The sequence below is a fragment of the Bufo gargarizans genome, chromosome 4 (assembly GCF_014858855.1).
Source record: "Bufo gargarizans isolate SCDJY-AF-19 chromosome 4, ASM1485885v1, whole genome shotgun sequence".
Classification (NCBI taxonomy): Eukaryota; Metazoa; Chordata; class Amphibia; order Anura; family Bufonidae; genus Bufo; species Bufo gargarizans.
The window spans coordinates 196,232,911-196,354,806 of record NC_058083.1 but is presented as its reverse complement, the minus strand read 5'-3'; the positions used below and the strand labels follow the sequence as shown (position 1 = coordinate 196,354,806).

Below are 121,896 nucleotides of genomic sequence, written 5' to 3'. Positions count from 1 at the left end.
CGCCTGTTTTCATTCGGCGCAGGCGCTCCGAGATGAGGAGGCTCGCCTCCTCAGCACTCCCTCAGTGCGCATGCGCCGATGACATCACTGAAAGAGAAGACGTCATCGTCATGGATGAAAAGACGAGAAGAAAACTGGTCTGGGAGGCTACCAAGAGGCCTACAGCAACATTAAAGGAGCTGCAGGAATATCTGGCAAGTACTGGCTGTGTGGTACATGTGACAACAATCTCCCGTATTCGTCATATGTCTGGGCTATGGGATAGTGGCAAGACGAAAGCCTTTTCTTACGAAGAAAAACATCCAAGCCAGGCTACATTTGGCAAAAACACATCTAAAGTCTCCCAAAAGCATGTGGGAAAAGGTGTTATGGTCTGATGTAACGAAGGTTGAACTTTTTGGCCATAATTCCAAAAGATATGTTTGGCGGAAAAAAAAACATTACATCACCAAAAGAACGCCATACCCACAGTGAAGCATGGTGGTGGCAGTATCATGCTTTGGGGCTGTTGTTCTTCAGCTGGAACTGGGGCCTTAGTTAAGCTAGAGGGAATTATGAACAGTTCCAAATACCAGTCAATATTGGCACAAAACCTTCAGGCTTCTGCTAGAAAGCTGAACATGAAGAGGAACTTCATCTTTCAGCATGACAACGACCCAAAGCATACATCCAAATCAACAAAGGAATGGCTTCACCAGAAGAAGATTAAAGTTTTGGAATGGACCAGCCAGAGCCCAGACCTGAATCCGATTGAAAATCTGTGGGGTGATCTGAAGAGGGCTGTGCACAGGAGATGCCCATCGCAATCTGACAGATTTGGAGTGTTTTTGCAAAGAAGAGTGGGCAAATCTTGCCAAGTCAAAATGTGCCATGCTGATAGGATCATACCCAAAAAGACTGAGTGCTGTAATAAAATCAAAAGGTGCTTCAACAAAATATTAGTTTAAGAGTGTGCACACTTATGCAACCATATTATATTTTTATATTTTTTCTTCCCTCTAGCTAAAAGATTTCAGTTTGTTTTTGACTTGAGTGGTACAGTTTATGGGTCACATTAAAAAGATGGAAAAAGTTCTGAAATGACTTAACTTTGTCTAATTTTTTTTTACATCACAGAAACCTGACATTTTAACAGGGGTGTGTAGACTTTTTATATCCATTGTAGAGCACACTGGAAAATTGGACATGGAGGTACCAAGAATTAAAGGCAACCCAAGATAGGTCATCAATATCTGGTCCGTGGGCTTCCAACTCCTGGCACACCTGACTATCAGCCATGGCCTCTTCCTAGGCCAATGATGTCACATTCATCGGTCACATGGCCCATTTGCAGCTCAGTCCTATTCAAGTGAATGGGCCTGGGCTGCAATGACAAGCACAGCTGCTATACAATGTACTGTACTGTGTTTGGTATGTTTTAAGGGGGCCACAGCAGCCTCTTGAAACAGCTAGTCGGTGGTGTTGCTGGAAATTGAACTGCACTTATCAGATGTCGACGAGGTATCCTGAGCATAGGCCATCAGTACTCAACTTCCGGAAAGCCTGTTTAGGCCTCTTGCACACAAACGTTTTTTCCCCCCGTTTACGTTCAGTTTTTGCAGATTCAGCTTGCAGTCCGTATGCTGAAACATTTATTTCAATGGTTCCGCCAAAAAAACGGAATGTACTCCGTATGCATTCCGTTTCTGTATTTCCATTCCGCTAAAAGATAGAACTTGTCCTATTATTGCCGGCAAATGACGATCTGTGGCTCTATTCAAGTAAATGGGTCTGCAAAAAATATGGAATGAATACGGAACACTTCCATAGGTCATCCGTTTTTTGCGGATCCATGCCAACTTTGCCCATTGTATACTGTTAAAACACATTACTGTAAATTACATAAATGATTACACATTTTATGTTTGTTTGCAAACCGCAAAAAACGGATTGCATACGGAAACCATATAGAGATTAACTGATCCGTTAAAAACGGACCGCAAAATACTGAAAAAGCCATACAGTTGTGTTTAAGAGGCCTTAAAGGGGTTGTCCGAGTTATTTTTTGTTCTTTCTATGTTCCTAACTAGGTAAATGTAGCAGCTTTCCAATTAACTCACTTTATCTCCAGTGGCTGGTTTTTCAGATTTGACTGAGGGTCACATGACCTGTGAGCTTCTCTCCCTGCTCTGATAAAGTTTGTTTACAAGCCTGTAAACGAGATGTCACTGTGCTGGCCACGCCCCCTTCACTGCCGGGCTGTCTGCTCTCTCCTAGGATTCTTAACCCCTTCAGCTGCACAGACTGGGTAGCTTCAGCAGTGACAATTCTGGGCACAGGAGCTGACAGACTAGAGAGAGCATTGCACAAGAAGGTAGGGGGAAGATCCTCTGTGTATTAGCAGGGTCATTATACAGGTGGGACTTGTAGTCCTACACATACAACATGCTGCAGAGTCTCCCAGCAGGCGGACATGTCATTCAGGGCAGCTCTTGTATCCACTCCCTTAGCAGTGTCATTATACAGCTGGGACTTGTAGTTCTATACATACAACATGCTGCTGATTCTCCCAGCAGGCAGACATGTTATTCAGGGCAGCACTTGTAGCCACTCCCATAGCAGTGCAGGGGGGCAGAGATTGTTTTTATTGCATGTAAACAAGGGCCAGAAAAGAACCAGGGAGATGAGGAAATATATATATATATATATAGGATTTTTTTTTTTTTTTGCATAAAACTTGCTTAGTTTAGTTATATATAGCTGCCCATCAGATTCTCAGTGCTATATATATTTTTTCCATAACTCGGACAACCCCTTTAAGGTGACTTCACACGCAGATCATTTTGCTGAATTTATTTTTAAACGTCTCTTTCAATTGAATGATGCTTGCAGAAATCCATGCGCTTGTCCCAACAAAGCCCTATTCAGATCAATGGAACCTTCCGAGATGCAGAAATTTCTACACTTGTGAATATATTGGTATGCTAAATGACCATAGAAGCTCTATTTTACTAATTACCCCAGTGAGACCATGCTCATGTTTATTCAAGATGAGTTTTTAAAAGCTATGTCTTTATTCAGACTTTCAGATAATGCATTCTAGTTCCATAACCCCTACTGATGAGATGAATGGACATTTTCGTGGTAATAGGGGCCGTGTATATATAATAAATAAAGTAGAATAACTTAAAATATGTCTATTTAAACTACACATTGAATTTGACTGTATTATATCTTAACCCAATGGACTAAATTAGCAATTAAAGCACAAAAGCAATATAAAAGGGGCACGACATGATATGGTGCAATCTGAGGGTAAAATATGCTCACTTTCCCTGGTAATGGGATGCCACTGTAAGACCTTAGTACATCAATTACCAGAGGTACAAGTTTCATATTTTATCGAAAAACGGTTTGAGGCTTTTAGATGCAAGTTTTAATACTGAAAGCGTTATGAACCATTTTGTTCTAAATGTATATACCTGTACATACCCCAGCTTAAATATTAAATCTATACATATAGCTCCAATCAATGGCTGGCCATAAATACACCATTCTAGCCACTTCAGGACCATGAGGCTTTGAGGTCAGGTATCTCACCAATGTGTAGATGCATGGAAGCGATAAATGCTTTAGAAACATTTCACGCTCTGAGCACGAGACGTCAGTTTTCCAGCCACAGTCTCCATAGTCTTTCAGATCATGTAGCATGAATGGTACAAGAAGTGCAATGAAACCCTTATTTTAGGACAAGAGAATGACAGAGGTATATATTGTGCAGCCTGTGGCTTCATCGTGGTTTTGGATGTACTTGAGCTTACAGTGGCCTAACCATTCAGTCGGGAGAAATGATCATATTACATCATGTAACAGTTTGAGAAAAGAAAATATACAAGTTAGCAGTCTGTGAACGATCACTAATAGTGGTGGAGGACGCAGAAGTCAAAGAATAGCTGAATAAAACAAACTCTGCTCCATGTGGGTCACGTGCAGTGCGCTGCATGGGGTGTCCACGCCTCGGTGTCTGCAAACATGGGTATAGTCCTGTACTGCATTCAAGTCCACAGCACCCAAATATTTTTTTTCTTCCCCAGAAGAGAAAAAATGTAAAGAGAATGGAGGTGGGTAAAAAAAACGTATCAACGGACTCCTTATTCTTCAAACATAGAAGAGCCTGACCCTTGATGTACTGACAAGAAGTTCAGCATCGTAGAACTTAGTTTCTATGATGACATTACCACTGTAAATTGAGAAAAAAAGAAAACTGTTAAATTGCAGCACAGCTCACATATATCAATATACAGTATATCACATTCATAAATGTATCTAGAACATGAGCTGCTACCACAGGGTTTCTCCTAGGACAGCTCATCAAGATCACCCAGATCAGAGAAACTGTTGGGAGAAGGAACTACACAGCTCCATCCACGTTATACAGAACAGAGCCCATCACTGCGGCACTGCTTCTCTACGTATTGGGACGTATTTGCTTATGAGTGACAGTTTGCCCTATCCTGATCTTATCATTGTATGATCTGGAATGTATCAAAGAAGTGACGTACGCCGGCACTATAATAGAATATGTCTAATCTTGTTCTATTTTTTTTTTTTCGGGAACAGAATTGCGGACCCAGAAGTGCGGAGCCGCATTTCCGGATCCGGGCAGGACATCGTGCGGCCCCATAGAAATGAATAGGTCCGCAATTCCGTTCCGCAAAATGCAGAACAGAATTGAGGACGTGTGAATGGACCCTAATATAGGCGTATTTCTGGATAGGAAATCACCACCTTAGCATTTTCTAGAAACTTAGGCCCAGATTTATCAAGACCGGCGTGTGCTACTCCAGTCTTGATAGGGCCTCCTCTGGCAGTTTGTGCACCAGAATGATACAGCATCATTATATAAATAATAATGAATGTGGCCCCGCACACAGTCGGCCCCCTTGCCAACAACATAAAAAATTTCTTGGCCCCTTGGTGTTGCTGGTGAATAAGGGTACTTTCACACTTGCGGCAGGGCGGATGCGTCAGGCTGGTCTCCCTGTCGGATCCGTCCTTCCGCTGTTTCGCCGTATCGCCGCTCCGTCCCCATTGACTATAATGGGGACGGGGGCGGAGCTCCGGCGCAGCACGGCGAAAGCCATCGGACTAAAAACTCCTGCATGTCCGACTTTTTAGTCCGGCGGCTTTCGCTGGGCACCGCCGGAGCTCCGCCCCCATTATAGTCAATGGGGACGGAGCGGCGATACGGCGAAACAGCGGAAGGACAGATCCGACAGGGAGACCAGCCTGCCGGATCCGTCCTGCCACAAGTGTGAAAGTACCCTAACTACTCCCCTAACTTTCTGTAAGGAAGCCGAGTGTCCTGCCTATGTCAGTGTCTATGCTCCTGAAATGCACACATTACCATATGACCTGGCAATGGGCCGTACAACACGAATGTGCGAATGTGGGCAGCTGAATCAGTGATTGGACTGCGCATGCACCGTTTGCCCACCCGGTGATGACATGCAAAGGAGTGAGATTTCAATAATTGTAGGACATTTTCCACCATATCAGTATATTTTACTGCGTTCTTACGTTAAAACGTTAGCTGGCATCATTTGAGACTCTGGTGCTGCTTCTATCATAGACTGCCAGGTGTTTACGGAATTGGGCATTACAAATCCAAACTCAAAGGACCACTCTGGAAAAAAAAAAAAAAAAGAATACACAATTCTACCATATTGATCTTTCATTGCTTTCAAGTCCTGTGTGGGAAATGAGTGGAATAACATGTTTTTGAGTATCATGCATCATAAAAAGGCGGCATATACATAGGAGAGTAATGGACAGGATTTAACTTCTTAACCACTTCACATCCGGGCCATTTCCCCCTTCCTGACAGAGCCTAATTTTGCAAATCTGACATGTGTCACTTTTTGTGGTAATAACTTTGGAACGCTTTTACTTACTTATCCAAGCCATTCTGAGACTGTTTCCTCGTGACACATTGTACTTCATAAATTTGAGTCGATATATTTCACCTTTATTTATGAAATAATCCCAAATTTATCAGAAATAATAAAAAAAAAAATATATATATATATATTTTTTATACAGTACAGACCAAAAGTTTGGAGACCAGGTCAATGCCACACAGAGACCAGGTCAATGCCAGGTCAAAGCTCATCAAGAGAATGCCAAGAGTGTGCAAAGCAGTAATCAAAGCAAAAGGTGGCTACTTTGAAGAACCTAGAATATGACATATTTTCAGTTGTTTCACACTTTTTTGTTATGTATATAATTCCACATGTGTTAATTCATAGTTTTGATGCCTTCAGTGTGAATCTACAATTTTCATAGTCATGAAAATAAAGAAAACTCTATGAATGAGAAGGTGTGTCCAAACTTTTGGTCTGTACTGTATATATAAAGAAAAATGAAAAAAATTAGCAATTTTTAAAATTTCAATTTAAGAAAGTGATACCCTTATAAAATATTTATTACTTAACATTCTCCATATGTCTACTTTATGTTGGAATCATTTTAGGACGTTAGAAGGCTTAGAATTGTAGAAGCAATTCTTAAAACTTAAGAATTTCCAAAACCCACTTTTTAAGGACCAGTTCAAGTCTGAAGTCACTTTGTGGGGCTTACATAGTGGAAACCCCCCATAAATGACCCCATTGTAGAAACTACACCCCTCAAGTTACTCAAAACTGATTTTAAAAACTTTGTTAACCCCTTAGGTGTTTCACAAGAATTAAAGGAAAATGTAGATGACATTTCTAAATTTAACTATTTTGGCAGATCTTCCATTTTAATCAATTTTTTCCTTTAACACATCAAGGGTTAACAGCCATACAAAACTCAATATTTATTACCCTGATTCAGCGGTTTACAGAAACACCCCACATGTGGTCGTAAACTGATGTAAGCTAAGGAGTAAAAGTATGGTTTTTGGAAGGCAGATTTACCTGAACTGGTTTTTAGATGCCATGTCCCATTTGAAGCCTTAAAGTAGAAACTCCCAAAAAGTGACCCCATTTTGGAAACTAGGGGGATAAGGTGCCAGTTTTATTGGTACTATTTTGGGGTACATACAATTTTTAATTGCTCTATATTTTTTGCGAGGCAAGGTAACCATAAAAAAAAAAAATGCTGTTTTGGCACCGTTTTTATTTTTTATAACATTCATCTGACAGGGTAGATCATGTGCTATTTTTATAGTCCAAATAGTTCTAGACGCAATGATATCAAATATGTCTACTTTCTTTATTTTTTTGTTTTAGTTTTACATAATAAAGCATTTTTGAAAACAAAATTATGTTTTTGTGTCTCCATTTTCTGAACGCCATTTTTTTTTATTTTTCTGCGGTGCAGGGTCTCTTATTTTTACAGGAACAGGTGACATTTTTTAGGTACATATTTGGGTACGAATTTTTGATCATTCATTATTTCACTTTATGGGTCAAGGTGACCAAAAATTGGCTGCTTTAGCAGTTTTTATTTATTTATTTTTACAGCGTTCACCTGAGGGGTTAGGTCATGTGACGTTTTTATAGAGCAGATCATTACGGATGTGGCAATACATAATATGTATACTTTTTCTTATTTATTCAAGTTTTACACAATAATAGCATTTTTGAAAACAAAAAAATTTAGTGTCTCCATAGTCTGAGAGCCATCGCTTTTTTATTTTTTGACCGATTGTCTTAATTAGGGTCTCATTTTTTGTAGGATAAGGTGACTGTTCGATTGCTACTATTTTAGGGGGCATACGCCTTTTTGATCGCTTGGTGTTGCACTTTATGTGATGTTAGGTGACAAAAAATGTTGTTTTTTTTGGTACTTTTTTTTTTTTAATGGTGTTCAGGTCGTTTTTTACGGATGCGGCTATACCTAATATTTTTTTTTTCACTTTAAAACAATAATAGCAGTTTTGAAGAAAAAAAAAATAACATTTTAGTGTCTCCATTGTCAGAGTCATAGCTTTTTTATGTTTTGACCGATTGTCTTAGGTAAGGTCACATTTTTTGCGGGATGAGGTGACTTTGGTACTATTTTGGGGGGCATACGCCTTTTTGATCGCTTGGTGTTGAAATTTTTGTAATGTAAGGTGACAAAAATGATGATTACTTACCGGTAATCGGATTTTCCAGACACCACGACAGCACCACAGAGAGAGGGGATCCGCCCCCAGGGACAGGGAACCTGCAGAAATAAAAGGGAGAAGCCCCTCTCCTACCTCAGTGGTTTACAGAGCATTAGAGACTCCAACCCAAGTTAGTTTAACCAACACGCATACTATCTACATCTATAATACTATATTTTTTTTTTTTTGCTACACCCAGTGCACAAGAAGAACCAGGAAAACCCCAAGGGAGGGAATAAGGAAGGGTGCTGTCGCGGGGTCTGGAAAATCTGATTACCGGTAAGTAATCATCATTTTTCCCTTCCCCCACGACAGCAACACAGAGATTACAGAGAACACCCTTCCTTATGGGTGGGACACCGCTTGAAGAACCCTGGTATCAAACAGGAGATCGGAGGAGGAAATTAGTTGAAGACGATAGTGTCTATAGAAAGTGGAAGGAGAGGACCACGTGGCATCTTTGCAAATATGCTCAATTGGGACAGTATATCTTTCTGCCCAGGAAGTAGAGACAGATCTAGTAGAATGTGTCTTGAGTGTGATAGGAGGAGAATTACCAGATAACGTGTAGGCAAGAGATATAACAGACCTTATCCACCTAGCCAAAGAACTCCTAGAGGCTGCCTTTCCTCTGTTCTTTCCTGAAAAGAGGACAAAGAGGGAAGTGGAATTCCTCCACTCCCTTGTTACTTCAAGATTGGGGTGGGCGGTATAGGCAATATAAATTTGTGCCACGATATGGATTTTGTGCATATCGCCGGACTGCGATATGACCACGGAGCGGCAGTTCCGATCGGAGTCCCAGCAGTGTAATACTGGGGCTCCGATCAGTTACCATGGCAGCCAGGACGCTACTGAAGTCCTGGCTGCCATGGTATGTCAGTGAGCAGCATTATACTCGCGTGCGCCGTGGCCGCCGGGAACTCCTTCTTCTGTCTGTGCGGTGCATTGCTAATGCTTATAGCTCACGTGCGCCGTGGCCGCCGGGCGCTCCTTCTCATAGGTCTATGCGGCGCATTGTTAATGCTATAAGCATTGGTGGCAGCAGCACAGACGGAAGAAGGAGCGCCCGGCGGCCACGGCGCACGTGAGTATAATGCTGCTCACTAACATACCATGGCAGCCAGGACTTCAGTAGCGTCCTGGCTGCCATGGTAACTGATCGGAACTGCTGCTGCCTCCAATGATGTGGGGGGAGGGGGCCCCTGCCACCAATGATCAATACTGGCGAGGGAGGGGGGCGCACTGCCCACTGCCACCAATGACGGGGGGGAGGGGGACCCTGTGGCCACTGCCACCAATGATTAATACTGGGGAGGGAAGGGGGGTGGGTTTAAGTTACCAGAGGGGGCTGATAAGAGGGAAAGCCTGGGGGGCACATGAGAGCCTGGGGGGTGGATCAGAGGCTGGGGGGCAGAGGTCGTAATAACGCCTGTACAAGTGTCACTGACGCCTGTTCAGGCCATTTTACTCCCTAGAAAAAGTCTAAGGCGTACCAATACGCCTTAGACCTTTCCCTTACATTCAGCACTGTGAACTGCACAGGCAGCGCAGCGATGCTGCCTGTGCGTGCAGTAACTAATAGCAAAGCTCCTTACAGCTCGGAGCTTTGCTACTGGTTAGTTTGAGCGGGTGCCGGAGCAATACAGACCTCTGCAGCAGGGGAAGCTGGCGGGAGATAAAAGGAGGAGGGGCCGGCTCCCGAGGATGGCTGTACCAACGAAAGCCGTGCTGCTCGAGGAACACAGCATACATGTCCGAGACATCAAAAAGACTATGACTATGTCTGGACATCAAGATTGAGGCACAGAACAAGGTGACAGCAGCAGCCTGTGATGTATGTGGTGCAGTGTGTGATCATCACACCCTGCACTCCATACAACTCACACTGATGTATGTGGTGCAGTGTGTGTGATGTATGTGGTGAATGCAGGCAGGGTATTATAGCCAACTGATAACGTACAGGGAAGATCCAGTATATTGGACTGTACTTTATCCCTTAGCTATAATTGCCTGCTGTTATTTAGATTAGTAATGGTTCCCCCACATAAATACCCACCTCTTAGACCACGTTCACACCACGACTATATATTTCTGTTGTTCTGCTCCGTTAGATGAGCAGAACAATGAATATAATGGTAGTGCTGGATCGGGCATGTAAGGCTGGGGTTTTGTCATAAGTTCAACATACACAAAAAACGTATATGTTAACAGACGCCTCAGACAGATGCCATACTTTCACATCTGTCACCATAGAGTTCCATTGTAAAAATAAAAAAGTATTATATTTTTTTTTTTTTTGCAGGACTCTGCAGGAGGGGAAAGTGTAGTGTACTATGTTTTTCAATCTTGTAAAGTCCAGCAAAAAAAAAAAAATGTATAGGCTAGCATATACTTTTTCTTCTTTTTTTTACAGTGGAATTCTATAGTGACAGATGCCACAGTATGGTGGAGTCTGTTAACATATATACGTTTTTTGTGTGTATATTAAATGTATGACAAAAACTTGAGGTGAACCCAGCCTAACTTACATGGTAGAAGCTGAACAGACCCCCTAGACTATGATGGATCTGTTCAGTTTCCATTTGGGATCTGTCTTTTTACCAGACAAAAAAGTGCTGCATATAAGGCTTTTTTCTCTGGTCTTTTTCACAGAATCTGCACCAAAGGCTCCAAACACAGCCTCCAACACAGATGTGAACAAGTGTAGGCCTATATATTATGCATTTGAATTATTGCAAATTTCACACTCCTCTTCGGGTAAAAATACTCCTCAAAAATGGTAAGAGGAGTATTTTTACTCTTCCGGAAAAAATGTAGTGCGACCTCTGCTAGGGGGCACATGAGGCTGGGGGGCTGATCAGAGGCTAGGGAGCACATGAGAGGCTGGCTGCCATGGTCAGCTCCCTGCTGTTGTGTGCACAAAGCACAGGGCAGCAGGGAGAGTGTAAAGTCCTATTCACCCTAATAGAGCTCTATCAGGGTGAATAGGACAAGTGTTCTAGCCCTTAAGGGGGCTAATAAAAAAAAAAAGTTTAAACCCCCCCCCCCCCCCCAAATATAGAAAACAATATATTGCATATCGCACATGCTTAAAGGGGTATTCCCATCTTGCTACTTCATCCTCACTTGCTGCCAGCTAGCTGTTCACTTCCTGTTTTTTCTGCAGCGAAGGCAGCTAGAGTGAAGGCCGGCCACGCCTCCTTATGACATCACACTGAGAGCTGAGTCCTGTGCGCTAGTTCATGTGAAGAGTATGACTCATCAGTCTGGCAGCCTGCAGTGTCTGTGAGGGGAATGGTCACTCAGAGAGCCATGTGAAGTGAGCTCAGTGCACAGTAACACGTGGCTGTTCTGCAGTTTTACACATAAAATCTCAGTCTGATCTTTTACAAACCCATTCTGTGCATCAAAAACTGTAATTCCATATTATACATTAGCCCAAAAGCTTGACCAACCCCCACCCACCAGCACTGATGCAGATTTGTTTCCATTACAGCTGTACTCTAGTTGTGTATAAACCTTACACTATGTATCTTTATACAGCTCAGCTACATGTGGCTACTCCAGTCCCCTAACATCACTTTGGCTGAATGGCTTCCTATACAGCCCTGCTACATCTTTATTCTACTCCTCCACTAGCACTGTGTCTGAAAAGCCTCATATACAGCTCTGCTACATCTGTCTGTTTATCTCTTCAATCAGCACTGTGTCAGAACAGCAGCGTATTCAGCTCTGCTACATCAGTTTATCTCTTCAACCAGCACTGTATCAGAACAGCCACATATCCAGCTCTACTACATCTGTTTCTCTTTCACCAGCATTAAAGCTGACATACCACATATACAGCTCTGCTACATCTGTTTTTCTATTCAACCAGCACTGTGTCAGAACAGCTGCATATTCAGCTCTACTACATCTGTTTCTCTCTTCAACCAGCACTGTGTCAGAACACCCGCATATTCAGCTCTGCTACATCTGTTCCTCTTTCACCAGCATTGATGCTGACCTGCCACATATACAGCTCTGCTACATCTGTTTTTCTATTCAACCAACACTGTGTCAGAACAGCCGCATATTCAGCCTGCTACATCTGTTTCTCTTTCACCAGCCCCCAAGTGCCTTCATCTGCCCCCAAGTGCCCCAAAAGTGACTCCATCTGCCCCCATGTAGCCTCCATCTGCCCCATGTAGCCTCCATCTGCCCCCATGTAGCCTCCATCTGCCCCCATGTAGCCTCCATCTGCCCCCATGTAGCCTCCATCTGCCCCCATGTAGCCTCCATCTGCCCCCATGTAGCCTCCATCTGCCCCCATGTAGCCTCCATATGCCCCCATGTAGCCTCCATCTCTTTCACACTTGCGTTCTTTTGTTCCGGCATAGAGTTCCGTCGTCGGGGCTCTATGCCGGAAGAATCCTGATCAGGATTATCCCCGTTCAGGATGCATCAGGATGTCTTCAGTTCAGGACCGGAACGTTTTTTGGCCGGAGAAAATACCGCAGCATGCTGCGCTTTTTGCTCCGGCCAAAAATCCTGAACACTTGCGCTAAAGTCCTGGCAGCCATGGCAAAGTGTAGTGGGGAGCGGGGGAGCAGTATACTTACCATCCGTGCGGCTCCTGGGGCGCTCCAGTGTGACGTCAGGGCGCCCCACGCGCATGGATGACGTGATCGCATGGACGCGCTCTGACGTCATTCTGGAGCGCCCCGGGAGCCGCACGGACGGTAAGTATACTGCTCCCCCGCTCCCCACTACTATTATGGCAACCAGGACTTTAATAGCGTCCTGGCCGCCATAGTAACACTGAACGCATTTTGAAGACTGATCCGTCTTCAAATGCTTTCAGTACACTTGCGTTTTTCTGGATCCGGCGTGTAATTCCGGCAAATGGAGTACACGACGGATCCGGACAACGCAAGTGTGAAAGAGGTTAGCTGATGGCGACTCAGGAAATCTGCCTGAACATTGTTTTTCCCTGTTATGTGGAGAGCATAGATCTGCCCAAACTTCCCCTTCACAAACTGAAACAGAAGGGAACTTGCCCTAATGAGGGATCTTGATCTCGTGCCCCCCCTGCTGATTTATATATGCCACTGTTGCAAGGTTGTCTGATAATATTGTTATGTGGTCTAAATGGATTAGGGGGATCGCTTGTAGGGCAAGTCTGACTGCCAACAATTCTTTCCTGTTTGAGGAGAAGGTCTGCTGAACTAAAGACCATGTCCTCTGAAAGACCTGGTCTAGACAGTGAGCACCCCACCCAAGGGGACTGGCATCTGTTGTCAATACCACGGGAGTGGAGACATTCCAAGGAACTCCCTGATCTAGATTTGACTTCTCCTGCCACCATTCCAGATTTTTCAGAGTTTTGGATGAGATTTTTATTTTTGTCTCCAAGGAGTTTCCTCGGACTTTGAAGGCGAACAGGATCTCTGTTTGTAGGGCTCGAGTGTGGAATTGAGCGAACGCTACTGCTGGGATACAAGATGTCATTGACCCCAGCAGCGACATGGCCTTCCGAATGGACAGGTGATTTGAAGATCTTAACGTCTGAATCTTCCTCTGTATCCTTGAAATTTTCTCCTCTGTAAGAAACACCCTCTGGGATCTGGAATCCAGGAGGAGACCTAGGAATAACTGATGCGTTCTTGGTTGCAGCTGGGACTTCTCCAGATTTATAATCCAACCTAACTGTTTCAGGATGTCCAATACTTTCTGAACTGCAATTACACAGTTCCGATGAGAGTCTGCAATGATGAGGAAATAGTCTAGGTATGGCAAAAACAGTATGTCTTCTATCCTTATAAAGGATGCCACTTCTGAGATAATGGAAAGACCAAATGGAAGAAACTGATACTGGAAATGATTAATCTGGCCTCTGATCTTTATAGCCACTCTGAGGAACTGCTGGTAAACTCCCCCAACGCCTTCCCAAGCAGAAAGGAAGTATTTTATTCTTCCTCCCACCCTGCTTCTGGTGTCATGGTTGCTGTTGAGTTGTTTCAGAAAAGGAAACCCCTGCCTCCAAATCCTCTGGCTCTAGCATTCTGGTTTCTCTCATTACCCCGGTTCCTTCTTCTAAATCCAGAGGCTCGAAAGGAACGCCTGGGCCTTGAAAAGGAATTTACAGGGAATCCTGAGGATACATCTGGAAATTTTCTCTTCCGGTCTGCAGCCTTCTCCAGTAAGCAATCACAATCTGGCCCAAAAAGGAATTCACCCTGACAGGGAATGCCACATAAACGTTGTTTTGATGCTAGGTCACCTCCTCTCCAATTCTTTAGCCACAGGGCTCTGCGTGCTGAATTAGAAAAAGAGGAGGCCTGTGCCGACAGTCTGATAGAATGTACAAAGGCATCTGCCAAAAATTCTGCTGTCTTCTGTAAGGTAGGAATGGAGGACAGAATCTGATCTCGGGGACATTTTTCACAAATCTGTGTCTCTAACCTATCTAGCCAAACCACCATGGATCTAGCTGCCACTGTTGAAGCTATACCAGGTCTAAAGGCGGAGGAGGAGGCTTCCCAGGTACTCTTAAGACAGGAGTCAATCTTTTTATCTAATGGATCCCTTAAGGACCCCAAGTCCTCAAATGGAGAGAGGACCTCTTAGATATTTTAGAGATGGCCACATCAATCTTCGGCGCCTTGCCCCAATGGCCACATCAATCTTCGGCGCCTTGCCCCAAGAAGTAGCATCCTCCTCAAAGGGATAATTCCCTTTTCATGAATCCTCCATGACGGCATACCATGAGAGAGGACCCGCCTCCAACCAGGTAGGGACAGGAAGTGTAAATTAGACCCTCCTTCAGCTCTTCCTCAGTGTCTTTCTGGACCGACAGCCTAGAGAGTCTTATCCTCACATAAAGAATTATTATATATCTACAAATTTTTATATATATTTTTTTGCATTCACACCCACACACTCCTTCACCTATTTATTGGCCTATATGTGTGCCTGTATACACATATATTTATCCATATATGTACTTTAGGGTGGGAAATCTGTGCCGTCATGGAGGACTCTTTAAAAGGGAATTACCGGTATGTGATTTGGGTTTTCCCTTTCATCCTCCATGATGGCATACCATGAGATATAACAGATTAATACTCTTATTGGGGGGGGGGGGGGCTATGGCCTGAAGCACCTTCCTGCCGAAAGCGAGCTCCTGACTAGCCACAGATCTTGTGGAATGTGCTGTAAAGGACTTTGGTGGAGGAATATCTGACACTTTATATGACTCTGAAATCGCCATTTTTATCCATCTGGATAAGGATTTTTTTTTTGTGGCTTTCTGCCCTTTATGTGTTCCACTGAATTGGACGAATAGATAGTCTGTTTTCCTGAACGTTTTTGTAACTTCTAGATAGAGTAACACAGCCCTACGTACATCTAATTTGTGGAAATTCACTTCTTCTGTTTTTGGGTTTGAGCAAAATGATGGGACAATAATCTCCTCCTGTCTGTGGAAGTTTGATACCACTTTAGTAAGAAAAGAATTGTCCAATCTGAATACGATTCTGTCAGGAAACACGATGCAGAAAGGTTCCACTATTTTTAGAGCTTGGATTTCACTCACTCTACGCACTGAGGTGATTGATACCAGGAATAAAGTCTTTAGTGACAAATATCTCAACAAGGTTTCTGACAAAGGTTCAAACGGGGCGTTTATCAAACCTAATAATACCAAATTGAGATCCCAAGGAGAAACTGTAGGCCTTAGGAACGGTCTTAACCTATCTGCCCCTCTTAGAAAACAGATAACCCATGGATGTTCTGCAATTTTTTCTCCAAACACTGCACTTAAGGCCGAATGCACACGGCCGTGTTTGCGGCAGAGAGCGGGCCGTGAAAACCCTGCCGGGATTCCTGCTGACTGCTGGTGCGCACGGCGTCATTAGCCCCTTTAACTAGTTTGGATAGAGATACATCAACTTTGGGGCAAATTGTTAATAGGGTTTCATCTTCACAGAAGGGAAGACGATGTTTCATCGTTTTATGGAATAAACAGGTTTTTATCTGGGAATTTCCATTCACTTTTAATTAGTTCCATCATGTTTTTATGGACCGGAAACACTCTTTTTTCTTTGTTCTAGACCACTATACATTTGGTCCTGGGCAGACCTCTGCACTTTTCCGTCTGAAAGACCCATAGTAGCCCTGATACCTTTTACTAACTCCTTTGTGTCCTCAGAGGAAAAAAGGAAGTTTTTATATTCTGAATCAGACCCAAAAGAGATCTCGGAATCCTCATCCTCTGAATCCGATTCCAGTTCTGAGTCAGAGGATGATGACCCGGAGATGCTCATTTTAGTATCTCTGCGTTTAGAGCTAGATGTCCCAGGGGTAACTACAGGACTTTCTGCCATGGCAGATGTTATTTCTTCCCTTATTACATCTCGCAGTTCCTCTCTAATAGACGGAACTAAGTCCTTCACCATATTAGAGGTACATTTCTTGCAAAGCTTTTTTGTTATATGTGTCGGGCAATCTAGCTGAGCACATAACACATTTTTTAGTTCTTGGACTAGCTTTTTTCTGAGCTACATCCTTCTCACTCTGCATTCACATAGGGAGAGAAATCATAGAGAGAGAGAGACAGGCACATACTGGGGTTAGCAAAAGGTAATGTAACCAGCATTCCCCCATCCCCAGGAGACCTTGACTTACGATAGATGGTCCCTGAGAGGTTTCCACCTGACCAGCTTGCTCAGACATGTTTGCACCATCCCCTCTAAACACCCCTCTTAAATACTCTCACCTGCAGACCTCAGATCAGTGGGCGACTTCCGCCATGATCCAGCGCACCGACTTGTAGCTCCGCCCCTTCAGCGTGCGTTCCACAGAGCGGAAGTTCCATTTGGACCGCACGTGAGCCGCATACGACTTCCGGTGGCGTCATCGCGAGAGCTGAAACTATCGGATCGCGCTGAGGAGCTTTTCAACAGACCGGAGGGACTCACTGAGTGTCCGTTCGCACATGGACTTTCGCGCCCGACGCGCATAGCGGGAGGTAAGGAGCAGCAATCTTGGCCATCTTCACAGCACCTCAATACCCAACTAGGGCACTAGTTGGGTATGTCGCTCCCTCATGTGCAGATAAGGCATATTTTTCTTCTTACCGCTCTGCCTGCCTGAAACAGAACGGGCTCATAGCATGTGCCATGAGGATGATCCTTCTCCTACCTGGAGGGACAGGAAGACACTGAGGAAGATCTGAAGGAGGGTCCAATTTATACTTCCTGTCCCTACCTGGTTGGAGGCGGGTCATCTCTCATGGTATACCGTCATGGAGGATGAAAGGGAAAAACTGGGTGGTGGAACGCACGCCACCGGAAGTGCATCATATGGAACGCACGTGTCATCATCAATCGCCCCTGGAAGTGCGTCATTATCCCTGCAACATCTTACCAGAAGCTCCTGAAGGCGCCCCTCGCCGACAGCCACTGCACGCCGGGACTGAGGTTGCTCCGACCCTGCCCATGGCAACACATCTCCCCAACCGAGGCCGCTTTCCATCCTCTATTCTACGTGGCCTGCCTCCAACCAGAGGGGCACACGCACCTGCCGTAAGTGCCCGATGGAAGCCCCGGACCTCCACCAGCAGGTTAGTTTGCCAACTAGCCCTCCAGAACCTCTGAGACTTGCAGACTAGTGGCACCTAAAAGGAAACTGCAGGTTCCCAGCTCCAGGGACAGGAAACCACTGAGGTCCCTGGGGGCGGATCCCCTCTCTCTGTGGTGCTGTCGTGGGGAAAGGGAAAAAAATGGCTTTTTTTGGCACTGTTTTTATTTTTAATTTTTTACAGCTGGTTGTTACAGATGCGGCGATACCTAATATGTATACTTTTTTTATTTATTTCACTTTAATACAATAATAGCATTCTTGAAACAAAAAAATGATGTTTTATATTTTTGAGCGATTTTCTTATGTAGGGGCTCATTTTTTGGGGGATGAGGTGACTGTTTTATTGGTACCATTTTGTGGGACATAAGCCTTTTCGATCACTTGGAATTGCACTTTGTGTGAAACAAGGTGACAAAAACGGCTTTTTTATATAGTTTTTATATATTTTTTATGGTGTTTATCGGACGGGGTGGATCATGTGATATATTTACAGATCCGGTCGTTACGGACGCGGCAATACCAAATATGTCTATTTTATTACATTTTTTCTATTTTTAAATTTTAAAAATGTAAATTACTTAATTGGGGAACTTTTTTTTTTTTTTTTTTAAACACTTTATTGTATTATTTTTCATATATTTTTTTTACACTTTGCATCTCCCATAAGGTCATACAAGACCTCTGAGACACATTCATTAATTTTACTTTATTTTTTTCACCATTGATTTCTCCTGGGGCTGACATAGTAGCACCAGTTACAGGGGAAATACAGCCCCCAGTGAGGCTGGACAGCAGAACACATAGCGCTTCCTGATCTGTACACACAGCGCTCGGTGAGCGCTGTGTATACAGCGATTTAGAAAGCAGGGACACCTGGCAACTGGGACCCCCTGCTCGGCAGCTGCACGATTAGCAGCGGTCATCGCTGAATGGACGTTCTAGAACGTCCATTCAGAGATAAACATGTGAAGTGGTTAACAGCGATTTACCAAAATTCGTTCAACATGTGACTGAGATTTTAGATTACAACCAGTGACCAGCTAGATGGCATATATTAACAGAAGTAAGATAAAAACAATTTGTCAAAACTAATACAGAAGAAAATCGGTAGGTGTTCACAGCAAACAATCAGATTCCAGCTCTTATCTTTATTCGGCCCATTGTAAAATGGAAGAGGCAGCCTTATTGGCTGTCATGGATAAATCATATTTTTGTCCTGTGCACGTTTTTTGTTTTTAACCGAGTACCTTTACATGCGGAGTACTCTCTGCTGATGCTGGCAGAAGGTTTTTTTATTTTTTTTGCCCCCTCGTCTACCCCGCTGTCTACCCCGCTGTGATTCCACGAACATTTGGCGCCCAATATGTTAATGCCGAGCATTGGTACAAGGAGGAGATGGCCGTGTCTCAGTGGTCAACTGTGACTGGACTGTGCCACAGCCATGGAGAAGGAGACGTCCACTGAGAAACGCCGCCATTTCCTCCTGTCTGTACCGATGCTCAGCATTAACATATAGGGCACCAAAACATCAGGGGGCGGTCTTTAAAAATAAAACATTCGGGCAGCATCAGTGGAGGGTACTCCCTATGTAAAGGGACTCAGTTAAAAACAAAAAAACCTGTGAAAGGTCCTCTTTAAGATGAATTTTCAAGTTTGTGAACAGTATTAACCCAAAATCAGCCACCATACCTTCTAAACACTGCCCTTTAAAGTAGACTTTTTGTTCTAGTCTAAAATTCTCCATCTCTTCTTCAGATGCAAAGTTGATCTCTCTGGACACAGACTTACATTTTAAGATTTTCTTGGGTACTCGAGCTATAGGAAAAACAATATAAAAAATCATAACAAAATCCTCTGACTATACATAAACATGAAAAATGCGTCTTAATGACAGGACTTAGGTTTGGTCTTTAAAGGGCTTGTATGGCCGTTTATTTAAAGGTTCCCTGTTGTGTTAAATAGGTAATAAAATGCTCACTTTATTAATCCCCCTGCCACTCCCATTCCACTGCTTCACGATCCTTCACTGGTCTCTACTTCCTGGGCCCTCTCAACAAACAGGAAATGCCCATTCAGCCAATCACTGACCGTAGAGGTGAGCACCCTCAGCCAATGATTAGCTGAGTGGGCATGTCCTGTGCGTCAAGAGGGACCAGAATGCAGAGACCTGCAGGGTGCTGTAAAGGCGCGGAGCGAGAGGAGGAGAAACTGTAAGGACAGTATTCACCTCTTTTATTACTTTACACCATGGGGAGCCTTTATCTCAAAAACTGTACACGGCTGAACAACCACCTTTCGCTTCTTTGCTGAATATTTTTCTTGTTGCAGTTTTGTAACGTCTCACGAGAGTAAATCAATAATGACGTTACCACTAGTTATGTCTCACTAATATGCAAGTTTGTCATTTAGAAATCGATCCCAAGAATTATTAGAAGAACAATACTTTTGTAGCACTGTAATATTGTTGGCCTATCAGTAGGATAGACCACTAGTACCTGATCCATGGGCTCCAACTCTCACATCCCCGCCCCCCCCCCGCCGCCGATCTGCTGACTGGAAGGCCCACTTCCCCACTCTGGAGAATAAGCCCAACCATATATATTATATGGTTTCTTATTTATCCATTATCTAATACCACATTTCCGCCTCACATTCTCTTTTACCCTCCTTTAAAGGGTATCTGTCAGTACCTGTAAAACTGGCTGACCTGTTACATGTGCACTTGGCAGCTGTAGGCATCTGTGTTGGTCCCATGTTCATATGTGCCCACATTGCTGAGAAAAATTATGTTTTAATATATGCAAATGAGCCACTAGGAGCAACAGGGGCGTTGTCATTAAACCTAGAGGCTCAGCTCTCTCTGCAACTGCCACATCCTCTGCACTTTGACAGGGTGAGGCAGTGCAAAAATAGTCACGCCTCTCCCTATCAAAGTGCAATTAAAATGGCAAAACTGCTGTTTTTTGTTCATTCCACCTCCCCAAAAAGCAATTAAAAAAAAGGATCAAGCACTAAAATAATAAATTTAAGTAAAAGATTTTATAATGCAAAAGTAGAAAAACATAAAAATGATATTAATTTGGTACTGTAAGTGTACTGACCCGCAGAATAACTGTTTATAATAACTTGTGGCAGTGGAGCTGCCCGAGGGCTTTATGAGGGCCATTGAAATGGTGTATCTCACCCAGAGGAGCCTGGGTGAGAGAACAGGAAAGGCTGGGAAAATAGGGTTTCCCCACTGTCTGCAGCAGCTAGGCTGGTAATTTAGATAATTAGCAACCAGCTAAGGAGCTTGGGTAAATGTGGGCTGAGTTCCTCAATCAGGGCTCCCTGTCTGGGAAAGGAGCAGGCTGCGTCGAGGCCTGTGGGAGCCAGGACCCTCTAACCCTGTGTAGGGTAAGCAGAGTGTTGTGTTTTGGGGAGCTGGGTGGTAGACACAGATGGAAAAAAAAATAAAAAATACAAATTGCAGTGTCACGTCCGTAAAGCTTGCATCACCTGTCAACAAACTTTTCATTAATTAACAGTAGGGATCGACCGATTATCGGATTTACCAATATTATCGGCCGATATTCAGGATTTTGAACGCTATCGGTATCGGCATTTATTTTGCCGATATTCCGATAGCGTATGGGGAACACAGATCGCGCTGCTGACAGCGCTCTCCGTGTTCCCTCAGCAGCAGCACAGGGGAGAAGGAGCAGTGTCTCCTCCCCCTGTGCTGCTGCCGCCAATGAAAGGACAGGGGACAAGAGCAGGGGAGGAGCTATGGCCACTGCGCCACCAATGAAGCTTAATCTCTCATTTATTCATATACAGGAGGCGGGAGCTGGCTGCGCAGTATCATATAGCCGGCTCCCGACCTCTATGAGCAGTAGCTGCGATCTGCGGTAGTTAACTCCTCAGGTGCCGCGGATCGCAGCTACTGCTCATAGAGGTCGGGAGCCAGCTATGTGATCCTGCAGCCAGCTCCCGCCTCCTGTATATGAATAAATTAGAGATTAAGCTTCATTGGTGGCGCAGTGCGCCCCCCCAAGCCCCCCAGTATTAGACATTGGTGGCGCAGTGCGCCCCCCCTCCCCCCCAGTATTAAGCAGTGGTGGCGCATAGGGCCCCCCCACCCCAGTCGCAGTGCGCCCCCCCACAGGATCCCCTCTCCCCTGCTCCTCCGATCGGAGCCCCAGCAGTGTAATGCTGGGGCTCCGATCGGTTACCATGGCAGCCAGGACGCTATTGAAGCCCTGGCTGTCATAGTAAGCTCCATGCTGCTGTGTGCACAAAGCACACAGCAGCAGGGACAGCGTGAGCTCCTATTCACCCTGATAGAGATCAATCAGGGTGAATAGGACAAGGGTTCTAGTCCCTAAGGGGGCTAAAAGTTAGTTAAAAAAAAAAAAAATTATAAAAATAAAAACACCAAAATATTAAATATAAATGAAGAAGAAAGATTTACAAAAAAAAAATACACATTAACAATAAACATTAATTTTATGCAGATTTGTGGGAATTTTTTAATTTTTTTTTTAAATGAAAATTCCCAGAATATCGGTATAAATTATCGGCTATCGGCCTGAAAGTTCACAAATTATCGGTATCGGCCCTAAAAAATCTATATCGGTCGATCCCTAATTAACAGTACAGTGTGTATGAAAAATAACACTTTCTGGCTATTATATGACTTGTATTTGGGATTTTTTTTTAGCAGCTTTATAATTTGTCTATATCTTTCATTTGCAGTTTTCCCAGAGCTGGTGGGTGGAGGCTTGATCAGAGAGGACGTTATAGAGAAGTACTGACCTGTAAGGACGTGACTAAAGCACTTGGGCTGCGATAGAAACTGTTTATTTAGATGGTGAAGTCTTTCTGGCTCTCCTGATCAGCTCTCTCCACAGGTATTGATGTGATAAGCTCCTACAGCCTAACCAGGCATGAAGTCTAGTTTCATACTGCTTATAATGGTGACAGATTCCCTTTAAAATGTGAACATATGAGGCATGATCTACACAGCCTCTATTATGACTGACGCACATACCACACATAATGTATAATGGGAAATGCAGGCTGTATTAGAGGAATCATATTAGAGAGGGGAGAAGGGACCAGGATGACAGAAAACCCATAAAACAGGTATACACTTTAATACTATGCTCCGATATATAGGAAAAATTATTCTGGAGTGTTTCTTTACTAACATGAAAAACAATGGGAAGAGAAAAGTACATCATGTAACTTACCTTCATGTTCAACTCCTGGAAATGATAAATCTTCTGCTCCTTGCCACATAGTCTTCCCGGTCTCACCGTCTCGGAGAATCATTGAATTTCTAATAAAGTTAAGGAATACAACCTTCTCTAGTCTAGACCACAAAAGCATTCAGCCATCAATACATCACTGACTATACAGAGGAGGACATATTGCCTGTGCAGCTGGCCCTTCCCACTGCCAGCTGAGGTGTTTTTAATTTTGCAATTTTTCACCATCATAGTCATGTGACCTTTTCATCACTCGAAGTGGTGGTAGGACCTGTAAAGAGGTCACCATCATGTGACCAGTGCAGAAAGAGGCAGCACTCAGCAGTGGAGACCTGTGATGCCATTGAATGAATGTAAGTGCCAGAGAAATGCTGGGAGTTGTGGTTCTCCCCATTATACCTCCTCCCTGCTTAGTGGTAGAAAAATATGTTATTTAACTGGGACTGTATGTTACAAGGGCTGAAGGGAGAAGATGGCTGTTACTTACATGGGACTGTATGTTACAGAAGATTGGGGGGAGATGACTGGTGTTATTTACATGGGACTGGATATTATAGAGGACTGGAGGGTAAGGAGTGATTTTATTTACATGGGACTGTGTTGGAGGGGCTGAAAGAGGGGATTTATTTACATGGGACTGTATGTTATATAAGACTGTAAGGAAGATAGGTTATTTACATGGGACTGTATCATATAGAAGACTGGTGGGAGAGGACTGGTGTTATTTACATAGGACTGTATTGTATAGAAGACTGGAGGGAGAGGACAGGCATTATAATGTATGGGGGCACTACAGAGAAGATTATAACTCCAGGGGGTACAGCAGGAGGTATTATAATTACAGGGGGCACTGCAGGGAACAGCATTACTACTGAGGGCTCCAAAGGAGTCCCTTAAGAATTGTAGGGGTACTATTCCGCCTAGCAGTGTTCCTGGTGACGTCACTGGCACTAATGAACGGGCTTTAACGCTGCCTTAGTCTGTAAAGCTGCCCATCAGTCACCGGGAACACTGCTAGGGCTGTAAACAAAACAGCCCTTGCCCTACTCTTTGCAATGCAGGCCAAGGGAGAGCATCGGAGTATGAAATGTCAGAGGGGCTGAGTGGGGGAGAAGGGGATCTGTCCGGGGTCAGCTCTGAACCCAGACAACTGCTTTAAAAGGGCATCTGTCAGCAGTTCTGTACCTATGACACTGGTTGGCCTGTTACATGTGAGCTCAGCAGCTTAAAGGGATTCTGTTACCTCGTTTTTGGTTATAGAGCTAGATCGCCGCTAGCATGTCCGCAATATACCGGTCCTATAGAGCTGTGTCTGTTTATTTAGTTTAAAAAATTATTTTAGAGATATGTAAATTAGCTTTGTAAGGTGCCCAAGGGGCTGTACGAACTCTCCTGGTGCCCAGCCACGCTCCCCTGTGAAGGAGCCCAGCACCGCCTATGTCCTCCGAATCTCCTTCTTTCTTCACAGTTAGATTGCTGTAATGTCGCGCAGTGCCGGTATAGTGTTCCTTCCCTGTGCTGGCATCAGCCGCAGGGAGGGAACTGCGCATGCGCGAGCTCGGGCATCGTGAGATTATGGCAATTTGTGACGAAAGGAGGAGATTCGGAGGACATAGGCGGTGCTGGGCTCCTTCATAGGGGGCGTGGCTGGGCACCAGGAAGGTTCGTACAGCCCCTTGGGCACCTTACAAGCCTCGTTTACATATCTCTGAAATCCTTTTTTAAACTAAATAAAAGGACACAGCCCTATAGGACCGGTATATTGCGGACATGCTAGCGGCGATCTAGCCGTGCATGTCCGCATCTCTATAACCGAAAACGAGGTGACAGAATCCCTTTAAGACATTTGTGTTGGTCCCATGTTAATATGTGCCCAAATTGCTGAGAAAAATTATGTTTTCATTTATGCAAATGAGCCTGTAGGAGTAACGAGGGCGTTGCCATTACACCTAGAGGCTCCGGTTTATTTGCAACTGCTGCTACCTGTCTAATTTGACAGGGCCTGCCAGTGAAAATGTCATCACAACTAGCCGTGTCAAAGTGCAGAGGGCGCGGCAGTTACAGAGAGAGCAGAGCCTCTAGAAATAATCTTAACGCCCCATTTGCATATAATAAAACATTTTTCTCAGCAATGAGGGCACATTTCTGGACATAACTACTGTGAAGGGGCACATATCTGGACATAACTACTATGAGGGTGCACATATTTGGGCAAAACTACTGTGAAAGGGTCACATCTCTGGGCATAATAACTGTGAAATGGGCACAGATCTGTAAACATATTGATTCATATTCAGAAGATGTTTTTTATTTGCACATATATGTTTATATTTGTATGTGTGGTTTTGGGGGGCGGTACATTCTTTGCACAGGGGCCCTCTGCTGTTTGTGTCCGCCCCTGTGACTATAGCCATTTGTCTTAGGGTAGGTTCACACATTTTTTTGTTTTTTTTAAGGATTTGATGTACATTCCTGCAGGTTTTTCAGCCAAAGCAAGAAGTTGCTCCACCAGGAAGAAGAAGTATAAAGGCCCGTTTACACTGGCTGATGTTCGGGAAGAATATCACTAACGAGCATTCGTACAAACAGTGGCGAATCTGCGTGCGTAAAGGTGCCGCCGATTGTGCTGTATCTGCTGCCCAAAAACAATGATTCAGTATGGGGACAAGCAATGGCATTAGCAGTCACTCCTCCCTATACAGTGGAGGAGATCGCTGCATGTAAGTAGAGCTTTCTCCTCCACTGACGAGCAGGCGATTGTAGGGAAGGAGCACTTTTAGTCTTTCCTTTATATTTCCAATTCTTTTCAAATCCACTTCTAGCTTTGAGTCATAAACCTGCAGGGAAATCTGGTTCAAAAACTACCCTTAAAGCCTGTATTACACCAGCCGATTTTTCGGCAGATGATCACTAGCGAGCGTTTGTATGAATGCAATGTAATACTGTCGCCAAATGCCCAATGAACAAGCAACCTTGGAAATCCAAATCTTTTGACATGTTGAAAAATGATCATTTCAGGCAGCAGAACGTGGTGTCTAATAATGATCTGCCGACGGAAAACCACTAGACAGCACGGGGACGGGTGATGGCATAGCGATCACTCCTCCCTAGGCTGAGATCGTTGCATGTCATATCGCGGTCTTCTCCGCTAGTGAGCAGGCGGTTACTTGGATGGAACGCTTCCCTCCCGACAATCGCCTGTTAAATCGGGCTGTGTAATACAGCCTTAGCTGAGGCTTGCTTGCAGCTGTTTTGAAAAGGGCCACATATTTCTTTTCTATTTTTTGTTTCATTGTTCGAGGGCCTCCTGGTTTTACACAGGTAATTGCAGAGTGTTTGTCCACGAACACTCTGACGGAGTGTGCCCTCAGAGCATGACTGAGGAGTTATCTCTTAATGTGATTTAAACAGCTTACATCTTCTTCATCCTCACTAGGAGCAGAGTCACTATAATTAGCAACTTCACACTATGGGCTCATTCAGACGGCCGTATGCTGTCCGTAAAAATGCAGATCCGTTTTTAGGCAGACATTTCAGCATGTCCACAAAAAAAAACGGATTGCTGATGCCTGATGCCTTTTCATTTCAACCAGTGGTCCATTGAAGGGTGCTAAGTCTGTCTTTAGTGTACCCCGATAAGGCTGTGCCAGAAGCACAGTCTAATTAATTGCCTGTCAGTTTTCTACTGACTGTATAATACACTTTACTACATAAGTAGTACACTGTAATATGTTCCCTGAAATCTTTCCAAACTTAAAAAAAATTAAAAAATGTAATCTGTTCCACATATTTGGTATTTCTATATTTATAACAACTTGTACTATACAATTATTATCATCACTGTAATTGTACTGACCCAGAGAATGAAGTTACCATATTATTTGTGCCATATTGAAGAGAAAATTTAAAATGGAAAAAGTAAATGATGGAAGCAGTTTTTCCCCTCATTTTCTATAAACGTTAATCAGTGAGCTTTGTGTACCCCAAAATATTGCCATTAAAATCTACAGTTTGTCCTACCAGAGAAAAGCCCTCATACAGCTACATTGATGGAGGGCATTATAGCTCTTGGAATGTGATAATGAAAAAAGATGCTTAGTCGGTACAAAACAGGGGTTGTCCAGGTATTTTATGGAGACTTTTCACCTGAGGACAAAGATTGTTTTAAAGATTTGTCATCCCGCCAATGCGACTGTCTCCGCTGTCCTCAGACTGGTTGTGAGCTATACTGTATGTGTAGCAGGACAGGAAGACTCAGGAACATATTTGGTCAGGATCTGAGCATAAGAGTCTGCAGCCAGTGTGAACGCAGCAGAAAAAGGGGCATTGATGGCATGACAAACAGTGTGCTGGCCAGGCCCGTGCTGTGGACTGCAAATTGCGGTCTGCAATGCACGGGCACTGACCATGGGGCATCCGCATGCGGATCACAGACCCATTCATTTGAATGGGGTTAGCGATCCGCATCCATTGGTCCACACCGCAAAAAAGTAGTGCATGCATTACTTTTTTGCTGTGTGGAGGCACGGCCAGAAACCCCACGGAAGCACTCTGTAGTGCTTCCGTGGGGTGCCGATCCATGCTTCCGCACCGCATCTCCGGGTTTGCGGACTGATTCAACTGAATGGGTCCGTATCCGTGATGCGGGGTGCACGCGGCCGATGCCCCGTGTATTGTGAACCTGCTGTATGCGTGCCGCAATACAGCCATGGTGGGGCAACGGCCGTGTGCAGACTCATTCACCTGAATGGGTCTGCAAATCCGCAGATGCGGTGTGGTGAGCTGGACAGCAGAGTGAAGGCAAAAGGGCCAACAAGTGCTAAGCATCTCTGGGAACTCCTTCAAGACTGTTGGAAGACCATTTCAGGTGACTACCTCTTGAAGCTCATCAAGAGAATGCCAAGAGTGTGCAAAGCAGTAATCAAAGCAAACGGTGGCTACTTTGAAGAACCTAGAATATGACATATTTTCAGTTGTTTCACACTTTTTTGTTATGTATATAATTCCACATGTGTTAATTCATAGTTTTGATGCCTTCAGTGTGAATCTACAATTTTCATAGTCATGAAAATAAAGAAAACTCTTTGAATGAGAAGGTGTGTCCAAACTTTTGGTCTGTACTGTATGTATATATAAAACAGCCATTTAAAGGGATATTCTAGTTGTTAAAAGCCATCCCCTATACCAGGGGTGCACAACCTGCGGCCCGGGGGCCACATGCGGCCCTTGATACCATTCTGTGCGGCCCCCAACCATCTGGTAACAGACATGTATGCCTATGTCTTGTGGCTGCTCACATGTATTTCTCCCATTAGATGGGAGTCCTGGAAGTGTAACTAGACATTAATGTTATATAATGTGTGTTCAATATGCCATAAGTACAATATTTCAGTTGTTAATACACCTTTAAATTTTAATTTTGGCCCTCGTCATTGGTTCAGTCTGGCAATGTGGCCCCCAACCAGGAAACGTTGTGCACCCCTGCCCTATACATAGGATGGGGGATAACTATTACGTCTGTCAGGGTCCTACCCCTGGGACCCCACCGATCACGAAAATAGTTACCACACATTGCTAAATGAATGGAGCGGCAGGTCGGGCATGTGCACTGCCACTTCACTAACCTCTACAAGAACTCTGGAGACAGCCAAGTACAGCGCTTGGCTATTTCCTCTCTCATAGAGATAATGGGGCACCAGTTTAATAGAGTGACGGGTCGGGCATGCAATTTCAGAGTGCCCTGAGGGCGTTCTTGTTATCGGTGGGGGTCCTAGTCATACGATCCCCACTGATCTAATAGTTCTATCCTGTGGATAAGGGTTAACTTTTAACAACCAGAATAGCCTATTAACTCTTTCCTGACCACACCATATCAATTAACAGCACATTAATTTACATGGCGAGTTGGTGGCACTGCACGGCCCTGAGGGCACTGCCATCTGCAGGATTGGGCTGACACACTGAAAACCCTGATCCTGTACTTTGCAGGGAACTGAAAAAATCATTTTACTGAGCGGTGTGTTTCTGCATCCGGAAGCATTCTGTCTTTGGGCACGTGTTCTGTGCCATTTCTGGATGTGTGTCGGTACAGACCACAGCTAACCGTGATCTATGGGCTGTTACCATCAGATCACTTATCAGTGATTTGAATATGGCAGGCATGCTCAACCTGCGGCCCTCCAGCTGTTGCAAAACTACAACTCCCAGCAAGCCTGAACAGCCTACAGCAGAGCATTGTGGGAGTTGTAGTTTTACAACAGCTGGAAGGCCGCAGGTTGAGCATGCTTGGTACATGGGGACTGGAGGATTCTGAGTTGGAGTCATTTGAGCCAAATTCATCAAACGTCAAGCTATGTTTGATAAGGCTGGTGCATTTCTGTCTTTAGATATTACTCCACCCCTTCACTTGAGCAAGAAGGTGACAATTGTTCCAACTTAAAAAAAAAGAACTCACAGTTGATAAAACTGGCATAACCTTTAGCTGTGGCTGGTTTTTGGATGATTTACACCTCTGGTAGGCAGGAGAACTTCCAAAGTATTGGCATTGTTTTTGGTAAAGTAGTGGAGGGAGCATTGTCTGCTGGAGCGCTTTGTTCAAGTTTATATGGGCTGGACCTCTTTGGACTGGGAGATAGGATTGGTAGTGCGATTTCCCACTCCACACCCTCCATTACAGGTTTTTCCCCTATCCCGAGGTGATCCTAGGTGAGGCCTGTAGGGATCCATCACTGGGGGGAATAAAGCAGACCTCAGAGTGTCAGTGTAGGGAAATGAAGCCTGGAGAGCTGACCTGTGTGGTTAGACCGTGAGGCTGAGTGAAGCCTGATCTTCCCTGGTGTGAACAGGACTCTATAGGTGAGACAGGAACCGTAGAGCCCAGACAGGCAGGTATTTATTTTGTGTTATGTTATCCTATGATGGTGCTATAACTTTATTGCTCTGAGTGATGCTATAACTTGACTGCTCTATGAAAATCTGTCATTGCCAACCCTACTGCAAGTACAGATCCCTACAGCATGTACAAACAAAACCTAAATTATATAAAAATAACCAACCCCCCACATATATATTTTTTGAAAGTAGACACCCGGCAGGCTCTGTACTCATCACTTCCTGGTCTTCTTTGGCCGCACGCTGTGTTGTGACCTGCGCACAGCCTGAGGATGTCAGCACGCTCTGTGATATCACGCTGTGCGACGTCGGATCACTGCACAGCGCGGCAGGAAGAGCAGGGTCTGAGGAGCAGCGAAAGAGCAGAAGCGGCAAGTTGTTTTTTATTCTTTCTCTGATCTGGGGTCTGAGCTGAGGTCAGATGAAAAATATTTTTTTTTTCTGTATTTTTCTCCTCTAAAACCTAGGTGCGTTTTATGGTCCACTGCATCTTTAAAAAAAACTGCATAAAAACAAGACACTTAGGCCTCTTTCACACGAGCATGACGGATTAGGTCCGGATGCGTTCAGTGAAACTCGCACCATTTTGCAAGCAAGTGCAGTTCAGAACTTTTCAGAGTTAGGCCTCATGCACACGGCCGTTGTTTGGGTCCGCATCCGAGCTGCCGTTTTGGCGGCTCGGATGTAGAACCATTCACTTCAATGGGATCGCAAAAGATGTGGACAACACTCCGTGTGCTGTCCGCATCCGTTGCTCCGTTCCGTGGTCCCGCTAAAAAAATATAACATGTCCTTATCTTGTCCGTGCTCTGCGGACAAGAATAGGCATTTATATTGAAGGCTGTCCGTGCCGTTCCGCAAATGGCGGAACGCATACGGACGCCATCCGTGTTTTGCGGATGTGCGATTTGCGGACCGCAAAACACACCACGGTCGTGTGCATGAGGCCTTAGAGGCAATAAAAGTTTTTTTTCACAGATTAAAAATCAGCATATGAAAATGATCACATGACATCACAGCATTCTATGACCTCACAATGATGGCCCTTGTATAGGAACACCAAACACTACTGGGGCTGCTCATTCCTTTCAAGAGGGTGACCTGCGTGGTCAGGGGCTCCAGCGGGTATGTACGGAGCTTCTCAAGCTTGCTCTATGGAGACACTGGGAGGATTCATTATTGGGGATACAGACAACAGATAGAAATACAAATAGACCCTATTTAAGTTACTGGATTTTTTCTCCTGGACCTCTGTACAGTACAGTGCGGTACTACATGTCCTGTACTGTCCGGCACCTCTGCTGGTTAGCTGTATGAAGAGGAGGCGGTGCTCCATGCAAGTGCCACTTCTCGTCTTTAGACTCCATTCACGCATTTTGCGGAACGGAATTGCGGACCCATACATTTTTATGGGGCCGCACGACGTGCGGCCCTGATCCGGAATTGCGGACCCGCACTTCCGGGTCTGCTATTCCGATCCTGAAAAAAAATTCACTATTCGCTTAGTGCCGGCAATGTGCAGTCCGCAAAATGCTGAACGCACATTGCCGCTGTCCGTGTTTTGCAGATCCGCAAAACACACACGGATGTGTGAATGGACCCTTACACTGCGCGTCATCTACCTTGAAGTGGTTGTATGGTGTAATTACAAGTACTCCCTGCATTCAAGTGAATACACGGCGCTTCTGAGCCGAAGGGCAGTAGGACATAGCGCTTGCATGGAGCACCGCCATATCTTCAAACAGATGATAGGCGGTGGTGCCAGGTGTAGGACCCCTGCCGATCAGATATTGATGACCTATCCCGAGGATAGGTCATCAATATATATTTCCTGCACAACCCCTTTGAGTTACAATATTATAAACTTAACATTGGTCTTCCTGGAACCAATTAATCTTGCAGCTTGGGAAACCACTGTACAGTTATTTGACATCGCTATTCATGGGAGAATTAGAGGAATCATTGTGAGGGTGAATACTATTTTACAAATTACCTTCAAAACATGCAGCGTGCCAGAGACCCAAAATTGCAATAATCTATCCAAACATCCATGCTCCCTTGCATTGGAATTTCACCGCCCTCCACCCAGTTCAGTCATCAACAGTAATGCAGGTCCCTGAGACCCCAAAACACCATCTAATAGACAAATATCCACAATACCCCATCAGGAAAGGGTTAAGTAAAGTTGTCTGATACTATATAATGCTGCAAGACGTTACGTAAGGCTCTGGAATCGCACAAGAATGAAGTCTCAGCAGCCAGTTCCACCACGACATGTAGTATCATTGACCTTCTCAGACAAGCAATAAATTGTCTGAGAGATGAGCGACCTGCGCTATTTATCGATGCCTGGTCGACAAACTGAACGTCACACCAATGATACATTATGGCATCCCGGAACGCTAAAGACATCAGTTTAACCATTTGCAAAAAAGCAACCGCATTCCCAGATGGAAAATGAGTACACCAGATCAGAAGGAGATGTTTCCAGGGGCTTATATGGTGGAACACATACACACAAAAGTGGTTAACGCTAGGATTACAACAAGTGGAGTCTGAGAACAGCGTTTTGTAACCTCTAGGAATTAGTACTTTAATCTGACAGGCAGATAAAAGAATGGGGGATGGGATTTAACACATTAGTAGCAGCCACTAGCTCCTCTTTGACCACCGATGAAACAATACAACACATCTGGACAGGTTCATTAGTACATCAAAATTAGAGAAGGTGAGACAATAATGATGAAGTATCTCTACCTGGTGCTCGGTGGGAACCAAGAACCAACCAAATGTCTATGGGATACAGTCCATTATCTCCAGAGGTTTGATCTGAAAGATGTGCTCATACTGTAACAACACATCTAGTAGCACAGGGGCCACAACACGCCAAGTAAGGCTTGTGTAAGAGTACTTTCACACTAGCGTTTTTCTTTTCCGGTATTGAGTTCCATCACAGGAGCTCAATACCGGAAAAGAATTGATCAGTTTTATCCTAATACACTCTGAATGGAGAGACATCCGTTCAGGATACATCAGGGTGTCTTCAGTTCAGTCACTGACTGGCGTTTTGGACGGAGGAAATACCTCAGCATGCTGCGGTATTATCTCCGTCCAAAATTCCGGATCATTGAAATGTATTAGTGAAAATACCGCAATGCTGGATCAGTCCTTTCAGTCTATGCAGACCAGTAAAAATGTGTAAAAAATAAATAAATATATAGAAACGGATCAGTTTGTCTGTATGACAAACGGAGAGACTAAGCCGTTCTTGCAATGCATAGACGGATCGGTTCTTGCAATGCATTTGTGAGACGGATCAGAATCCGGATCAGTCTACAAATGCTGACCGTTTGCATGCAGATTGCCGGATCCGGCAGGCAGTTCCGGTGATGGAACTGCTTGCCGGATAACTCTGCCGCAAGTGTGAAAGTACCTAAATGTACATCCATAAAAATCTAGAGAGCACTTTATCACGTGTAGTTAAGTCTTCGCTATTTCAGCTTCTGGAAAAACAGTATTTCACTTAGGCAGTTTTCCTAAATCTGCTCCCAGAATCTGTCTGCTAGGCGTCTCCCTTCTGGGTCTGCTTGACTGACAAGGTACTCCCCATTTGAGAGACCTGATCGTTAAAAAAGCACTCCCACAAAGATTTTTATTCTGACCTGTTAGAAAGGTACATGATGTAATCTGTAGTGAAGTGACTGTATTTGCTTGTTATAACCTCCCTTCTGAGCCTCAGTTGTGTCATGTGACCAACACTCTGACTCTCCAAATAACGCAGCATCTTATGTGTGGAGAGGAAGTCAGTTTCTCTGTGTATTCCTATGGGAGCCTCAATGTCAGTCTTAGGACTCATTCAGACGGCCGTATGCTGTCCGTAAAAATGCAGATCCTTTTTTGGTGGACAGTTTAGTATGTCCACACAAAAAACGGATTGCGTTCCGTATTTCTGCAGACCCATAGACTTCAATGGGGCCATGTCTTGATTTTCACTGACAAGTATAGGACATGTCTCATTTGTTTTGCAGTGCCGTGGAATGGAAGAAAAGGGCCCCATAAAAGTGAATGGGTCAGCATCTACTCAACAAAAAAAACTTTTTGCATATGGCCATCTGAATGAGCCATTATAGGAATGAAAAGAGAAGTAACTGACTTCCTGTCCTGTATCAGTTGCAGATCACATGACACAGCTAAGGAGCTGAAGGGAGGTTATAACAAATACAGTCGCCAGTAAGATTACCTGCACTACCATTCTAATGGGACAGAGAATAAAGGTTTTTGTAGGAGAGCTTCTTTAAGGCTGGGGCTACACATTGACTTGGCTCACAACTAGTCACCAAAGACCACCGTGTAGCAGTGCAGCCATTGAACTGAATGAGATTGCAACAAAACTCAACCCCAGAATCAGAAAAATGAACTAAATGCTGGATTTTTATTTTTTGCAATTCTAGGGTCACAGCTGTGGCAACTTGAAAGATCCCCTGCATCCTTATTTATTTCAATAGCAGCACTGCTACACAGCAATCTTTGGTCACACGACTGATGTCAAGGCTCAAGGTGAGCCAGGTGATAAGAAGCAAAGGGAAGCCAATGCACACCCCTTTTTAAAACTAAATCTTTGTAATGATCTCACCTATGGAACTGCTGACAGGTTCACTTTATGTTTCAGATGCTTTATTGAAGTTTTATAGCATCAGAAATGTATCATGAGATACCAATGATAAAGGTATTTGGTACATACATAAAGTAAAACAAAAGGAACAAAGTAAAATTACTTAAACAAATATCCAAAGGGACAGGTTCACTTTAAAGGGAACCTGTCATCAACTTTCTGCTGACGTCACTGAGGGCAGGATAAATTAGTGACAGAAATGCTGATGTCAGCGGTGTGTCACTCATCAGCTAAAAGTCAGTGGTTGCTGAGAACCAGCATCATAATCATTGCAGCCCAGGCCTGGAAAAGAGTCAGATCTACCTGAGAAGAGTCCTGGTTATTCCTAATCTCCTGCTCTCCTCGCCCATCTGCTGATGGTTGGCAGTTCTCTCCTAGAGAGAAAGGGAGAAAACTAGGTAGAAGACTGTCAGCCATCAGCAGGTGGGCAGGAGAGCAGGAAGTCATGAATATAGGAAAAAATGCGTATAGCAGCACAACGTCTTATCTTGTGGTGGTGCCAGCCATGTTGGGAGCCAGTCAGAAGTTCCCCCTTGAATTCATGAATAACCATGACTCTTCTCAGGTGGCCATGACTCTTTTCAAGGCCTAGACTGCAATGATTGTGATGTTGATTCTCGGCAACCACTTACTTTTAACTATTAAGTGACAGACAGCTGAAATCAACTCACCTGTCTCTACTTTATTCTGCCGTTAGTATGGGCAGCATAAAGTTGATGACAGGTTCCCTTTAAGGACCTATAATGTTCAGACAACTAAAATAAAACTACAAATCCAGTTGTAACGATGAGCCAAATGCTGTGCTGTACAGTAGAAGCGCAGCTCCTACAACAGTTTCTGCTGGAATAGATTTTCCCTTTTAAGCATAATCTGCTCTGGACGTGGTCCTAGAAACCGCACATAAAGGAAAAAAATACAAATAAAAACAGATGGAGATATTTTTTTTTTCCAACATGTTTAACGGATTAAACATTTTAAATATTTAATGCCGAGTAGTTGACGGCAGGCTCCCTCCATCTATCCCATAATGACACCATGTATTAGCAATCTTCCTGAGAGCATTAAAAGCCCATCATTCTTATGGCAGAGGCGAGCTGTGCAGAAAATAGAGCTGGCCCTACTCACAGCTCTTGGCTATAAATGACAAGGAGATGTGTACACCTGCATGAAGACCATTAACAGGAACATGTGCCTGTCATGAACACACCGCAATGGCGCTAATTTCCTAGATGCACCATAAATTCCACCTCAGTCTTGCCATACAAGCAGGCCACTCAATACACCCACGCAACCACAGCCAAGGTCTTCTTGCTTCTGGCCATGAGCAGTACTAAAGCTAGCTTTCCTTGTAGTGACAAAGCGCTTCATTCACCGAGTCAGGAAAGGGAACACACTCTTTCCATAAGCTTAAAAGCATTACTGAATAAAGCTGCCCACTTCTATTACCCAAAGGGGATTCCACATTGTGGGGAATCTCACTGATTTACTATACCTGAAGTATCTGAAATGGGATACATGGCAGGTAGGATTACATTCATACAGTCCTGACCTTGGTTATGAGAAAGAATACAGAGAAGTAAAAGTTACAGATCTACAGTACAGACCAAAAGTTTGGACACACCTTCTCATTCAAAGAGTTTTCTTTATTTTCACGACTATGAAAATTGTAGATTCACACTGAAGGCATCAAAACTATGAATTAACACATGTGGAATTATATACATAACAAAAAAGTGTGAAACAACTGAAAATATGTCATATTCTAGGTTCTTCAAAGTAGCCACCTTTTGCTTTGATTACTGCTTTGCACACTCTTGGCATTCTCTTGATGAGCTTCAAGAGGTAGTCACCTAAAATGGTTTTCACTTCACAGGTGTGCCCTGTCAGGTTTAATAAGTGGGTTTTCTTGCCTTATAAATGGGGTTGGGACCATCAGTTGCGTTGTGGAGAAGTCAGGTGGATACACAGACTGTTAGAATTTGTATTATGGCAAGAAAAAAGCAGCTGAGTAAAGAAAAACGAGTGGCCATCATTACTTTAAGAAATGAAGGTCAGTCAGTCCGAAAAATTGGGAAAACTTTGAAAGTGTCCCCAAGTGCAGTCACAAAAACCATGAAGCGCTACAAAGAAACTGGCTCACATGCGGACCGCCCCAGGAAAGGAATACCAAGAGTCACCTCTGCTGCGGAGGATAAGTTCATCCGAGTGACCAGCCTCAGAAATCGCAGGTTAACAGCAGCTCAGATTAGAGACCAGGTCAATGCCACACAGAGTTCTAGCAGCAGACACATCTCTAGAACAACTGTTAAGAGGAGACTGTGTGAATCAGGCCTTCGTGGTAGAATATCTGCTAGGAAACCACTGCTAAGGACATCCAGCATGGCTACCACAGCATCTTGCAGTGGCATGCTATTCCATCCGGTTTGCGTTTAGTTGGACCATCATTTATTTTTCAACAGGACAATGACCCCAAACACACCTCCAGGCTGTGTAAGGGCTATTTGACCATGAAGGAGAGTGATGGGGTGCTGCGCCAGATGACCTGGCCTCCACAGTCACCGGACCTGAACCCAATCGAGATGGTTTGGGGTGAGCTGGACAGCAGAGTGAAGGCAAAAGGGCCAACAAGTGCTAAGCATCTCTGGGAACTCCTTCAAGACTGTTGGAAGACCATTTCAGGTGACTACCTCTTGAAGCTCATCAAGAGAATGCCAAGAGTGTGCAAAGCAGTAATCAAAGCAAAAGGTGGCTACTTTGAAGAACCTAGAATATGACATATTTTCAGTTGTTTCACACTTTTTTGTTATGTATATACTTCCACATGTGTTAATTCATAGTTTTGATGCCTTCAGTGTGACTCTACAATTTCCATAGTCATGAAAATAAAGAAAACTCTTTGAATGAGAAGGTGTGTCCAAACTTTTGGTCTGTACTGTACATGTAAGAATCCAGGCTGGATAGGGGATAACTATTGGATTACTGTGGTTCTGACTGGGAATTACACCGAACAGGAGAATGGGGGCATCTTTCCCCTGAACTACATAGAGGGAAGGTCATACACGCACACTACACTCCATTCATCTCTAAGAGACTGCCAGAAATAGCCAGGTATTGTGCTCTTATCAACAGTAGTCCCATAGAGAATGAATGGAGCATCAAGCCACATGCTCAACATTCACTTAATTCATTTCAGGGTAGAGAGCCCCCAGTGGGGATCCCAGCGGTCAGACCCCCACTGATCTAATGGTATTCCCTATTCTGTGGATAGAGAATAACGACTTCTAAAAGGAATACCCCTTTAAAAGGTCCAAGTACAACTTGGATAACTAGACACCACCTCAATAGCAGCAGGAGGGGAATTTGCATTTAAAAAAGTAAAATACAGTCAAGGCAGTAGTAGCGAGGACTATTACACCAGCTTGGCACTACCGTGTCTTGTCTAGTTTATCCAGTTTTGGCGCAGGGGGAGCAGTAAAAAAAACGAAGGCTGAAACATACCAGTTACTTAGCACACTAATCCCTTTTCCCCTGGTCTCTGCATGACGCAGGTTCATGTCTAACACTTTGCTAATAATTCAAAAGGAAAGTCAGAAAAGACTTGAAAGCAAAACAGAATGGGGCCACACATGATCTATTCATGGTCACTCCACAGGAAACTTAGCCTCCCTTCCAGCCCCATGGGTACAAGATGGCTACTACAGAACAGTGATCCAACATCAACATGGTTCTCCTCCGTGCTCACTCTGGCCATAACGGGGGAAGATGGCTGCCAGTTCCCAGCGCTGGATTTTTGAACCTAGCAGTGGGCATGCTGCTACAGAAAGGGACATGGCTTACAGTAGGATATATCAGTTTGCTGTTTGCCCAATAGGAGCTATCATAGAATACAGCAAATGCATATTTATGAGAGGTCAGACCCCCCCACTGACCTAGCAATGATTACTTGGCTAGGCGATAAATGATTTTGGCTAGAATACTCAGTTACCTGTGTTAAAATCAATTTAAAGGGAAAATCTCTGCAAAATTATCTTCTAATATGTCACAGCTGCAGGAGGATCATTTTGGTCACGTTACATTGGTGAAGTCTATGATTTCAGACCATCGGCGATTTATAGAACCAACCTCCTCTTTGGTATAATCTAGTAATCAGAGATGGCCTAAGATCACAAAAGTTACCAAGGGATCTTCCTGCGGTAAATCCATGGCATATCAGAAGATCTATTTTACTGGGTCTCTCCAATTCAGATTCACATGCTGCTGCTGCCAATTTCTGTCAGGTTCAAGTATCACATTTGGTTCTTTTAAGAAAAAAAATGGAATTGAATTCTTTATCCATCTTTTTTTGTCATCTGCTAAATTAGGGTTATGTTCACCCAAAATCTGCCACGTATCCCATGACACTCCTTTGGTTTCTGCTGTGTTTTTTTCATTTTGAATGCTGCGGTCCTGCTTCTCGGTTGAGCTCCACTGAATGGAGCTAAACCACAAGCAGGCCCCCACTGCGGCTTTTAGGAGGTACCCACGCCAAGTATGTATATTCTTGGCGCGGTCTGAAAAACTGCACATGAAAAAAAAAAAAACTTGACTGCATGAACTTCTGCGCTGCCTTCCGCAATGGGGAGTGGTTTCAGCGCCAAATTTGCACTGAAACTAAATGAATCCCATTAACATAGCCCAACACTGTCTTCTAATGATGCAAAAATACAACCACGAAGAGAGAGACGCGAGTATAACAAATGTACTTCTTAGGTCTGATTCAGACAACAGTGTTTTCCATCCATATGCTATCCAAACTGCACAGACCCAATGAAGGGGTTGTCCAGCTTTTATTAAAGTGATGGTCTACCCCAGTGATGTCGAACCTTTTAGAGGCCGAGTGCCCAAACTGCAACCTAAAACCCACTTATTTATCGTAAAGTGCCTACACGGTATATATTCCATGTACTTTATCATTTAGCTATTAAAGCCTGCCTACATTCAGTGCCCTGCCTGTGCTGTTTATAGCGCTCCCTGCGCTGATGAATGGCAGGAAAAGTCTAAGGCATATTGGTACACCATAGACTTTTTTCACACTGCGGGTGCCCACAGAGAAGGCTCTGAGTGCTGCCTCTGGCACCCGTGCCATAGGTTCGCCATCACTGGTCTACCCTGTCCACTAGACAATCGAGTTCTGATGATGGAGCTACACCCGAATGGCTGATGAGTAGGGGTGCAGGGTGTCAGTCTTCCACCAATTAGCTAGTGATGGCCTAGAGGCTTAGTAATAGCTGGATGACCCCTTTAAACAAAATGGTGCAATTCACACCTCAGTTGGCCTGTGCCGAGAACCATTCCTGTCCATTAAAGAGGTTGTCAGGTTCAGAGCTGAACCCGGACATATCCCCATTTTCACCCCGGCTGCCCCCTGATATGAGCATCGGAGCATTTTATTCTCCGATGCTCTCCTTCGTCCTGTGCTGAATCGCGCAGAGCAAAAGCATTTTCAGGAGATCCGGTGACTTACCGGGCTCTCCATGGGGCCTGCCAGGCATAGGCTTCTGCCCAGCATTGAGCCTGGTACTGATGGACGGGCTTTAGCAATGCCCTAGGCTGTAAAACAGCTAGGGCAACTTTAAAGCCGGACCATCAGAGCCGGTGACATCACCGAACACACTGCTGGGCGGAAGCCTCCACCTAGTAGTGTACAGAGGTAAACAAACAAGCCCTTGCCCTGCGCTATACAGCGTAGAGCAAGAGAGAGCATCGGAAAATGAAATGCTCCGATGCTTATATCACAGGGGCTGCCGGGGTGAAAATGTGGGTATGTTCGGGTGTTCTGTGGAGATCAGAATGGCCATCTAAATCCAGTCTTCGAAAAGTAAAAAAAAAGAGCTCTTTCTCATCTGACCCTGCACTCCATCTTCAGCACCTGTCCTCATGGATTATGCAATGACCAGGCACTAGCTTGCTAGATGATGTCCAGTATCATGGGTGGTCCTCTGTGCTACACAGCATAACTACTGGTGACCACAGCTGTTGTGTCTTTATCATATGACATGGGTCGCTGAGGAAGAGGAGGCCATCCAGAAAACGTACAGTAGTATGCTAGAAAGTCTTTTACTGGTATTCAGTTGCAGAAAAGTGGTTTCACAAGTGGGGCTAAGCTTTAATAAAGACCAACTCTTCATGCGATTTAAGACTCAATGCAATATACACTTGGCACCAAGGCAATAAGCAAAGAATTCAGCAGGGAATGTGGATTCCCTCCCTTCCTTAGCTGCACAAACATCTGTGATCTTATGCAGACACTCAAAATAGTCAAATGAGTTATAATCTGCAATGTGAGGCTCACCCCAGCTGCACACAGATGTACGTGTGGGTGTCATTCATGGGAAAATCGCCCCAGCCAATCAAGCAGGAAAAAAGGCAGACAAAAAAAAAAGTCATCCCTAAGGAATCAACACAATGGAAGATGACCTGTGTTCCTGTTCCTTTAGATCTTGGCATCGAGGCTTGTTTTTATGGATTAGTATTTGTAGCTAAGCTTCTCATCTGGTGCTACGCCAACAACCTGGACAAGGACTATGGGATGTTACATGACATTACTGTGCGTGCGCTGAGCAGGCAAGACTGTTGCATCATCACCACCAGCGACTGATAATGACAAGGGACAGGGACTCAGAGGACCACTTGGCAGTAAACAACCTATTACTAAATGTGTCTGGTCTGTACATAGGGACATATTAATGATGATGCGGCAGATGCCACAGGCCGGCTCGGAATGGAAAATACCAGGCAGGTCAGTCCAGTGCCAATGTATAAACTGCCTCAAAAGGTCAGGACAATTAAAACAAAATAGGTCAGCAATGCCAAGGCTGTTGATGGCATGGGACATGCCATCGCCTGCCGCTTTTAGCGTAAAGCACAATTCCACTATTGTGGAGATAAAAAGTCACAATTTATTTTGCGCGCCAATTTTACGGCATAACTTTTCCTCAGAGAAGTGGTGACAAAAGGGCACGTGGCACATGGCGTTGCCAGCAGGACCAGCACATTTATCTTCATTCACACCAGTTTTCTGGCGTGAACTAAGATCCAAATCTACGGCAGCTGGAAAATGTCTTCCATCGTATGCTGCTTAAATCCAATTTTTGGCTAAAATATATACTAAGAAACGGATGCAGCCTTGTAAATGAGACCTATTTATCAATCTCTTGGGAATATGCGGCCATCTGGTGAATGGCTGCATCGCTGACCCTCCGTAATCATCTTCCACCACTGATCTGCATAAAAGATATATATTCTGTTTGGTACATATCCAACCTATTAGGCCACCTGTACACGGGTGCAGGTCAACGCAGATAAGATCCACATCCAATTTATGTTTCTGCAGCATATCCGCACCAAAACCTGAAATGTCTAATTGTGGATTTTGGTGCGGATTAGATGCGGTTTTGCTGCAGATCTCACTCTTCCATTAAAAAGGGTGAAAGCTGCAAAAATAATTGACATGCTGTGGATTTGGAAAACCGCACGGAAGGTCAATTTCCACACGGAAACAATCCGGAAAATGTTCATGAGATTTGTGTAATCTCATACACTTTGCTGGTAATGTACTACACTGTGGTTTTTCTGCACTTTACCAGCATTGCTAAGGAGAGTCTGTCTTCAGTCTGCAGAAGACGCCTGTGTGTAACATGCGGAGGTGCCCAGCCGCCTCGTCACTATGGATATGAGGCCTAATTATCACCCTGCCTGTCCGACTTGTTACACACAGGCATCTTTAGTGCTCGGTAAAAACATGAAGACTCAAGACAGACTCTCCTTAGGCTAGTGTCACACTAGCGCTTGTACATTCGGCAGGGAACAGCCTGAGGAATCTCTCTGGATCCTCGCATTAGCCAGAAGCTACATGAATGTCATCTGGCCCCATTATCTATTAAGAGGACCAGCGGAAATCAAGCCGCAACCCAGCAAATATGCAGAGAATCGGCCAAATACCACTGTGAGCAGCCTGTCGGGTCTCCTGGGCACTAGAATGAAACAAGCAGTAACACTCAGACTCTTTATAACGAAACGACAGTAATACTTTAATGAGAACCTGTCATCAACCATATGCTGACCTCACTGAGGGCAGGATAAATTAGTGACAGAAATGCTGATGTCAGCGGTGTGTCACTCATCAGCTAAAAGTAAGTGGTTGCTGAGAACCAGCATCATAATCATTGCAGCCTGGGCCTCAGAGTCAGATCTACCTGAGAAGAGTCCTGGTTATTCCTAATCTCCTGCTCTCCTCGCCCATCTGCTGATGGTTGGCAGTTCTCTCCTAGAGAGAAAGGGAGAAAACTAGGTAGAAGACTGTCAGTCATCAGCAGGTGGGCAGGAGAGCAGGAATTCATGACTAACAGGACTCTTCTCAGGTGGCCAGGACTCTTTTCCAGGCCTAGACTACAATGATTGTGATGTTGGTTCTCGGCAACCACTTTTAACTTATAAATGACAGACCGCTGAAATCGAGTCACCTGTTTCTACTATATTCTGCCGTTAGTATGGGCTGCATAAAGTTGATGACAGATTCCCTTTAAAAGAGTCACTGTACATTTAGACAATTTCATTTAATAGAGAACTAGCAAGTTTCTAAATCACTTAATAAAAAATAAATAAAAAATAAAAAATAATAATAATAATAATAATAATAATAATAATAATAATATATATCTGCGTCCACCTGAAAAAAAGCTGTAAAAAGTCATGACCACTGGGGGTCTCACTTCCACCTAATTTGCAGTCCACTGCCTGTTGTCAGGCAAGATCCTTCCCTAGCAACAGAGACACAGAAGACGGCAGCGAGAAAGTGGGGGCGCGTCAGAGCTAGCTGAGCTACTGAGCTACGAAAACGTCTGCTTCTGAAGACTGTAGAAGCATCCCATGTGTCTAAGTCTCACCTATCCCTCCTTACCTGTTCTGTGCAGCTAAAGAGGGGAATAAATAGGCTAAATAGGCTGAAAAAGACCAATTCCTTCAGTCATGATTGAACAAAGATGCACTGCCATTATGCAAACTTTTTTTTTTTTTTTTTTACTCAGGTATGCTTTAAAAAGGTATATGAGTATATGTTTGATAAAGGGTGCTGCTTACAAACAGGTGACGTCACCATTGCGGCCTGCTACTGGCTGCATCCCACCCGTCGCCGGATGTTTTGATCAGCGTGACAAGGAGATGGACACGGGTGCCGGGAACCGGGTAGGTATCTTCCACAGGAAGGGCCTGGGCATTGTAGGGGGAGTTTATACTGTTGGATAACCCCTTTAACTCATGTACTGAACCTGTGGCAATCAGCAGACGTCAGACATAACAATCATTAACTGTGAAATTAAACTAGCAATGTTCGCAGACAACCTTCTCTAGATAAAGACATACAGTACATAACGTATAGAGAGAGTATGTCGCACCAGAGTGACCAGGGACAACGTGAGGTGCACCCACTACCAGATGACACCCAATCTGAAAGAAGAAATGTGATAATATATAACAGTGGGGCACTCTCTATAGCAATGGGAGCAGTTCACAGTTGGTGATTTAAATCATTCACAGTAATAAATACATAGATATGTAGCAGGATGAATAATAAAAATGTGCATGCTAAAACGACATTGTAAATAATTGATAAGATAAAATGCAATTGGTGGTCCGTCACTAGAAACTAGCATCCAAAAGTTATTTAGCATCAAAAAGTCTTTTTTTTTTTAAAGTGCTCTGGATATTCACAATAGAGTTCAGTTAAATGTTAATAACAGGAGGTCTCTGCTGGACAAGGGAAGTTTACCATCAGAGAACTTACGTGGACTTCCGGAGTTGACGTGGGATCTTTTCGAAAATAACAGCCCTCGGGACCGGAGCACCGACAGAAGGCGCCCCGAGACGAGGGTAGGAGATTCCTTCGAAACCCTCCGGGTAAGATCGAAGTGTCTACTATAATAATTGATCGCTTCTCGAAATTTACAGCAGGACGCCGCTGTCTCAGGCTAAGGAGCGGGACGCCGCTCTGTATACAGCTACCATTAACCCATAACCTAGATTGGAGTCCAACTGTTATTAACATTAACTGAACTCTATTGTGGATATCCAGAGCACTTTAAAAAAAATGACTTTTTGATGCTAAATAATAAATAAAGTTTCTAGTGACGGACCACCAATTGCATTTTATCTTATCAATTATTTACAATGTCGTTTTAGCATGCACATTTTTATTATTTATCCTGTACATATATATATGTATTTATTACTGTGAATGATTTAAATCACCAACTGTGAACGACTTATTTTAGATATATCAATAAATTTTATGTACCATTATCCACTCCTCCCATTGCTATAGAGAGTGCCCCACTGTTATATATTATACAGTGCATAATGTATTGCGTCAGGAACACATCGGAGCCCATCATGCATAATGGGCTCCGATGTATTCCTGACAGGGATATATTGGCAAAAGTCTCAGCTTTTAATATCTGCTGTACCGGCATCCTCCATTGTACGCATTTTTTGCTGGGGATGGTATTTTGCTGCGGTCCACATCCGGTGGGATTGCTCCCCCAATGAGAAACACGCTACAGTGTTTGGGGTTTGAGCAGTTCCCCCATATTTGCCACTATATTGGACATCTTAGGCCAATTTGAAATTAATAAAATAGACATAAGTAATATTTATGAGTAAGGGCTGTTTTACATGAGCGAGTCCATTGCGGGAATCACACTTAGTGTGTGAGTGTGATCCTCCGTTCTGGACTTGCAGGAGTGCAGGGCATTATACTGATTTATAATACTGTGTGCCTCTGCTTGACCTTACTTCTACAGAATCATACTGACATAAAGCAGAGGCACACAGCATTATATATCATAATAATGCTGCTCTGGCAAGTCCAGAACGAAGGATCACGCTCAGACACAGTGATTTAAGGGTTAAAGAAACCGTAGCACTCTCTTGTTTAAAGGATACAAAGAGACAAGAGTGCTGCGGTTTCTTTAACCCCTAGATGCCTGCTTGGAGGGACGCTGCGGACTGGCATCTAACACCACCATATATAAGGCCAGTATACCCCTAGGTGCTGCTACTCCTACTCAACCGTTATGTCACACAGTGATTCCCGCAATGGACGCACTCGTGTGCAACAGCCCTAAGGAAGAGAATGATAAAGAGCATGCAGTTATAAAAGTCGACGGCTTGAGTGTAGCTCAAGAGTATATTAAATACCTAGGCATACATATTGGCGGGTGCATAAAAGAGTGTATGTATGTATATATATATATATATATATATATACACACACACACACATATAAGTAATTGTCTTACACTGTTGGAAGATGGAAGGAGCTGCCACCAACTCTGTGTCGGTAAATACGGTTAGTGAAAATGACTATACTCCCTAAGATCTTATACACATTACAAATCATTCTGTTTCTTATCAAAATGAAAGAACTCAAGGCTTTGGAGTCTTTCACATGAGCGCCTGTGTACCAGAATTTGCCGCTAATGTTAAAGACGTTCTCTGGGTTCAGGGCTGAACTGGATATAACCTCTTCTTTATACTTTTACTATACAGGTCCTTCTCAAAAAATTAGCATATTGTGATAAAGTTCATTATTTTCTGTAATGTACTGATAAACATTAGACTTTCATATATTTTAGATTCATTACACACCAACTGAAGTAGTTCAAGCCTTTTATTGTTTTAATATTGATGATTTTGGCATACAGCTCATGAAAACCCAAAATTCCTATCTCAAAAAATTAGCATATCATGAAAAGGTTCTCTAAACGAGCTATTAACCTAATCATCTGAATCAGCTAATTAACTCTAAACACCTGCAAAAGATTCCTGAGGCTTTTAAAAACTCCCAGCCTGGTTCATTACTCAAAACCGCAATCATGGGTAAGACTGCCGACCTGACTGCTGTCCAGAAGGCCATCATTGACACCCTCAAGCAAGAGGGTAAGACACAGAAAGAAATTTCTGAACGAATAGGCTGTTCCCAGAGAGCTGTATCAAGGCACCTCAGTGGGAAGTCTGTATGAAGGAAAAAGTGTGGCAGAAAACGCTGCACAACGAGAAGAGGTGACCGGACCCTGAGGAAGATTGTGGAGAAGGACCGATTCCAGACCTTGGGGAGACCTGCGGAAGCAGTGGACTGAGTCTGGAGTAGAAACATCCAGAGCCACCGTGTACAGGCGTGTGCAGGAAATGGGCTACAGGTGCCGCATTACCCGGGTCAAGCCACTTTTGAACCAGAAACAGCGGCAGAAGCGCCTGACCTGGGCTACAGAGAAGCAGCACTGGACTGTTGCTCAGTGGTCCAAAGTACTTTTTTCGGATGAAAGCAAATTTTGCATGTCATTCGGAAATCAAAGTGCCAGAGTCTGGAGGAAGACTGGGGAGAGGGAAATGCCAAAATGCCTGAAGTCCAGTGTCAAGTACCCACAGTCAGTGATGGTCTGGGGTGCCATGTCAGCTGCTGGTGTTGGTCCACTGTGTTTTATCAAGGGCAGGGTCAATGCAGCTAGCTATCAGGAGATTTTGGAGCACTTCATGCTTCCATCTGCTGAAAAGCTTTATGGAGATGAAGATTTCATTTTTCAGCACGACCTGGCACCTGCTCACAGTGCCAAAACCACTGGTAAATGGTTTACTGACCATGGTATTACTGTGCTCAATTGGCCTGCCAACTCTCCGGACCTGAACCCCATAGAGAATCTGTGGGATATTGGGAAGAGAAAGTTGAGAGACGCAAGACCCAACACTCTGGATGAGTTTAAGGCCGCTATCGCATCCTGGGCCTCCATAACACCTCAGCAGTGCCACAGGCTGATTGCCTCCATGCCACGCCGCATTGAAGCAGTCATTTCTGCAAAAGGATTCCCGACCAAGTATTGAGTGCATAACTGAACATAATTATTTTAAGGTTGACTTTTTTTGTATTAAAAACACTTTTCTTTTATTGGTCGGATGAAATATGCAAATTTTTTTAGATAGGAATTTTGGGTTTTCATGAGCTGTATGCCAAAATCATCAATATTAAAGCAATAAAAGGCTTGAACTACTTCAGTTGGTGTGTAATGAATCTAAAATATATGAAAGTCTAATGTTTATCAGTACATTACAGAAAATAATGAACTTTATCACAATATGCTAATTTTTTTTAGAAGGACCTGTATATGAGTGGAGCATTGGAGAATTTCCTTACTCCAATGCTCCCCTTACCTTACACTGCGCAGGGCAAGGTCTGTTTGTTGTGAGCAGGGGACGTACCAGGCTTCACATCACTATGCTAGGTGAAGACTTCCTCTTAGTAGTAAGCCCAGTGACGTCACCGTCAAAGAAGGGCGGTCTATGGCGCTGCCCCATCTGTGCCGGACTCACCATAACTAGGCACTCTTTTTTTATAGTATTTATCTCTTTTGCAAAGATATAAAATACAACAGTCCCCAAGAGGGAAAACAATTACATGGAAAGGCACACACGCTGATCTCCTAGAATTGTTCGCATATATAGTGTGACTATGGGCAAGACCCATTAATACAGTAGTGTATATATATAATCCAATGTGCGATCTCCCCAGGTCATATAGACTGTACTGGAATCTAGTTACGTCTGAGCAATCCGTTGTCCCACTCGGATTTGTCCTCAAGCCATTACCTGGGCATGCACCCACCCAAAATCTTATCGAAACGATTGGGCACTCCTCTGGCCGCATACGTCAGTTTATACATCTGAAGATCCTTATCTATAAGTTGTGACCACTTTTCAATTGTCGGGCGCTTAGGAGGTTTCCAATTCAACAGAATTGTTTTCCTACCATAAAAGATCAACAGCCGGAGCAATTGCCTGCCGTATTTAGTGGAAATCACCTTGGATACCAGGCCCAACAAGCATATCATAGGTGCGCATATCCCCGGGAGACCCAATTTTGTATTAATGAAACGACATATCCCACCCAGTATGACTGCACAACAGGGCCATATCATATGGTATAGGGACCCTCTTAGTTCCCCGCAGCGCGAGCATGAAGGCTCAGGTATTTGACGCATGTGGTACAGGCGCACTGGGGTCAGGTATACTCTGTGTATCCACTTGATCTGGATAAGCTGGTCACGGGCGCTTATAACCGATGACCGCCATACAGATCTTAACTCCTCTAGGTGAGACACATCCAATTCAGGGATATCCTCAGTCCAGCGTTCAAACGAATGCTGGAGCGGAGAGTCCTGCATCTTCACAATCTCCTCATAAAAGGAAGAAATAGGCAATAGACTCGAGGGGGCCACATTCAAGTTTTATAGATAAGGATTTGAACTGGGTCTCACAGGCACGTCCCAGCTGGAGGAAACGATAAAAGCATGTTCGAGGTAGATTGAACTCACTCTGTAGGCTTTCAAAAGAGCGGAATACCCCCCATGGAATAGTTGTGTCAGATATTTAACCCCTTTTTGCGGCCAAAATTCAAGCAGAAGGTGCTCTCGAAGGTGCTTATTGTGCCACAGGGGCATATATGGAGACCAAGTCTTCCCAGTAGGATCCTCAATATGTGTCTCCACGAACCATGTCCATGTTGCAATCACATAAGTCATGGCTTCTGTACAGTACATTAACCTGGGGCCTCCTCCTCTATAAACTACATTCGCCAGTGCCTCATATGAGCCCACTAGCGCTGCTTCAAGTACCACCGCTGGGTTGTTTGCATCCGCTCTGATCCACCAAGACGCATACATCAGTTGAGTTGCGATATAATAAACATACATATCTTGCATTCACAAACCCCCTTGTGTATACAGAGCCTTTAGGGTTTTCCTAGCCAATCTAGGGGAGTTGTGTCTCCACAGGAAGGGTGACAGTAGTCTATCTAGGGATTCAAAGTGTGACTTAGGAATTTCAACTGGAGCTGCCCTATAAATATACAGAAGTTTCGGCAACAGTACCATTTTGACAATATTTATTATACCCACCAAGGTCAAAGGTAGGTTCTCCCCCGCTTCTATTTTACACGCAATGTATTCCATTGTAGACACCATGTTCAGTTGATAAAACTGCCTCGGGTCCCTATGAATTTGAATTCCCAAATAAGGAAAACTTTCCACCACTCTCAAGGGCGACAAAGGGGATATATCTGAACTATCATCCACATCCACTAAGCACAAACTAGACTTAGCCCAGTTCACCCGGAGGCCCAAATATCTCCCATACCCATCTACCGTGTCCAGAAGTGCCTCCAGAGAAGGGCTGGCGTCTGCCAAGTACACTAACATATCATCTGCATATAGCGATAATTTTTCTTGTATTCCTGCTATCGTCCATCCCTCTATCAGTAAACTATTATTAATTAGTTGGATAAGAGGTTCCATAATGATGGCAAACAACAGCGGCGACAAGGGGCAGCCCTGCCTGGTGCCCTTTATGTAGACTAAAAGGTCGGGACAGACAACCATTTACCCTTACTCGGGCCTTGGAGGCCTGGTATAGCAACTGGACCCATCTGATAAAAGACCGGGGGAAATGCAAGCAGTGTAGCGTCTCCCAAATAAAATGCCACTCCGCAATCAAAGGCTTTCTCATTATCGAGAGAAGCCAACGCTCGCGACCCTGCATTGTCGTGTCTGACCTGTAAATTTGTAAACAAACAATCTCCTAAGGTTGATATCAGTTGTCTTGCCCAGCATGAAGCCAAATTGGTCTGGGTCTATAATCGATAAGATGACTTCTCCGAGACATCTGGCCAAGATTTTTGATAAAATTTTGGTATCCGTGTTTAGAAGGGAAAATCGGTCTATAGGAGCTTCCCCGGTTTGTGAATTACCACGATAGTCGCCTCCATAAAAGGCGAGGGCAGCCTATCGGCCTCAAAAGCATATTCAAAGAGCTTGACCAGTCGTGCACAGTGCAGATCTATGTCTAGCTTGTACCACTCCAACGGAAAGCCGTCCGGACTAGGCGATTTCCCAACCGACATGCTCTCAATTGCTGCCTTAACCTCCCCAACATCCACAGGACCATCAAGATAACTCCTATCCATCCGGGATAAAGGAGTAAGCGGAACGCTCTGTAAAAAACCTTGCATATCTACAGGTGAAGAGAGTGTTTTGGAGCTATAAAGGTCAGAGTAATACCAGGCAAATTGTTCACAGATCTCTCCCGGTCGAACTACCCGAGACCCATCTACACATGTAATGTGAGGGACCACAGTTTGAGGCGTTTCAGTTCTGGACAAAAACGCCAAAGCTCGTCCATTCTTGTCCCCATCCGAGAAAACCACCTGTTTTTAAAATAATAGCCTTTTTGGGGTTTATTCTGTTAAGTGTATGTTAAGTCTTCTTTCCGCCTCTTACCACGCCATACGATTGTCCTCACTAGGAGCCTGAACATATATGTTCACTTCTTTCTTTATCTACTAGGTCCATGTCTAGTCTAGCTCTGTTAGTTCCTAAGTCTTTCTTATGCAAGGCTATCGCATGTATGAGTGTACCAGTGCAGAACCACCTTAAAGGCCTCCCACTCTACTATGGGGTCAGAAGAGCCCTCATTGTTCGCCCAGTAATTTTTCATGCCCTGCTGAGCCACCTAGGCCACAGGTAGGACCTCCAACCACTTACAGTTGAGCCACCACAACCTCTCAGGGGGTGTCAATGGTTGGGTGAGGAGCACCAATAGGGGGGCAGTTTCCGAAAATACCCCTAGGTAAATAATCTACCTTGGTTAAGTTAGGCAACAATTTTCTGCTAACAAATACTAGATCAATTCGGGAAAGCGTTGCATAAGATGCAGAATGGCAGGAGTACTGACGTTCACCCAGGTGCAGATACCTACCTCCCTCCCTCCGTGAGGGCATATGCATCCGCCCAGTTGCTCAGTGACCTATTGTGGTTAACCTGAGGGCGGAGTCTATCCGCATCCGGGTTAAGGACAGCATTAAAAGTTCCTATCAGGATCAATGGGGCAGATGGTAAAGTTGCCACCCTCCCCATGATGTCATCTAACACTTCTCTCTGGAAGGGGGAGGCATGTACACACCCGCTAGTATATAATCCATGCCCCTCACTGCCGCATGCACGATAACAAAATGGACAGACATATTAAGCTGAACCGAGTGCAACTGAAAAGGAAGAGTTTTTGTCACGAGCACTGAGACTCCCCTCGCATGAGTACTATAAACAGCATGATACTTCGATCCCACCCACAGTCTCCTTAGCGCCAGCAGCCTTTGCCCCTTCAGATGCGTCTCCTGCAATATCAATACATCAGGATTATAGCCCTTCAAGTAGTTAAAGACAAGGGTCCTTTTGATTTTATCATTGAGTCCCCTGACATTCCAGGAGACAAATCGGCAGGTAGCCATCATGGTGGGAACTCACTACTGTAACCCAAGAGGACCCCAGATTGCCCAGACCATTCACACCCACTTTCATACCACAAGTCATTAGTATCTAATCAGTGGGGGTCCGACACCCAAGACCATTGCCGGGTAGCTGAGAAGTCAACAGCGCTTGCAGTAGTTGGACCCCCACTGATCAGATACTGATGACCTATATGGAGGAAGATCTCTAGACCTTCCTTTGGAACTCAGTAAAATAAATGCTTCTGGAGACAAGTGTGATCTCCATTCAGGCTTTCCCTCATGTACCCAGACAGACATTCTACAGCAGGAGAACATCCAGCTTTGGTTGCATTAATTCCCACCGAAGTGGTAGAATAACGGCGGAACCAGGGTTTGCGGTATGTCACTGGCGTACTGGACTACGAAAGGGGAAACATCATTTTGATTGGGTATCTCAGATGTTTTCAGTACCTGTAAAGGACTTCCTACACTATTATCCGTGGAAAAGCATAGTGTCGGTCAGTGGACGTCCGTGGATTTCTAGGAGATTCTTTCGAAACAAGGGAGAAAAGGAACCATTTTACAAATAAAAATAATTATATAATACACTAAAATAGACCCAGAGGGGGTTGGTTAATCATCGTAAATTAGGTGCAGCCTCTGGCATCGCACAGGAATATCATAGACCGGCTTACAACTCCCCCCAAGGAGTCTAAACAGGGCATGTTTTAGCAGATGGGAAAAACAAATGGAGATAACTAGTCGTTTAACCAAAACAGAAATCACAGACAAAATACAGAGCGGGTGGAATCTAGTGTATGCAGCTAATGTACTAGAAATTCTGAGACAAATGTATTGGGAAATGGCTTGCAGGGTCTACAGAGCATTTGACGTCATATTTAAGAGCTCTGACACCCCTGAAAATGGCACAGGTACTGAGAATAGGGTAAGTAGTCTATGCAACAGATGCCCAAAGTGTGACTAAAGGCCACTTTGCACTACCCGATGGTCGGGCAGATTGTCGCTAATTTACTTTCGTAACGAACGGTGTAAAGGTGCCGCCGATTACCCAATGAAAAAGCAAAACACTCATTCATCAGGTAATAGGATTTTTGGTGTGGTCACCTAAATCATTGTTTGCTGGAAGCAGATCGCACCATCTAAACTTCCTCTGCTGCCGGCAAACAATGATTCTGAATGGGGATGATCAATGGCACAAGCTATCACTCCTTCCCATACTGTGGAGGAGATCGCAGCATGTAAATTCAGTGCTTCACCTCCACTGACAAGCAGGAACACTTCCTTCCAGACTATCGTCTGCTCCATCAAGGTCCTTTAGTAGGTGCGGGGCTGTGGCACTGCCTCTGGTTATGTCCTGCCATTCAAAGTTTTTCGGATAAAGTATTTAATGGGTAGAAGTTGTTGTAGATTTCCCTTTTGCAGAAAAAAAAAAAAAGCTGTATACTCTCCTAGAAATCTCCTGCCACTCTTGATGCATTTACAGTCTCCAGCCTGGAGTCAAAAACAGACGGGACACCGTGGAGACCTCAGGATGGGAGCGTCAGGGGATAATCTGCAGGCAGATAATTCATAGCTAAAGTTACAGAATTGGGTTCTGTTGTGGACTATGACTTGCTCACTGAGAAGAAATCAGCGACCTGTCTGTGCCAAACTGATATGGTGCGGATTGAAGAATACGTACAGCTGGGCGATTTCTGTAGCGGTATTTTTCACAATGAGCGGAGATTTGTTAAATCTCATCCACTTTGCTGCTACTGTATTCTGTAACAGATTCCACCGCATTTCTGATATGTGTGGACGTAGCCTTACACGGGAACTTGTAGACCTTGTAAAAAAACACAGGCCATCTACTCATCACAACATATTACATTGTGTGGAGGAAGCAATATGAGACTGAAGAATGGCAACCTCAACTCCTCCAGAGGGAGGAAACTCATCTCCAATCCACCACTGATGAAGCTTACTCTGCAATTCCATGGTATCACCCTAGAACAGTGATGGCTAACCTTGGCACTCCACCTGTGGTAAAACTACGACTCCCAAGATGCCCCCCTTGCTTGGCTGCTCTCAGAACTCTACAGAAATAAATGGAGCATGCTGGGAGTCGTAGTTTCACCACAGCTGGAGTGCCAAGGTTAGCCATCACTGCCCGAGAACAGGGGGTCAGCAACTTTCAGTGCTCCAGCTGTTGTCAAACTACAATTCCCAGCATGCTCCATTCATGAGAGATCTAAGAAGAGCAGAGCAAGTATGCATGCTGAGAGTTGTAGTTTCACAACAGCTGGCGTGCCTACTTCTGCCCTAGAAGGGTGGCAATAGATGTAGGGTGGTTTCTCACACAGCTCTTTATGGAAAGCTTGCACTGCACTTTTTAAGGCAGTTTTTGAACTAAAACCAGCAGGAAGGAGAAGTATAAGCCATCCCTTTATATTAAAAGACCACGGCACTCTGTAAATATGTACTTGTTTATGTAATAGGCCGTGAACAAGGTCTAAGACTAGACCGAAACGTTGGCCAGTGGCTATTACTTTTGGATGGATATACAAAAGAAAAAAAAATATATATATATAAAAAAGATATGAAATAAAATAAGCAACTAAAACATTTACAGAGTGCCGTGGTCTTTTGATGAAAAATGTACGTATCCCTACCACTGAGCACCTGCCAACCTCCAACAAGAAGTGCCGCTGAACCCCCTTTCTTTCATCCCTTTATATTAGACTTTAGCTCAAAAGACAGCATGAAAACTGCAAGGTTTTCACACAAAAAAAACACTGGGTGAGAAACCACCCAACAGTGTCTGTTGATGGTCCCAACATCTGCCATTCGTAGTACTAAAGGCTTTATCCTATTCCCTATAATGCCCCCCAAACGCCCGGGCCCCTCACATAGATTGTACTTACCTCGCTTCCTGGCGCCTGCGTCGCTCCTGATGACCGCACGGCCGCCACTGCATCTCCCTGTTGCAGTTAGATTTGAAAGCCCAATCCAGCACACCTCAGGAGATAAGTGGCATCTCCCTGAAGGTGAAGGTCGTGCTTGCCCCTTATGCCTATGGCCACCTTTACCAAATACCTATACATATTTTAGTCTTTTGGCCCCCATATCATGGAGCAGAGGTTTGGTTATGTGTCACTTGCTGGAAAGCCAAGTGAGATACACAGTGGGGGTCATTACACATACCAGTATTTTACACCACTGTTTCCCCCCTGCGGGCGCTGGAAGCTCCGCCTACTTTGTAGAGCACTCAGCTGGTAACGGCAGAGCCCGCTGGGAGGTGTCCTTTATTCATTTAAATCTCTGCTCGTTCTAGGCTGTCATGCCGGCGGTCTCATCAGTGATTGACCACTAAGCACACAGGGAAGGCTTTTTACCATAAAACTAACCGGGAGATTTATCAAAACTGGTATAAAGGAAAACTGGCTTAGTTGCCATAGCAACAAATCAGATTTCACCTTTCATTTTCCAAAGGAGTCCTGAGAAAGAAAGGTGGAATCTGATTGGTTGCTATGGGCAACTAAGCCAGTTCTACTTTACACCAGTTTTGATAAATATACCCCTATATGTTTGTGACTTTTTAAAAAAACTGTTGCATCTCTTAAAGGGGGCATGGTAATTGTGGAAAGGGAGTGGGGCCAGCCAAAGCAGATGGCGCAAATGAAGCCAGAAATCTACTATATAAGGCCTTACACACGAGCGTGACGGATTAGGTCCTGGTGCGTTCAGGGAAACTCGCACCATTTTGCAAGCAAGTTCAGTCAGTTTTATCTGCGATTGCGTTCAGTTTGTTCTGCGTGGGTGCAATGCATTTTTTTTCACTAAAGCCCCATTCACTTCTTTGGGTCCAGGGCTGCATTAAAAAAAACGCAAAATATAGTACATGCTGCGTTTTTCACGCAACGCAGAACTGATGTCTCATGTGCACAGACCCACTGAAATAAATGGGTCAGGATTCAGTGCGGGTGCTATGCGTTCACTTCATGCATCGCACCTGCGAGGAAAAACTTGCTTGTGTGAAAGGGACCTAAGGCTACTTTACCACTTGCATTTTAGTTTTCCGGTATTGAGATCCGTCATAGGGGCTCAATACTGGCAAAAAAAGCTTCAGTTTTGTCCCCATTCATTATCAAGGGGGGCAAAACTGAACAGAATGGAATGCTCAAAAATGCATTCCATTCCGTTTAGTTGCGTTCCCATACCGGAGAGCAAACCACAGCATGCTGCGGGTTTGCTTTCAGTCCTGGGATGCGGAGCAAGACTGACCCACAATGCAAGTCAATGGGGACGGATCAGTTTTCTCTGACTCAATAGAAAACGGATCTGTCCCCCATTGACTTTCAATGAAGTTCATGACGGATCCGTTTTCTCTGGCACTATAGAACACGGATCCGTCCTCCATTGACTTTTAATGGAGTTCGTGAAGGATCCGTCTTGCCTATGTTAAAGATAATACAACCGGATCCGTTCATAACGGATGCAGATAGTTGTATTATCAGTAACGGAAGCATTTTTGCTGAACCCTGCAGGATCCAGCAAAAACACTAGTGTGAAAGTGGCCTAAATCTACCCCATAGTTTGAACAGAGCATAATAAGCAATATGGATGCCATTACAAAGTCCCACATAAGTTGTCACCCAACTTCATTATCCCAGATTTATTAAATGTGCCAAATCTGATGCATAACCCATGTCAGTACTGATGCACATCCAGAAACAGTTGACACTTAACGAGTAACTGCAATTTCATTATTTTTTTGTGTACGGACAGTGACTGAACATTTTTGTAATATAGTTTATATTTAGGGAAAACATTTATTTTTAGTAGAAAAGTGTTCCTGAGCAGCGCTCTTTTATATGAGCATTGCTAACGGCCATCCGTCTCCTGTTGGCATAGCAGAGACGGGCTGTGCGGGAGCTGCGGGGCTCTGCCTGCCCTGCTCCCTCACAGCCTGGTGGGCACAGGAGCCTTCTCGGTTTATAAAGTATACATACATTTCCCCTTTTTCTAATCATCTACACTATTGTATATGAAGCAGCCGCCAGGAGCGATGCCTGTGTGAGCGGTAAGCACTCACTACAGGCAGTGCAGGGAGGCAGGGGGAAGCTGCTATATAGTATGTAGGGATATAACTATCCCTATATACTGTACCTGCACTGCCTGTAGTGAGTGCTTACCGCTCACACAGGCATCGCTCCTGGCGGCTGCTTCATATACAATAGTGTAGATGATTAGAAAAAGGGGAAATGTATGTATACTTTATAAACCGAGAAGGCTCCTGTGCCCACCAGGCTGTGAGGGAGCAGGGCAGGCAGAGCCCCGCAGCTCCCGCACAGCCCGTCTCTCCTATGCCAACAGGAGACGGATGGCCCTTAGCAATGCTCATATAAAAGAGCGCTGCTAAGGGACACTTCAGCCCCAGTTTTTTACTAAAAATAAACGTTTTCCCTAAATAAAGTAAAGTATATTACAAAAATATTCCGTCACTGTCCCTACACATTAGCAAAAAATAAATGCGAACAGCACTCGGGTGTCATCCGTGTGCTGACCACGTCAGTGCGTCTGTTCCGCAAATGATAAAGCATGTCCTATTCTTGTCCGTTTAGTGGACAAGAATAGGCAGCTCTAGTGAAGAGAGGGAGAAAACTGCAGCTGGCACACGGCTGGTATCGGTATCTTGAGGATCCATGGCTTGCAGACGGCAAAATGGATATGGTTGTGTGCATAAGGCCTTATAATGATTTCTAATGCTTTGCTTTCCTGCCCGACCTTGGCTGTACTGAACTGTACTCACATAATGTCAGTACAGCCGTGGTCAGGCAGGAACACACAGCATTGTAAATCATTATAATGCTGTGAGTATGTGTCACAGGAGCAGCACTAAATACACCTGTGTGATATTGGCCTAAAAAAAGGCATGCTCAACCTGCGGCCCTCCAGCTGTTACAAAACTACAACTCCCAGCATGCCTGAACAGCCTACAGCAGGGATGGCCAACCTGCGGCTCTCCAGCTGTTGTAAAACTACAATTCCCACCATGCCCTGCTGTAGGTTGATAGCTGTAGGCAGTCTGGGCATGCTGGGAGTTGTAGTTTTGCAACAGCTGGAGGGCCGCAGGTTGAGCATGCCTGGCCTAAAGAAAGCCTCAGTGACAACTATTGTGAAAGCTGTCATATTTGTTATCCCCCAGCTTCCATAGAAGCAGCGGGAATCATTTTTAACAAATTAAGAAGATAACTAAGACATATCTACTGAAGTCCTCAAAGGGCTCATGCACAAGAACGTATATTTTGACCATGTCTGTTTAGTTTTTTTTTTATGGCCCATGTGCGGGCCGCAAAAAAAAAAAAAATACTGAAATGACTCTGTGTGGTTCCATGTCCGTATGTCCATTCCACAAAAAAAATAAAAGGTCCTATTATAGTCCGCATTACGGACAAGGATAGGACTGTTCTATTATGGGCCAGCTGTTCCACAAAATGCGGAACGCACATAGTCTGTATTTTGCGGATTGCAAATCAACGTCGTGTGCACGAGCCCTTATATATAGTAATGGAGAAGTGTGGTCTGTACCGTCGGCTCTGATCAGCTGATATGGGAAGGGGGGGGGGGGAATATGCAAATTTTTAGGGTAGCTTTTACAAACAGAAATTCTGCACCAAATATCCGTACGTTTCCTCACCTAAATCGGTGTGTGTTACTTGTGCTTACTGTAGCGGAATTTGCTGCAGATCTCACCTTTGCATTGAAAAGGGGGCGAAATCCGCACAAAGAAATGTCATGCTTCGAAATTCAAAATCTGCACTGCAAGAAAAAGCTAAGTGCACATGACATCTGTCTAATCACATACACTTAGACGTTACTCTGTTACGCTGCGGTTTTTCTGCGCCTAATCCGGAACTTGGCCAGGTACCCCTAACACGGCATGTCAAAAGGGATATAGTCAAGAATCTGAACCTTACCACACTGCCGTCAAAGGAATCACCCAACCCTACCGCCAATATCACAGATGTCTACCCACAAGACACAGGTTTGGATACAGTTTGAATCCCTCCATGATCTTCTTAGCCCGCTCGTTGCTAGTCATGTCGTGCGTCTTCCTTCAGTCTATTCGGTATCAGAAGAACTTGTGAGGGTTCTTCTATGGTGATGACACTTTCCTTCTATAGCAGAATCGATGGGGCTGAGATGCAACAGGTCCAGATGTCACAGAACTGCCAGGGACACTGGGACAATAGGGTGGCACTGAGGAACTGGCAGTCACCTCTAGACTGGGTACACTGGCAGGTGACAGACCAGTGACTGGCAGCAGAGGGGTATCAGGCTGCTGTGGTCTGTGACTGCAGAGACAGGGCAAACCCGAGCCAGCAGCAGGACTGAGTACCTTTCAGGGCCAGTGTCTCCCGGTGATAGCTGGGACCTGTCCTGTGGGTCAAACTTTCGCTGAGGCAGAGTCTTGACTGAAGTGTCTGATACAGCAAGTCACAATTAGCGCCCACAATGGCGGCTTTACATTGACTGCGGCAGAAACGGCCTTTTGGAAGCTACAATTCCGGTTTGGAGGCCGCTATTCATTATCACCTAGTCCGTGGCTTCAGATAAGCGGATTTACCGAAGCGACTACAGCGCCTCCTCCCGCTATCCGGACCGCCTTGTCAGCTCAACCAAACCCAACAACGATCGAATGACAGTCGGGTTACTTTGTAACGAACCGCGCTTTAACCAATAAGAAGCCGGCTTGCATCTAAAACCGCCCTCAATGGGCGGGGTATAATCTACAAGAGGTTAGGTTGTTCTCAAAAAACGTTCTCATACAGAATATGCGCGTCACTCTGCCCAGCAACGTGACGTTCCATAGAAACAGGATTGAGGTGTACGGGAGGAGAGAGAGGACAAAAGTACCGGCGCGAAGATTTATCGCGATCATGTGCTTGAAAATGACATTTCAAGATAATCCCAGCCATGAAATGTTAAGAGAAGGTTTTATGATGCAAGTAATTAACAATACAGTTAAAAATAATGCTACATGATAGAATTCATTTGGAAAAAATGTTTAAAAAGCCAATATCCAATTAAAATGGTTCTAAATTATTTATACACACTTTACATATGTGCGGTCAGTTTAAATGGGACATGCATATATGCACGCGGAAAAATAACGTGTCCAGCGCTTGTTCTCGGAAACAAATAGGTTTTATTTGTAGAAATAAAATTATAAAGGTACAAAATAAAATATAAAAAAAACTGCCACCCGACTTTTGAAAAGTACAAAAAAGGACAATATGTGCACAGTGTGCTGCAGCAACAACTATACACACCCAATCCCACCCAGTCCCCTTAAAGGGATGTTTCACTTCAGTAAGTGACATTTATCATGTAGAGAAAGTTAATACAAGACACTTACTAATGTATTGTTATTATCCATATTGCCTCCTTTGTTGGCTGGATTCATTTTTCCATCACATTATACACTGCTTGTTTCCATGGTTACAGACCACCCTGCAATCCAGCAGTGGTGGATGTGCTTAAAAAAAAGTGTCAGCCTCTCTGGGGGGCAAGAACATGGGAGCGCATATAGGCTTTTGTTTTTGCCTATAATGTGCAAGCACGACCACCATATTAGGAAGTGACTTGTATTAAAGAGAACATGTCAACTCCAAAAACCATCCCAAGCCGCCAGCAGTACCTGACAGTAGCCCGCAGTGTGTTTCCGACGATAATTTTCTTCCTGAAGGCTAAAGCTCAGAAAACGTTGTGTTATCCCCTGCCGGCGCGCTTATCTAGTCATGCTTGAAGTCAAGGGGGCAGCGGCCTCCTTGCTTCAAGTCAAGATAACAACGCCGCCTTCCCTGCCCCTTCACTGGGACTGACAGCCGACAGTTTCGGCTGGCTTTGCCAAACTCTCTGCATAAGCGCTGGCAGTCACAGCGAAGGGGCAGGGAAGTGGGCGTGGTCACCGTGACTTGAAGCAAGGAGGCCGCTGCCCCCTTGACTTCCGGCATGACTAGAGAAGCGCGCTGGCAGGGGATAACACAACGTTTTCTGAGCTTTAGCTGCATCGGCCTTCAGGAAGAAAATTATCATCGGAAACACGCTGCTGGCTACTGTCAGACTGCTGGCGGCTTGGGATGGTTTTTGGAGGTGACAGGTTCCCTTTAACTTTCTCTACATGATAAATGCCACTTACTGAAGTGAGACAACCCCTTTAATGCCCCCACATAGTAAAAAATCCTCCTTTATGCCATCACACAGTAGTTATACCCACATAGTGCCCCTCACGATGACAATGCCCACATTGTGCCCTTCACAGTAGTTGTGCTACATTGTGCCCCTTACAGTAGCAATGCCCGCATTGTGTCCCTCACAGTAGTTGTGCCCCCTTCACAGTAGCAATTCCCACATTGTGCCCACTTTACAGTAGTTGCACCCAGATTGTGCCCCTCACAGTAGTAATGCCCACATATGCCCCCTTCTCAGTAGTTATGCCCACATTACGCCCTTCACAGTAGTTATGCCCACATATAGCCCCTCACGGTAGTTATGACCAGATATGTGGGCAGCATGGTTGCTCACTGGTGACTTGCAGCACTGAGGTACTAGGTTCAAATCCTACTAAGGGCAACATTTCCATGGAGTTTGCATGTTCTCCCCGTGTTTGTTTCCTCTGGGTACTCAGGTTTCCTCCCATACTGATAGGGGACTTATATTGTGAGCCCCATTGGGGACAAATAATGTTAATGTCTGTAAAGCGCTGCAGACTATAGTAGTGCTATATAGGTGCATAAAATAAATAAATGTGTCTCCTTCACAGTAGTTATACCCAGATGTGCCCCATCACAAAACATGCTTCCCTTTCACAGTAGAGTAATGCCCAGATTATGCCCCTTACAGTAGCTATGCCCATATTGTGCCCCCTCACAGTAGCTATGCCCTTGTTGTGCTCCTTCACAATAGTTATGCCTACATGTGCCCCTTTCACAGTAGTCATGAAATGATTGAGGCCCAGTCCTTATATCTCAATAAAGTTAAACAGGTTTTAAATCAAAGGAATAGACCCTAGTGGCAGGTGATTGTCTCCAAACACAGACAGCTCATCGGAAATGGATGCACTGGTTCTGCTCTTGCTAAAATGTGCTGCAACAAAATTCAGATCTACACAAAAGTGCCTTTTCGGGTCATGCCTGTACCCTCAGCCAACACACAAGCCCATACTGATACATCAGGTATGAGGTATAATAGATGCAGTGTGTACAGATCTTTATACAGAAGTGTACTAATACGTCAAGCATACGGTATAACAGATGAAGGGGTCATTTATCAAGCTGAAATATGCCTAAATTAGGCGCATTTCCGGTGCAGATTGCGGCACAACGGTTAGTTGCGCTGCAATCTGCGACTTCTCCCCGCTCACGCACTGGCGCACGCAGTCGGCGCCTCTTTATAACTTCAGCGATCCAGCTATAGGGCTTTAATGAGCCTGTACCCACAGCACACACAGATATATAGTATACCCAGCAGTATACTCATGTGAGATATGAGGTGTAATTTATACCTTGTACCTCACATATCAGTACACTGCCATAAAGGGGGCACATATAAGGGGCACTATACATACAGGGGGCACATATAAGAGGTGCAATACATAAAGGGTGCACATATAAGGGGTGCTATGGGGCAGCATGGTGGTTCAGTGATAAGCACTGGTGCCTTGCAGCGCTGGGGTCCTAGGTTCAAATCCGACCAAGGACAACATCTGCATGGAGTTTGTATGTTCTCTCCGTGTTTGTGTAGGTTTCTTCCCACACTCCATAGACATACTGATAGGGAACTTAGATTGTAAGGGGACAGTGTGATGCTAATATCTGTAAGGCACTGAGGGCTATAGTAGTGCTATATAAGTGCATGAAATAAATAAATATTAGAGGCACTATACATAAAGGGGGCACATATAAGCGGTGCTATATGTAAAAAGGGCACATATAAGTGACACTATTTAAAAGGGGCACTATATACAGAGGGCATAGTATGTGGCACTATATACAGAGTATGTGGCACTACCATTGGAAGCTGTGTAGCACTAATGCTGCTATTATATTCACAGCACAGCATGTTGCACTAAGCTGAGTTTGTGTTAGTATGCAGAGTGCCAATGTGTTGGTAAAGTGTAACGCTGAAGAAATCTTCTCAGCAAAATCTGCAGGGCCAAATGTGGGAGATGGTGGGCCTGAACCATGATTATTCTGCTACTGACTGTGTACTATAGTCACCTGGATGATCTACAGCTTATGATGGTTGGTAGCACGCAGTGGCGGATCCAGAGTCTGGTCTCGGGAGGGCCTCGGCAGGCGCAGCACTATGAAGTGGCATTAGAAGAATTTTGATATCTCTGACTATTAGACTAACCAGACTGTCTATTACTCTGTAATTCCTCTAGCATCGTTCTATGGAAACAGTAGGTTTAAAGAGCACACCAAATGCTTCAAATAACTTCTTTATTAACTTCAACTTTTCTTCATATAACACTGCCGCCTCCGCAGCAGATAGTCCACGTACAAAACACGTGTTGAAAAGATATAAAAAAAATGCCGGCATGCATAAGATGGTGGTTCAACTGTTCTATCTTGTCATTCAACATAAAATGGTGGATATATTTCTCTCTTGAGTATCTGTCCTCTCACTTTAAGTTATTTAAGCACTTTATGATCTCTCTGAGAGGTATATCTGAGGTCTAACTAATAATTATCATGCTGAATTTGGTTGCAATTTGCAATATGCAGGTAGCAGTAACTATTTGCAGATTGGTTGAGTATGATCTGGTATGGTTGTATGCAATTTGGATTCCAATATGGAATTTGAATTTGGATTGCGAACTTTGTGGTTTGCAATTTGTATTTGCATATTGTAGCTAGCAATTTGAATTTGGTGGAACTGTAAGTAAACACACATATAACTGTTTCAGTATACAGTTCTAATCACTATACCAACAGTAGGAACATTATATAACTGATTTAAATACCTCATTTGGCCTCTCTGCTTCCATAAAAACACAGCTCTCAGTAGAGTGCATGTCTCTTCAGCTCCTGTCTCTGGTGAATAATGATTCTATCAGCTCCTGCTAGGGGAATTCCCAGACAGGCTGTGTGTGAGGCTGGCTGTGATTGGTGAAAACTCTTGCTGTGTGAGAAGCTGGCTTTGATTGGTGTAGACTTTTGCCCAGCAACAACAGATTAACTAACACTATGTCACCAACTTGGACATTTCTTCTGGGTGTATGCTATTTACTTCTTAGCATAAGATTGGCTAAGTACTCTTTCCTCCATCTATTCCAAAACTGTTCTGATAGATATTGAACTATTCGCCATCTCCTTTTAGCATATAAATCCTCTTTGGTGAACTTCCAACTTAAAGGGATTCTGTCACCAGGTTTCACCCCCTCCAGATAAAAATATGGTTATGTTCAGGGAGCTTTAACCATTCCTAATGTGGTCTTATAAATGTAATCTGTAGGCTCATTTTGCTAAAAATACGCTATTACTAACCTGTCAGTCATAAAAATAAAGTGCCCAAGAGGATGTCAATAGCTCCAAGCTGCACCCCTCACCTGCTGCCGTTCGTGCCCAGCTCCGCCTCATAATCTTCTGTGACGCCTCCAGCTCTTCCTCTGTAACATGCTGTGAAAGCCTCCTGCTCTCCCTCAACCATAACTACTGGCATCTGAAAAGTAATAAAGTTCTATTTTCTTGTACTTTTGGAAATCATGAGGTACAAAACATCTGGGTATCCGAAATTCTCTCAAGTTTTGCAAGTCTCTTATCCAACTCTCCCACCTTGGCCTCAGATTTTCAGGTATGGGCTCATCCCATCCCAACATCTGTCTGCATAATTCTTGGAATATTTAATTTGCTCTGAGGATTACTGTGGCCAAGAATCCCAATGGATCAAATCTAGAAGCCACTGCGGAAAGAATGGTTCGTCTAGTTGCAAGTTTCTCTTCAACAGATACTTTAAAGAAGAACTTGTCGTTCTCTACATTCCATCCCAATCCAAGTAAGTTCTGAACTGGAAGATGATCATAATTGAGATCTACTTTCTTCATGGTTGCTGCACATTCAGAGTCACTGATGGATTCCAGTACCTCTCTGTTGTTTGAGATAAATTTGTGAAGGCGCAGGTTTCCTCTTGCACATAACTCTTGGCTTTCTTTCACTAGTTTGATTGCAGATTCTGTGGACTCTAGACTTATGAGACCATAATCTACATAAAAAATGTTCTCCAGGAAATTTGCTGCTGATGGGCAATCCTTTTCATTCTGATTAGCTAGGTACTTCATACCATAATTGGCGCAACCTGGAGATGATGCTGCTCCAAACAAGTGTACTTTTATTCTGTATTCTTCTGGCTCTGTATCTGTATCTCCATCCTCCCACCATAGAAACCTCCGGAATTCTCTGTCTTCATTTTTCACATGAAACTGGGGGGAACATCTTTTCAACGTCACACATGACCACTACGGGATACTGTCTGAATTTACAGAGTACTCCAGGCAGAGCATTTGTAATATCTGGTCCTTTTAGTAGATGATCATTCAATGCAACACCATTGTACTTTGCTGCGCAATCAAATACTACTCTAATCTTATCTGGTTTCTTTCAGTGGTAAACAACTTGATGTGGGATGTACCACACTTCTCCTTCTTTAGGCTGATTATTAACTTTCTTCTGCATGTCCTTTTTCAATGGTGCCTTCCATGAATTTCAAATAATCCTGCTTGAATTTGGGATCTCTTCCCATCCTTTTGTTCAAACATTTCAATCTTGCTAGAGCAAGATTTCTGTTATGTGGCAGACGAGGTCGTTCTCTAAAAGGTAAGGGCATTTCAAGATGACCTTGTTGATTCTGCTGAATATTTTCTTCTAGCATGTGTATAAACTTTATGTCTGGGATACACTCTTTTCTTTAGAACTTAGGTCTGCAAAGTCAGATTCAAGTATCTTGATTACTTTTGCTAGACTTACAGTTAGTAACTCTTGGACAGATATTCGATGACACAATCCTGTCACCTGTCTTGAGTTTGCGATCTGCTGTTTTCCTCCAACAACACCCCATCCTAGATCAGTTTGAACAGCGTAGGGTTTACCCTTTCCTCCTGTGATTACCTTTCGTGGTACCAAGGCTTCGGGACAATCGTAGCCTATCAACAGTCCAACACCAAACTCCTTCAGCGGGGACATTTCATGAGATATGACAGATAGGTGCTCCCATTCATTGGCTGTTTCACAGGTAGGTATGAGATCTCGATCTAGAGGTATATCGTCTATTGTATAAACTGGAGGTAGATCTAATGTGCAGTTTGAATGAAGCCCTCTAACTCTCCTTTGACCCTTTGGCTGATCACTAATGTGTCTCTCCCCGTCATTGTGGTGAGTTTGAGCGTCACTGGTTCTGTAGCCACTTGTAATTTCTTGCAGATTTCTTGATCAATAAAGGTGACGTCACTCTGGGCATTCAGTAGCACATAGGCGTATACCTTCTTGTTCGTCCTTTTAGGATTTGAAATGCACACTGGTACAACCCAACACAATTGATGTGCCTTTGCTTTCTACTTCCTTCACTCTGCAAGAAAATACTGATACTTTCTTTTCTTCCTTAGTATCTTTAGGTATTGAGGATTTATCCTTCTTTGGATGTTCTTCATGTAGTGGTGTAGGATGGCGTCCTTTGCAAACGCTGCATGTGGCCTTTTCCTTACACTCCTTCATAACATGGCGTTTTCTTAGACATCCGAAACACAGTTGTTTATCCAGCACAAATTTTTTCTTTTCATCTGGGGACTTCTTCAATTGTTGGCACTTGTGTATGGAGTAGTTCTCTCCATAAAACATACACTTGAAGGTAGTCTGAAGATTTGTCGGTTCTGTCACCCTACTGATCCCAGTAGTGACTTTGAACTTGCTCTCGTAGGTATCTGGACCTTTAGCTGCTGCGTTGGCTGCAAAGCTAGTTGCTTTTGCATGTCTTATCTCTGTTGCAGGCCTTTCTTCTAAGGATTTTAAGATGTAAGGCTACAAGTGACCATGTGCCCCCGGACTGCTGCTCCGTCCCCATTGACTATAATGGGGGCGGGGCGGAGTTCCAGCAGAGGCACTGCAGCGCACGGCGAGAGGCTGCCAGATTAAAACTACATGTCCGACATTTATTCCGGCAGCCTCTTGCCATGCGCTGCCATGCCTCTTCGAACACTGCCCCCGCCCCATTACAGTCAGTGGGGACAGAGCGGCAGTCCAGGGGCACACGGTCACTAGCGGCAGGAGGATCCGGCAGGCTGTTCACCCGACGGAATAGCCTGCCGGAGGTCTGTGCCGCTAGTGTGAAAGTAGCCTAAGATGATGTTATACTGGATTACATGCTATTCGTGCTTCCTTATTGACGAACTCAGAGAACGCTTTAAAACTTGGGAAGTTCTTGCCTAGATCTAACTGTTCAGTCACATAGCGATTCCATCTAGAAGCCACTTCTTCAGGTAGCTTAGTTAGCATCCTGTGGTTTTCTAGATAGTCGTTCAGTACTTCTAGTCCTTGAACGTGTGGGATGGCATTGCTGCATGCTTGCAGGAAGTCACCGTACTCTTTGAGTCTGAAGTGTTCTTTAGGACCTATTTTAGGCCAGTTATTCAATTTCTCTCTAAAAGCTCTTTGTACTAAGAAAGGATGACCATATCTTGCATTTAATTTTTCCCAAGCTTGCTTGTAGCCTTATTCGTCTTTTCTATAGAAGTTACCTTCAAGAACTTTCTTTGCTTCCCCACCAACATATCTCTGAAAGTAGAATAACTTGTCGATTGGACTGAAGCAATGATGCTCAATGATCATTTCAAAACTTGCCTTTCACTCTATGAAATTCAATACGACTCCTGAAAATACAGTGGGTTCTGGCACGAGAAGTCTAGCGAGGACTGTTCTCTGTTGTCCTGTTGGGACAATAGTTGTAACACTCTCATGAGCATTGCCATAACATCTAGGAATAGAATCATCCGGTTCTATTTTCTCTAGTTCTGAATTAGGTGAGTCCTTTTCTTTATGTTTTCTGGTAGAGATAGAGGGTAAATCCACATATCTTTTTCCTAACACTGGACTAGGCCTCTCTTTGTTTTTATGAGCAGGGATGGAAGGATAATAACTTATTTCTTCACTACATACTGGAGATTTCCTTCCATTCTCCTGGGCATATGAAGGAAAGTAGGAGTCTGTTTCTTCACTTAGTACAGATTTGAACCTATGACTACTCTGATTCATATCCTCCTCATGTACTCTGAGTCTGGCTTCTATGATCTTAACTTCTCTTTGCCTTTCCAGACTTTTCATCTGTTGGCGCTGTGCCTCGATTTCAGATTCTATCTGATGGCGCTGCGCCTCCATTTCAGCTTCCATCTGATGGCGTTGTGCATCCTTTTCAGGTACCTTTTCAGCCATCAGTTGGCGCTGCGCATCGATGGCAGCTTTCATTTCAATTTCTGCTCTCTTGACAGCAAGTTGTTCAGCTAATTCCTTTCTTTTGGCTGAAGTATTTGAGGACTCTGATATATGTGTGGCACTTCTTCTAGCGAAGGAAGTCACGCTTGAGATTGTGGTACCACCTAGCATAGTCTCTCATAAAAAGCTCATTCATTCTATTTCTTACTTTAACTTCATCATAATTAGCTGCAGATAAAAGTTCTCTCATGAGCTCTACTAAATCTTTAGTGACTGCAGTACATGTGTCCATGTTCCTTACAATGTCCTGGGAAGGTGTCAAAAGCAACCGCAAGTTGACATATGCTGCCATAAGCTCTGATTCAGATTCTTCTCCTGTCTCTACCATATCACTCAAGTTCCCTTTTATACTTTTTTGTTTTAACTTTCCACGAATGCCTTTAACCTGTTAGGGACATAGGGCGTACAGGTACGCCCTGATGTCCTGGTACTTAAGGAAACACGGCGTACCTGTACGTCCTGTGTAGTTCTGATCACCGCCCCCCTGCGGTTTGTGGCTTTTACTGGAGGTTGCGGCGGCGGTAGGAGGTGCCATCGGGTCCCCGTGCGGCTGTAAGGGGGACCCGATGGCATGGAAGGCAGCGCGATGCCTTCCTTAGGCATCGGCGCTGCCTTCCTATGACGAGCCTGTGAGATACAGCCCCCTGCCTGGATCTCACAGGCTGGAAGCTGTATGAGTAATACACACTGTATTATTTATACAGCCAATGCATTCCAATACAGTATTAGAATGCATTGTAAAGGGGATTAGACCCCAAAAGTTGAAGTCCCAAAGTGGGACAAAAAAAAGTTGAAAAAATAACGTTTTCCCCCAAACATTAAGTTTTAAGTACAAAAAAATAAAAAAAGTAATTTCCCCCAAATAAAGTAAAGAAAAATTGGTAAAAAAATACGTATTAGGTATCGCCGCGTCCATATCGACCATCTCTATAAACATATCACATTACCTAACACCTCAGATGAACACCGCAAAAAGTAAAAAATGAAAACTGTGCTAAATAAGCCATATTTTTGTCACCTTACATCATAAAAAGTACAACAGCAAGCGATCAAAAAGGCGTATGCCCACCAAAATAGTACCAATCTAACTATCACCTCATCCCACAGAAAATGAGCCCCTACCTAAGACAATCGCCCAAAAATATCACATGACCTAACCCCTAAGATGAACACCGTAACAAAAAAAAACAAAAAAAAAACGGTGTAAAAAAAGCCTTTTTTGGTCACCTTACATCACAAAAAGTGTACTAGCAAGCGATCAAAAAATCATATGCACCTATGTTAGTGCCAATCAAACCATCATCTCATCCCGCAAAAATCATACCCTACCCAAGATAATCGCCCAAAAACTGAAAAAACTATGGCTCTCAGATTATGGAAACACTAAAACATGATTTTTTTGTTTCGAAAATGAAATCATTGTGTAAAAATTACATAAATAAAAAAATTGTATACATATTAGGTATCACCACGTCCGTGACAACCTGCTCTATAAAAATACCACATGATCTAACCTGTCAAATGAATATTGTAAACAACAAAAAAATACGGTGCCAAAACAGCTATTTCTTGTTACCTTGCCTCACAAAAAGTGTAATATAGAGTGTGGCGAAACCAACCTCGCCACGGTGTTTTGGAGGGGGCTGTTTGAAGGCCTCTTGCCTCAGGATTATGGCTCATGCTAACTTTTAAACCCCTGAACCTATTCCAGGGAATTTTGGATAGGTTTGTCCCCCAAGTTATACTGTTTAAATTGATGTAAGTTATATGTATGGACAATGTAACCTCACAAAGTTGTAACAATTTATAATAAGTGTAACTTGTTAGCTTGGGAGGAATATGCTGGGTGTGTTTCTATTGTCCCATTGTCCCATTGTGTGTTTGAATGGTGATGTCTGTCCTGTTGTCTCCACATGTGTATTGGTGACCTCCCTTTGTCCTGAGAGATAATTGGATTGCCCTCGGTTGTCTCCCAGGCAGAGAGGAGGAAACCATGATACATTGTGGGGATATGTTGTATCTGTCCTGTGTCGCAGTCTCCCTTCTGGTCCTCTGGGGGCGTGAACGATTGGTTGCTGTATTTACATTGTGTGTGTTGTGAATTACTGATTGGTTGGATTTCAAAACCCTGTGGGCCGTACTATGTTTGTTTTTTATGAATAAAAGAGGCTGTATCTGAAGTACAGTCAGACCACTGCTGACCCTCAACACGGAGCCTTGTCTCGTCATTGGGGGGATTCCCTGTATGCTGTTGGAGACTGATTGCCAGGAGTGTAAGCTGACTGTACGCTTTTCCTGTTCGTCTGCCGGCAGCTATTCGTGAGGTTCCAGTTTGGAGTGCTATTTTGTATCCAGTTCGGGAGTTTGGTGTCCTGCAGTAGCTGTGCCTGTCTCTCAGAAAGGGGCATATCGCCTAAACGGATTTTAACCCCTTGTCTGCGGAAACGGTCCGTTACATAGAGCAACCAAAAATCATATGTACCCTAAACTAGTACCAACAAAACTGCCACCCTATATCATAGTTTCTAAAATGGGATCACTTTTTTGGAGTTTCTACTCTAGGGGTGCATCAGGGGGGCTTCACATGGGACATGGTGTCAAAAAACCAGGCAAAATCTGCCTTCCAAAAACCGTATGGCATTCCTTTCCTTCTGCGCCCTGCCATGTGCCTGTACAGCAGTTTACAACCACATATGGGGTGTTTCTGTAAACTACAGAATCTGGGCCATAAATATTGAGTTTTGTTCGGCTGTTAACCCTTGCTTTGTAACTGGAAAAAATGGAAAATCTGGCAAAAAGGTGAAATTTTGAAATGTTATCTCTATTTTCAATTAATTCTTGTGGAACACCTAAAGGGTTAAGAAAGTTTGTAAACATCAGTTTTGAATACCTTGAGGGGTGTAGTTTGTAAAATGGGGTCATTTTTGGGTGGTTTCTATTATGTATGTAAGCCTCACAAAGTGACTTGAGACCTGAACTGGTCCTGAAAAAGTGGGTTTTAGAAATTTTCTGAAAAATGTCAAGATTTGCTTCTAAACCTCTAAACCTTGTAACATCCCCCAAAAATAAAATGACATTCCCAAAATGATTCAAACACAAAGTAGACATATGGGGAATGTAAATTAATAACTATTTTTGGAGGTATTACTATGTATTATAGAAGTAGAGAAATTAAAACTTGGAAATTAGCACATTTTTCCAAATTCTTGGTAAATTTTTTTATTTTTTTTTTATACAAAAATTTTTGGACTCCATTTTACCAGTGTAATAAAGTACAATATGTGACGAAAAAACTGTCTCAGAATGGCCTAGATAAGTAAAAGCCTCTTAAAGTTATTCACACATAAAGTGACACTGGTCAGATTTGCAAAAAACATTGCGATGTTACAGCAGGAGGAGGGGGGAGAGAGGGAGAGCAGGAGGCGTCACAGCAATCTTACAGCAGGAGGAGGGGGGAGGGAGGGAGAGCAGGAGACATCACAGCAATCTTACAGCAGGAGGAGGGGGGAGGGAGGGAGAGCAGGAGGCGTCACAGCAATCTTACAGCAGGAGGAGGGGGGAGGGAAGGAGAGCAGGAGGCGTCACAGAAGATTATGAGGTGGCGCTGGGCACGAACGGCAGCAGGTGCGGGCGGCAGCTTGGAGCCATTTACATCCCCTTGGGCACCTTATTTTTATGAATGACAGGTTAGTAATAGCGTATTTTTAGCAAAATGAGCCTACAGATTACATTTATAAGACCACATTAGGAATGGTTAAAGCTCCCTGAACATAACCATATTTTTATCTGGAGGGGGTGAAACCTGGTGACAGAATCCCTTTAAGGTGAAATATGGCCGTGTCCTTAAGGGGTTAAGGAGATGGGAAGGTGGTGCACTGATGCACTCACAGAGTCGAGAGGGTCATCCCATAAGAAACAGGTGACATGGTATATTTTTTCTGCTCTTATCAAGATATGCAGTATTGTAATCTGCTCAAAAACACGTTTTTGGGCTACACCCCTCTCCCTATGGATGCACACCATCGGCCAACACACATACACAAACATGTCCTCACTTGCTAATGTGCCCGGTTGCACATGTGACCGACAAATTAATCCATTATGGCTGCCCCTGGAGAGGTAAGCAGCCAGGGTTCATTGTGATGTCATCGTCCCTAGATACCAAGGGGCCCCATTGTGACATGTCCAGTGTTTATTCTATGCAAGATTTCATAGGAGATGCTGTATGATTTTCTTGAGGCTGCCACTTTGATTTGCTTTTAAAAAGACCTGTCAATCCACTAAATTTGCACCGTGGTGAACGGGTTGGATTGCAACACCACAAGCCAGCAAAGAGGCTTCGTCGTGTCCATGCATGATTGCTCATAGCGGTACCAGATTGCTGAGCTGGATCCTGCTTTTGAAAACCTGGAAAAGGTAGGATGGATGCAGTGGCCCTGGGGAAGTGTGGTACCAGCACAACATTTGGATCATACAGACAGGCTCCTTCTCTATTTCCCTGGTCCAAAAATCCATAGATAGTATGGTATCCCATGGAAGGGTGGGCAGAACAAACACTAAACTGATAATAACTTGCAACACAGGGGCCCAGAAGCAACAAACAGAAATGGTTCCATACCAGCAGTGCCCGCACTTGCGTGACTCCTTGAAGAGATGGGAGGGTAGTGCACCAATGCACTCACCGAGTCCAGAGGGCCATCCCATAAATGGGTAAGTTGGTTTATTTCTTCTGTGCTTATCAAAATATGCTGTAACAGTATTCCAATCTGCACAAAAACACCTTTTTGGGGCACATCCCTCCTGCCTATACATGTACACCGTGGGCTGACAAACACATGGTTAGATCGACCCACCATAGTACCAGAAGTTCCTCTGGTGGGCCCAAGTTCTGAATCATTTCCTCTGGTGAGCCCAAATAACTTCAGTACGCTGTACATATACAAGTCCTCCCATGCTGATGTGCCCGGTTGCACATCCGACTGACAAATTAATCCATTTTGGCTACCACCTGTCACGGGTGAAGTTGCAGATAGTTGGAACTTATAAATAAACGACTGACTGGCTTGATCACAAACTAAAGAGCATCCCATATAGGTGAGCCCTATAAAACCCTAAGATCTCTCCCTGACTGCTATGCACATGCAAGGGTCTCAATGGTAGACGATTGCATGACCACGTACCTAAGACTGTATGACACCTGAAAACCCTATAATAGTGAGGGGACACGACCGCCGCCTCCCTGCACTTAAAACAGACGGAGTCAGGGTCACCTAGAATTAAGCCAGCAAGGAAACACAATAAAGTAAAAGACTTATCTGAGCAAAAGCAGCAGCAGCCTCCAGCAGTGAACACTTCATCCAGGAAGTAGTATAAACCGCAAAGTGAGGCAGTATGGGAGGGAATATAAAGGAAGATGATTAGTCCAAATAAGTGACACCTGGCAAAAGGAAAGGAGATGACAAAATGAAACCAAAACAAATAACATCATACAAGAGGTAGAGAAGAACGTCTGCCAGACCTTCTCACAGAACTGGCGGTGACAGTACCCCTCCCTCTATGGGTGGACTCCAGACACTCAGAGCCCACGTTCTCAGGATAAGACCTATCGAAAACCCTGATGAGATGAGTGGCCTTAATGTCCGCCACTGGGACCCACATCCTCTCCTCCCAATGAACGAGGTACTGAAGAGAACTGCAGATAATGGGAGAATCTACAATCCTAGAGACCTGAAATATAAGATGACCATCAACAAAAATTGGTGGAGGAGGCAAAGAGGAGGGTACAGTGGGTTGGACATAAGGTTTTAATAAGGACTTGTGACGGACAAGATCTTGTAAGGCCTAATAAACCTAGGACCCAATTTCCAGGAGGGAACCTTCAGTTTGATATTCTTTGTAGACAACCACACCAGATCACCCACATTCAGGTCCGGACCAGGCACACGTCTCTTATCCGCCACACGCTTATATCTCTCACTCATCCTCTTCAGATTACCCTGAATCTTTTGCCAAATAAATGACAAAGACGAGGAAAATCTCTCCTCATCAGGTAAACCAGAAGACCCCTCTCCAGAGAATGTCCCAAACTGCGGATGAAACCCATATGCACCAAAAAATGGTGACTTATCAGAGGACTCCTGGCGACGGTTATTTAAAGGAAACTCAGCAAGGGACAAAAAAGAATACCAATCCTCCTGATTCTCCGCCACAAAGCAGCGCAGATATGTCTCCAGATTCTGATTGGCGCGTTCGGTCTGACCATTTCATTGCGGGTGAAAAGCAGAAGAGAACGACAACTGAACCCCCAAGCGAGAACAGAAGGCCTCCCAGAATCTGGAAACAAATTGCGTGCCCCTATCAGAAACGATGTCTGAAGGAATGCCATGCAATTTAACAATGTGATCAACAAATGCTTGTGCCAGCGTCTTAGCATTGGGTAACCCAGGAAAGGTAATGAAATGTGCCATTTTGCTAAAACGGTCCACTACCACCAGAATCACAGTCTTCCCCGGAGAATGAGGCAGGTCCATAATGAAGTCCATGGACAGATGCGTCCAAGGACGGGAAGGAATGGGTAACGGGAGGAGAGAACCCAATGGCCATGAATGAGGGACCTTGGCACGAGCGCAGGTCTCGCAGGCTGCCACAAAACCCTCAACCATCTTACAAAGAGCCGGCCACCAGAATCTCCGAGCAATGAGATCCACTGTGGCTCTACTCCCCGGGTGCCCAGCAAAGACAGTATCGTGGTGCTCCTTAAAAACCTTGTGTCGTAAAGTGAGAGGCACAAACAACCTCCCAGAAGAAAAAAGATCAGAAGCCTCTGCCTGGGCTGCCTGAACCTCTGCCTCCAAATCAGGATAAAGAGCAGAGACGACCACCCCTTTAGCCAAAATGGGACCCGGGTCTTCAAAGTTCCCCTCTCCCGGAAAACAACGTGACAGGGCATCCGCTTTCACATTTTTAACCCCAGGGCAGATGTAACAACAAAATTAAACCTAGAAAAGAACAAAGACCATCTGGCCTGTCTCGGGTTCAGACGCTTGGCCAATTCCAAGTAGGCCAGATTCTTATGCTCTATAAACACGGTAATAGGGTGTCTGGCTCCCTCTAACCAATGGCGCCATTCCTCAAAAGCTAATTTGATGGCCAACAACTCCCTATCTCCCACATCGTAATTTCAATCTGCAGAGGAGAGTTTCCTTGAGAAAAAGACACGTGGTTGCCATTTGGCAGGAGAGGGACCCTGAGATAAGACTTCACCCACACCCACCTCAGAAGCATCCACCTCAACAATAAAAGGTAGAGAGACATCAGGTTGTACTAAAATGGGAGCGGAAGCAAAACTCTAGAAAAGGCTTTAAAGGGAACCTGTCACCAGTTTTATGGTGTCCTAACTAAGGGCAACATAAATAAGCGACTCATTCTCTTAGCAAAATGCCGGGTCACTTTCTTTAATTGACCCAGTCAATCTGCCAACATCTTGTATTGAAAAGCTCCAGCTGATAATGATGAGTCATGAATATTTATGAGCTCCTGACTCTCCCCGCCTACTGGCTGCAGATTGACAGTTTTTTTCCATATGAATCAGCAGCAGGTGGGAAGGGGAGTGGCTATATCTCAGAATTAAATAAACGCTGGACTCAATGACATCACGCTGGACTCAAATAAGCTAATTAGCATGTGGCATGCGGCATCTTTGTGTGTATATTATGAGGTAACCATCTGTCACACCAGTAAGTGAATACATCTAAGGTACTTTTTAGTAGTTAATGATTGTATATAATTAGTTAGATTATAATCAAATACCCACATGACAGGTTCCCTTTAAGCGCATCTACCGACCACGAGGAAAAATCCACTCCCTTTTTAGTCCTATCAGTAAGTGGCTTAACAACAGACAAATAATTTAAAATTAACTTTCTGTAATAATTGGCAAAACCCAAAAACCGCATCAGCGCCTTCTGATTCTCAGGAAGCTCCCAATCAAGCACAGCGCGGACCTTCTCAGGGTCCATCCGAAAACCAGAAGCGGAGAGAAGAAAACCAAGAAATTGAATCTCCGGAACCGCAAACACACATTTTTCCAGTTTAGCGTACAATTTATTCTCCCGCAGAATCAGCAAGATCTGACATAGGTGGTCCCGATGAGTCTTGAAATCAGGAGAAAAAATCTAAATGTAATCTAGATACACTAGTACAAATTTCCCCATTAAATGATAAAAAATGCTGTTCACGAAATGTTGGAAGACGGCCGGAGCATTCATCAACCCAAAGGGCATAACCAAATTCTCGAAATGACCCTCAGGGGTATTGAAGGCCGTCTTCCATTCGTCCCCTTCCCTGACTAGGTTGTATGCCCCTCTTAAATCCAACTTAGAAAAAACTTTAGCCCCAACAATCTGGTTAAACAGGTCCGGGATCAGAGGAAGCAGATATGGGTCACGAATCGTGATATGGTTCAGCTCCCTGAAATCCAGACAAGGTCTTAAAGAAGCATCTTTTTTCTTAACAAAAAAAAACCCAGCGGCAACAGGTGACTTAGAGGGTCGGATGTGTCCCTTTCTCAGACTCTCAGAGATATAAGTACGCATAGCGACTCTTTCAGGTTGGGAGAGATTGTATAATCATGATTTTGGCAGCTTGGCGCCTGGGATGAGATTAATAGGGCAGTCGTACTCCAGGTGAAGGGGCAGCTCCTGGACACCACTCTCGGAAAACACATCAGAAAATTCAGAGAAAAAAGATGGCACAGTCTTGGTAGAAACCTCTGAAAGAGACGCCGGGAGGCAATTCTTTCTGCAAAACTCACTCCAACCATATATTTGCCTTGCTTGCCAATCAATGGTGGGGTTATGTTTAGTGAGCCAGGGTAGCCCCAACACTAGAGGAGTAGGTAATCCGCTTAAGACGAAACATGACATATCCTCAACATGAGCGTCACCCACAGTCAAACGGATATTGTGAACTATGCCCTTTAACGATCTTTGAGAAAGTGGAGCGGAATCGATAGCAAAAACAAGTATATCCTTTTCTAAAGTGCATACTTGGAAACCATGCGTTGTTGCAAATTGATTATCAATGAGATTGACAGCTGCTCCACTATCTACAAAAATCTCACAATGTTCTTGCTGTCTAGCGCCACCCTGGCAGGTAGGAGAAAACGGGAACTACAAGCAAACTGCAAACCTTCAATTTCCGTATCAACCTTGCCAATAGTAGAAAATGGAGAGTTTATTTTTTATTTTTTTTATTACTCTCAGAAAACTCCATGAATCTCCTAGAGGGGCAAACATTAGCCAAATGATTTATACCCCCACAACAGAAACAAACCCTCCTCTTAGAGCTGAATCCCCTACTATCAGAGGCAAGCAAACCCAGCTGCATGGCCTCCTCCTCAGAGGGGATTGAGACAGACTGAGACCTCTGAGCACTGAATGAGACAGCCCCACTGTCCTTGGGCTGAATATGACAGGAAAGAGTAGTCTCCTCTCTCTCTCTAAGATGCCTGTCAATACGAACAGCTAGAGACATGGCAGACTCTAACTACGCTGGTCTCTCATGAAAAGCGAATGCATCTTTCAATCTTTCCGAAACACCATGGCAAAATTGACTTCGGAGTGCAGCATCATTCCAACCAGTATCAGCTGCCCATATCCGAAATTCAGAACAATATATCTCTGCGGACTGTTTACCCTGGCATAAAAGACGCAGTTTAGATTCAGCCAGAGCAATACGATCCGTGTCATCATATATCTGCCCCAGGGCTACAAAAAATTCATCCACCGATCGGAGGGGCCGTGCCCCCACCGGCAGCAAAAAGGCCCAAGACTGAGTGTTATCCCTGAGCAACAAGATGATGTTCCCCACCCTTTGCTCCTCATCACCAGAGGAATGGGGAAGTAGGCGAAAATGGAGTTTGCAAGCCTCTCTAAAGTGAACAAAATTCTCGCTACCCCCGGAGAACGTATCCGGAAGCGACATCTTAGGCTCGGAACAAACTCCTTGAACGCCAGCAGAACCGGTCACCTGAAACTGAGACACAGTTTTACGGAGATCTGCTACCTCCAGCGAAAGACCTTGCATGCGGTCAATCAAGGCTGAAACCGAATCAATGCTTAAAACGGTTATGGCGGTTTATAATGTCACGGGTGAAGTTGCAGATAGCTGGAACTTATAAATAAACGACCGACTGGCTTGATCCCAAACTAAGGAGCATATAGGTGAGCTCCTTAAAACCCTAAGAGCTCTCCCTGACTGCTATGCACATGCAGGGGTCTCAATGGTAGACGATTGCATGCCCACGTACCTAAGACTGTGTGACACCTGAAAACCCTATAATAGTGAGGGGACACGACCACCGGCTCCCTGCACTTAATACAGACGGAGTCAGGGTCACCTAGAATCAAGCCAGCAAGGAAACACAATAAAGTTAAAGACTTATCTGAGCAAACAGCAGCAGCAGCCTCCAGCAGTGAACACTTCATCCAGGAAGTAGTATAAACTGCAAAGTGAGTCAGTATGGGAGGGAATATAAAGGAAGAAGATTAGTCTAAATAAGTGACACCTGGCAGAAGGAAAGAAGATGACAAAGTGAAACCAAAACAAAGAACATCATACAAGAGGTAGAGAAGAACGTCTGCCAGACCTTCTCACAGAACTGGTGGTGACACCACCAGGGAGGTAAGCAGCCAGAGCCCTTTGTGATGTAATCATCCCTGGATACTAAGGGGCCCCATTGTGACATATCCAAGTTTTCCATCTTTGCAAATTTTCATTTGCACTATGTTTGTTTTAGGGTTTGGAGCTAAAAGAACAGATAAGAAGGGATAAATTACACTTACAGACACACAGAAGGTTCCTGTGATGTTCAGAAGCTGTGTAGAAGCAGTTCTTTTATCAGGCTCAGGATCTCAGCTAGCACCCCCCCACTTCCTCTCAGCCATTTTCTGTGTCTCTGTTAGCAGGGATTGAATTAGGTTGGCATGCATGCAGAGAAAGGCTACTTTCACACCACTTCCGTCATGATAATACAACCGTCTGCATCTGTTATGAACGGATCCGGTTGTATTATCTTTAAAATAGCCATGACGAATCCATCAAGAACACTAGGGATAAGCAAATCAACTTCAGATGTCGATTCACATAAAACTTTGTTCTAATACTGTACGGAGCTGATCTATTTTCTATTGTGTCAGAGAAAACAGATCCGTTCCCATTGACTTACATTGTGTGTCAGGACGGATCCGTCTTGCTCCGCACCATATCGCGGACAGAAAACCGCTACTTGCAGCGTTATTCTGTCCATGATGGAGGTGCAACCAAACGGAACGGAATGTATGAATGGGGAGAAGAGAGCAGGGCAGCACAGCTACATATGGCGTGGGAGTGTGCTAAATGCTAGGCGGCTCTGTTGAAAATGTACAACCAGTGAACGTGGTGCTCTGCCCCAAAACATGTAAGTCCCAAGAATATGGAAACGGAGAGGAGAAGCAAAAGAAGGGCGGCACTCCCCGCTGCTGTAGTCAAGCTCCTTTATTCGCGTATGCGTGAGTATGGACAAAGCAGCGGCGACGGCCGTTTCGCGCAAATGTGCGCTTCGTCTGGCCTCTGACCTCACTGCGCAAGCATGCGTAAATGCATTTTAAACACTGCGTCAAGAGGACAACGACAGGTTACATCCTCCTTATTAAAAGCACATAGTTGCAAGTATGCAGAGTATACAATAACAGATACAAAGTTACAAACCTAAATAAACACACTCAAATCGTTTTTGTCATTAAGTCCCAGAGGACCGAGAGCGGCTGCCTTTATGATCCACCTTGCTTCCCTCCTCAGGAGCGCCCTGTGCCTGTCACCCCCACAAGGCATGACGGGCTCCAGTTCGATACCAGAGAACGTCAACGTGCGGGTCACCACCATGCGTATTGCGGACGTGCTCGATGAGCCTTGTGCAGCCTTTCCCGGTCTTCAGGAAATTGAGATGCTCCCTGAATCTCTCAAAGAGGAGACGTATCGTCTTCCCAATATAAAAGGCCCCACAATTACGTTTGATCAAGTAGACCACGTATGCACTCCTACACGTCATAAACTGAGTGATGTTATGTGAGACCCCTCCAAACGTAAGGTATTTTTGCTGGCTGTTGAAACTACAAAAAGTGCAGAAACCACACCTGTAGTTGCCAAAAGATTTATTACTGGTTAACCATTGCTGGCTGGTCTCGCCCGCATTCTACTTCTGACTAATTTGTCCTTGATAGTATGGCAACGTCTAAAGGAAATTATGGGTCTGCTCTTGGTGAGGCCCGACAGCCCAGCTTCATCCTTCAGTATGTCCCAATTTTCATAAATGATACGTTTGATCAATTCGGCCGCAGGACTAAATCTAAATGTGAACACGAACCTGCCTTCATTTGTATGCGCATTGCGTTTTTGTCTATATAGGAGCTCCTCATGTGAAAATGACCCTGCCTTCATCCTGGCATCTTCTATCTCTTCCTCCACATAGCCTCGAAATAGCAGCCTCTGCTTTAATTCATGTGATTGTTTTATATAGCCTTCCTGTGTGCTGTTAGTTTGTCTAAGGCGAACAAATTGGCCATACGGGACCGACTGTTTCACGTTTTTGTGATGGAAGCTACTGTAATGCAGCAAAGAATCAGTGGCTGACGGTTTGCGATAGCAAGTAGTTTGCAGGTTGTCACCATGTGCAGACACCAAAACATCTAACAATTCCAGGGAAGTATTCCCGAAATTTAAAGAAAACTTCATATTCATGTTTTGCCATCTAAGTAAGCCACTAAATCCTTGCATTGATCTTCTGTGCCAGACCAGATTATAAAAATGTCATCAACATATCTAAGAAACAGCTGAATATATTGCATAAAGGAATTGTCCAGGGAGAACACATACAGTATCTGTCCTCAAATAGAGCCAAAAACAAGTTGGCATATGTACATGATACAGGGGTACCCATCGCGGTACCCACTTTTTGCCTGTACCATTGTTCGCCAAACTTGAAGGTGTTATTATTGAGGACAAACATGAGTGCTTCCCTAATAAAGTCAATGTACGTAGCACCTTTGTCGGTCTTACTGAGTACCTTGCCTATTGCTTCTATACCAGCACAGTGAGGTATACGTGTGTAAAGGCTCTCCACGTCCAGGGACACCAGGCTGAACCCCTCACACCAATGAAAACCTTTAATGGCACGGAGGAAGTCACTGGTGTCACCCAGATAAGTGGGAACACTAGAAAGTAGGGGTCTAAGTAGCCAGTCGAGATACTTAGAAAGGGGTTCCGTGATGGACCCAATCCCTGCCACTATTGGACGGCCGGGCGACCTAGTGAGAGACTTGTGTATTTTAGGGACAAAATACCAGGTGGGTTAAGTTTCCTGGTATGCTGAGGTATAAGCTTATCCAGCATAGTATCTGGAATGAAACCAATCCCGACATATCTATGCAGGAGTGTTTTCAGTTCAGACAATGTGGCGGCTAAGGGATCTTGCCCTAATTTCTCATAAGTAATGCTATCTCCAAATTGTCTATCTGCTTCCTGCATATAATAAGTGCGGGTCAGTAAAATTATATTGCCCCCCTTGTCCGCCTTCTTAACAACGACATCCTCCATGCTGCCAATAGATTTCAAGGCAGCTCTCTCACCAGGGGAGAGGTTGTCCCGTGCTTGAGGGTATCTGAGGGCCTTGATGTCTCTCAGAACCCGTTTATGGAAAATGTCGATACCACCACCGGCGTTCCTAGGGGGGCAAAAAGTGGATCTAATACCTCCCTGGAATCCATCACCCAGGACCGGCCCTTCTGTTTCACCTAGTAGATCAGTGTCAGTAAGGAACTCCAAGCAAGAAATGTATTCCCTCATTATCCCAATTACAATGAGCAGATAAAAGGTCCAGAGTTAATTTCAAGTGTGCTATTTGCATTTGGAATCTGTTGCAAGTCAACTCTTAAGATGAGATCCAAAGAGCTGTCACTATCAGTAAAGCAAGCCTTCATTAGGCTGAAAAAACAAAACAAACCCATCAGAGAGATAGCAAAAACATTAGGCGTGGCCAAAACAACTGTTTGGAACATTCTTAAAAAGAAGGAACGCACCGATGAGCTCAACAACACCAAAAGACCCGGAAGACCACGGAAAACTACTGTGGTGGATGACCAAATAATTATTTCCCTGGTGAAGAAAACCCCCTTCACAACAGTTGGCCAGATCAAGAACACTCTCCAGGAGGTAGGTGTATGTGTGTCAAAGTCAACAATCAAGAGAAGACTTTACCAGAGTGAATACAGAGGGTTCACCACAAGATGTAAACCATTGGTGAGCCTCAAAAACAGGAAGGCTAGATTAGAGTTTGCCAAATGACATCTAAAAAAAACCTTCACAGTTCTGGAACAACATCCTATGGACAGATGAGACCAAGATCAACTTGTACCAGAGTGATGAGAAGAGAAGAGTATGAAGAAGGAAAGGAACTGCTCATGATCCTAAGCATACCACCTCATCAGTGAAGGATGGTGGTGGTAGTGTCATGGCGTTCTCTTGTATTTATTGATGATGTGACTGCTGACAAAAGCAGCAGGATGAATTCTGAAGTGTTTCGGGCAATATTATCTGCTCATATTCAGCCAGACTACAGGCTGTAATTGACTGCAAAGGATTTGCAACCAAGTATTCAAAAGTGAAAGTTTGATTTATGATTATTATTCTGTCCCATTACTTTTGGTCCCTTAACAAGTGGGAGGCACATATGCAAACTGTTGCAATTCCTACACCGTTCACCTGTTTTAGATGTAAATACCCTCAAATTTAAGCTGACAGTCGGCAGTTAAAACACAACTTGTCTGTTCAATTTGAAATCCATTGTGGTGGTGTATAGAGCAAATAATGTTAGAATTGTGTTGGTGTCCCAATATTTATGGACCTGGCTGTATATTGAACCCCAAGGGATTAGTCACCGCTGGTATTACACCTGGTTTAAATACTCGTGGATGCAAAGGTGCATCCCTGTAAATTTTGAAAAGGTGCATTTTGCGAACGGCTTTGTATAAGTCAATCTCAAAATCCACCAGATTGAACCGTTCAACTAGACTGTATCCCAGCCCTTTATTAAGGACTGAGATACAGTCTGGCGACAGCTCTAAATCTGTAAGATTGATAACTGCAGGAGGAGAGGGGGTAGGAGAGTCCTGGAAAACAGAAATATCTATTGTGTCCAAGTGACTTGTCGCCTTCTGCAAGTGGACTTCCTTATGTGTTTGTCTTCCTCTTTTCTTCCTCCCTCTTCTTGTTTTCCTTCTAAAGGGTCTGGTCTGGTAGTATCATTGCCATAGCGCCCCACAGAGACGCTCGAATCCGAATCGGTAGTCCAATAGTCGTTTCTATTCTTAAGCTGAGGACGTCTCTTCTTTGGTTTACGTTTGTTCCACTCAAAAATGTTACCATTATCGTAAATTGCATTTATCTCTAAGGAATTTATCCTCTTTCCTTTCCTTTATCCCAGCTTGTGTGAGGACTAATTTGTTGTTCAACCTCTTTTCAAAGTTCACGAATTGCGCTTCTGTTAGCCTTGCTTTTAATTCATCTTTGGCTTTCTGCAGCTCCTCATTCACAGCTGTATACTCTTTCTCATTTCTCTTGAGGGTTAGCTGAATGCATTCCGTTTCGTTCAGTTCAGTTTTGTCCCCATTGACTGGGGACCAAACTGAAGCGTTTTCCCCCACTATTGAGATCCTATGACGAATCTCAATAGCGGAAAGGGAAAGCGCAAATGTGAAAGTAGCCTAAATTAGTAGACATCATATTATTTGAGTCACAAAGTGGTAATTATTTGGATCCGTTCACATGTAGCTCACACTCCATCACTTTTGACTGAGTGTAGCATACAGTGCTATAATTTCCTGTAAAATGATGGACACCACGATGAAACCTGAACTAATAAATTGTGACATCAATGAGCCTTATTCCAGCATAATAAAATATAGAATGTCTTGACCCGTGCAGTCTCATTGGAAATATTAACACACAGATGATCTCCTAACAGTCTTTTTGGGATTCTTTGTGTAGTATGCATCCACATGTATTCCTGGTAAGGGATGTAAATACTTTAAGTATGCTGTAGACAATAATGAAACCTAACAGAGCCCACTATGTGTTGGTGGGTTCCATCGAGCGCCGTTGGTGTCCACTGTGTGACAAGTCTGTCCCAGCTTGATTTCTGTTGTTCCAGAACTGAAAAAACAGAATTCATAGCACAGATATGAACACAGTCTTAGGGGTCATACAGACGACTGTATATTTCTGTCTGCATCTGTTCCAATTTTGTGGAAAAGATGCGGACCCATTCAGTTCAATGGGGCCACAAAAGATACAGACAGCACACCATGTGCTGTCCGCATCTGTACTTCCGTTCTGTGGCCCCGCAAAAAAAGATAGAACATGTCCCATATTCTTGTCCGCCATCATAGGGCTGGCCGTTCCTGCAAAACAGATACGGTCATCTGAATGAGCCCGTACAATAGAAATTTGTATGGAAATTTGTTGCTGGTAAGTCAGATGAGTAATTTAAGAAATTGGAATCATGCAAAACCTGGCCTTAACTTAGCTCTCTTCATTGGTGTGGTGGAATTACATTTTGCCAACTGACACAAAGGAAGTTTCCATTATGGCATTTAATATTCATTGCACAAAAAGGTTGTTTCTTGTCTAGTTTTAGTTTGCTAATATGTATTAGTAAGGGTTCTCTATGGATCTCAAGTCAATGGAAAAAGGTCTTCACTTTTTCCCTCTACTAGGGAGAGCTGATTGATAGATAGATATACAGATATTTGTATTTATTTATGTATTTATTTTAACTCTGATGGACTAATAAAGGACAAATGGACACTCTTTTAGGCTTCCATTGGGTATTTCAAGTTTAGAGTGACAGTGTTATGTGAACAGATCCCAAGAAGTGTGTGATGAATACCACCCCTCGTGTCCGCTGACGTCAACCACGTCGAGCTCACGAGACCTGGTATGATCACGGGGTTTACCAAAAACGTGAAGTTACGCCCTCCAGAGGAGCACGTAAGGTCAGGCTGGTATAGTTTACACACACACCTCCTGTCCACGCGGGCACAGAGAGGCAACAAGCTGGAAGGGCCTTTTCACTGCCGCAGTGAAAACAGCCCACACTCAGCCCGGGTAACTGCCACCAGTTTCTCGTTTGATATAAGCCCGGTCCGCTAACGGGATTATATAGGGTCAGAAACCAACCCGCGGTAGCTTATAACTAGGCCAAAACACGGACGTGGGGATTCGTGATCGAGATACAAGATAGCACAAGATTAAATTATAGATTTAATCGCTATAAGAGCGCACTAGATATAACACACTATACACAGACAATATATATACAGTGGTCTGAGGTTACAGATTACAGGGTATATGGTTACAATAGGATTAAGCAGTGTGAAAGTAAGTTACCAAGTATGATGAGAGTTCCTTGGCGATGTCCTGAGCAGGAGGCCACCCGAGGGGCTGTGTTCTCCTGCTATTTCCTGGGTCCCTCTAAACACATGTGTAGCATGCGACCCCTCTTCAGAAAAAGACGCCCCCTACTTGCTGGCACCAGGCTTTTAACCTGCAGCTGGTCCGTCCCCTCCCTGCCTCAGGGAGGGGCCAACTCCCCCTCTTCTGGGCTGACAGTGAATGACCCACAAAACACTTTAGGGGTCATAGCTCCAGACCAGAGGGTCACAGGGAGATGGTTCTGGGACTAATGGACCTGCCTGGGTTCAGGCTACAATTAGAGCCCAAACCTGGTACCGGTAGGTGGCTTCTATGGGGAGATATGGGTATCTCCCTACCCCGACTGGGTACGAGTAAACAAAGACCATGGGACCGTACCTCGTGGCCACCGGGACACAAATATGTATCCGGTTTGCGTCTGCGGTGGCCAGGTGATTCATAATTCCTTATGAGAGGTAGGTGCCAATATGTCTAGGAAATCTCATTGATCCAGGCCAAAGCAGATACCCCCTGCTGGGGGGTTTTCCTGCAGATTCAGGTGGCTCCCAACTGCTGCACAGAGGTGTGAACTTCTCCTTGAAGCTTGGACCCCCTGAGGGGTGTCTTCCTGGCCAACTGAGTCATGCCAAGAGGTGCATAAAATTACAATCAGGGCTGGGGCTTTGAAGCAGGGAAATCCTGTCAGCAAATGGGGGGTGTGAGGACATGGCTGACAGTAAATATTAATCCATATTCCTCACACCTCCCCCTTTTAGAGGGCGCCAGGGGGCAGCACATTCCTGTGCTCCCCCGTGCGCCCATCCGCCCCCTCTCCTTGTCGGGATAGCCCATCGGCGTTCCCGTGGTCACGGCCCCTTTTGTGGCGAATGGTCAAGTGATACTGCTGGAGAGCTAGGCTCCAGCGTAGCAGCCTCCCATTCGTCCCGGATACGGTGTTTAACCAACTGAGGGGGTTGTGGTCGGTCTCCACCGTGAAGCGGCGCCCGTATAAATACGGCTGCAACCGTTGCAGTGCCCAGACAATTGCCAGGCACTCCTTCTCCATTGTGGAGTACGCCACCTCCCTCGGCAGGAGCTTCCGACTCAGGTACAGAACAGGGTGTTCCTGGCCCGTAGTGTCAACCTGGCTGAGTACGGCACCGAGGCCGAAATCACTGGCGTCAGTCTGCACTATAAACGGCAGCGTAAAGTCGGCCGCCTGGAGTACAGGGAAGCTCGAGAGGGCGGCCTTCAGCGCTCGGAAGGCCGTCTCGCAGTCGTTCGTCCAATCGACTGCGGAGGGCAGCTTCTTCTTGGTGAGATCCGTCAAGGGCTTCGCCAGGCTACTATAGTGGGGAACGAACCTCCTATAGTACCCTGCGGTGCCCAGGAAGGACATCACCTGTTTCTTGGTCCTGGGGGTGGGCCAGGATGCGATAGCATCCACTTTCCCGGGCTCTGGCTTAAGGGTCCCCCCGCCTACCCGGTGCCCCAGGTAGTGGACCTCGCTCATGCCCAGCTGGCACTTTTCCGGCTTGATGGTCAAGCCTGCCTGGTGGATCCGCCCCAGCACCTGCATCAGGTGCTGCAGGTGATCCTCCCAGGTGGGACTGAAGACGGCAATGTCATCCAGGTACGCGGCCGCGTACCTTTCGAGTCCCTTAAGCAGCGTGTTGACCATCCGCTGAAAAGTGGCAGGGGCATTCTTCATGCCGAACGGCATCACTGTGGATTCGTACAATCCAAAGGGGGTGATGAAGGCAGAGCGTTCCCGCGCCTCCGGGGTCAGGGGAATCTGCCAGTACCCCCGGCTCAGATCCATGATGGTCAGGTACTGGGCCCCGGCCAACTGATCGAGCAGGTCATCGATGCGTGGCATAGGGTACGCATCGGTGACCGAGACAGCGTTGAGTCCCCTGTAGTCCACGCAGAACCGGGTGGTCCGGTCCTTCTTTGGGACGAGGACCACAGGCGAGGCCCAAGCGCTGTTGGATGCCTGGATGACCCCCAGCTTCAGCATCTCGTCAATCTCCTGGCGCATGTGCTGCTGCACCTCCAAGGAAACCCGATATGCTGAACGCCGGATTGGGGGGTGATCCCTAGTGTCCACGTGATGGACAGCCAGCTCTGTCCTTCCGGGCTTGTTGCTGAACAATTCCCGGAAGGGGTGAAGGGTGGCCCACAGCTGGGACCGTTGGTCCGTCAAGAGCTGTTGGCCCACCTCCACATCCTCGATGGACCCACCCGCCTTCACCTGGGTGAGCATGTCCAGGAGGGTTTCCTCTTCCCCCTCCTCGGGGAGGTTGCAGACAGGGAGGGCACATTCCCCCCTCTCATGATGGGCCTTCATCATGTTCACGTGGAAGGCCTTACGCCTTCCTCGGGCGTGGTCCAGGGTGACCAGGTACGTCACGGCATTGAGGCGCTGATGCACGAGGTACGGGCCTTCCCAGGCCGCCTGAAGCTTGTCCTGAGGTACGGGGACCAGTACCCATACCTTCTGACCCACCTGGTAGGTCCTCTCACAAGCGTTCTGGTCATACCATCGCTTCTGGTCGGCCTGGGCCCGCTCCATATTATCGTGCACCAGCTGCGACAAGGCCTGCATCTTGTTCCGGAAGCGCATGACATATTCGACGACCGACACTCCAGGGGTGACTACCTCTCCCTCCCAGGCCTCTTTCACCAGAGCCAGGGGCCCCCGCACACGTCGCCCGTACAGGAGCTCGAAGGGGGAGAACCCCGTGGAGGCCTGTGGGACCTCTCGGTAAGCAAACAGCAGATGTGGGAGGTACCGCTCCCAGTCACGCCCGTGGGAGTCGACCAACATCCTAAGCATCTGCTTTAAGGTGCCATTAAATCGTTCACACAGGCCGTTTGTCTGTGGGTGGTACGGGCTGGTCACCAGATGTTGCACCTGTGTTTGCTTACAGAGGGACTCCATCAATTGCGACATGAACTGGGTCCCCCGGTCGGTGAGCATTTCCTGGGGAAAGCCCACTCTGGAGAAAATCTCCAGCAAAGCAGTAGCCACCTTGTCGGCCCGAATGGATGACAAGGCTACCGCCTCCGGGTACCGGGTGGCATAGTCTACTACCGTCAATATGAAGCGTTTCCCGGAGCTGCTGGGAATGGACAGCGGTCCAATTAGATCCACAGCCACCCTCCTGAAAGGCTCTTCAATTATGGGCAGCGTTACCAGTGGGGCTTTGGGGCGTCTCCCCGCCTTCCCCACCCGCTGGCAGGTGTCACATGAACGGCAGTAGGCAACCACATCAGCCCCCATCTTTGGCCAGTAGAAATGCTGGGCTAATCTGGCCCTTGTCTTAGCGATCCCTAGGTGTCCAGCCATCGGAATCTCATGCGCCACCTGCAACAACTCCTTCCTGAACTGATAGGGTACCACTAGCTGTTGGTCCCTAGGCCACGCCTCCTGTGAGCCCGGCTGGACCGTGACCCGGTACAGCCGTCCTTGGTCCCAGACCATCCGCTCGAGGTCTGAGTCCGAGGGGGGCTGTTCCGCTTGCTCCTTGAGAGCGTTCAGGCTGGCGTCAGCCGCTAACGCTGCCTGAAACTCCTGACTGGACATGGCCAGAATAGACGAGACTGCCACGTCCCCTGTCAGGTCCCTGGGACCTGTCTCCTGGCCTCCCTCTGACTCGGCAGCCACTTGGTCGGAAGGGGGAAAGCCATCAGACCCCTGAGGGGCCCCTAGGGCCCCAGCACTCACACTGCGCGTGACAGCAGCTATGGCCGCTGCCACTGCTGGTAGTGCCTGCTTTCCCTCGGCTCCTGACCAAGTCGCCAGTCCAGACGGACTAACCTGGCCCTCTGACATCCCAGTGGGGGAGGAACACTGCACTGAGAGTTCACCTGGCAGTCCTACTTCTCCTGGGACAGCCCTGACCTCATTTGCATCCTCCCCCCCTGCAGCTGTCTGCCCCCTGCTTGTCCCCCCAGTCACCACACTGGAGGACAACAGGGTCCAGCAGGCTTGCTGGCTACACCCTGGGGCTTCCGCCCAGCTGACAGGAATGACCCCCTCCCCACTGAGGGGAGAGGCACACATTACATCCCCCACATCCCCATCAACATGCATAATAGGTACATTCACAGTATTATCAGGGGGGGACATCACATCACCTTCTGGGGAATCGGACCTTGGGGTGTCAGCGGCCACGTACTTAGACACAAGCCGCCCCAGGTCCGTCCCCAGCAAAACACTGGCGGGGATATTTGCGGATACCCCCACCTCCCTTACCCCTCGACCGGCGCCCCAGTCCAGATAGACCTTGGCGACGGGCAGCGCCGGTTCCACTCCTCCAATCCCGGAGACAGTGAGGGATCTCCCGGGCAGTAAATCATAGGGTGTCACCAGTTCAGGCCGTACCAGTGTCATTTCAGCGCCGGTGTCTCTAAGTCCCATGGCCACGGCCTGGCCCACGGTGACCGGTTGAACATTGTCAAGGGACCTCCCACCACCCCCACCCACACACAACACCGTGGACGGTTTCCGGGTTGATGACTGGGACGGATCCCTCGGGCGCTGGGGACACATGGCTTTGAAGTGTCCTGGCTGCTTACACAGGTGACAAAGTCGGGGTTCCCCCACCGACGTGGAAAGTGCAGCAGGGGCCGGTGCCCACTTGGGCCTAGGGGCAGGGGTAGCAGGTGCAGCGTGCGTCTTACCCCCTCTCCAGCCGACAGGTTTCCGGGCCTCTGAAGTCCTGTTGTTGGTGTATTCATCGGCCAGGGCTGCGGTTGCGGAGGCCCCCTTTGGCTTCCGGTCACGGAGGTACTGCTGGAGATCCTCTGGGCAGTTCCACAAGAACTGTTCTGTGGCGATGAGCTCCTTCAGCTGCTGGACGGTGGAGAGCTCCAATCCTGTGGTCCATTGGTCGACCGCTCTCAGCAAGGCCCGCATGTGATCGGCCCAGCTCTGGGTAGAACCCCGGTGCAAATTCCTGAGCCTTTTCCGGTACGACTCAGGGGTTAAGTTATACTGCCTGACCAGAGCCTGTTTGATGTCCTCATAGCTCAGGATGGTCTCGCTGGGCAGGTACCCGAAGATTTCAAGGGCTTTTCCCCTGAGCCGTGGCGTGAGGAATCTGACCCACTGGTCCTCTGGCAGCTGGTATTGATGGCAGGCTGTCTCAAATGCCAACAAAAAGGTGTCCAGGTCCCCATCTTTGTCCAGTAGGGGAAAGTCCTCCGCCCGCAGTTTGGGAATCCGGACCTCTGGAGACTCACATTGGGCTGGGGATGGCTGCTGGAATTGGAGCTTTAGCTGGAGCATCTGTAGCTGGTGCTCACGCTCGGCCCGCTCGCGACGCTCTGCAGCCTCTGCTTGCTCGCGACGCTCTGCAGTCCTCTGCTCGCTCGCGACGCTCTGCAGCCTCTGCTTGCTCGCGACGCTCTGCAGCCGCCAGTAGGAGCTCAGAGGCTGCCTGGTCTCCAGCCTGGAGACGGTCCATGGCAGCTTGTAGGAGAGCAGCTGAGCCAGCTTGGCTGGGGGGAGGGGCAGGTGGAGCGAGGCCCGCCGCGGACCTCACCTCTGGCGACTGGCTCCTTGGGGAGCTTTGGTTGTGCTCCCCCTCGCCTTCCACCTCCTCTCCGCCCCCATTTAAAGCATCGGCCATCTCCTTCGATTTGCTCCTTGTGATACTGGCCGTCATTGCAACGGGTGGTCACTGACACCACTGCAACCTGATGCACACACACCTTATTGTATCTGCCCTCAGACAGTCTAGTGTTGAGCTGATCTTAAGACTCCAGCAGCAAGAGCTACTGCTGGTCGTCTTTAGTGTCTGGGAGTATGGGTCTCACACTCACACACACTAGTATCTCGATCCCACTTTGCTGCCACCAATATGTGATGAATACCACCCCTCGTGTCCGCTGACGTCAACCACGTCGAGCTCACGAGACCTGGTATGATCACGGGGTTTACCAAAAACGTGAAGTTACGCCCTCCAGAGGAGCACGTAAGGTCAGGCTGGTATAGTTTACACACACACCTCCTGTCCACGCGGGCACAGAGAGGCAACAAGCTGGAAGGGCCTTTTCACTGCCGCAGTGAAAACAGCCCACACTCAGCCCGGGTAACTGCCACCAGTTTCTCGTTTGATATAAGCCCGGTCCGCTAACGGGATTATATAGGGTCAGAAACCAACCCGCGGTAGCTTATAACTAGGCCAAAACACGGACGTGGGGATTCGTGATCGAGATACAAGATAGCACAAGATTAAATTATAGATTTAATCGCTATAAGAGCGCACTAGATATAACACACTATACACAGACAATATATATACAGTGGTCTGAGGTTACAGATTACAGGGTATATGGTTACAATAGGATTAAGCAGTGTGAAAGTAAGTTACCAAGTATGATGAGAGTTCCTTGGCGATGTCCTGAGCAGGAGGCCACCCGAGGGGCTGTGTTCTCCTGCTATTTCCTGGGTCCCTCTAAACACATGTGTAGCATGCGACCCCTCTTCAGAAAAAGACGCCCCCTACTTGCTGGCACCAGGCTTTTAACCTGCAGCTGGTCCGTCCCCTCCCTGCCTCAGGGAGGGGCCAACTCCCCCTCTTCTGGGCTGACAGTGAATGACCCACAAAACACTTTAGGGGTCATAGCTCCAGACCAGAGGGTCACAGGGAGATGGTTCTGGGACTAATGGACCTGCCTGGGTTCAGGCTACAATTAGAGCCCAAACCTGGTACCGGTAGGTGGCTTCTATGGGGAGATATGGGTATCTCCCTACCCCGACTGGGTACGAGTAAACAAAGACCATGGGACCGTACCTCGTGGCCACCGGGACACAAATATGTATCCGGTTTGCGTCTGCGGTGGCCAGGTGATTCATAATTCCTTATGAGAGGTAGGTGCCAATATGTCTAGGAAATCTCATTGATCCAGGCCAAAGCAGATACCCCCTGCTGGGGGGTTTTCCTGCAGATTCAGGTGGCTCCCAACTGCTGCACAGAGGTGTGAACTTCTCCTTGAAGCTTGGACCCCCTGAGGGGTGTCTTCCTGGCCAACTGAGTCATGCCAAGAGGTGCATAAAATTACAATCAGGGCTGGGGCTTTGAAGCAGGGAAATCCTGTCAGCAAATGGGGGGTGTGAGGACATGGCTGACAGTAAATATTAATCCATATTCCTCACAAAGTGTATTCTGCTTTTTAGGGGAGACCTCCAGTAACATAATTTTAATGTAAGTGTGGTTGCAAACCTTTGAGAATCAACTTAAGGCCCCTTTCACACGGGCAAGTTTTCCGCGCAGATGCAATGCGTGAGGTGAACGCATTGCACCCGTACTGAATCCGGACCCATTCATTTCTATAGGGCTGTGCACATGAGTGGTGATTGTCACGTATCGCTTGTGCGTTGCGTGAAAATCGCAGCAAGCTCTATATTGTTTTTCACTCAATACAGGCCCCATAGAAGTAAATGGGGCTGCATGAAAATCACAAGCATCCGCAAGCAAGTGCGGATGCGGTGCGATTTTCACGCATGGTTGCTAGGAGACATGGTTATAAGGGAAAATAATAGCATTCTTAATACATAATGCTAAGTAAATTAGGGATGGAGGGGTTAAAAAAATTAAATTAAACTCACCTCATCCACTTGTTCGCGCAGCCCGGCTTGTGTTCTTTCTTTTTCTTTGAGGACCTGGGAGAAAAGTCCCTTTGGTGAAGTCACTGCGCTCATCCATAACCCCTCCATTCCTAATTTAATAGGCATTCTGTATTAAGAATGCTATTATTTTCCCTTATAACTATGTTATAAGGGAAAATAATAAAATTTACACAACACCGATCTCAAACCTGAACTTCTGTGAAGAAGTCCGGGTTCGGGTCTGGGTACCAAACATGCTGATTTTTCTCACGCGCATGCAAAACGCATTAACCCCTTAAGGACCAGGCTCATTTTCACCTTAAGGACCAGGCCATTTTTTGCAAATCTGACCAGTGTCACTTTAAGTGCTCATAACTTTAAAACGCTTCGACTTACCCAGGCCGTTCTGAGATTGTTTTTTCGTCACATATTGTACTTCATGACACTGCTAAAATTGGGTCAAAAAAGTTAATTTTTTTGCATAAAAAAATACATTTTTTACCAAAAATTTTGAAAAATTAGCAAATTTCAAAGTTTCAGTTTCTCTACTTCTGTAATACATAGTAATACCCCCAAAAATTGTGATGACTTTACATTCCCCATATGTCTACTTCATGTTTGTAGCATTTTGGGAATGATATTTTATTTTTTGGGGATGTTACAAGGCTTAGAAGTTTAGAAGCAAATTTTGAAATTTTTGAGAAATCTTCAAAATCCCACTTTTTATGGACCAGTTCAGGTTTGCAGTCATATTGTGAGGCTTAGATAATAGAAACCTCCCAAAAATGACCCCATTCTAGAAACTACACCCCTCAAGGTATTCAAAACTGTTTTTTCAAACTTCATTAACCCTTTAGGTCTTCCACAAGAGTTGATGGCAGATGGAGAAACAATTTTGAAATTTCTATTTTTTGGAAAATTTTCCAATATAATCAATTTTTTCCAGGAGTAAAACAAGGGTTAACTGCCAAACAACACTCAAAATGGGTTGCCCTGATTCTGTAGTTTGCAGAAACACCCCATATGTGGTTGTAAACTACTGTTTGGCCGAACGGTAGCACATAGAAGGAGGGGAACACCATATGGGTTTTGGAAGGCAGATTTTGCAGGACTGGTTTTGTTTATACCATGTCCCATTTGAAGCCCCCTGTTGCACCCCTAGAATAGAAATTTCAAAAAAGTGACTCCATCTAAGAAAGTACACCCCTCAAGGTATTCAAAACTGGGTTTACAAACTTTGTTAACCCTTTAGGTGTTCCACAAGAGTTAATGGCAGATGGAGAAACAATTTTGAAATTTCTATTTTTTGGAAAATTTTCCAATATAATCAATTTTTTCCAGGAGTAAAACAAGGGTTAACTGCCAAACAACACTCAAAATGGGTTGCCCTGATTCTGTAGTTTACAGAAACACCCCATATGTGGTCGTAAACTACTATTTGGCCGAACGGGAGCACATAGAAGGAGGGGAACACCATATGGGTTTTGGAAGGCAGATTTTGCTGGACTGGTTTTGTTTATACCATGTCCCATTTGAAGCCCCCTGTTGCACCCCTAGAATAGAAATTTCAAAAAAGTGACTCCATCTAAGAAAGTACACCCCTCAAGGTATTCAAAACTGGGTTTACAAACTTTGTTAACCCTTTAGGTGTTCCACAAGAGTTAATGGCAGATGGAGAAACAATTTTGAAATTTCTATTTTTTGGAAAATTTTCCAATATAATCAATTTTTTCCAGGAGTAAAACAAGGGTTAACTGCCAAACAACACTCAAAATGGGTTGCCCTGATTCTGTAGTTTGCAAAAACACCCCATATGTGGTCGTAAACTACTGTTTGGCCGAACGGTAGCACATAGAAGGAGGGGAACACCATATGGGTTTTGGAAGGCAGATTTTGCAGGACTGGTTTTGTTTATACCATGTCCCATTTGAAGCCCCCTGTTGCACCCCTAGAATAGAAATTTCAAAAAAGTGACTCCATCTAAGAAAGTACACCCCTCAAGGTATTCAAAACTGGGTTTACAAACTTTGTTAACCCTTTAGGTGTTCCACAAGAGTTAATGGCAGATGGAGAAACAATTTTGAAATTTCTATTTTTTGGAAAATTTTCCAATATAATCAATTTTTTCCAGGAGTAAAACAAGGGTTAACTGCCAAACAACACTCAAAATGGGTTGCCCTGATTCTGTAGTTTGCAAAAACACCCCATATGTGGTCGTAAACTACTGTTTGGCCGAACGGTAGCACATAGAAGGAGGGGAACACCATATGGGTTTTGGAAGGCAGATTTTGCAGGACTGGTTTTGTTTATACCATGTCCCATTTGAAGCCCCCTGTTGCACCCCTAGAATAGAAATTTCAAAAAAGTGACTCCATCTAAGAAAGTACACCCCTCAAGGTATTCAAAACTGGGTTTACAAACTTTGTTAACCCTTTAGGTGTTCCACAAGAGTTAATGGCAGATGGAGAAACAATTTAGAAATTTCTATTTTTTGGAAAATGTTCCAATATAATCAGTTTTTTCCAGGAGTAAAACAAGGGTTAACTGCCAAACAAAACTCAAAATGGGTTGCCCTGATTCTGTAGTTTGCAAAAACACCCCAAATGTGGTCGTAAACTACTGTTTGGCTAAACGGCAGGACATAGAAGAAGGGGAACGCCATACGGTTTTTGGAAGGCAGATTTTGCTGGACTGGTTTATTTACACCATGTACCCTTTCAAGCCCCCTGATGCACCCCTAGAGTAGAAACTCCATAAAAGTGGGGGGGATGCGGGGGGGGCAAGTGGCAGGGGGGGTCTGGGGTCTGAAAGTTGAAAAAAAAAAGTTTGGAATAAATGTGCTTTTTTTTTTTTTTTTTTTTTCTAACTTTTCCCTTCTATCCCTGCCTAAAGGTGCCTCTCCCTCACTGACCCTAACCTACCTGGGTGGCGATGGGTGCAGGAGGGTGATGGATGCCGATTTAGGGGGACACAGGAGCTGGTGCTGGACGATGCTGCACGGTCAGGGTGCTGGACAGGAAGAGGAGGGGAGAGAGGAGCGCAGGAAGTTTGAATCTCGCGCCTCTCTCCCCTGCACCAATCAGCACCCTGGACAGCGGCGTTCAGCACCAGGGCCAGCTCCGCCTCTGCAAATCCTCGGACTGCGATTGGTGGTGTAAAATTACGCCACCGATCGCAGTCTTTTTCCGGTTCATCGGGTCACAGGACACCCGAATGGACCGGAAACGCAGAAAACCGCAGGTCTGAATTGACCTGCGGTTTTCTGCGATCGCCGATACGGGGGGGTCCAATGACCCCCCCCTGCGTTGTTACGGGATGCCGGCTGAATGATTTCAGCCGAAATCCCGTTTCGATTAACCCCCGCGGCGCCGGAATTCAGATTTTAAGTCAGGACGTACCGGTACGTCCTCGGTCCTTAAGGACTCGGGAAATAGGGCGTACCGGTACGTCCTCGGTCCTTAAGGGGTTAAAACGCATTAAAACGCTTTGCACTCGCGCAGAAAAATTGTGCATTTTCCCGCGACGCGCCCGCATCCTATCCGGCCCTCACAAGCGACGCCTGTGTGAAAGAGGCCTAATAATGAAATTAGAGATGGAAAAAAATTTTGCACATAAAATGCAATCCCAGTTTAGCACAGAGCCATAACAAAAAAATGTAACTGCCTAAATCAGGGCACTGAGTCTAAGGAACAATCCTGTTCTTTACCCATAACCAGTGGCATAACTAGAAATGGGCCTCACAACAAACATTTGAATGGGTCACCCTCCTCCCAAGCAACTGTGCAGTAATAAGAAAATGGTTTAGATATATCTTGAAGATTGCAAGTTAAAGGGTCACTAACACATATCACGCTGCAGAGGACGGAATCGAGATTGGCCCATAGACTTCTATAGAGACTGTCTCATCTCTCCTTATTCTAGATATCGGTGGGGCTGTAAACACTCAGACCACCACCGATCTAAACTTTTGATATGTCTCTGTGACTATCGAAAAGTGACCCTTTAATATTCTGACTACTTTGTGGGGGAAAAGATCTTACTACAAAAAGCCTGTGGGTTGCTTTAGCCTCAGAATATACCTTACATTGCCACCTATTGTGAAGTTAAAGAACTGCTGTTTTACTCCAATACTTCTCAGACAGTAAGGTTTACATGGTTTCCACATGTGGCCAAAACCCTGCTCACCTGCAGCTGTCAGTGTAATACCTCACTTACAAAATCATGCGGCCATTGGCCACCATGGGAGGGCAGGGTTCCAGCCCCATGCGCAGCCCAGACTTGTAAACCTGGCATCAGGTAGGTCCAACTGATCACTAGTTGATGAGGCATTTCTATGGTTGTACAACTCTCTGGACTTCCCAGGACCCCCGCCGATCAGCTGTTTGTGCCTGACGAACCCGATATCACTGGCCCAGGGTAAGCTGTGAGAAAGCTGCAGCACTTACAGGAGAGCTCCACACATAAAGGGGCTGTCCAGAATTTCAAAATTGATGGCCTATCCTCAGATAGGTCAGGATAAGTCATCAGATATTTATCGGTGGAAGTCCGACACTCCCACCAATTAGCTGTTTAAAGAGACTGTGGCGCTCCAGTGAGTGCTTCAGCCTCTTCCTAGACCAGTGAAGTCACATTCCTCAATCAAATGGCCTAGGTACTGCTCAGTCCCATTGTGAGTGGAGCTGAGCTGCAATACCAAGCACAGCTGCTATACAATGTATGGCGCTGTGCTTAGTAAGTTGTGAGGAGACCACAGGACTTATTAGAGCGCTGCAGCCTTTTTAACCACCTCCGGACCGCCTAACGCACGGCTGCTTCCGGAAGGTGGTTGATTCATTCCTCCTGGACGCATCCGTGCGTCATCTCGCGATAGCCGAGATTTCCTGTGAACGCGCGCACACAAGGTGCTCTTTGGAATGTGTGCCCCTTTGCCCATCTAGGCTGCAAAAAAGTGTCACACATCTGGTATCGCCGTACTCGGGAGAAGTTGGGGAATGTGTTTTGAGGTGTCATTTTACATATACCCATGCAGGGTGAGAGAAATATCTTTGCAAAAGAGAACATTACCCATTTTTTTATACAAAGTTGGCATTTGACCAAGATATTTATCTCACCCAGCATGGGTATATGTAAAATGACACCCCAAAACACATTCCTCAACTTCTCCTGAGTACGGCGATACCAGATGTGTGACACTTTTTTGCAGCCTAGGTGGGCAAAGGGGCACACATTCCAAAGAGCACCTTTCGGATTTCACCGGTCATTTTTTACCGATTTTGATTGCAAACTACTTCTCACGCATATGGGCTCCTAAAATGCCAGGGCAGTATAACTACCCCACAAGTGACCCCCTTTGGAAAGAAGACACCTCAGGGTATTCCGTGAGGGGCATGGCGAGTTCCTAGAATTTTTTTTTTTTTGTCACAAGTTAGTGGAATATGAGACTTTGTAAGAAAAAAGTAAAATAAAAAATAAATCATCATTTTCCGCTAACTTGTGACAAAAAATAAAAAGTTCTATGAACTCACTATGCCCATCAGTGAATACCTTAGGGTGTCTACTTTCTGAAATGGGGTCATTTGTGGGGTGTTTGTACTGTCTGGGCATTGTAGAACCTCAGGAAACATGACAGGTGCTCAGAAAGTCAGAGCTGTTTCAAAAAGTGGAAATTCACATTTTTGTACCATAGTTTGTAAACGCTATAACTTTTACCCAAACCATTTTTTTTTACCCAAACATTTTTTTTTATCAAAGACATGTAGAACAATACATTTTGTGAAAAATTTATATATGGATGTCTTTTTTTTGCAAAATTTTACAACTGAAAGTGAAAAATGACATTTTTTTGCAAAAAAATCGTAAAATTTCGATTAATAACAAAAAAAGTAAAAATGTCAGCAGCAATGAAATACCACCAAATGAAAGCTCTATTAGTGAGAAGAAAAGGAGGTAAAATTCATTTGGGTGGTAAGTTGCATGACCGAGCAATAAACGGTGAAAGTAGTGTAGTGCAGAAGTGTAAAAAGTGGCCTGGTCATTAAGGGGGTTTCAGCTAGCGGGGTTGAAGTGGTTAAACAGCTGATCAGTAGGGGTGCTGGTAGTTGATTTTGCACCAATCACATACTGATGACCTATCTTGAGGATAGGTTATCAGTATTAAACACTCGGACAACCCCTTTAAGAAACGACATTACTAACTTTACATTAGTTGTTAGGTACTACTTTTGATTTAAATAGTGTGACAGGACCAGGGGGAAAGTGGTAGAAGGAGTCTACATTTCACCTAGGTTCCTGTCTTATACATTCTAAATAGCAGCCAGGGAGTTGAAGCAGCAAGGAAAACTATGTTTTCTGTGTGTAAAGGTTTTATCAAAAACCTGGTTAGAACGGCCTGGCTGCTTGGAGCAGGGAGAGTTCCTTGCTCCAAATAGCCACTCCAGGTATTTGTAGTAACTGTGCTTAATCACCTGATTCGGGTGTGCTATAAAAGGACAGACAGCTCACTAGCTGATGGCTCTGCTCTTGGGAAAGCTCTGATGTGAGTAAGGCCTCTTGCACACGAACGTTGTGTGCCCGTGGCCGTATTGCGGCCTGCATACGGCGGGTCCACAATACACGTGCACCGGCCCGTGTGCACTCCGCATCACAGATGAATGGGTCCGCAGTCATGGAGATGCGGAATGGAAGCACGGATAGGAACCCCACGGAAACAATATGGAGTGTTTCCGTCGTGTTTCTGTCCGTGCCTCAGCACCGCAAAAAAATAGAACTTGTTCTATTTTTTTGCAGTGTGGACGGATCACGGAGCCATTCAAGTTAAATGGGTCTCGAACTCTCGATCAGTCCTGGCAGCTGCACGGACGTGGCGCGTGCATTAGGGACTTTTTGCGGTCCCCAATGCACGGAACGGATCCACTGAGGGCAATTTGCGGTCCCCAATGCACGGAACGGATCCACAACGGCCGTGTGCAAGAGGCCTAAAAGCAACTGTGTGTTTTGTTTATGGTGCTGGGTACAAGGCTCAGTTTCCTTTAGTTACAACTGCTTGTTGTATAGACAGATAGCAGCCAGACGGCCAGGTATTTGTTTTATTTTGTACTGTTTTGGTTTAATATTTTTGTCTGCAAAAAGCCAAATTTGCTTGGACTGGACTGTGTTTTGTGTGCCAAGAGCGCCCGCAGGAGATGGTTATCCCATGAACCAATCCCTATACATATGGTGGAGGATGCGGTCACAAAAATCCAGCAAGTTTTATGTCCTGATATAAGTCTGCAGTTCTTGTAAAACCAAACACTGCAGACATGGAGGAAGTTGTTAAACAGCTGATCTAGGCTAACATTCAGCACCAAAAGGCAAATGCAAATCAGCAGGAGACGAATGCTAACCAGCAAGAAACCAAAAAATCTGTTGGACTTTCCAACTGGATAAACCAGCGAAGTCTTAAATGTATGACCTTTTCCACCTGGCTAAAAAGTGGCTGTAGCCTGAGGTATCTACGGCCACTCAGGTTATTAAAAGAGTGGTTCTGGACCGATTTGTTTGTGCTCATCCAGTTTGGATACAACGCTGTGTGAGACAAGCGGACCCCAGGGATGCGAATCAGCTGGTCGCCCTAATGGAGTAGGAGTGTCTCCAAGACCTCTCTCCTACTCAGCCAAAGGAATTTGTACAGAAAAATTAAGATGCATTTTTTGAGCTACCTGGTCAAACAGATGTAATCAAACATGATATCATAACCAAACCATGGGTCAGAGTAAACCTATAGAATACCTGAGGCTAGGCGTAAAGCTATTTCCCAAGAAATCTAAACAATGCTTCAGTTAGGGGTTATATAAGAGTCCCATAGTGACTGGTCTAATCCTATATTCTTGATCCCCAAACCTGATGGCACCATAAGTTTCTGTAATGACTTCAGAAAACTGAATGCTGTCTCAAAGTTTGATGCGTATCTAATGCCTCGAGTGGATAAGCTAATTGATAGCCTTGGTAATACCAGTTTTTTTTTTATCACATTAGACCTTACAAAAGGTTACTGGCAAGTACAGCTGACTAATGAGACCAAAGAAAAAACAGCTTTCAGTGCCCCTGATGGCCATTTCCAATATGTAGTCCTTCCCTTTGGTTTGCATTGAGCCCAAGCCACATTTCATTGGATGATGGACAACATTTTAAGACCACATTATAAATGCGCAGCTGCGATGTGATAATCTATAGCCCGTATTGGGAAAGTCATCTACCCAGGGTGCAAGCTGTCCTGATTTCTAATAGGGAAGCAGGTTTGACAGCAAATCCCCAAAATGTGCCATTGGGCAGGAAGAGGCAAAGTACTTAGGGTACATGATTGGGTGAGGTGTTATAAAACCTTAAATAAACAAAGTTGAAGCCATTTAGAACTTGCTAAGGCCTTTAAACAAAAAAACAAGTGAAAGCATTGTTGGTTTAACTGGCTATTACAGGCGTTTCATTGAAAATTTAGCCAGCATTGCTACCCCTTTAACAGACCTTACAAAAGGGAAGGATTCAACCATGTTCAAATGAACCATGGAGGCGGAACAAGCTTTTCAGAGCCTGTAGTAGGCTCTATGTGCCCAGCCAGCTAGATTTTCAAAAGTTTGTAGTGCAAACGGATGCCTCACATGTTGGTGTAGGGGCTGTGTTGTTCCTGTCTTATACATTCTAAATAGCAGCCAGGGAGTTGAATCAGCAAGGAAAACTATGTTTTCTCTTTGGAAGGGTTTTATCAAAAACCTGGTTAAAAGGGCCTGGCTGCTTGGAGCAGGGAGAGTTGGGTGGGTCCTTGCTCCAATTAGCCACTCCAGGTATTTGTCTAATCACCTGAGAACCTGGGTGTGCTATAAAGGGACAGACAGCTCACTAGCTGATGGCTCTGCTCCTGGGAAAGCTCTGATATGAGTAAAAGCAACTGCTTGTTTTGTTTATGGTGCTGGGTACAAGCATCGGTTTCCTATACTTAGGAACTACTTGTTATATAGATGTAGCGGCCAGACATTTCTTTTATTTTGTACTGTTTTGGTTTAATATTTTTGTCTGCAAAAAGCCAATAAAACTGGCTGAGGCCAGTTCAACCAAACTTGCTTGGACTGGACTGTGTTTTGTGTGCCAACAGCGCCCGTCTATCCCAGGAGACGGTGATCCCATGAGCTAATCCCGTTACAGTAGCTAGCTGAACCATTTTGGGGATTACGGAACATGCTAAACTCTTATGTCTTTCCAGTTTGTCAGTATTTTAGTAATTGTATTATACTTTGTGGCCCTCATAAATGAATTGCTCCATGCTCTAGGCACCTTTAATCTGGTTCTGACATTAACACTGCAGTGTGTATAAATAGTATGGTTCAATAGAATGAAAATAGGTAAAAGAACTCTTATTATTCGCACATTAGCACTTTTGAATTTTTCTGTTGATCTCTTCTTTAAAGTCATACAACTATGCTACAACCAGATGCGTTAAGTCTTTGGAAAAAATCTCATTATAAATTGCCAGATACTAGCAAGTAAAGCTTGGTGGATATTCCATATGGAAAGGATTATTAATGCCCCTAAGGCCACATTAAAAGTCTGAAATAACATATTTCCCCAAGATTTTGAAAATGTCATGGAGTTCTTACAATAGCTCTGTCTGTTGTACATATTTACTTCAAATTCAATTTTAGATTTGACTTATTTATAGATTATTTCCATAAAAATTATTATAAAAAATGCAAAGAGCTGCACACCCCCTAATGCTAGGATACTATAATGTGAAGAAATACTCAGGACATTTTTTTTTTCATTTGATGACAACTAAAACGCAGAAGTGATTCTACACTAAAATTATTGATGGACACAGGTCAGCTGTGGGCCTTTCTTCGGCCTGTGACATCATGGTCCAGGCTCCTTCTTTCCCTCCTGCTGCCATGTGCCGTGCTGACAAGCATGGGCAGCAGGTATCTTACCTATTGTATCTGTGCTCCATGCAAGAGCTTACTTCCTGCTTGAGTCCTGTACTGGTTTGTTAGGGCTTGCATGGGTGTGTCTCTCCTCCCTTGTGAGGCAGCAAGTACACACCCTCTGTCTCCCCAGCTTATGGCTGGATTGCAGGAAGTATTTAAAAGTGTTTCCTGCGCCAGGAAGATGCCTGAGCAACTCATGGTCACTAGCTTGTCTAGGTCCTAGTGTGAAGGCGTTTTTGGAGTTCTGTGTACCGGACCCTGCTTTTTGATTTATCGGATTTTGCTTGTTTGCCGCCTGCCTCTGACCTTGGACTTCGTTTACAGACTTTGCATGATCGCTTCCTGTCCTATTTTGGAAAAATGGTCAACAACTACCTAGATGACTATATAACCACTGGATCAGGGCAAGTCCATGATAAAGTCCATAGCTGTGTGCTGCCACAGTACCTTAGGAATGGGTAATGGACAAAGAAGACTAGCAGGTTTTTGTTTAAGGGTCTTGTTCAGAATGCATGTGGTGCAAACAGAAACTAAATTCCAGATACCCTCAATCACGGAAAGCCACCAATAATACTGAGAGATTAAAGTTGCAGTTTTACGTTGACCAGGGTTCCAAGCTACCTTGGAACAATGTGCCAAGACCAAACCAGTTTTATTTTCGATTAAGGTAAAAATGTCTTTCCAGGGGGAACGTTCTCCACTCGAACAGGAGCCACAGCTACTGATGATGTATTGTGGCTTTTCCTCTTGATCAGTGGAATCTGGATTTTTTTTTTTTTTATAGTAATAGAGTTCAAGCCCCCATAGTCCATAAAGCAGTTGGAGAGACCCCCCCCCCCCCCCTTTTTTTTTTTTTTTTATAAAAAAGAACCTGGCTGCAGCAGGAGAAGAAGACTTGCAAATAAAAAATCTGTTTAGATTTTTTTTGATGGAATCCACCATAGCTTGGGTCTCAGGAGGAGACAGGGACTATTCTCTGCCTCAAGGAGGTGTGGTACCAGGCAGCAGATCAATTGGTCAGTCATAAGAACGATGAGGTAGCAGACATTCAGCCTTTTTGTCAAAGACGTCAACAAAACTGTGATAAGCCAGTGGCAGGCCTTGAAGATTCATGGTACTGGAGGACATCGGTCCTATAATAGTCCTGGTGTAGTTGGCTGCTTACCCAGGGGGGGTCACAGACACTAATGTAAAGCATCAAAGACTCAGGCAAAAGACGTAGTGTGAATATTGTCCCACATCAGGGCCGGTTAAGTACGTGCATATTCCAGATAGCAGTTCCAAGGTCAGGGCAAGGAGCAGAATCGGTAGGCAAGGTACGGTACATGGGTAGTCAAACAAGAAATTTTGCATTCGCAGGTTACTAGAGACTAGAAAACCTCAAAGCCCAGGCACAGAGGTGGATCCACAGCCCAGCTAAATGAGGAGGCTGATTAGCACCTTAAGCAGAAGCTGGTCAGGGAGCAAAAGGGAAGGATTAAATCAATCAGTGCTGCAAGGAGGTTCACTGAGCACTAGTCCCAATACACACAGGGAGAGTGAAGCAACACCTGTGCCTGCCTGGGACAGCAGGACAGTGGCGGACACAGGCTGCTAACCTAACAACATCATTACTCTAAAGGAGAAAATCCATGAGGGAAAGAGGAATAGATATCCAAAGACTGCCTAGGATCAAAAGGCTGTACATGTTAACAAGTGATTTGCTTGTTATGGCTACACACTTTGCTGCTTGTAGAAGAATTAACAGTTAAAGGGGTTATCCAACACTAAAAGAGTGTCTCAGACCTTGCAGACCCTAGGCAGGAAGCTCCGCTCCCAAGTGCACCGAGGACAACATCTATCGTGACGGGGAGCAGGTCACCACTATGGCTTGCGACTGGATGCAGTGGTCACCTGTGCCCTCATTGACGGATGTTGTCCTCTGCACACGTGGGGCAGAACTGCCAGCTCGGGAGCCCAAGACACTGGATCCAGAGGCGGGGATCAGGTAAGCATCACCCCACCCTCGGTCAGACAGGTCTGTGCCACTCTTTTAGTATGGATAACCCCCTTTAACAGCACCTTTCACACTTTTGTAACGGCTCGGTAGGATCTGCACCCCATTGTGGGACTGTAATACTTATTTTTCAGAGTTTTGCATGTCTGTAATCATCTTTGAAAGATTGCAAATAGTTTAAAAAGAGCTCAGGGACTACTACTCCTATTATCATCATTGTTGCCATTTGCCTATATGCAACTATTGGGAAGAGACAGCACTGTGACTTGCCTTGGAACTGTGTACGAATACAGTTGGATGTACTACAACACCCTTTCTGCACTTTAGTAAAGAGAGACGTTTCTCTTCTACAACTGGCTTGGTTATTGACTCCAGCACCATACGCTGGCCACTGCACCTAGATCTCCTGCATTGCACCCTACAAAACTTATAACACCAAGGGCACCTCAACTACCATCAGGCAGGAGTCCCGACATCAGGGTGTCACCTGAGGAAAGAAAGGATGCACCCTCCTATCACTGTCCTGGCCATAGGGAACATCCATGTGAATGATTATTGCAGCCAGAGCCACTACCACTCCATTCCTCTGCTCCACTCCTCTGGGGCTTGTAGCACACATACAGATGTATTTTTACTTAAGAAGCACAATTGCATTTTGAAATATAGTACAGGGTTGTGTTGTATTGTATTGTATTGTATTTCTACATGTTATTCCCCATTATAACATTAGTGTTAAAGTCTTGTATCTGCATAGGGAATAGAACAGCACCAGCACTTTTCTATGAAGCTATAGAAGGAGGCACGCGTACAAACGTTTATTAGTTAGAAATTACTGTTTCTACATGCTAGATGTAATACAGACAAAAATAGGACATGAATTTCTTTGCAGGACCACGAAACGGCCATGCAGATGTGGTCAGCATCTTTTGCTGCCCCTTGAAGTGAATGGGTGTGCATCCAACCCAGGGCGGGGCTTATATGCCCTGATTTTACAACTGGTAAGTATGTACTGTGGATTATATATATATATATATATATATATATACAGTACAAACCAAAAGTTTGGACACACCTTCTCATTGAAGAGTTTTCTTTATTTTCATGACTATGAAAATTGTAGACTCACACTGAAGGCATCAAAACTATGAATTAACACATGTGGAATTATATACATAACAAAAAAGTGTGAAACAACTGAAAATATGTCATATTCTAGGTTCTTCAAAGTAGCCACCTTTTGCTTTGATTACTGCTTTGCACACTATTGGCATTCTCTTGATGAGCTTCAAGAGGTAGTCACCTGAAATGGTTTTCACTTCACAGGTGTGCCCTGTCAGGTTTAATAAGGATTTCTTGCCTTATAAATGGGGTTAGGACCATCAGTTGCTTTGTGGAGAAGTCAGGTGGATACACAGCTGATAGTCCTACTGAATAGACTGTTAGAATTTGTATTATGTCAAGAAAAAAGCAGCTAAGTAAAGAAAAACGAGTGGCCATCATTACGTCAAGAAATGAAGGTCAGTCAGTCCGAAAAATTGGGAAAACTTTGAAAGTGTCCCCAAGTGCAGTCACAAAAACCATGAAGCGCTACAAAGAAACTGGCTCACATGCAGACCGCCCCAGGAAAGGAAGACCAAGAGTCACCTCTGCTGCGGAGGATAAGTTCATCCGAGTCACCAGCCTCAGAAATTGCAGGTTAACAGCAGCTCAGATTAGAGACCAGGTCAATGCCACACAGAGTTCTAGCAGCAGACACATCTCTAGAACAACTGTAAAGAGGAGACTGTGTGAATCAGGCCTTCATGGTAGAATATCTGCTAGGAAACCACTGCTAAGGGCAGGGAACAAGCAGAAGAGACTTGTTTGGGCTAAAGAACACAAGGAATGGACATTAGACCAGTGGAAATCTGTGCTTTGGTCTGATGAGTCCAAATTTGAGATCTTTGGTTCCAACCACCGTGTCTTTGTGCGACGCAGAAAAGGTGAACGGATGGACTCTACGTGCCTGGTTCCCACCGTGAAGCATGGCGGAGGAGTTGTGATGGTGTGGGGGTGCTTTGCTGGTGACACTGTTGGGGATTTATTCAAAATTGAAGGCATACTGAACCAGCATGGCTACCACAGCATCTTGCAGCGGCATGCTATTCCATCCGGTTTGCGTTTAGTTGGACCATCATTTATTTTTCAACAGGACAATGACCCCAAACACACCTCCAGGCTGTGTAAGGGCTATTTGACCATGAAGGAGAGGGAAGGGGTGCTGCACCAGATGACCTGGCCTCCACAGTCACTGGACCTGAACCCAATCGAGATGGTTTGGGGTGAGCTGGACCGCAGAGTGAAGGCAAAAAGGCCAACAAGTGCTAAGCATCTCTGGGAACTCCTTCAAGACTGTTGGAAGACCATTTCAGGTGACTACCTCTTGAAGCTCACCAAGAGAATGCCACGAGTGTGCAAAGCAGTAATCAAAGCAAAAGGTGGCTACTTTGAAGAACCTAGAATATGACATATTTTCAGTTGTTTCACACTTTTTTGTTATGTATATAATTCCACATGTGTTAATTCATAGTTTTGATGCCTTCAGTGTGAATCTACAATTTTCATAGCCATGAAAATAAAGAAAACTCTTTGAATGGACAACTTTTGGTCTGTACTGTGTATATATATATACCGTATTTTTCGCCGTATAAGACGCACTTTTTCCCCCCCAAAAGTGGGGGGGAAATAGCAGTGCGTCTTATACGGCGAATGTAGCCGATTTTGCTTAGTTTTCAATGATACACCCGCCGCGATGCCGTGCGGCGGGTATATCAGCTGTGAGGGAGGAGGGGCTGGGGGCCGGCGTCTGCATTTATAATGACAGCGGGGCCCGTGCAGTGACTGTATTCTACTACACGGGCCCCGCTTACTGTACAATCATATCCCTAATACCGTAGTTAATTGTTGTGTGCACTGCATGTAAAAGCATAATGAGCGATGATGAGCGCTATTACTTACAATTAGAAGCGCTTGCCGTTCGGAGCAGGGAGAGGGAGGAGGCAGGAGGCAGGCCGGGAGGACGGGCGCTGGCAGTGTGAGTCATACGTCACGCGCCTGCGCCGCCTGCTTCATGAATGAAGCAGGCGGCGTGGGCGCATGACGGATGACTCACACTGCCAGCGCCCGTCCTCCCGGCCTGCCTCCTGCCTCCTCCCTCCTCCCTGCTCCGAACGGCAAGCGCTTCTAATTGTAAGTAATAGCGCTCATCATCGCTCATTATGCTTTTACATGCAGTGCACACAACAATTAACTACGGTATTAGGGATATGATTGTACAGTAAGCGGGGCCCGTGTAGTAGAATACAGTCACTGCACGGGCCCCGCTGTCATTATAAATGCAGATGCGACCCCCACCCCCATTATAAAAGCAAATGCGACCCCCACACTTATGGAGGGGATCTGTGGATGACACATAGCATAAGATGCTATATATGTGTCATCCACAGATCCCCACCATAACTGTCATACACAGATCCTCATAACAGCGCCATCCAGAGAGGATCCCCTATAAGTGTCACCCACAGATCCCCCATAACAGTGCGTCATCCACAGATCCCCATAACAGTGCATCACCCACAGACCACAATTAGTTCAAAATATTTTTTTTCTTATTTTCCTCCCCAAAAACCTAGGTGCGTCTTATACGCCGGTGCGTCTTATACGGCGAAAAATACGGTATATATATATATATATATATACACACACACAGTGGATATAAAAAGTCTACACACCTCTGTTAAAATGTCAGGTATCTGTAATGTCGAAAAATGAGACAAATATAAATCATTTCAGAACGTTTTCCACCTTTAATGTGACCTATAAACTGTACAACTCAATTGAAAAACAAACTGAAATATTTTCGGTAGAGGGAAGAAAAAATATAAAAATAAAATAATGTGGTTGCATAAGTGTGCACAACCTTAAACTTATAGTTTGTTGAAGCACCTTTTGACTTTATTACAACACTCAGTCTTTTGGGGTATGAGTCTATCAGCATGGCACATTTTGACTTGGCAAGATTTGCCCACTCTTCTTTGCAAAAAAACACTCAAAATCTGTTAGATTGCGAGGGCATCTCCTGTGCACAGCCCTCTTCAGATCACCCCACAGATTTTCAATCGGATTCAGGTCTGGATGTATGCTTTGGGTCGTTGTCATGCTGAAAGATGAAGTTCCTCTTCATGTTCAGCTTTCTAGCAGAAGCCTGAAGGTTTTGTGCCAATATTAACTGGTATTTGGAATTGTTCATAATTCCTTGGCTTGGATGTTTTTCTTCATAAGAAAAGGCTTTCATCTTGCCACACTACCCCATAGCCCAGACATATAAAGAATATGGGAAATTGTTGTCACATTTACCACACAACCAGTACTTGCCAGATATTCCTGCAACTCCTTTAATGTTGCTGTAGGCCTCTTGGTAGCCTCCCAGACCAGTTTTCTTCTCGTCTTTTCATCAATTTTGGAGGGACGTCGAGTTCTTGGTAATGTCACTGTTGTGCCATATTTTCTCCACTTGATGATGACTGTCTTCACTGTGTTCCATGGTATATCTAATGCCTTGGAAATTATTTTGTACCCTTCTCCTGACTGATACCTTTTAACAATGAGATCCCTCTGATGCTTTGGAAGCTCTCCGTGGATCATAGCTTTTGCTGTGGGATGCGACTAAGAAAATTTTAGGAAAGACCAACTAGAGCAGCTGAACTTTGTTTGGGGTTAATCAGAGGCACTGATGGCAGGTGTATGCTGACTCCTATTTAACAAGATTTTGAATGTGATTGCTTAATTCTGAACACAGCTACATCCCCAGTTATAAGAGGGTATGCCTACTTATGCGACCACATTATTATTATTTTTTTGTTTTCTTCCCTCCGCCTAAAAGATTTCAGTTTGTCTTTCAATTGAGTGGTACAGTTTATAGGTCACATTAAAGTTCTGAAATGATTTATCTTTGTCTCATTTTTTTTACAGCACAGAAACCTGACATTTTAACATGGGTGTGTAGACTTTTTATATCCACTGTATATACACTCACCTAAATAATTATTAGGAACACCATACTAATACGGTGTTGGACCCCCTTTTGCCTTCAGAACTGCCTTAATTCTACGTGGCATTGATTCAACAAGGTGCTGATAGCAATATTTAGAAATGTTGGCCCATATTGATAGGATAGCATCTTGCAGTTGATGGAGATTTGAGGGATGCACATCCAGGGCACGAAGCTCCCATTCCACCACATCCCAAAGATGCTCTATTGGGTTGAGATCTGGTGACTGTGGGGGCCATTTTAGTACAGTGAACTCATTGTCATGTTCAAGAAACCAATTTGAAATGATTCGAGCTTTGTGACATGGTGCATTATCCATTACATGGTGGTCATGAAGGGATGGACATGGTCAGAAACAATGCTCAGGTAGCCCGTGGCATTTAAACGATGGCCAATTGGCACTAAGGGGCCTAAAGTGTGCCCAGAAAACATCCCCCACACCATTACACCACCAGCCTGCATAGTTGTAACAAGGCATGATGGATACATGTTCTCATTCTGTTTACACCAAATTCGGACTCTACCATTTGAATGTCTCAACGGAAATCGAGACTCATCAGACCAGGCAACATTTTTCCAGTCTTCAACAGTCCAATTTTTGTGAGCTCGTGCAAATTGTAGCCTCTTTTTCCTATTTGTAGAGGAGATGAGTGGTACCCAGTGGGGTCTTCTGCTGTTGTAGCCCACCTTTCTTTCCCATTCTGACATTCAGTTTGGAGTTCAGGAGATTGTCTTGACCAGGACCACAACCCTACATGCATTGAAGCAACTGCCATGTGATTGGTTGACTAGATAATCGCATTAATGAGAAATAGAACAGGTGTTCCTAATAATTCTTTAGGTGAGTGTATATTTCTGATGATAGGGAAAGTGCATCCCTTTAGGCTGGGATAAGGATAGATTGACCAGTCTGATTGTGAGAGAGAAGCTAGCCTCCATATACAACCTTTGGGAACTACTTGAATCAACTGTAAAGACTGCATTTCATGTGAATAGTGCTTGTGTGGATCACCTGCTGACCGGCTTCAGTAAAGAACTGTGGATTTGTTATACCAACACCGGTCTCATCATTATACCACACTACATTTGCACCACAAGGTGCTGGCGTCACAACAACTGGGACTCTGCCTCGCACTGTAAAACAGCAACATCAAGGGCACCTCAACTGCCATGAAGCAGAACACTAGAACCGGAGTGTGCCCCGAAAGGAAGAACCAGTGCGCCCTTGCACGCAGGCCCAGGGAGCTTTAGGAAACCGTGAGTAACTACCTGGACCCTCAGGCGGACAGGATGCATAACAGCACCAGGCAGAGCTGCTCACTGACTTGTGGTTCCCCCTTTGGGGAACCCTGGAGCCCTCTCACCGAAGGCACAGACAGACAGGGGAATGTCTAGCATCCATGCAGACCGTACACACCAAAGACAGACCAGACAAAGAACAACAATTAAACATACAAACCAACCCAGAACATAACCTACACCACACATAGAATAGGGAAGGTAGGGAAAATACAAAGAAACATAGGGATGACACTGATGTCAAACTAGGTGGCCCTCACACTGGACAGATAGAATATCCAGCACAGGAGCATACCTCCAGCACACACCAAGGCTGGAGTACAACTAAACTGCTACCAGCCACAGGCAATATAAGCACCTAGTGACCACACCCAACCAGGTAGTTAACCCCTCCAGCACCAGACAGGGAAGGAACCCAAAGGAAGGAGTAAGGGAACCAGGAGCAGCACAGGGAGCGGGTACCCGGGTACGTATATTCCGTGTGACGGTCCAGGCATAAGGGGCAGGGCAGTTTATAGTTTCGGATAACCCCTTTAACATGCACGCCTTCCAGTATATTTACATGACTCTCAAAAAGCATATGGTTTAGTTGCTATAGATTCTGCATGTAGTTTAGAAGAGAAAGTACTGAAAACTAGTTAAAAAACCTCAGCAACAGAAAAAAGCATCTAAAACCCTGTCCAAATTTTAGAAACTACATGTGTTTTTAAGTGTGTGTGTGTGTATGTGTGTGTGTGTGGGGGGATTTTAAGTTTAAACCCTTGTAATTTGAGTCACGTTTCTATGGAAAACCAAGCCCCAAAATTTCACCTTAGAATAAAAGAAAATGAAAATTGAAGAAGAAGAATAGGCAGATAACCAAGGCAGATAAAGAAAATCCTTACATATAGAGTTGAAACCAGAAGTTTACATACACTATATAAAAATACACATATGCATGATTTTCTCAATATATGACATGAAATCAGAATAAACCTTTCCTGTTTTTGGTTAATTAGAATTACCATAATTAATATTATTTGCCAAATGCCAGAATAATCAGAGAGAGAGAGAGAGAGAGAGAGAGAGAGAGACAATGTTTTAAGGCATTTTTATTACTTTTTACAATGTCAAAAGTTTACATATACTAAGATTACTATGCCTTTAAACAATTCTGGACTGCCCATATGATGATTTCATGTGTTTGGAAGCTTCTGTTAGGTTTGTTGGCAACATCTGAGTTAATTGGAGACACAGCTGTGGATGTATTTAAATGCACACCTGAAACACATTGCTTCTTTGTGTGGCATCATGGGAAAGTCTAAAGAAAATCAGCCAAGATATCAGAAAGAGAATTGTGGACTTTCACAAGTCTGGCTCAACTTTGGGTGCAATTTCAAGATACCTGTAGGTGCTTTGTTCATCTGTACAAACAATTGTACGCAAGTACAAACAAGATGGGAAAGTCCAGCCATCATACCGCTGAGGAAAGAGGCGGGTTCTGTGTCCCAGAGATCAATGTGCATATCAACCCAAGAACAAAAGAAAAAGACCTTGTGAAGATGATGGCGGAAGCTGGTAAGATTGTGTCAATATCCACAGTAAAACGAGTATTGTATCAACATGGGCTGAAAGGCCACTCTACCAGGAAGAGGCCATTACTCCAAAAGAAACATAAAAAAGCCAGATTGTTTGCAAATGCACACACGAACAAAGACCTACATTTTTGGAGACGTGTCCTGTGGTGACGAAACTAAAATTGAACTTTTTGGCCATAATGACCATCCTTACGTTTAGGGGGAAAAAGAGACAAGCTTGGAAGCCTAAGAACACCATCCCAATTGTGAAACACGGGGGTGGCAGCATTATGTTGTGGGGTTGTTCTGCTGCAGGAGGGACTGGTGCACTTCAAAAAATAGATGGCATCATGAGGAAAGAAGATTATGTGGAAATACTGAGGCAACATCTCAAGACATCAGCCAGGAAGTTAAAGCTTGGGTGGAAATGGGTCTTCTAAATGGACAATGACCCGAAGCATACTGCCAAACTGGTTACAAAGTGGCTTAAGGATAACTAAGTCAATGTTTTGGAGTGGCCATCACAAAGCCCTGATCTCAATCCTATAGAACATTTTTAGGCAAAGCTGAAAAGGCAGGTGCGAGCAAGGCAACCAACAAACATGGCTCAGTTACACCAGTTTTGTCAGAAGGAATAGGCCCAAATTCCGATCAACTATTGTGAGAAGCTTGTGGAAGGATATCCAAAACGTTTGACCCAAGTCATACAATTTAAGGGCAATGGTACCAAATATTAATAAAATGTATGTCAACTTTTGACTTTGCAGAAAGTAATAAAAATGCTTTAAAACATTCTGTCTCTCTTTTTCATTATACTGGCATTTGGCAAATAATAATAATTATGGTAATCCTAATTGACCAAAAACAGGAAAGGTCAGATATTGAGAAAAAAATGCATATGTGTCTTTTATATAGTGTATGTAAACTATTAGTTTCAACTGTAACAGTCAAGAATAGAAGCTGGAAGCTGTAAATCACATTTTGTGATGAGTACAGGAGTTTTTCAGGGTCCTGTATAGCACACTGTATACTAGAAAAATAATATGGAGCTGCCCCACTTGATGACCAAAGTAGCAGCTCATACTGTGACAAACAGGGGCAGTATAGGGCATGTAGTACCATACTACACTGTAAAGAGGAGCTGCTAGAAAACCAATACAGGTGATTTACCAGAGAAATGGCCATGCTGATTGGTAGAATCCAGTGGCGTAACTAGAAATGACTGGGCCCCACAGCAAATTTTTCAGTGGGGTCCCTCCAGCAACTTGTTTGCAATCCTCTCCTCCTGTGCAACCCCCACTCCTGTGGCTAGTCAAGATTGCTCTCTGGCGAGGCCCTGTAGCTGCTTGTCTGTTTCTTACAGTGTCACTGTATAATACTGTCGAGGGGGCTCTGACCATATAATATTTAAGTCCTCTTCCTGGGTGGGCCCCTTCTGAGTTCAGGCCCCTATAGCTAGGCCACAGAAGACCATTGTATCTTGAAGGAAACCGGCACATTCTTAGGGCTAGTTCAAGAATAGGTGTCATTTTTTGGGCCTGTGTTTTTGGTGGTAAAAATGACAGTTGAAGATCTATGGAAGATATAAAAAATGGGACACACGTGTTTATTTGCCACTGGAGTTTTTGTTCATTAGGTGGCAGTTTTTGTCTTTCAGGCTTATTTTCAAAAACCTGGCATGCTGCAGGCGATTTTTTAGGAGCACTTATGTCTCTTTCTCTAAAGGGGAAAAACAAAACATGCATAAGGAATTGTCAACCTTTGGGGGCTTTTCTCCCAGACCCCCCCATGTGCCTGAACCTGTGGAAGGAAGCATACCTACCTAGTTCCCCTGGGTTCCAGTTTCCTTGGTCTCCCGCCGCTGCCTCGTGCCAGTTTCTACACATCTACTTCCCATTTGACATGGCTGTTGCAGCCAATGAGTGGGCCCCTACAGTGACATGTACCACGTGGTACGTGACCCAAAGACAACTGCAGCAGCCATGTCACCCACATCAAACAGGAAGTTAACATGCGGAGACCGGAGCAAGACAGCAGCAGTCGGAATACCAAAGGGCAGGTAAGTATGCTAAACGCTGCAGGTCTGGCAGAAAGGCCCCTAAAGGTGAACAACCCTTTTAATAAATTGACCCCTATAGTTCTGGAAAATGTACCATTATCAATAAATGTGAAAAACCTGACTATCGTAGCGGGTAGGTGGGTCCAAATCAACAAGACGGGACAAAACAAGTAGGCAGGGACAACAAAAGTAGCCAGGGCCTGCAATACCACAGGGCAGCACAAAATACCACCCAACCACAGTATTCAACTGTATCACACCGTTATGAGGACAGTAATACAGTTGAGTTCAGGAGGGCACCTGTGGCCGTTGAGCATCAGATCATTATGTACCTGGTCTGTGGCCATTAAAGGGGTTGTCCGGGTTCAGAGCTGAACCCAGACAAACCCATATTTTCACCCAGGCAGCACCCTGATGTTGGCATCGGAACATCTCATGCTCCGATGCGCTCCCTTGTCCTGCGCTAGATTGAGCAGGGCACGGGCTCTTTTGTTTATTTTTTTCTCAATTCTTTATTTAAGGAGACAACACTTTATGGTAATGCTCGCTTTTTCTGCTTAATATACCAGATAATTCCACAAATCTACAAATTTGATTCACTTTCACCAGTCACTTCTCATATGTCGGAGGAGATTGACTGAGCCAGTGCAGAGGGATCAGGGACTTGGCAGCCACCAGTAAATGGAAGATTAGGTTATGTTTAGAGGGTCTATAACTCAGGTTAGCTCTAGCCAGCAAAATTTGGTCTTTCTTCAGGGTAAACGTGGCATAACAAACGGACTGAATTGCTTTCTCAATTTTGTGAACCATATATGGGAGAGAGAGCCTAGCCCTAGATGGTACCTACATCTCCAACATTTTTTGTCAGACGAAAGGTTATGTGCATATAGCAGGGCTGGCCAACCTGCGGATCTCCAGCTGTTGTAAAACTATAACTCCCACAATGCCCTGCTGTAGGCTGATAGCTGTAGGCAGACTGGGCATACTGGGAGTTGTAGTTCTGCAACAGCTGGAGAGCCACAGGTTGGCCATCCCTGGCATATAGGAACTCTGGCGTTCTATACCAGAGAGTTAATAGTTTATAATGGTTTTCTTGTAGTCGAACACAAGGGGAAAATCCATGGGACGAGGTGAGGATTGCCCGCACCTCCTCGTCTGACAGAGATATGTTCAACTCTTTCTCCCATGAGGAAATAAACGCTGGTTTCGGCACATTGGTAGGGGATAAGAGCCTACCCACCTTCCTCTAATGCGTGGATGAAGTGGGAAGGCCGTTTCAAAGGGGGTTAGCTGTCTCTTGAAAGAAAAAGTTTTTAAAAACCTCTCAGTAACTCTTTGAAAATGTGTCATATGTAAATGAGTGAGGGGAGCAGAGTGAGCAAGAGATAGGATTGTTTCAGATGTAGGGGCTTTGCCAGAGCTAAACAGTTCCATTATTGGTACATGGCCAAGACCGTCCCAGAGCTCTGAGTATGGTGCGTCAAGGTTAGTTAGAACCATGGGGATCAAACTCGACGGAAGAAGAGGGGATGGAGTAGGAGCCAACACATCTCTCAGGGTCAGCCATACCAAGCACGTGCTCTTTAATAAAGGGTCGAAATCAAAGCGCTTAACTAAGCTTGCTTTAGGTGCCCAAAGGGTTTTTAATAAATCAGAGCCCAGGGACTGTCGAGCCACTACTTCCATATCCAACTGTTTGCTAGGTTTGAGAATATAGGGTAACCTCGTTCTGCACCCCCTCCACAAAAATCTTGAAAGGGTGGCCCTAATACAGTTAAAGAAGGTTGCAGCCAAATGGATGGGTATCATTGCCAGAGTATACAAGATCTTTGGAGTTATACAGGTCCTTCTAAAAAAATTAGCATATTGTGATAAAGTTCATTATTTTCTGTAATGTACTGATAAACATTAGACTTTCATATATTTTAGATTCATTACACACCAACTGAAGTAGTTCAAGCCTTTTATTGTTTTAATATTGATGATTTTGGCATACAGCTCATGAAAACCCCAAATTCCTATCTAAAAAAAATTGCATATCATGAAAAGGTTCTCTAAACGAGCTATTAACCTAATCATCTGAATCAACTAATTAACTCTAAACACCTGCAAAAGATTCCTGAGGCTTTTAAAAACTCCCAGCCTAGTTCATTACTCAAAACCGCAATCATGGGTAAGACTGCCGACCTGACTGCTGTCCAGAAAGCCATCATTGACACCCTCAAGCAAGAGGGTAAGACACAGAAAGAAATTTCTGAACGAATAGGCTGTTCCCAGGCACCTCAGTGGGAAGTCTGTTGGAAGAAAAAAGTGTAGCAGAAAACGCTGCACAACGAGAAGAGGTGACCGGACCCTGAGGAAGATTGTGGAGAAGGACCGATTCCAGACCTTGGGGGACCTTCAGAAGCAGTGGACTGAGTCTGGAGTAGAAACATCCAGAGCCACCGTGTACAGGCGTGTGCAGGAAATAGGCTACAGGTGCCGCATTCCCCAGGTCAAGCCACTTTTGAACCAGAAACCACGGCAGAAGCGCCTGACCTGGGCTACAGAGAAGCAGCACTGGACTGTTGCTCAGTGGTCCAAAGTACTTTTTCCGATGAAAGCAAATTTTGCATGTCATTCGGAAATCAAGGTGCCAGAGTCTGGAGGAAGACTGGGGAGAGGGAAATGCCAAAATGCCTGAAGTCCAGTGTCAAGTACCCACAGTCAGTGATGGTCTGGGGTGCTGGTGTTGGTCCACTGTGTTTTATCAATGCAGCTAGCTATCAGGAGATTTTGGAGCACTTCATGCTTCCATCTGCTGAAAAGCTTTATGGAGATGAAGATTTCATTTTTCAGCACGACCTGGCACCTGCTCACAGTGCCAAAACCACTGGTAAATGGTTTACTGACCATGGTATTACTGTGCTCAATTGGCCTGACAACTCTCCTGACCTGAACCCCATAGAGAATCTGTGGGATATTGGGAAGAGAAAGTTGAGAGACGCAAGACCCAACACTCTGGATGAGCTTAAGGCCGCTATCGAAGCATCCTGGGCCTCCATAACACCTCAGCAGTGCCACAGGCTGATTGCCTCCATGCCACGCCGCATTGAAGCAGTAATTTCTGCAAAAGGATTCCTGAACATAATTATTTGAAGGTTGACTTTTTTTGTATTAAAAACACTTTTCTTTTATTGGTCGGATGAAATATGCTAATTTTTTTAGATAGGAAATTTGGGTTTTCATGAGCTGTATGCCAAAATCATCAATATTAAAACAATAAAAGGCTTGAACTACTTCAGTTGTGTGTAATGAATCTAAAATATACGAAAGTCTAATGTTTATCAGTACATTACAGTAAATAATGAACTTTATCACAATATGCAATTTTTTTTAGAAGGACCTGTATATGTTTTTAGCAAGTTGTTGTGACCCATCCACGAGATGTAAGGGAAGTCGTAATTTTGCAGGAGGCGTTTCAGCTCAGTTAAGAGTGGACTAAAGTTAAGCTTGTAAAGGTTTATTAGGTTACCTGGTAGCTAGATCCCTAGGTATTTGAGTGAAGTGGATGCCCAGGGGTAAGTAGAGTGTTGTTTAGCCACGGCTACGTCTCTGGCTGGGCTCTGAAACATTTAGTACCTCAGATTTTGTCACATTCACTTTAAAGTTGGACAACCTACCAAAGTCCTCGAGCAGACTCGTGAGTAGTGGGAGATCGCTTACTTGGTTAGAGAGCAAAAACAAGTCGTCTGTGAAGGCTACACATTTTAAGTGTGAAGGGCCAATTTTGAAACCTACTAGGGAGGGGTTTTGACGAATACTCTGAATCAACATCTCTACCACTAAGATAAACAGAGAGGGGGAGAGTGGGCAGCCCTGCCACGTCCGATTCCTTATGTTGAAGGGAGAAGAGAGGGAGCCATTTACCTTGATCCTAGCAGATGGTTGTGAATATAGGGTGAAAATGGCTGAAATAAATTCTAGGGGAAAATGGAATTTGTGGAGGGCGCCCTCCATAAAGCCCCAGCTAACTCGATCAAATGTTTTTTTAGCATCGATTCCTAATAGAGCCAGTGGCCTTTTGTATTTATGGGCTATACGTACAAAATTAGGTAACTTGCACGAATTATCTCTTCCTTCTCTATGTTTGACAAACCCTACTTGCTCCTTTCCAATAAGACGTGGAAGTAACAAATTAATACGTGTAGCTAATAGTTTAGCCCAAATCTTCAGGTCTAGATTAAGGAGAGAGATAGAGCGATAGTTGCTACATAATTGTGGATCCTTTCCAGTTTTATGTATAAGTGTGATGTGCGCCTCTTGAGCTTGAGGGAAGAGGGTCCCCTCAGATAGTAAATAGTTACATAAAGCAACTAGATGCGGTATTAAGGTGTCTTCAAATTTTTTGTAATAACGAAGGGGAAGTCCGTCAGGGCCCGGGCTTTTTCCAGGTGGAAAGCTGCGGAGTACTGTTCGTACTTCCTCCTCAGTCACTGGGGAGATCAGGGAGGCCGTCTCTTCTTGGGCTATTGTGGGAAGTTGTAGCGAGGCCAGAAAAGAGTTGATCAGTTGCAGTTGAGAGTGAGAGACGTTTGAGGGGTTTGGTAGGTTGTCCAAGTCAGTGCAATAGGACTGGAAAGCCTTAGCTATGTCAGAAGTTTGTATAAGAATACGCCCGTTAGAGTTTTTTACCTTATGGATGTACGTTCTGTCTCTTGATTTTTTTGATTAAAGATGACATTAGTTTACCTCCCTTGTCACCATGGGCGTATAGCTTATGTTTAAATTATAAATACTGTTTCGACGCTCTATGGAATTTACGGAGCAAGAAAAAAATGTGGCTTCTCTTGCTAGGTGAATTGAGACCTTTAACATTAAAAGTAGTGATGGTGTAATCCATTTGTGAAGGAAGGTGGGGAGCACGAGGTGAATGGGATGGCAGGACCTGTGGGTAACAATAGAGGGAGGGAGGAGATAGGGGGGTGAGGGGAAACTCTTATTTTCTCAACTGTAAATGAGAAACAGTATAAGAGATATGAATTTGAGGCTAAACAACACTAGTGTGTATAAGAGGGGGGTAGGGGTGGAAGTATCTGACCAGCAGTGTGTCTGCAGTTACAGTAGGAAATGGACATGGTACATAAAACATGAGAAATCCTATAATGACTAATGCAGTTTCACAGGTATGGCTTGATCAGAAGCCCTGGCAAACGGGTGCTTGCCAGCTAATTGGTAAATATAACAGGGCAAATCTCCTTGGGCCAGTGGAGCCACACAGCCCCACAACATGCGCAGTTGTGCATAGTACACCCGAATGCAGGGGCCAGATCAGCATCATGCATTCATTCTGGACAACATAGAGACGGTAGCCGCCATCTAGTATGGGGCACACCAGAGCAGTATAAAACATTAAATATGGTGAGAAATAAAGAACAGGAAAAACAAGAAAACATTTGCGAGGTGTCTCACAAAAGGCCCTGAAAACATATGGTAACATAATCTGCAATAATAGGGCGGGTATATATGACCTGAAGAACTCAAGGTGCGACTCGGTCAGCAGCGTCCCAAAGCTGTGCGGTCGCCCCTGTATAGAACTGGAGCCGAGCGACTCACAGCCCCCATGGGGGAATGACAAACAAGGTCACATCAGGACCGCAAACGACAGCCATACAGCTCATCGGGTCAGGTGAGTCTTGTGGGGCCTTCGGACTCTGTCTTGGACGCTTATGTCTGGTAACTGATTGCCAGGGGTCTTTCGTCGGAATAGAGATGTCAGTATCTGCCAGCAGCCATGAGGGGATCTCTAGCGGCTCCATGTCCAGTAGCGGCCAGGCTTTAGTAAGATCTCCTGGGGTATGGATACGTATGCGCTTTCCATTATGTGAGATTAAAAGGCCAAACGGGAAACGCCAAGAGTAGGTGATGTTCCTCCGGCATAGTTGTTCAAGTAAAGGCCTGAGTATCCTCGTTTTCACCAATACAGGGAGTGCAGAATTATTAGGCAAATGAGTATTTTGACCACATCATCCTCTTTATGCATGTTGTCTTACTCCAAGCTGTATAGGCTCGAAAGCCTACTACCAATTAAGCATATTAGGTGATGTGCATCTCTGTAATGAGAAGGGGTGTGGTCTAATGACATCAACACCCTATATCAGGTGTGCATAATTATTAGGCAACTTCCTTTCCTTTGGCAAAATGGGTCAAAAGAAGGACTTGACAGGCTCAGAAAAGTCAAAAATAGTGAGATATCTTGCAGAGGGATGCAGCACTCTTAAAATTGCAAAGCTTCTGAAGCGTGATCATCGAACAATCAAGCGTTTCATTCAAAATAGTCAACAGGGTCGCAAGAAGCGTGTGGAAAAACCAAGGCGCAAAATAACTGCCCAT

At 44.8% G+C, this 121,896-nt stretch overlaps 1 protein-coding gene across 1 annotated transcript; it reads right to left on the bottom strand.

The window, feature by feature from the left end:
* Positions 1-2,623: 2,623 nt before the first annotated feature.
* On the bottom strand, positions 2,624-59,551 carry PDE6D (phosphodiesterase 6D). The gene is made up of 5 exons (XM_044290399.1): positions 58,961-59,551; positions 22,978-23,066; positions 19,433-19,558; positions 5,560-5,665; positions 2,624-4,219 (listed from the first exon to the last, which is right to left on the bottom strand). Exons 1-5 carry the CDS (start codon positions 59,005-59,007, stop codon positions 4,138-4,140), a joined length of 450 nt encoding a protein of 149 aa, XP_044146334.1. The 5' UTR covers positions 59,008-59,551; the 3' UTR covers positions 2,624-4,137.
* Between the last annotated feature and the right edge of the window lie 62,345 nt (positions 59,552-121,896).

Coding starts and splice junctions, on each gene's coding strand:
- PDE6D (XM_044290399.1), bottom strand. CDS start 59,007: ATGACTAGCAACGAGCGGGCTAAGAAGATCATGGAGGGATTCAAACT. Junction 19,559..22,977: donor TCCAGGAGTTGAACATGAAG/GTAAGTTACATG, acceptor TTTTTCCTATAG/CTCGAGTACCCAAGAAAATC. Junction 4,220..5,559: donor ATGCCAGCTAACGTTTTAAC/GTAAGAACGCAG, acceptor CTCAATTTACAG/TGGTAATGTCATCATAGAAA.